At 40.6% G+C, this 131,096-nt stretch overlaps 1 protein-coding gene across 2 annotated transcripts; it reads left to right on the top strand.

The window, feature by feature from the left end:
- Positions 1-72,446: 72,446 nt before the first annotated feature.
- On the top strand, positions 72,447-130,237 carry CNKSR3 (CNKSR family member 3). Of its 2 annotated transcripts, XM_062640833.1 has the most exons (14): positions 72,451-72,552; positions 73,330-73,464; positions 102,046-102,209; positions 109,693-109,895; positions 111,544-111,631; positions 113,789-113,830; positions 115,722-115,841; positions 117,595-117,654; positions 120,309-120,377; positions 121,094-121,240; positions 123,012-123,145; positions 125,564-125,772; positions 126,259-126,348; positions 127,739-130,237. In XM_062640833.1, the coding sequence occupies exons 1-14, from the start codon at positions 72,501-72,503 to the stop codon at positions 128,035-128,037; spliced, it is 1,812 nt and encodes a 603-aa protein (XP_062496817.1). In that variant the 5' UTR covers positions 72,451-72,500; the 3' UTR covers positions 128,038-130,237. The 2 variants fall into 2 exon arrangements, with proteins under 2 accessions (XP_062496818.1, XP_062496817.1); XM_062640834.1 differs by lacking the exon at positions 73,330-73,464 and having other exon boundaries at positions 72,447-72,552.
- Positions 130,238-131,096: the final 859 nt, after the last annotated feature.

Below are 131,096 nucleotides of genomic sequence, written 5' to 3'. Positions count from 1 at the left end.
GTTCCCCTGTTTAAGTCTTAACCCATTACCTTTGTCCTATCACTGCAGTCTCTAATGAAGAGTCCCTCCCCAGCATCCGTATAGGCCCCCTTCAGATACTGGAAGGCTGCTGTGAGGTCTCCACGCAGCCTTCTCTTCTCCAGGCTGAACAGCCCCAACTTTCTCAGCCTGTCTTCATACGGGAGGTGCTCCAGCCCCTTGATCATCCTCATGGCCCTCCTCTGGACTTGTTCCAGCAGTTCCATGTCCTTTTTATGTTGAGGACACCAGAACTGCACACAATACTCCAGGCGAGGTCTCAGGAGAGCAGAGTAGAGGGGCAGGATCACCTCCTTCGACCTGCTGGTCACGCTCCTTTTAATGCAGCCCAGGATACGGTTGGCTTTCTGGGCTGCAAGTGCACACTGCAGCCGGCTCATGTTCATTTTCTCATCAACCAGCACCCCCAAGTCCTTCTCCGCAGGGCTGCTCTGAATCTCTTCTCTGCCCAACCTGTAGCTGTGCCTGGGATTGCTCCAACCCAGGTGTAGGACCTTGCACTTGGCATGGTTAAACTTCATGAGGTTGGCATCAGCCCACCTCACAAGTGTGTCAAGGGCCCTCTGGATGGCATTCCTTCCCTCCAGCATATCAACCAAGCCACACAGCTTGGTGTCATCGGCAAACTTGCTGAGGGCGCACTCAATCCCACTGTCCATGTCACCAACAAAGATGTTAAACAAGATCGGTCCCAACACTGATCCCTGAGGGACACCACTCGTTACTGGTCTCCAGCCGGACATTGAGCCATTGACCACAACTCTTTGTGTGCGGCCATCCACCCAGTTCTTTATCCACCGAGTGGTCCATCCATCAAATTGATGTCTCTCCAATTTAGAGACAAGGATGTCGTGTGGGACAGTGTCAAACGCTTTACACAAGTCCAGGTAGATGACATCAACTGCTCTACCCCTGTCCATCAGTTCTGTAGCCCCATCATAGAAGTCCACCAAATTGGTCAGGCAGGATTTCCTCTTAGTGAAGCCATGGTGGCTGTCACCAAGCACCTTGTTGATTTTCATGTGCCTTAGCATGCCTTCCAGGAGAATCTGCTCCAAGATTTTGGCAGGCACAGAGGTGAGACTGACTGGTCTGTAATTCCCTGGGTCATCCATTTTCCCCTTCTTGAAAATGGGGGTTATATTTCCCTTTTTCCAGTCATTGGGAACTTCACCTGACTGCCATGATTTCTCAAATATGATGGCCAGCGGCTTCACAACTTCATTCACCAGCTCCTTCAGGACCCATGGATGGATTTCATCAGGACCTATGGACTTGTGCATGTTCAGATTTTTAAGATGGTCTCGAACCAGATCCTCTCCTACAGTGGGCCCAAGGTCTTCATTCTCACAGTCCCTGTATCTGCCTTCCAAGACTTGGGTGGTGTGGTCAGAGCCTTTGCCAGTGAAGACCGAGGCAAAGAAGTCATTCAGAACCTCAGCCTTCTCCAAATCCTGTGTAGCCAGTTCTTCCGAGAGCTTCCTGAGGGAGCCTACCTTCTCCCTAGTCTGTTTTTTATTTGCTATGTACCTGTAGAATCCCTTCCTGTTATCCTTAACATCCCTAGCCAAGTTTAATTCTAACTGGGTCTTAGCTTTCCTAACCTGGTCCCTAGCTTCCCAGACAACATCCCTGTACTCTTCCCAGGCTGCCTGTCCTTGCTTCCACTTGTTATAAGCCTCTTTTTTTCATTTGAATTTTCCTCAGGAGCTCCTTATCCATCCAAGGAGGTCTCCTGGCCCTCCTGCTGCACTTCCTTCTGGTTGGGATGCAACACTCCTGAGCTTGTAGCAGGTGATCCTTGAATATCAACCAAGAGTCTTGGGCCCCTCTGCCCTCTAGGGCTGTATCCCATGGAACCTTCCTAAGCAGGTTCCTGAAGAGGCCAAAGTCTGCTCTTTTGAAGTCCAGGGCAGTGAGCTTGCTGCACGCTCTTCTCACTGTCCTGAGGATCTCAAATTCGAGCATCTCGTGATCGCTGCATCCAAGGCTGCCCTGGAGCGTCACATTTCCAACAAGCCCTTCCCTGTTGGTGAGCACGAGGTCAAGCATGGCACCTCTCCTTGTCGGCTCCTCTGTTACTTGCAGAAGGAAGTTGTCTTCTACACAATTGAGGAACCTCCTGGATTGCTTGTGCCGGGCCATACCGTCCTTCCAACAGGTGTCAGGGTGGTTGAAGTCACCCATGAGAACAAGGGCCTGTGAGCTTGAGGCGTTTCCTATCTGTCTATAGAGTGCTTCATCCGCAGGTTCTCCTTGATCAGGCAGTCTGTAACAGAAGCCCACAGTAATATCTCCCATAGCTATATTCCCTTTAACCCTGACCCACAAACTCTCTGTGGACTGCTCACCTGTCCCCAGACACAGTTCCATACTCTCCAGCCTATCCCTCACATAAAGGGCAACCCCCACCACCCTGCCTGCCAGGCCTGTCTTTTCTAAAGAGCCTGTAACCTTCCATTCCAACACTCCAGTCATAGGAGCCACCCCACCATGTTTCTGTGATGCCTGTTATATCATACCCCCATAGACATGCACACATCTCTAATTCCTCTTGTTTGTTCCCCATGCTACGGGCATTTGTATAGAGGCATCTGAGCTGAGCTCCAAATGAAGCTGGCTCATTGTCTGGAGCAGCTGGAATATCTCTACATTGCTCCAAGCATTTCTTATAGGTTCTGGCAACTGACTGGGTGCGTTGGGGTGTAATGATGCCCCCCTCCTCCAACACATCTAGTTTAAAGCCTCCTTGACCAGTCTGGCAAGCCTCCTACCAAAACTGCTCTTTCCCTTCTTTATCAGACCAGCTCCATCAGCCCCCACTAGACCTGGCTGACAAACTTGGGCCCCGTGTTCAAGACACCCAAACCCCTGACTATGACACCCCCCTTTTAACCAGTTATTAACCTGGCTAATCCTCCTAGCTTTTTTTAGGTCCTCCCCTGTACCCTGGAGAATTGATGAAAAGACCACCTGAGCTCCAGAGCCCCTAACCACCTCCCCCAGGGCTCTGTAGTCCTTCTTTATGTTCCCCAGGCTACTACTATCTATATCCCTAGCACCCACATGTATCACCAGGAGTGGGTAATAGTTCGTGGGACTTACTAGAGCGGGCAGGCTCTCTGCCACATCCCTGATCCGTGCCCCTGGTAGGCAGCACACCTCCCTTGAGACGGGGTCTGGCCAGTAGGTCACAGCAAGGGTGGTTGTCATAATGGTTCCGATGCATCCCACTCTTGTCCCCCTTCTCATGTGACTCAAGGGTGGAAAATTCCCAGGGCCACTAGCCTAGCCTTCTTGCAGCCCTGCAAAGATTTTACAGGAGTAGCTGGTATCCCCTGTGGAACTTCATACTCATGATAGCTTGGGCCATGCTAATCTGCCTTTTTGTCTACATAGAGCAGTCATGTACATGTCATGTATGTCATGCGGTGCTTTCATTATGAGCATGCAGTGACCTCCACACCACTGCAGGAGTAGACAGCCAGCTTCCAGCAAATGGAATTTCTACTTATGTGTGGGCTGATAATTTGGTATGGGAAACCTGACTAAAATACTGATGAAAGTCTGCAAAGATATTGATATTATGATTTAGTCTTAGTTCTTTTGAGAAAGAAATGCATCTCCAAAGAAACATTCACTTTAAGGCTACAAAGTGTTCTTTGTTCTGGGGCTACTAGAAAATATTGGTACTTCCGTCTCACGGTCCTTCAGAAAATGAAAAAAATATGCCTGTCCCGGTGGGATTCAACAGGCAACTGGTTAGTAACTATCACCTTGAAGAGCACATGGTGTCTATTCATTGACACAGTATGTTAAGTGAGAAGCTGAAATCTTATTTCTTTCTCACTGCTGTGATTAAAGGTTGGTGGGATCACCTGTTCTATTAGGGGCCTTCATTCCTTTCCTGTAAAGGGTGTTGGGATAAAGACGACTTCAGTAAGTGGAAACTCTTCAGTATTCCAGGAAGTGGCAAGATGATGCCCAAACATATGTATGAAACACAGAAGGCAAGAGGATACCATTTAAAAAACTATTTACTTGTGTGGAAGGTCCTATCTATGTTCTTATGGTCCAAGTGCAAGACTAGGCAAGACTAAAGACAAATATTTTTAAATGGACTCAGTTTGGGACGTAGCTGGTTGGTTGGCAACCAGAAGGTGTACTGGTTAATACTGCTGGTGCCATAGTGACAGGGAAGGGAGAGAAGGGGTGCTCTGTGGTCTTGCACAATGGAAATGCAGGGTGAAGTTTGTGAGTTACTGATTGGAAAGGTATGTGCTGCTTTCCTGGTCAAACTGGGTTTGCCGGCAATACATTATTGTTTAAGAATGTAAAAGGATGGTTGTTTTGGTCTTTAGGAATTATTTGCTCTTTACAATTTCAATATTACATTTCCCTTAAGCTTTTATTTTGACTATAAAAATGTAGTTGGAAAGTTTATTTTACTCAATTTTTTTTAAGTGTCTGGCTTGGGTTTTGAGTTTAAGGAAAAGAAGTCACAAACCTTGTGCTTTGCAATGATTCAAGCATCATTCAGCTCCAATAAAAACCTTCAAATATGCATATATTGTTAATTTTATAAATATTTTTGAACAACCACCACTGCATGTGAAAAAATCCTTAAATTCTTAAAGATATTGTTTGGGAGGGCAAGGTTTGACATACTAGCTGCCTGTTAGCAGCTTGAATATGTTTTTTGAAACTACAAACCAGTGTAAAAGACAGCATACTTGTTTTTAATCAGTGTACATACAAAATGCCTAAACCAGCAGTCTTAACTAAATCAAAACATCACACAGTTGTTAACTTAGGAATGAGGGGTTTAAACCAGGTTTGATGAGGGAAGAGGGACTGAAAGCTATAGGTGAGAGAAGAAACATTGCAAAGGGGGAAGATGTACTCAGCAGAAGGCTCTAAGGAGGACTTTGACGTTCCCACTCAGAAGGGAGGGTGCTCACATGCTTACTTTGTATCTAGGTGCTCTAACATGTTGAGATTGCATGGTACAAAAGAGGGACTGGAGGTCCAGCCACAAGGCTGTGTGCAAACAGGTTGTGCAGAGTGCTGATAGGAGTGCTCTGATGCTTTCTTTGAAAACAGGCCTTTGAGATGGTCAAGTGTGTCAAGGTCCTACAGCTGTGCCAGGTCAGCCCAAGGATGGAGAGGATGCAAGCATTGTTTAAATCCTTTTCTCCCTGTCTCAGCTTCCAGTATAGAACTGTTTAGTTAGGCCAAAGAATCTACTGGGTTTCATCCCGATTTCCTTTGTTCTTAGGGCTGGATTTACTAGAGTTTAAATAACAATGAAATGTGAACTGATTTTGTCAATCTGGCTGCTCTTTAGGTTTGAAACCCTTCTGTCTGTTTCTACTCCAGTAACAACCAGCCTTTTCAAAAAAGGATACAACCACAGATCTGGCAAGCCAGGATGCTGCTAAAACAGAGCCATGTAGGAGTTAGATCCCAGGATGGCAAAACTGCTGGCTCCTGGTTTGTGCTAAAGATCCAACTGTGGCGAGTTGTGATATTCTTGCATTAATATCTGGCTGATGATGGTTTATATGATTAGACTTTTGCACCCAGAATCTTTCCTAGAGTAGCCTTTGTGATGTGAACTGTTAAAGAGCTTGGTGAGCTGGGAGCACAGCCAAAATGTTCTGCCCCCCTCTTCTGAGCTTGCTTTACCAGAGAGCAATGAATGTAATAACTCCAGTCCCCAGCTCAAGGAGGGCTCTTTCTAAGCATCACTGATAAGTAGAGCTTATTTGGAGGAGGAAAAAAACATTTCTTTGTTGCTCAAGTGCCACCTTTGACCAACATGTTGGGGAATATTTGGTGGGGTGCTTTTGCTCCTCCTGCCTTCTAATGACCTCAGGTTGACTCAGAGGAAATCTGGAGAGCTGTTACAAAGCTGTCTCCTTAGAACACATGTAGCTAAAGAGGTATGTGGGATATGTACATGTAATGGTATGTAGAGGCAGTGGCCAACTGCCTGGAACAAGACAGTGAAAAGGTTAATGTTATGAGCAGTGCGACTTGGGGTGACACCATAAATGTCCTGCAAGAGCGTCTGAGCATTTGTAAGGTATTTACACCTTCTGTCCCCTTCAACCAGCTTGCTAACCTGTTCAGAGCACAGAGACCATGTTACAAAGGTGGCTCCTGGGAATATTTTGAAAGTCTGAAGAAAAAAATCTTCAAATTCTTCTCAGCCAGACTTTTCCAAACCTAATATTTGGGGTTTTGTGGTTGTTTTTTTTGTTTGTTTGTTTGTTTGTTTTCCTCCCTAATGTGTTGTGTGGTGGTTTGTTTGTTTTGTTGTTGGTTGGTTGTTTTTTGGTTGTTTGGTGGGGTTTGTTTGTTTGTTTCCCCCCCCCAGTACTGTCATAGTCTGAAACAATGCAAAGAAAAGTTGCTCTTTTGAATAACACAATTTTAAGAATGCTCTGATATTCACAGGATGAGTTGTGGCCTTTGCAGAGACTGAGACATTAGTTAGAAGTCCGGGTTTTGCAGGAAATTGGCCTACTATAGAGTGCAAAAACTTGCCTGTGTTTGTTTTTATTTTCCCCGTCAATGGGTATTTCTTAGCATCTGTTAAAAGGGACAAAATCAGGAGGGAAGAAGCAAAGATTGCAGTAGTGCTTTTTTTTTTTTTTTTTTTTTAAATCAACGTGTGAAATGGTGCCTTGTTAGAGGAGCCAAAGGCTGTAACAGTTTCTTTGACAGAGTTTTATCAGTGCAAATAACTCGTTCATGGTCACCAGTAGCCTGCAGTTTCTAGTCCAAGAACTTCTGTCCACAAGTGCCTATTAAGCAGATTCTGAGCAGGTAAATAGTTTCCTAGAGGATGCATAGTTTCTATAGGACTGGGGAGGGTATTTACAAAATGGAGAGGAACTAGGGATACAAGAGGGTTTGTCTCAGCAGGGTTTTCTGGGAAACAGAAAGCTGAAGGTGTCAGAGAAAAGAGATGACCCAAACCAGCCTCCCTTTGTTCTGTGGGAGGCTGGGCATGCTGGCTGCTGCTGGTGTGCAGTCACAGGGAGCCCTGCAGTGCCAGCCCTGGCACTTTCTTCTGCTAGCAGGCAGTAATTTTTCTGAAGTTTGAGGGACATGACTGATCAGTGGCATTTTTCTGCAAGGTAAATCACTGGTGGATTTGACTCTTGTCCTTTTTCTCTTGATGTTTTGATCGCTCTACTGTTTCATACAATGAAGTTTAACATGTTGCTCTTTTCTATTAGCTCATTTCTGGGTCTGAGGTGCTTAAGTCAAATACCATCTGCTTGCTGTGCGCAGTAGAAAAGGCAGGAAAACCTGTAGTGGTAAGATGGTTTTGAGCTGATGGTCAGGAGATTTTCTGTTTTTTCGAAAGCCTTAGTTCAGGGTTTTGACCCAGAGCACTGCAGCAAGTGGAAAAAAAAAAGGGGGTGTGGGGTGTGTTTGTATAGCAGCAGCAATAGTCATAATGTAGTGATGTTATCTGGAAGTATCATATTCAGTTGGAGTGCAGCTGGGAAATCTGTGCAACCATCCTGCCAAAAACAAAACAAAATACTAAAAAAATCAAAATACAACCTCCCAAAATCCCCTTCATGCTTACAGAAGTTTCTGGTCTAAGTAGCTAAGACAAAAGAAGACAGTCATTGAAGTGCCTGTAGGAGGAGCAAGATAGTTTGCTTAAGCTATATACCTATTTTATAGATAGCTAGAGTAATACAGAACCTACAAGCAAATGTAAATCTGTCCCTTCCATGTTTGAGGCCTCTCCATGACCTTTTCCATCAAAATGGACTGCACCAGGGTGAGCATCCAATTACAACACCTGTTTCCAAAAAGCTTGTGAAAGTAACATTTCTTCATTCAGTTAGCATTGTATGTGCCTGATTGCAAACAGGGTGATGTGGAACACTACAGCCAAGTAAAAGGCAAGGCTCTCCTATAGGAACATTTTCTGCATAGGAAAGAAAGGGCAAGTATAAAACTATTTCTGCAACAGAAGCACTTGTGTATGTATTGTTTTATCTTGTTTTTACCAAGAGTTTCCCAGAATATGAAATTCTGGAATTGTGTGGGCTCCAAAGTTATGTACAAAATCTCAGAAGGCTAAGACTGGTTTTGTTGCTTTTTTTGTGAAAGTAAGGTTGCTTTCCCATTCACCGTCACATGCTGGTGTGCATTTTACAATTCTTGTCTGCTCTTAAATTGGAGTGGGGTGAAATGCTGGGGTGGAGGTCAGCAATCCATTGCTGCTGCGATGTTGGTCTGGTTTTCATGCACCAGCAGAGCACTGTTCATAATCTTCTTCGTCAGCTCCCTCCCCCTCAGCATGAAGAGATGTGAAAGTATTCCAGACAATAGCTTCTGTATTCTGTAAACACACCAAAGGTCATAAAAATACACAATGCTAACTTTAGCTCCTGCTTTTCAGCGTCTGTCACTCCCATTTCACCTCATGTGATTGGGTAAAAAGGTGAACAGTCATCTTCAGGTTTAACAGTGAGGAAAAAGTGACCTTGGTCACTTCTGTAATAGGAGAGACCTTTCCTCAGCAGGTGTTACTGGCTTCGGGGAGTTTTGTTTGCTTTTCATGTTTCTCATTCTTGCCAGCACTGAAGCCAGCCATAATAGGCTTCTGCCCAGAGTTTTACTTGAGTAGTCAGAAAAGTCTTCAGTTACCTGTGATTAGATACGGTTGTTTTACCCCTTGGTTAACGTTTGCATACAGCACTCTCAGGGGTCATTCACTTGACTGAGTAACTGACAAATGAGGCAAGAATGGGACATTTAACAAAGTCTAAACATTTAATAGTACAAGCTTGCCCTATCACATTCTGACGTGTTTTTTTTTCTGTAGGTTTTATTCTGTAAAAGTAATGAAAGGAATTTGTGCTCTCTTTAAAATATTTTATAAGCTTTTTCAAGAGGCACATGAAGTAGCATGTCAATAAATTGAAATCAGGCCTATAAAACTGAGCTTTAGCTTTTTGTGGCACCTACTGATTTCCAGGCGCTGTGCACACCTCCGTCAAGCCTGGCAAGACAGTGAAGACATCTGTTTCTGTGAATGAGCAGAATGCACTTGGCCTGTGAGCAGAAGGTGTGTTTCAGCCCATGGTATCATGTTTTTGCTCTAAGAGCTTCCAGGAAACATAGCTTCTGTGTGTTTTAAGTTGGTGGTAGACAGTGTGAAAATATGGAAAACTATTCCTGATGGGTTTCCCTATTTTCCTTCCTCCCCCCACCCCAGATTAGAAATGACTTATCTAACCTTTTTGGTAATAAGCAGTGTGAAGGTGCTAACTTTGCCCAGCCTATTTTAAAGGATTGAGAGATCTATAACCTCAGTGGAAGTTGACATGGCAAAGTGGGCTGCTGGAAAGAGCTGCATTCAAAATTGGCAATGAGCATTTCAAACTGTTGATTTCAGTGTCTTCTGTTTGGAAATATATGATCTGACATCTGCCATTTTATTTAGAGTTCCAAGGATTGTCTTTTTTTGTCTTGTCTCTTGTGTTCAGCTGTGAGGATGTCACCCTGGCCTCATTGCAGTCACCAGTAAAGCCCTCATGTGACATCAGTAAGAGCAGGATTGGACTCCCAGTGCTCTGTTGCTTGCTCGCAGTGCACATCAGGCTCTTTAGCTTTTTGAGAGATTGGTCTAACTAGGATAAATTAAAAAAGATGATGGACTTGCTCCCCCTCGCACCTCAGCCCAGAAACTGGGCTCCCAGAGCCCAATCTTAGGCAGAGGCTAATCCCCAGAGCTGCCATCCAGGACAATGGCCACAGATCTACACACTTCTCTGTGGCAGCAGCTGGGGCCTGGCCCAGGGCAGGAAGTCACCTCCAGCACCTATCCTTCCTGCACAGAGCTGGAGGACCTGGAACTGTCCAGGCTGCTGCTCTACTGGAGCTGGTGCCACCAAGGGCAGGAGTGTCATGTTGTATGAGCACTTCTGCAAAAAAACAGGGTGTTCTCCCCCATCTTGTTTGTTCCCTGCTTCTCTGGAGTCATTGAGAAGGAGTGGCTTTGATTAGGCTCTTAACCCTTGCAGGATCTCATGTCTTATTTGGCCCTGGTACTTCTTTTACATGAGGCTTGCACTTTTCCTCATCTGGCTCTGTACCTCTGGCTTTGTTGTTAATTCTTTGCTTTTGGACTGACTTGAAATCCAGACCATTCCTTACTGCTGTCAATACGTACAGCTGCAGCTCCACATCCTCTTGAAATTCTTTTAATTCTTTAGTTTTGTACTAAAAGCTATAATAGCCTAGAAAGAAAAATAAAAACAAAAGGAGTGTTCTTTATGTAATCCAAAGTTCAGCTCCCTCCATTGCTGGCTCCACTTTCCTAGCTTGTGATGTCAACAGAAGTCATGAAGATTAAGAACACATATCAAATTTCACTGACTGGCTTAAAGTAACCCTACTGGGAAACGTTGCAGACCCTTTTTATCCTCTGCCAAATAAAATCTTGAGAAGTTTAATAACTAACAATAATTTAAAAAAAAAAAAAAAAAAGAGTCTGAAGAAAGTCAGGGCTGCTACTGAAATGAAATGGATGTGAGCGTCCTGAGCAAGGCATAGTGTAGAACCTTCTTCTAGCCAGGATTATTTAGCATTCCACCTGCCCACCACCAGAAGTGCTGCTGCATCCCATGGTATCACCACAGCTGCTACTCCACATTGCCTAATCCAGACTTCGACTACATCTGCTCTGGTTACCTGCCCAGCTGCTCTAGATTTGCACTTTCTCCAAAACTGGGAAGTCCTTAAGATTTTTCTCTCTTCTGTCTTCTCCCCAGGCCACCAAACAAGAACATCCACATTGCTACTGTGGGTCCCCTTGGGCTCCCATGAACTTTAACGTTTTGAAATCATTGGGTCTGTGTGGTAATGTGGCTTCTTTAGAATTTAAATAAACCTAAATATTTGAAGACCTATAAATGAGATTGTGATTAAGTTTAATGTAGAATGGAAGCAGTAGTGTGTTGTTTCTTTTCCTGTAATTTGTTCATATACATCCAACACAAGGAGAACTTGATTTGTTTTTCAGGATATTGTATTGTCAAAAGAGAAACTTTTTCTGGAGCCCTTTAAAATGGTAAGAAACAGCCCCAGCCTTGCTGTAGTCTGTACTCAGCCACACTGCTGTAAATAGTGGAAGCTCAGTATGAGTTTTGACAGTGGCACCAAATCTACACCTTTGCTATGCAGCCATTACTAATCCCATATACTGCTTGTTATCTACTTGCTCCCATACTCCAGGATAAAATCATGCCTTTTGAGAGTTGAGAGACGCACCAGAAAGGACTCATTTCAAAAGTAATTGGGATAGGGCCCGGGGAGCAGAAGGTCCAGCTTCTGGGGTTGCTCCTGCTTTCCTTGTCTGAGCATGCCCTGGCTAATACTAATGGAGGGGGCAGAGCCTCCATTCCCTGTTGTATTTGCATCAGATAATGTGATAATTTCTGTCTTAACCTTTCCATGGGAGCAAACTTTCACTTCATTAACACTGGCGTCATTAGCAAGATGGGTAATACACCCTGTGATCCAGACCTGTCTGTGACCTGCACGGAACCATCCCGTGGCAGTGCTAATTAGTGCCTTAGTGCCACTGAACACGTCTTCAATGTCACTTTGGCTGAGGCCCTGACTAATTTTGCGTGAATCACTAACTAGCCATTGCTTGGTAACTGATTTTGGCCTCTAACTGCTTTAGCAAGACCCTGCCACTGAGGATAAATGACATCCTGTTGTTATCTGTCCTCTGGGCAGCTGCTAAATTCCCACAGCAGCTTTGGTTTGCAGCCTCTGTCAAAGGATAGTGCTCCAGGCATTGCAACGTGTCCCTGATAGGAACATGAATAATGAATATAATTAGTGGCTGACCAGGCAGAGACACATTAGGCCTGGGTGGCAGAAGCTCAAATTGGGCCCTGGAAATATTTCTTCCTTTTTGGTCTAGTTTTTGGATCAAGGGGGAGAGGAGGAGGGAGGAGTGCTGAGGCAGGGCTAACAGCTTTCTCCAAGTTCCCAGAAGACACAGATTGATGCTTTTATGCACTTAACTTTGCCTCTGATCATGTGGTGTGTCTGTGCAATGCAACTACATGCATGGCACTGTGAGGAGCTGCAGAAGAAATGCCTCCAGTGAAGGACTGTTTGGGACCACAGAGGAGTGTGGTGTGTTTTGGCAGGGGTGCAGACAGGATTTATCCAGGAGATGCAAGAAAGATAATTTAAACTTTCTGATTAGCTGTTTTTTTGTAGTTGGGCAAGTTGCCAGGAGTCCAGAATATTAAATTGTCTTGTGTTGTTAAATAATGTTTTGGTGTCTATTCTCAAGGGTCTTTTAGCTATTTTCCTAGTATCGACTGTATCAGATGCTTGAGGCAGCCTCAGTTGCCTGGAGGACAGGCCCTATGTGACCCAAGTGAACTTCAGTGTGTGCATGTACATCCTGAGAACATGATCTGATTGCTGGTGTTTCACTGAAACCTGCCACCAAATTCATCTCTACCTGCTGTTGTTGACAATGGCTAAGCCAAATAAATGCTGTCTACATTAAACTTTTGTGAAACACATCAGGAAGAAAAATAGGAAAGTTTTTACTAGGGAAAAAAACAAACAACCCCAAACAGAGCAACCCCCCAAACCCCAAACTCCTTCAAAACCCCCAAAGCAAGTGTTAGTACAGAAGTAAAAATTGCTCTCCCACCTCTGATTCTTAAACCTAGTTGCTGTAACAAGGGGCCCCAATAATGCAATACTGAGAGTGCCTGCTTCTGTAATTTTATATGGAGGATGTATACTCTATGTTAGTATGGGTTTGGTGTGGGTTTTTTTTTTCTTTCTTAGATGTTTAGCTTGCATTTCACCACAAGAAATCAACCCTTTTCCAGTGGAAGCTTCAGAATTACAATAGGCAATGCAGTAATAAGTCAAGGGAGGAAAATTAAGCAACTGGTTTAAGACTGAAATTCATAGTATCTATTACACTCAGATTATCACATAAAAATCTCCACACAGTTCAAATGAGGCTAAACAAATGTCTTTACAGGCTGGATATCTAGTATTCAAGCTGTCAGATTTCAGCTATGGGACTGGGATTTGCTCTGAGGTAGAAGTTTATCTATGGGTAAAATAAGATGAGCTCGTGGAGCCTCTGAAGCGAAGCAGAAGATCAAAGCCCCATACCATTTGCAGTCAGTAAAACTTACAAAGCCTTGTTTATAAGAGGCCTTTTCTGTGGTTCTGGACATATGTCAGTTTGTGTTTAAGCCTAACCTTCTTAAATGTTGGGTTTTTTTCCTGGTTTCTGTACTTCACTGAAGTGCTCTGCCCTTTGCTTTACAGACCATCACCATACAACATTTAACAATTCCAAATTGATTAGGTTTAATGAAGGATGAAGTGATCCCTATTTGTGCATGTTTTTCTGAAGTACTGCTGACAAAAGCTATGTAAATGTAGCACATGACCACTGTTTATGGTGGATTAAGCTTGTTCAGCGTTTGTCCTAATGTACCCAGTTTGCAAGTAAAATAAAAGGATTTTATGGCGGGGTTGTTTTTGTAATTTGAGTTAATAATTAACCTAACCTGACAAAAAGTATCTGGCAAAAATAGCTAGACTGGACACATATGTGGCAGAAGGCTCCTCAGCAGGAAGAAGGTGACCTTTGGAAATGAGCAGCAAAGCTAATATGTTAACTCTGCAGAGATGCAGAATCAGTCTAGCTACATTATCTTTTTTACACTGAAATATGGTTTAAACGGTCTCTTTCTGTTGTTCCTGTCAGCAGTATGCTCCCATCTGCCTACCCCTCCCCTAAGAACATAGCTCTATGTGATAGCACCCAAGCCAAGCTATGTTATGTAAGTGGTTGTGCAAAATCAGGAAATTTTGGAGAATTTGTGGACCCTGGGGAGAAAGCTCTCTCAGGGCTTTGACCATGGAACCATGGCAAAGCTGCTGTGTTTCTGGGCTAATTTCACTTCTGTTTTGTCATTGTAGTTTACTTTTAATAGAGGTAGCCTTCATATGAGATAGACAAACTACAGAGATCCGTGTCTATCAGTCTCATGAGGGCAAACTGAGAGGGAAATCAGTTTGGATCTTTAAGCTATAATGCCAGTGCAAAAGTAAGGATGATGCTCTAACAGCACACCAGTTGGCAACATGTGTGGTATGGTCTTGGATTTTCTGTCATCTAACAGATTCTCTTTGACCTGCCCTTGCATGTTGCCTTTTTGTATTTAAAAATAAAAAATAAAATAGAAAAAGCTTATGTTCTTCATTATCAAGGGCAGTGGAAAATCTGCAAAAATTCAGACTGGAAAAACAAAGCAGTTGAAATCAGTGGGTGGTCTGTGTTCACTGCAACATATTCTTAAGTGTCTGGACACTGAATTTGTTGTAATCACTGTGTTTTATAAGCATATATCTGGGTGGGAAGGGAGTGGGGGAAAGAGAAAAATAGTGAATGTTATTTACCGGGACAACGTGTTCCTACCAATACTGATTTTAATAAAGAAAGGAAAAGTTTTTCCAGAAAGGAAACATGAAACAGTGTGTTTTTAAGAATCACCTTGTTTGTATTTCTGTATCACAGCCCTGCTCCAGTTCTTCTGTGTCACTGAATTTAATTTAACTTTTAATCTTGCTTTTGTCTCTTACTTAAATGAAGTTCACATGTTAAACGCTTCTGGTTCTTTTAAAAAGTGCTGGTCAATTGTAAATCCTAAACCCATGGATATTTAATTTCCTTGTTGGATAGAAAGGCAGACTTTTATTGCCTTTGTTTTTTAGGGAATTGTCTCCATTGTTGTGCATTTGCCAGTATCCAGCAGGCTTTTCAGGTGCAGAGTGACCAGATAGGTGCAGCCCTACACCAGTATGCAAAGCTACACCAGTGTGCAAAGCAAACTTGGTGGATGTGCCTTATAAGCAACAGAAAACTGTTCTTTTGTTTTGTTTTTAAAGAAGAGCAATGAAACAATAAAACTTTTTTATTAATTTTGTTTAAAAGGGTACTGGAGAAAGCTGTTCTGTAGTTAGTGTGTGTCCGTCCAGGGCTGCCCTCACTTTCCCTGCATAGCAAGTGTAGTACTGGGGTCATTTCAGTGTGCCAGGGATGGATCTCTTCCCATGGGGTCACTGAGGAGTTCTCTCCCTTCTGCCTGTGTGTACCAGGCTCTGTGTGAGATTATCTGAACAGGTTTTTAGCAAACACTCAGATTTGAATTGATCCTCGGCCTCTGAGTCTTGTGCCTGACCCTGAGCACTCAAGTCCCTGCAGTGACAGGGCAAGGCCTGGTGGGTACCTCCCTCCTCCTCCATGGGGAAGCAGGATATTTTCTGTAGTACATGCTACTCTGAGGTGACAAGTAGGTAGGGTCCCACAGCATACAGCTTCTATACAGCCTTGAGTTCAGGGCAAACTCTAATGGTCAAATTCCTCAGTAGACAGTACTGTGCTTATGGATGTAATTCCACATTTGCGAACACCTGCTGTACACCTACATCACCCTCTACAATATTGTTGTGACCTCTTATGAAGCTTTCTCAGTGAGTTATTTCTTATTTTTCATTTGCTAGCACAGCAAGCTGGACTGTGAAGGTAAAACTGTGATAAGAGCATTTTCGTTCTATGCTTAATGGGGTAGTGCCCTGTATTGCTGATGGCTGGCTGCCTTGCAAAAATCATGTTGTAGGAAGTTCCGCAGATAATGTAATTTTGTTTCCTGTTTCTTTCAAAGCAAGAGCCAGGAATTTTTTGTTTACATCCTCTGTACTCCTCTTTCCTTTGTCTTGCTAGATAAGGCTGAACTAAAGTAGCAAATCTGACTCTGCTTCACGGATGGGTGAGGTTTGTAGCAACTCTGACCTAATACAGAAGCAAATTCCATTATTAAGTTGCCTCCTGAGATTGTTTTGCTCCTGACTGCTGTGTCCCACCCCAGAGCTGGTATAGTTCAATCCTCAGACACTTTTGCACACTTTCTTGGTGTTCGGTTTTAAGTTTTTTGGGCAGGGAGGTGGTAGGGTTTTTTGTTTTTTTGGTGGTAGGGTTGTTTGTTTTTTTTTAATGATAATAAACCCACTTTGGTATACACCCTGGTACAAGGCACCTTGCAAGAATATCCAGTGTGCTGTTCCTGAAGCTGAGTAATCCTCCCCAGTTTATGCATGCCCATCAGCAGGAAAGTCATGTCCCACTTTTGAGAACATTTCTTCTATGAGTTGCAGAAGATGCAGAAGCAACTTCCAGTTGCTTCACACTACTTTGTGCATGTGCAGGGATGTGTCTACAGCCCATGTCCTTACATGAGTGCAGCAGCAACATTAGTCCTGCTATTTCTGAGCAAGCTGTTTGCAAGCACAAGAGGAGAAATTTTCTGCCTGAAGAGCTGCTCATTTTCTCTAGAGAAAATGTGGAGGATGAGATAGGAACAATCCATATTCTGGGTGTAAGAGAGAAGCTATCACTCCTGAGTAAAAGAAATTTAAAAGGTACATTTCATTCTCTGTGAAGGTTAAATGCCTCTTACATGTTACTGGTATCTCACAGGATTTCAAGATCCAAATGCTTTTAAACTGTTGTGTTAGTGAATTATGTGCCGTGCTTTACACCATGTATTACGTAACAGCTAATTTAAAGTGTCCCACAATTTCTCAGGACCAAACAAATGGATGTGAGAACTCCTTACACCAGGAGCAGAGTGCTGTTTCCTTGGGGTTTTGTTTGTGTTGTTGGGTTTTTTTTGACTAGTAGGGGATCTGCGCTTTTTATATTATACTGTTGCGTGCAGATGTGTTAAGTGTGCCTTCTTTGGTGTCATTAAAGTGTCCTTTCTTGCATTTATATCCATATCCAGCCCTCTACGTTACCAAAATGGTGCAAAAGAACTTTAAGATGAATGAAAACAAAAAAAAAACCCCAAACAATTATTTTTCCTGGATTGTACAGCTTTTCCTGCTTTGCGTGTTACCACTGATTATAACAACTCAAATTCATATGGAGTGTAAGTGAAATTCATATGGAGTGTATGTGCCAAAGCTGTTTATCTAATTGTAGGATATATCCCTAAAATTTATAGTGGAAGTTTAGTTAATTGTAGAATTAAATGACTTCGTTTTCCACTGCTGTGGGTCTCTATTGAATTTGGCACAAGTTCAAAAGGCCTTGTAGCATCCAGCCTTTGCTGGATCATAAAGCAAAGACCCTCCCTAAGAACATAAATGGAATTTCTTTCCACCACTGCAGTGAGATTAACAACAGTGTTACTTGGGTTTTATTTCTCCTCCTCTGTCTTGTAAATCTGAGCTCTGTTCTGCTAAACCGCCTTTTAAAGAAAACAAACTAAAACTCAGGCTGCCTAAATTCCCCTGAGGCACCATTCAAGGGGCAGTATTTTGTTCATCCCACAAACCTTTCCTGGCACTGGATTTTGGGCAGGAGACATTCAGGATCAGGCGTGCTGGCAGAGACTACTGGGGAGAAAGGGGCCACACATCAGCTGATGCTGCTGATGTGGTGATGGATTAGAGAACAGAGAAAGGTTTGTATTGTGCTAAAAATGGAAGGATTAGCAGCTGCCCTTGTTGAGTCAGGCTAGAGGGAGGAGTATGAGAAGGACAGCAACATGCTGTGGCACTGGTCTGTACTAAATTGGCTATCAGCATCCTTCTTTACTGCTAATCTCCCTCCCCCTTCTTTGCTAAGAAAAATACTTGTGGAGCCCTTCCTTCGTATCAAAGAAGGAGGACTTTACTTTTTACTCTTTCCCTTTTGTTCATGTTTTTATGATTATTACTCTGCTAAATGCATTTTAAACTTTTCAAGTATGTTTAATCCAGAGTAATTTCCAGGTGGAAAAGAGTTAGAGGTGCTATCTTGACTACAAAGGCAGATTCCAGCCTGAAGTGTTAACCAGAGATGATTGTACATACGGATTTATTAAATGCTACAGCTGGGTGGCTGGACAACACGTCCTCATTGAGATCCATTCATGTGATGTGAAGTTTTAATTCAGATCCACCTCTAAAATGAAGGCACCATGGTATTTTCATTTCCTCAAAAAAGAGTAAATTGGTTACTTACGTTGATTTTCAGCACTTATTTCCTTAGTGCTAATATGTAGTGCCCATTTCACTATTTTGATACAGTTCATCAATCAAGACTAATGCTTGGCACAAGACTTGTTTCAGTAATGCCAACAGTTATCATAATTGCTGATGGACTCTGTTAACGGAGTCGAGAAGCTTGCTCAGATGTTTGCTGCCTGCTCTCCCCTTTGCTGGGGGGGCTGCCACTCCCAGAGACTTCCCCAGAGAGGGATTGTGTTTCCATACCTGCTAATGGCTGTGTCAGAAAGGGGTGGAGCTGAACCTTAAATCACTTCTGACTATGGCTCTGAGCTCACTTACTGGGATGTGAATGGAAGCAGCTGTGTTACCATGTAAATCCCACATGCCACAGGCCTGCAGCCACTGAGCGTTTGATGGTGTATTCCTCATGGCGTGTGCTCCCCAGACCTGATGCAGCTTCTGGGGCTTTGCTTAGGTGCTTTGCTGAATTAGGCTGCTGCCCCTTCAAGGTGCCTCAACACTTTTAAATGTCATTTGGCCAAACAAAATTGTATTCCTCAAGGAAACAGATTTAGATCAGCCAGATACCTTTGATCTTGGCAAAGAACTCAGTCAAACGGAGGTGAATGAAACCCTTATATTCAGAGTTGCATTGCAGTCTGAAAGCAGTCAATGAAGCTTCTCCCTGATGGATGAATCTAGAGGGTAAGGATTGTTCTGTAGAAAAGGGAATAAAACAGGGGGCCTAAACTACCTGACTGTCGGGTGGTGAGACAGCACAGTGGCCAGGGCACATGCAGGGCTCACCGTTTTTAACTACTGCAACTCTCCACTAGGTTGGCTGCTTGTGTAGTGTTCGCAGGGGCAGCAGCTTTTTACGAAACCCAGAAATTCTACTATGGGCAGCAAGATCGGGCTCATACTAATACAGGATAATGATTCGTGGTATTTTTTTAATGCCTTCAAAGAGCTTTGTGGACTAATATCGGTATTTTAGATCTAATTATAGATAACTTTTAACAAAGAAAAACCACAAGATTGCTAAGATACATTGTAGTATGGTACACCAGGACAAATTGTTCTTGACCACTTTCCATTAGCTAGTGTGCAGCATCTCTTGGCATTTCAGCTTTCTTTTAGCTTAAGGAAAAATACAAGTCCAAACTTAAGAGCCCAAATTCTGAAAATGGAGCACTTCCATTAAAAGTTCTGTTCTATTAATTTCTTTTGTCTTATACGAGTTAAGCTCCTGTGAGCTCTTCAGAAGAAAGTGTGGTTTGCTTCAATGCCTTACTGTGATTTAAATGCTTAATTTGGGTTTACACATTTGAAAATCGTTGTCTCTGTAAGACAGTTTGCTCATGTGAAGAACTTTGTTTACAATGATGGTCAAAGAAAGTAAAAGAAACCTTTTGAAAATAGCTTGATTAAAAGAAAAAAGCTGCAGAGGAGAATTAACAAATGTAAGTTCTGTTTAAAACAGATGATTCTTCTTATTGGAGAGCAGAGGAGTCTCCTCAGAGTGCCTGGGGTGCTCACCATGTGGGGTCTGCTCAGCCACATCCTTTCTGAAAAAGGACAGTGAAACACCCAAAGACAAGAATATTCCTACTCATTTGTCAGAATTGTGAATTTTCTGCCTTATTTTCTGTCACATAATAATCTAGAATATTTAGGATCTCCATCTGAAAAGAGAAGAGGCATTATAGGTACATGCAGGAGCACTTGGGATAAATGATGAGAAGAACTTGTGAAGTAAGAAAGCCTTTCACTGTCTGTCCTCTCAGAAAGCTGCCTGGGAAGTTAGGACAGAAGAAGGCCAGGACGAATTTGGCTGTGTCTCACTTCAGATTTTTCTTCTCCTTCAAGAAATTAAATCCATTTTAAAAGCAGAAGTTAGAAAGAAGGGAGGACTTTCATTCAGTGTCATGTCTTATCTTGCTGTTTTTAGGTAATAAGAATGATTTTTTTCCCAAACTTTAAGAATTATTGTTGCATGAGGCTTTTATTGTGATGGGCATCTGTCAAAGCTGTGAAGGGCATACCATAAGGACAGCTGAAATTAATACTACAAACCCACTGAATCTTAAAGACCTGGAAGGGATCTCTGATACTCCCTAGTTCAGCCTTTCATGCAAAGACTAGGTCATAACATTACACCACATCAATTGAGGCTACTTCTGGTTAAGTCTTGGACACCTTCTAAGTGGAGGTTGCACAGCTCCTCTGGGTGCCTGTGCTGGGCCTCCAACACCTTCCTTGAGAAGAAAGAAAGAAACTTCTACAACACTTATTCTCATAGCAAACATGCACCCCATATACAGGGATTTGTCAGTAGTCTTTATCTGTAGAGAGGCAAGGTGATGAAGAAAATTACCTTTTTTATTTTGAGTCCCTATAAATGCAAGATTTTGTAGCCACAACAAAAGGGAGGGAAGATTCTATCATGTACTTGAAAATCTAACATATTTATGTGGATAATATTATTGTGTTTGTTAGATGTATGAGGGAAAAGAACATAGAATCATAGACTCATAGAATAGTTAGGGTTGGAAAGGACCTTAAGATCATTTAGTTCCAACCCCCCTGCCATGGGTAGGGACACCTCACACTAAACCATCTCACCCAAGGCTCTGTCCAACCTGGCCTTGAACACTGCCAGGGATGGAGCATTCACAACCTCCCTGGGCAAACCATTCCAGTGCCTCACCACCCTTACAGTAAAGAATTTCTTCCTTATATCCAATCTAAACTTCCCCTGTTTTAAGTTTTAACGTGTTACTGCTTGCCCTATCATGTCTAGAATGTACATTTTTTGTGAAGAATTGAATGACTTTTATTTGCGAGAAGAAATAAATCACACTCAAATTAGATAAGTAAATCAATACCAGAGTCCGTGCACCACGTTGAGATACTTGGGTAGATTTGAAGTTAGAGCTACAAGATTGTATTCAATGATTCATTTAAATTACTCCACTTAGAAACCAAAACCAAAATCAGACTGTTCTGATTTCCTGAGAGATGGTACAGTGATTGTGATCCTGAAGAGGTATCCAGAATCCTTATTACATCCTGATATATGTGATTTTCAGGATGGTGACTTAAAGAACAAAAATGGCAGATGAGAACCTACAAAAAAGTGTTCTCCAGCTCATGGTCAGTAATCAGCAGTTACCCATGAGAACTCAAATTCATTCCTTCCTCTGTTACAGGTCAAGCTGTTTTATAAAGTAGCCCTGTTTTGTTGTTTGGTTATTCCTTTCTTCCTGTCAAAAAAATAAAGGCTTGTGCAAGTAGAGAAGCTGAGAGTGTGAGATACTTGGCATCCCCTTACAATGTCTAACGAGTTTATTTGTCCCTGTGGAGAAATAGTAAAGGAAAGAAGCACTTCAGTGTACACACCTGATGTGTACAAGCTCCTCTGAAAGCTCTGACAGACCAGGCTGTGCGAGCAGCTGTTGCCAGCCTGCATGCAGATGGCTGCATCCAGCTGGTGTCTGGGTATGCTTATGCTAAGATTAATCACTTTCTAACATTAATCACTTTCTACCCCTTTAAAGCCCCACAGTGAATTGAAGTGAATCCTCCTTCCCCAGTAACTGATAGAATGCATGGGCCCAAGGTGGCCTTCAGATGGGCTGGTAGAACATAGATGTCATTTCTCTAGGACAGGCAACACCGTGGACACCTGAGTCCTTGTATTTTACCAACTGTATCTCTTAGGCTTGATTTGGCTACCAGTACCTTTCACGCAGCTCAGGTGCATATGCTGCACTGCTGAATAAGCTCATCACTGACTTCAATGCAAATCTGGCCTTTTAGCAAGTGCAGTTCAAGTTCAAATAAAATGTAGATGTTATATCCTGTGTTATTTTAAGAAGAGTTTGAATTATTTTGATGTAGCCTGAGACATACCTGCTGCAAGGAATGCTGACGTTTTTTAAGTCCATGCAGCCACCTGAGAAAATGTTCAACATTTGTGTTCTACATGGTTTGGATATGATCTTTTTGAAGAACTTATGCACAGCACAGGCACCAGAACTGCTGGGATTTTGTCATTTTCTTTTACCTTTGCAACTATAATTTTGAACAACCTTCAGTAGATTCCTAGCAGCAAATGTATTTTCAGCAATGAATCTCAATTTCTTCTTCTGTACACAGGTGGTATCTGTTAGAATTGTTAGGACATTATGAACACAAAAGGCCAATTTCTTTGTCAGGAAACAACCTTCCCTGAGTAATTTATACCTAAACACTTCTCATAACTGACCAAAGTATTAACACATGTACGAATCCTCCATTTAGTTTCAGTGATAGTGAGTCACTTCCCTTGTTTTTGTCGGTCATTCAATAGCAAAAGAGAAGAAGATATCTCAAGCTGTGTGAAGTTTCTAATTGTTAATAAATGGGCTTCTGGTTCTAGTGCCCCTTCAATGTTAATATTGGAAGTGACTCCCCTCTCATGCCATCCTTGAAGCATTTTTCTTCTGAAATAAATTATCTCCCCTATGTAATATACAATGTCATTTGAGACTAAATACGTTACTCTTTTAAAAAATTAAATCTTGTGCTGTCCGAAAGACTTGCTTTTGCTTTAGCTCCATGAGCTGATAAAGCTACAGCAGTGATCTAGGTGCATGAGTTTTCCATATGAGATAGATACACACGTATAAGCCTGGTATGTGTGCCAGTAGGGACGATCACCACAGCATCTTTGAAAAACTCATTCTTCCCTCTTCAGATAAATGTATTCTGCAGTTACTAATCTTCAAGTGCTTTACTCACAGGCAAATAGGAATGGGGGGGAAAAGAAGCACAAAGTATTTCTGAAAATCTCGCAATCTGTTGGGAGTTGAGCAGATTCACTGGCACTGTTCTCATACCCTACTCAGTCAACTGCCACAGTACAGGGCCACAAAGGTGGTGCTTTTTAAAGTGAGGTCACAATTTTTTCTCGAGAATGGCAGAAGGTCCTACACTTCTCATATCTTCATTTTACTGACTTTTGACAGCCAGTCCTGATGGATCTTGATGCTTCCAGCTCTGAACAGTCTGTTTTGAAACATAAATCAAAATTCCTAACTTCTAATGCAAATACCATCTAAGAAGCCCCTGTCAGCATACCTGGCTTTGCCTTCCATTGCCTTTTTCTTGTATTTCAGAAAACTTTGGACAAGCCCAGCTCTGGCTGAGTATCCCCTTCCAGCCTCCTGCATTTGCCACCCCTCTGCTTTACCGGGGTCTGTACAGTTTTCTCATGTTGTGCTTGTACAAGTGCATCATAACATGGACAGGGGGTTCTCTGCCTTGTAAAAGAGTTTCCTCCATAAAACGTGTCCTACTCATGCCTATGAGATAAGCACATGTTGAAAAGTTTTTTCTAGCTTGGGACTGTAGAAAGAGTGCAAACAGATTTCCCCCTGGCTATCTGAGATGTGCAATAAGCGTACTTTTGATAAAGACTTTAAGGAAAATGATAGAAAGAACAGTGAAGGAAGGAAATGCAGCAGATATTGGAGGAACCTGATAGAGCCTGTGATCCCCTCCAATTGTAACAAAAGCAATTTTCTGTGCCTCTGTGGTTAAAGTTAAAGGAGTCTTTGGTATCCAGGCTACACTGAAACTAGACAGATTATTTCGTAAACCAACCAGGTACTTCATCAAAAGGCAGCACATTGCTGCTTTTTATTTACCAAAATACGTGCCCTTGATACATGGAGTAGGACAAAGTATATTATACAAAAAGTCTATGCTGTAAATATAGACAAGAAGCACGCAGCTTTATTATCTGTTATCAAAGTCTTAAAGTTAGAGATTGTTCACACTATTTAGACTAATGGTGTATCTCAACGCTGACACTCTTTCAACAGAGCTTAGTTCAAATGCTGTTTGGGATCCAGAGATGGTAGCTAGCTCTAGTGAGCAAAGCTACTGCAGGAATCTGGCTCAGATTCAGGTATGCAGGAACTTAAGACTGTTTATCCAAAAGCTTGAATCACCCTCACTTGTATCTGAGCAGCCTTGGCTGGCAAGCAGTCAGGAAAGCAGAATTCCTCACAGAATGCTAGAGGCAGGGATATGTTTTAAAGAGAGGGAGGATGTGAGATGCCATTGCTGGGCTGTGAGGAAAGGAAGTTGTTGCTATGATGAAGGAACACAAACAATCAAGTCACTTTGTCTTTGAAGATAACAGCATGACTGTGAACCTAGACATCTTTCCAACCTGGAAAATGCTGTAGTTGCCCCTTTGGTGGTTTTATTAGTGTTACTGCTTACTTGTGTTTTTGGGGGTCTGTTCTTCCTACCACTGCTTCTCTTGCAGCAAGTCTATGGACAAAATAAAATTGTTGTTAAGATGGAATCTGTATGAATTCAGATGCCAGTATGGAATATGGCAATAGAAATTAACACCTGATGTCTGCTGGGGCTAAAGTTACTTTGAACTGTGGAAACTGCAGAACTGTGAAACTCTGGATTCTGCAAAGCTCTTTGACAGCCCAGGACTGGACTTGCAAGGCACAGGTGTCAAAAGGCTCCAATAACCTCAATAACCTGTGAGGTATAAAAAAGGGGGGGAACACTGGGGCTTCAGAACTGGAATTCAAGCATTAGAAGTCTATCTTGGCTCAGCTATTGGCTTGTTGTGTGACCTTGGACAGCCTGGTTTATAAAGTGGGGAGGGGAAACTGGCACAGGAACTTCTGAAGGTTAAAAGATCTTTACAGAATGCTTTGTACTTGTGTCATTTTATCTTTTCAAAGTATTTATTAATTTTGAGCTAGTTTCTTATGCCACTGTAACAGCACTGAATTTTGCTCAACTAGATGTGTTTCTTCACAAAAAAAAAAAATCATGTGTACATAAATAAGACACAACACTCCATGCAAGTTCTAACGAGTTACGGAAGTCTTAATTCAGTGTTGAAAAAGAGTGGCATCCCAAGGGGGAGGAAGAGTCTTTATGGGATATCTGTCTCCTGAAGGCTTTCATATGACTGCATTTGTTAACTGCTCAGTTAAGGAAATGTTTGTGAAATATACTTGATATATGTTTTCTAACTCTCTGCCATTTTAATTCATATTACCTTAGTGACATCTTCTGTGGGATAAAGTCCCAAAAGTATTTTGCCACAGATGTTTTTGAGCATCCAAGTCCCACTTTTCTGTGTGTGAATAGAGTGGAAGTAGGTGCTAGTAGATTGTACTGCCTGCAGGCATTGCTGTGCTTGTTTCAAGAGACAAGAGGCCACGTACGTATTAATCACCATTATAGTATCAAACTACTAGCTGTAGTCAATTTGAGAGTGCTTGCAGAGCGTTTCCCCTAAACCCACTTGTCTGCGTGGTCTGTCTGTGTTCCCTGGGAGACTCTGGCTCCCTTGAACCACTCTGGTAAGGTAGGTTGTGAAGAACACATGAAATGGAGGGCAAAAGCAACCTGAAGTCATGCTGGTAATTGATATTATGGTGAACAATATGTAATAGGTCAAGGGGCTGAAAAGATACAGAAAGAGATAAACGCTTTCATAAATAAATGCTGTAAATGCTCAAGAAAAACAGGATTCAGTTATAAAGGAAAATATTTGAACAGAATGAAGACTTTGTGGCACAAGTGTAGTCTACAATAGAGATGATACTACAGATGCAAGAGATCGCAGCTGTTGCTTGCATATACTGAAAGCCTAGAGTTCTTTTATGTACAGTAGCTGTAAAGGAAGTATTTCTGTGCTCATTTAAATGGCTGATGAAGTTCAAGAGCTCTGGGGTCAGCTACTCTCAAAGACTGGTAGTGGTAGCTAATATCTTCCATTGTTAATGACATTGTTTTTCTGCTTGCTTTTGCAAAGCAGCTCTGAATATTCAAGCAGTCACGTGGCATATGTTTTGAATGGCTGGAGGCCTTGGTAGATTTGTAGCACCTTCTTTACATTTCATTAACTGCAGAATTTCAGGTCCTTTTTCAATAAGCTTGGGGAGCAAATTAGCAAGGTTGGGGAATGAATGTACCTGCAGAGGAGAAAGGTACACATGGTTCCTATTGTTGGATTTTTCAGGCGTGACATCATGAGGAAAACCCATTCAGACTCATGTGCCTTGGGTCAGAGACCCACAATCAATGTTGATGTATACAGATCAGTCTTATTTCCAGGTATGACAAGAGGCACAGCAAACCGCAGGCATAGGTGAGATTTGTCTGGCAATCAGATGCTCTGAAAACCAGGCCCCTGGTATTAAGTGCTTACCAGCAGGCACGTAATCTTGAAAATGTTGACCAAATGCCACAAACCCATGCTTCATTTAGAAAACAGAACTTGGTGGGTTTTTTAAAAAGCCTCTAATCTGTAGTGCTGGAGCTGTGTAAATGATCTCAGATATTTCCACTATAACATTAATAAGCAAGTCATTTACCAATGGAGAAATAGATTGACTTGGTTGTTCCCTCATTGCCCTTTCTTCTGCTGTGAAGGTGAAAAGACTAGAGTTGGAATGATTACTGGCGGAAGAACGCTCTCTGTTTCTGCCTTTCCAGCTAAAACCCTTGTAAGAGAAAGTGCTTCTTGTTACTGGCTCACTTTCCGGGGGGTTAGGCTGTTCTCATCTCAAACTATTTTTCAATTTGTTCAGTGTGCTTCCCTTGTGCATTTTTATTTAGTACCTATGTATAACTGGGATGAAGCATGTTCTTAGGTTGTTATGCAGATTGCTGTGGGCATGAAGGGTATGAAATCTTCATGGTCTAATTGGTGCTCAAACACAGATTATTATGAGGGAAGCACGGCACTTGTATTCAAGAGTGCTGTTCAGTCCCTGTGTCTGATAGTGTTGTGATATTTCAAACTACCCTTAAACTTCTAATGCCTTTTCCTCACTCTCAAAACATTTATTCAGGAGGAAGATGAAATGAGACTGGGATGGAGCGTAATATTCCCAATGGATGTACATGTTAGGTTTCTCTAAATTGCTTTGTCTTTGGACTTTCTTCCTGTCCATCAGGCTCTAATGAAATTTAAGAAGCTGCTTCAAAACATTCTGCCAGTTCCAGGCGCCTTGGTATTTTTAGTAGAACAATCACCTCATTATTCATTGAAATTATTAGTTACAGAAGATTAATTAACTAAAGATTGACAGCAATGACGATGGACCCGTGGAAGGAGTACGGGATTTCACGTGACAGGATTTAGACTTGGTAATTAAGGATGTGCATTTATTCACTTTCTCCATGTGTCCCATGAAGACATTTTGAACCTTGATCTTGCCGAAATGATCACCTATTGCTTTCTGCCACCAGCTCAGTAATGTGGTCAACAGCTTTGTACTAGCAAAGCTTTCAGGAAGATATTCTGGGTTGTCAGGGACCTCAACGTTTATTGCCCACACACATCCAGCGCTTGGCAAGGAAGGTCAGTTAATTAAGAAAAAGAAAGGAGAAAACTGTTCTGGCCAAGGAAAGAGGGAAGCCTTCAAATGGAGGCCTCAAGGTCAGCCACAAAAAGGTAACTTGAGCATTACTTCTTTGGGCTTTCCTGTGAGCAAAAAGACTCAAGGAAGGCACTGACTGGAGCAGTGATGGGAGAAAAGTCCCCAGAACATTTCCATTTCTTGCCTTGCATTTATTTCCTGCTGACAATCGCAGGAGAAGGCTTTTGAAGGCAAGGATGTCTTAACATAGCAAGAAAAGAAATGCAGAAGCAAACCCTTGCCTGGATCCTGCTCTTTTCAAAACTGTTATTGTCCAAACAAAGCTGAGTGTAGCTTCTGACTAGAGGCATACTTGAAACTAGTACATATTAGTATATAACCAGAAGCTGCTTTCCTCAACTGTTTTCTTTCCCTGAAGCATATAGCTTTGGGGCCCTACTTTGCTTCAGCAGCAGATTGCATGTGATGAACTGAGCCACTGTCCCCAGATTCCTGTGGCTACCACAGAATCATTTTTTCTGAGACAGATCCTCCTTTTCTACCCTTTATGTCCCATTGGGATAAACAAAAGATATTTGAGTCCCTGTCTGCTATCTATTTATTATTTTTTGACAGCTTGAGCCAGGCAAAGCAAGTTTGGGAGTACCAGGCTGTTCTCAGACAGGTAGGAGGTAGGAGGTAAGTGCCAGTGGCTGGGGCAATATAACAGGTTGAAGATGAACAACTCATCCATGTCCAGCAGATGTAGATGATCTGACTGTGAGTCTTGCAACAGGACAGAAGGACCTAGGGTTTGGGAGAAATAGGAGTGCCTCAGGTTGTAGTGGGGGAAGTAGGTGCTGTGCATAGGAGATGCTTTGAGGCAGGATTGAGGATAGCTGGTCAGAAAGAAAGCAGAACTGAAGCAGGAGTTGGGGAGCTGAAAAGTGGGAGGGCATTAGGGCAGCAGGGAGAATGGGGTCCTAAAATAGGACGTATGCGGTCCATACTGAGTTTAGGGTTGGGTGGGTTGGAGAAGGGAGTTAAGAGGAACAAAGAGAGTTGGGAATGGTGAAATTGTGAATGGAAGGAACATAGAGAAAAAGGTATATTCAGCTTTGGAAATACTGAGACGTTCTGAAGAAGGAGGAGTGGGGATATTTGATCTCTTGGGCACTCTGGGACACAACAGGCTGGAGACAAGACTCTGAGAGAGAAGAACTGGGACTGGGCTGTCTGGAAAGTGGGGCTCACAGTCAGGAGAGGGTCAAGGATACCCTGCCAAACCTCTCCTCAGCCTCTGCTGTGTGCTCATGGCAGGGACATCCACCGAAGTGCTCACCACTGCCCTCTCAGCTGCAGGGCTGCAGGACACCATCACCCTGAGTGTTTTCTACTTTCATTATTGTGGCAGCCCAATTAATTTTCAATCGCGTAACATCCCTATGGCTAATGGAATAGTGTCTTCCCTGTAAAGAGTTAGGGATACATTTTAACTGTTAATGTTTATGAAATACGATGTAGTATTGTTTGTGCTATATTATAAATGTATTTTAGCTGAATGATTTACCAACTGGAAACAAAAAGAGCCAGCAAAATATCTCTCATGCAGTGGAACCCTTCTTCTCCTTCCCCAGTCTGTCTATAGATAATCTAAGGAAATTATAGAAGTCAATCTCCATTTCACTGGAGATAAAACTGCAGGCACATGTCCTTCAGTAATGCATTCAGATAGATTACCACAGATAAAACTTGACCCCTAGAAGCTGAAAGTCCATTTTACAGATATTTGCAACATTGTATTGAGGTCACCTCCTCCTCTGTGGAAAGACCAGCTGCAATCCAATCATACTACCTGAGAAGACAAAGTCAGTTAATAGTTTTCAGCAAATTTTACTGCTTTTGGTGAAGCCAGTGTTGCTTAGAGAAGAAAGTTTTGCAGCACTATCAGTTGCCATTTTTATTGGGTGTATTTCCCTTCCCAAAGAGTGAGAGCCTGTCTCTGTACAAAAGCAGCAATGCCGTCTCTCTGTGCCAGGAAGAATGAAACTCACCCTGAAGGAACAGTCTGCAACCCAGTTTCTGAACTCTGCCAGTGGTGGTGGAAAACTGCTGAGGCAAATGTTTTGGTGAGCGCGTAGACGAGGACATCGTCTTACTGCTGGAGCTCAGCCTGTAACCAGTGTGTGCTTCTCTTCTTTGCCTAATTTGTAGTCTGTTCACCTCAAGTTTGTTTATATCTAACAAGTAGGTTTATTACTTGTTTGTACTCCACTTACAGTTTGTTTGCACGCAGATTACAGTATGCTCACCGGGAAATTATGCCAAATTTACAATCTTCATGTAATTAACTGATATGTTAATACCTTGTTTGCTGTCTGTTTATAAATGTGACAGAGAGGCACTTTTTGACACTATGCAGGTCCTGACGAGGAGGGCAGCAGCTTTATACAGGTTCAAAATGTACAAGAACTGGGCTGTGTTTGTCTAAGCTCTTGAATAGACTGCCATGTTAGTGGAATAAAGAAATGGACCATATATTTTAAGTGGGGAGAAAATGAATAATTCAATAGTAAGGGTCAAATAGTCCTGCCAAGAAAAACCTACTGAAGAGGAAGCACACTGAGTTATAATTATTTGCATTGTAGATAATAATATCAATTACGGTTCCCAGCTGGAATCAAGCCTCTCTCTTTTGGCTTCTGTACAACCACAGAGTAACAGTTCCAGTCACAACAAGTTTCAGCCAAATAAAGACAAAGCTCAATTAGCAAAACAAGGCAAATTTTCAGAAGCATGGAGGTGGACAATTAGAGGTGCTTGGATATAGTTACATATGGCAGTTCAGTAACAATTAACAGCACTAATCAGCATTTATAAAGTAATTTTGCAAACAAAACGTTTTAACCCTTCTCAAAAAGCCAGATCAAAGAAAATCTCTTGTTGGGCCCACTAGGAACCATCTGCATAGGATTAAGTCTAAAGTCTGAGTGAAATTGCCAAGCCACTAGGCTTTGTCCTAAGTGCCATGCTACCAGCTTCTTCTAAAAGCTCAGCTTCTGAAACCTAGTTATTACAGGAGAACCACATTTTCCTTAAAAAAAGAAAAAAAGAAAAGAAAGGAAGAGAAAAGAAAAGAGAAAAGAAAGAAAAGAAAAAGAAAAAAAAGAAAAGAAAAATGAAAAAAAGAAAAGAAAAGAGAAAAAAGAAAAAAGAAAAACGAAAACCAGCAAGGAGCAGGCTGCAGGGGCTGGGGTAAAAGGGGATGAGACTGTTTTGAGGCAAAGGCAAATGAGGCAGCTGCATCTGCAAACCGCTGGAGTACTGTGCCTGGCACAGAGTCCTGAAAGCCAGGTACTGCCACTATCAAGGCAAAACTTCAGGTGGTCTAGGGAAGCAATAATGCCAAAAGGAATAAACCCCTCTCCAGCCTCCCCAAACCTTCTGTTACAGCAGGATCAGCAATGCTGGCTTTCTGAGCTTCTCCTGTAGTTTATTTTTCCTAGTTTCCTTCTAGTTTCTCTATATTTTTTGTGTCTTTCCCCACCTCTCTTCCCATAAAAGTAGCTTAGGTCCCTCACCCAGCATTGCAAAATTCGTTTTTGCCTACACAAATGAAAAGCTTTTTGCAGTTTATGTCCCAGATGAAGGAACTAAATTTTCCATGGGATTGAGCAGTGAGACCCGCACAGAATTTAGGAGGCATAGAGCTGGGTGAAAACCAGAAGCACGCTCTCTGTAAATGAAAATGTTGAAGAAGGGACATCAGCCTTTTTGGGAGAGACATCAAGCATTCATGCATGTCACTCATCTCCATGGAGATGACAAAGATCTTGGCACTTCTTGTAGCACTTCTTGTAAGAAATTATCTGCATGTACTTTAAACGGCCCTCATTGTCCAATCATCATGTACGGAGTTCTCAGGTCCTGGGAAAATGTAAGTATGTGTCAGTAGTGGGACAGAGGAAGGTACTAGGATAAGATGAACTGAAAGATAATGTGACTTGTCCCTGTGGTACATAAAACTGTGGCCAGTTCTCTGAAGTGGTTAATCTTGACGTCATCTTTGCAAGATGTTTTTGATTTATTTATTTCAAGGAAATCCCGGTAAATTCTAAAAAGTGTTAGCAGTGGAGCCAGCCAGAGGCTTCTTACATCCTTGTGCCACCTGACCCTGCCCATTGTATACTGTGTAGGTTTGCAACATGTTGATTCCTCTTCATGCTCCCTGTGTCACTGACACCTGCAAAAGCTTCTTTTCTAGGACAATTATCCATGTTGTAATCACAGTGGATTGTCATTTTAATAACTGAGTGACAGATTAATAGAAACACCTCATCATGCCTTCTTTTTCTAGCTGGTGGTAGGAGACAGCCTTCTCTTCAACTTCCCACTACTTAGGAAAAGGAAACATTTTCTTCTTTTTCTGTCTAAAGGATACAGCAAGAGGTGTCTCCTCTTTTCCCTGGTGTAGTTGTAGTCATCCAGATAGGTGACCTATTTTTGTCTTTCATCAGGGCACACTTTTGGAGACAGGTGAGTCCCTCTCAGGGGAATCCTGTGTGTTCCCACTTTCATATTACAACTCAAGGCTTCAACTTGCTTGTTTACCAGCAGGGCTAATGTGACAGGCCTAACTGGATTTGGCACATACACACCCTTTATCTCTGTTGTGACAGCAGTTAATTAAAGTGACTCAGAAAAAAAGCTTCTCCAAAACAAAGTCATGCTTATTTGCCAAAGGAGCATCCAAAGAAGTGGCCTAAAGAGCAAGGAGCTGTAGCTTAGCTCGACCTGCTTGTAGGTCTGGCTCTGCCCCAGCTTGGTAGGGAAGTCTGCTACTTGCTACACTGCCTGACTGCCCAGAAATCCCTTCTACTCACTGTTAGTGACAGCTCATCCCTCCTCTTTGCCAAGCCAGCACCTTTAATGTGTAAAATCCACCTTGACCTAAGCTCGGTCTGAAGAAGCACCAGCACTGTTTGTCTGAGAGGAGTATGCCTGAAGTAGACCTCTTTTCTTCAGAGGCACTCACATTGCCACTTCTTTTTTACTCACTTTCTGTTAACAGTTTCCATGCATTTTAGCTTCTGGTGCTCAGCAAAATTAGATATTGCAGACAATGTGAGACCTGTATGATACATGCAAAACAATACACCTTTTTCTTATTCAACCCAGCTATGTAAGGAAAAGGGGATGTATCGCTTTCTAACTTTTAATAATAAATAGGTGGAAAAGTGTAAAATCCTAGTGTAAAAACTACCAGGTAAACAATGAAATTGAGTCTCCTTCCACTTATAACCACTTAAATGCTGTGGAGCCAGATGAACTCTGTTTTTGCACAGTCCTTTAGATTTGTGAAAGGTCTGTGCAAATCTCACGGTGTCTGGGAAGTCCTCAGTGAGTAGCATTTTCACTTACGTAGCACTGACACGGGTAGGACCACAGAGAGAAGAGCGGTATCTAATCACAGCCACCAATTACTCACAGGTGTTCACAAGATAAAAATCAGCCTTCTGTATTTCAGGTCTGTCTGAAAGACATTCATATTAGTGTTGGGTGTAGCCTCTAACTCTGGGTGTTTGACTGCCACAATTTTGCCTATCTCTGGTAAGCCCAGGATCTGAAAAGAAACATCCTCTCTTTGATTAGAAAGATAGGTTGCCATCCTTAATCACTGCACAAATAAAACTAATCAGAGTACAATAAATGCAGTTACTAAAAGAAAACATACCATTTCCTCCACATGAAGAAATGAAGTCTGAAAACTCATGCAGGTACTGCTGAAACTGCTTTGGTGACTGTAACTTCCACACATTGCGAAGCAAGCAGGTCAGAGGCTGTGGCTTAAAATAAACAAGCCTGAGCTGAAGAAAAGGAAGGGTCATTAAGTTCCCCTTGCAATGCCTACCTAGTCCTGTGAACCTGTGGTACAGAAATCTGGAGGACCAAACTTTAGAAATATTGCTGAATTTATGAAAGGAAGCAGTAAGACATATATTTTCTGCTCTGTTTGTTTGGTATGATAACCAAACATAATATATGAAGGAAGTAGAAACAGAGAACCAACAGCTAAACCAAAATACTTCAGGTCACTGAGTAAGAAACACTGTAGTATATAGCATATTACTGGTGTTACCACTTTTGAGGTCCAAAGACTAGTTTTACATTCCATAGAATCATAGAATCCCAGGTTGAAAGGGACCACAAAGATCGTCTTGTCCAACCTTCTTAGGCAAAAGCATGATCTAGAGAGGATGATCCAGCACCCTGTCAAGCTGAATCTTAAAAGCTTCAAATGCTGAGGAATCCAGCACTTCCCTGGGGAGATTATTCCAATGGCTGGTTGTTCTCATTGTGAAAAGTTTTCCTCTTGTGTCCAACCAAAATCTCCACAGGGGTAACTTGCACCCATTACCCCTCCTCTTTTCCATGTGACTCCTTGGAAAAAGGGGGTCTCCATCTTTTTTTGTAGCCACCCTTTAAATACTGGAACATGGTGATAAGGCTTCTCCTGAGCCTTCTTTTCTCTACGCTGAGCAAACCCAGTTCTCTCAGCCTTTCTTCACACGGCAGTCTTCCAAGTCCTTTGATCTCCTTTGTGGCCCTTCTCTGGACCCTCTCCAGCCTGTCCGCATCTTTTTGTATAGCAGGAACAAAAGCTGAACACAGTATTCCAAGTGTGGCCTGACAAGCGCTGACTAGGATAATGGCTTTATCTCTCCTGCTGATGCCCTTATTGATGTAAGCTAGCATCCTGTGAGCTTTCTTTGCCACAGCAGCACACTGTTCACTAATACTGAGCTTGTTCACTCGTATTGAGCTTGTTTAGATGATTGTTGCATGTTAGAGAAATAATAAGTTTTTAAGGATCTGTTTTCTTTGTCCTTTTCTTACATAGTATTCTTAGATACTTGGCTCATAAATTTGTAGAGGGAATGCTTCACTCACATTAAAAACCTTACTTCAGTTATTGAAAGGAGGGTTCATTTATTTCAACATTTGCTTTTCCATTATTTTTAGATTTTATTGTTCTTGGTGTATTTTCATTGTTTACACTTTCAGTTTTCCACTGTTAATGCCAGGTTATGAAAACAAATATTCTTTTTATATCTCAGTATTTAATAAATGAAATTTATTTAATTCCTTTTCACTAGGTTTTTTTTTGTTCAGTTTTGGGCTCAGAGTGTATGAAAACTTTTACCCGTCTAAGGCATTTTAGTGTTGCTTACATAGCTATCAATTCTGTATGCATACTATTTGAAAATGGTTTTTGTTGCATCCACTATCACCATGCTCGTCAATGCTTGAATGATAATTTTTTGGTCATCCTTTCATCCCATGTCCTTTGTAAGACTGAAAAACCCTACTTTATTGAGGTGTTAGAGGTTGCCCAGGATCTTCTCGAGACCCAGTGGCAATTAAGACCCACTGGGAACATGGTAACACTCTGTGAATAGGTACGTTTAAGAAGAAAGACACATCGGAATAATAATTTTTGGCTGTGAAAGAGACTGCATACATTGACTTGTGGACAGCAATTGCTCTATGACAAGGTTACCGTGCCTGAGTGGAAACTCAGAGCAGCGTTTGGGCATGGGGGAATGGAGGTTGTTGGAGGACCATGGGTTTATTTCAACTTCAGTTTGTGAAACAAGTCTTTCAGTAATCAGCTTCTTTGAGCTGAAATTTGTAGTTGCTGGAATATGATTTTTTAACCTATTTTTTACAGCTTGCTTTCCTCCTGAACTGTAACTAGAATTTGTACCCTGAGGTAACGTTGTTGAATATTAGCTCTTGGTTGCCTTCTGATTCTAAATAAATGCCTTCTAATACTACTGGATTTTTTTGCCGTTGCTCAGGCATCTGCTGGCATTTTAAATCTTCATGAGGTGATGTCATTTGCCTGAGAACAAAATATTTACTTGAAATGTGACATGGAAAGTGCTGGTCCTGGAAAACCATATTTTTTATGTATGGTCTTTATTTACATGTTGATTTTAAAAGAAGAAGAAAAGAATTTCAGACATAAATAAAATCCTTTATATTACATCCTCTGTATTACAGTTTCTAAGAAATAGCTTTTCTAGAAACTGAACACAGAATTGAAATCTACACTGTATGGTGATCAGGAAAGGCTGATTATTAAAGAAAAAATAAAAAAAAAATGCAGAACAGAGATTTTTAAATGCTATCAACTGACATTTTATCTTCAAATAATTTAGTTATCTTTGTGATAGAGAAAGAAGACACACCTTGTGATGTGTACTTGCTTCATGTCGGGACAGGTTCCCTCTGCAGGTCAACATATAGCTTATGCATTATGCTCAGCATATATTTAAGGTTGAAGTAGGTTAACAGACTTGCTGTATTTTAAAAATATCCAAAAGTAAAATAAGGAATACATTTATGTAAGTGCTGAGATATCCAAACCTCCATTTTTTACTTCCCTTCTTCCAAGCAACAGAGCTGTCATTTAGGCTTCCTGATTGCCCAAATTTTATATAGAAACCTGTAGCAAAGCTGCTGTGATTTAAGCACTTCAGAGGGGTCACTTCTGCACAATTCCACTTGAGGGTTCCATGAAACATTGGGGTTCCATTGCTGTGAGAAGAGAACCACATATGGCATGAGACAACGGGCATGCAGTAGTATAGCAATCTCTTTTCAGATGTTCTTCTGCTCTTCCCAGTTATTACTGATGAGAGGTACTCAGTGTGTGTGCACATGTACGTGCATGTATGTTCATCTGACCATATATTTATGATTATGTATTACTTACATATAAAATATTTCTAACTTTACTATAATGCGCAGTCCCAAATCCATACAGCGCAGAATTTTTCTTTCAGAATTTATGGATGCCCTAGAACCATTATTTGTAATTGGAGGAAGATGCCATTCTGCATTCTTTACAGATGTCCTTTACAGACTGAAATAGATTGAATTTGTTGTGGTTATGATCTCATAGCTAAATAGCACACTTAATCATCTAATATTAATTGATGTGTGAGACAGTAACAGTTTTTAACAGGTTTCCTTCCCTCTTAGTGTCAAGAAACTCACCTGTCAACCGTTTTAAAGAACATTTGTGAAATAAAATGTAAATAAAACATTACGTATGCAATGGTAGACCTAACAGTTAATATGAGCAGATGTTTCTGAACAAAGTTTTCTGTTTGCCAATTTGAAATTTTCTTTCTGTTGTATGCCACTGGGACAACCATCTCAGTGACATTTTAGTTTTCATTTTCTATTTATTTATTTGTTTTTTTTTCCTTTGTCTGTATAGGAAAAAAATACAGTGAAATCTGGTTTGCAGGAATATAATTTAAAGCAAATATATATTTTTTCCTAGTCAATTTGGAGGTAAACCAATTTTAATTATTCATTATAATTTATAAAGTACACTAGTAATTAGAAGATTCAGGAATTAGGTACTCTATATGAGAAAGCTGGCAGAAAACTGGTTAGGTTTACTGGTCTTTCCACAGTTGTATGTCAGAACTGATATGTAGGAGCTGCTGTTCATTGTCTTACAAGGATTATGAACAATATTATTTTTCTAGCAAATTAAATTCACTCCTAGACTAACGATCATGCCAGCAATAGCTATTTTTCGCCATCATAATGCCAGGTAATATTCCAGTGGTGGTAGCACCGGAAGCAGTAACATAGACTGTATTCAAGCGATTTCCAATGCTTGCGCCTTAAATATTGCCAATATGTTGTCTAGATGGGCAGGTCCCCATTTGAAAGCAGGTATTTCATGCTTATTAAGCAAGAATTGTATGTTGCAAGTATATCAATGTTGTAATGATCTATGTTTGGTTATGCTTCAGTATGACATTTTCAGTGACAGAATTTAGAGCATTTTAGATCTTGATCCAACCCAGTTAGAAAGAGTCCCCTGCAGTGAGATTTTGCATCTTCAGTTTGTGCCTGGCTTATGCACCTGTCATAAGGATGATCTCCAAAGCTACGCTTCTGACACTTTGTAATGTAGGGATTTTGACTGGTATAGGAAGAATTCAGGACATGCTATAAATATTGCAATACATTAAATGTATTGCTGATCCTGTAGTACTCTTAAATGTAGATTAATGAAATTACTGCATATGAACTGCAATAATCCTTCCCCATAAGATTAGGTAGCTGACAAAGACATAGGAAAGCATGTGCAGGTCACGGAGAGTGGTTGGGCTGTCTCTGGAAGGCTCTAAAGAAATTGCCTTTGTACAGGCACAGAGGTTCTCCCAGTCTTCAAGCACCTATCACACCACAGAGGAAATATTTCCACTTCCAGGGAACTCGAACTCATTCTTTCTGTCAAAAGATGGGACACTGGTGGGATTTAGCCATGTGCTACAGGACTGTTTGTTCTGTCAATATTTTGTTTCTAGGGTTCAACATTAATGGCCAAACACATTTATGCCCTGCTGTCTTTATAGAAGCTCAAGAATATATTACAAAAGACATGTCACAACCTTTATAAAACACTCAAAGATATTATTATTGCACTAGCACTGTCCCTGTTCCTGCCTGTACTTAAACTTCAACAGCATTAGTGATGATGGGAAGTGCCAAAACCCTGAGAAGACCCAGAGTGCTCTCAGTCATTGTGTGTCTCCAAACTGACCCCCAGAAGGAGGGAGCCTGGCTTTGTGCTGACTGTCAGACTTAACTGTAGGAGAAACTTGGTTGCTGAAAGGATTTTTTAATAGAATCTATTGTAATTTCTGACTCCTTGGTTTGCCATAGATATAAGTGCAGATTCAGGGATGGTGGAATGGATCACCAGACTCACCCCACAATTTGTGCTGCATCTTTATCTACAAAGACATTTTGCGGAGCACCTGAAAATCCTAGAGGGACAGTGCAACCTGGAGTGAGTCAGACATGCTTGTGCTATAGTGACATGTGGAGACTTCAGGCAATGGGATTTGCCTATTTCATGATATTCACTGCTGTCCTCCATGTGCCAGTACACAAAGAAATATTTCCCACGGTTGAGTGAGATACTAAGTTATGTGGGGAAGAGCAAGACATTGTGGGAAAATATGTGTCATGTCACATACCAAACACTTGGCAAGTCTGAGGTAATAGTTATGCTTAAGATAACAGCAGCTAGCACAGTGGAAGTAGGTTGGGCATGCAAAATGTTCACTGTACCCTGAGGTCCTTGAACACTCCTGTGATTAGATATGCCCACCCTCAGATCAAGCAAGGATTACAGGAAAGGTGTAGCTGGCACATGTATCAAAAAGGGGAAAAAAAAAAAAAAGGAATCCTTAACCTACTGACTTCACAAGTATAGGGAAATAAAAATAGCAGACTGAAACTATTCCAAAAAAGACAGGTGTGTGAATAGTTCCTGCTGAAAGGACGTATAATGTTGTTTATATTGCTGGTCTTAAGCAAGACTTCACTTCAACACCTCCTGGTGCATAGATTTGGAGATTTTTGATGAAAGCAGCTGCATAACATCTAAGAACAAGGACAGTATCTTTGGATCAGAATATATTGACACAGGCTATGTTAACCCTGTAAGTCAGGAGCAGTTAATGAAGTAATTTACTTTTCTGGTTCTATACTCAACAGCAGAGATTAGTGAGGCAGAAACATTTTATATTTTTTTCCCCCCCTGTGTAATTCTCCCTACATTTTAAAAGCTTAAGATAAATGCAAATACCCAGTAACTATTTTGGGTCAAAGTGCCCAGTTGAATAATTTGGCAAAGCTTGATTTTAATTAGATTCTCTATTGCTCCAAAAGGAACAAGCTTGAGGGAATCTTCTGGAGAGAATAAAGACAATAAACTGAGTGTTGTAAACTCAGTAAGGACGCTGGCTAATGAAGCATAGAGAACTTCCTAAAAAGAAACACCACAGAGTCAGTCTTCCTGAAAGAAAACTCCCCACTCTCTGTGGGGAGAAGCTAGAGGTTTTATGCAGTGAATGCTACAGGAGATTGCATTTCTAAATGGACAAATGCAGTAAACTTGTAAAAGCAGAAAAATATATTTCTGTGCATCTTCATCTGCTATTTGCAAGGTGTGGTAGCCACACCAATAATGCAGAAAACAATTCATACATGAAGCCATTTGGGGTAGCTCCTAGCCCCATGCTAGCTAGACAGCCATCTCCATTATTCATAGCCCAAGAGCCATTCCCTGATCCAGTGACAATAAGAACACTGTATCAGATGCCTCCTATTATCCTTTAGTTCTAAATATGGAAATCTTTAAAATAAAATATAATGCTTGAGAAGGTATAAAAATAAACCTCAGATTTTTATTCAATTACATTTATCAACTCCTAGAAAATTAAATGCTCGAGCTGACCCTTTTGGATCCAGAGTTAGTTGTCAGTGATGGACAGAGAGTGAGTACTTCCTTGCTTACACACATTATGCACATCTGGCATTAGTAGGGCAGAGAAGACTCATCAAAACCAGATCACACTAGAGATGGACAAACTCAAATTTTTAGGCAAGAAAGACCAGTGACTGCACACATTACAGTGTGGCCCAGTTTTGCATTTAGTGTGCATACCTACCATCTCAGTAAAGCTAATATTGAAATCAAACAGCCCTACTGCTTGGTTATGTGTCCTGAAGACATGGCATAGGCACTTTGTTATGGTGTAGCTGCCTGGGACACCTGAAGAGCATGAATTACATTTCAGTAAAAAAGTGATGTAACTGAATTTTGTTTTTCTTAAGAACTACATGTTAATATATTTTTTAAACTAAGCACATGAACTGGGTGGGAAATTCAAACTCAAATTCAATAGAACTATTACCACTTTATTTGTTTTTGCTGTATTCTAATGGCTTTCTAAAGCTTTTTAACCATTTCAGCTGCTTTGGAAAAAGGTGTAAAGATTTTAGAGGTATGAAGCTGCTGCACATTTAAGGAAAATCAGTGCCTGGGGAGTGGAATAAGACCCAGAGGGCTGCTCCTGCTGAGATAAAAACTGCAGCATAAGGGTGTCCATTGGCTAATGGCTACATGGATAGTGGCTGGCCAGTTAGCACAGAGACAGCTCAGAGTCAGCCACAGTGCTTCTGGCCCCTCCACAGTTACTAGTGAGAGAGCACAGCATGGAACCAGGTGTATTTTTGAGGTTGGGGGAAGTTAAGCATTGATGAAAAGAGTAAGCTGTAAAAGGATGCCTGGGAAAAAGTGCTAACTGAAAAGGGGAAAAATGATTCAACAGTTTTTCCTTCATGAAGTAACTCCCTTCTTTTGGGGTATGCTACAACATCCCAGTAGAGGAATTATTTTAAAAGTCTCTATCTGATGGTGTAGCACATTATCATGTGAAGTGACCACGCTGCCTTAGTGAGCAAAAAAGTGTTTTTCAAATCAGTGGAGGTTTCAGAGAGCCATAATTTACACTGCTTGAAACACAGCTCAATTTCTTTTTGAAAGCAGCCTTTCTTAAGGTTCCTGGCACCTCTTGGGTCCAGCTGGATCAGAAATAAACTACAAATAGCCTCTTTGAATTCAGTGTTTCTCCTCTGGCCACAACGTCAATTAGGAAGTCAGCAAGGGTGTGTGCGTATGTGGGTAGATAAAAGAATAAGGGAGATTACTTCAGTTATTCCCATAGATTTAGCTGCCACCTTTGTGACGATGACTCTAAAAATCTATTTCCAACCTCTCCCACTTTCATACGTAATACTAGGCTTGTCATTGATGTCTTCCTCAATCAAATCTTCTCCATCTCACTTCTTCCCTTACCCCACCTGGGCTCCTGCCAGGTCACATAGCTTCATAAAAGCCCTGAAATCCATTCCCACAGCCACCAATCTGATTCATTCTATGACTCTTTATCTTGGCTATTGCAGGTTCTTTGTTTCTATTTGCACAGTCTGTAAATCCTGCACTTGCACAAGTAGTTGTGTGAGTTGCAGGAACCAGCGGCATCCTGTCTTTTCACTTACAGATGAGAGGAGAATCGAGTACAATGAAAATGCTGGTTTGTTGTTTGTTCAGCTTTGAGAATCTAGTCAATTTTATTGACTCTGATTTTCTCAAGTAATGAAGCTCAGAAGGTTAGAATATGAAACAAGCTGAGTTAGCCTCTTCATATTTTCATAATATTGGGTCAGTTGTGGGAGGCTCCACTTTACTTCCTGTCTGGTGACAGTGGCCTGTGTGGCTCTAGAAATCTCTTTGAGTGACAGAGGATTGAAGACAGGATGCAAGAGTGTTACACTTGGTATTATATTTTTTAAGGAAAAAAATATTTTATTTTATTTCCACCATCCAGCTATCTCATAATTCTCCTTTTTAACTTGTTGGATCCCCCAGAAAACGAAAGCAAAAAAGTATTCACCCAGATCATCCTAACTGAAGCAGAATACCCTCATATCCAATAGAAGGTCTTCTGTCTGTTCCTTTGGGTGGGATTTGGGAACTATGAAAAGATTTTGTATTATACAGTATTGTCTGAAATGCTAGTAAACACCCTATTGTGTTCAATGGTGTTGATACTTATCTCCAACAAACTTGCCATCTGAACAGTCAAATCAAACAGAAATGCAAGGAGCTGAAGGGCACTGCTGAATCAGACAAACCCCATGGTTGGCGGGTTCTGATGAGGAAAACCATGCTCACCCAAATCTCAGTTCTTGGCTTTTCCCATTGGCCCATTATTATTGACAGATGATATGGTTTACAAATCCCTTTAAGAAGAAGAGAGAGATGGATGGAAATTACATGTAAGAACAAGCCCGTAATAGCTTTTTCTGAGTTCATCCTTCCAATTTCCCTGTAGCACTTGCAGGGTTAAAAGACAAGAAAAAATAATTAAGAGAAAAAACTTAGTTTTTACACTCAGCTGAGGATTTCAGGTAGGGCTGAGGAAATAGACCTTGACTACCAGGCTTGAATTAAACCATTTTTCCTTGCCTATTCCCTGCAGCAGAACACAGGGAGTAAGAAACTGTGAAGGGTGTGCAGAGATCTTGTCCTCAAGCATGGCACTCCCAAGTTAAGCTGCTTTCTTTTTTTATTTGGAGGCATCTCCTTGCTTTGAAATGGTTATAGTCCTCTGCAGTTACTGAACCTGAAGACTTGGCTTGGACATGGATCAAGCATGTGAACATTGTGTGATCTTCTCAACACAGAAAATATTTGTCATTCAGTGAACTTGAGTATCAACATAGGAAAGTTGTACTGGGAACAACTTGAGTCTCTCTGCTCCTCCAGGAATTACATATGCCAGTGATGGGATGTATAATTCAGCCAGTGTTTGGAAGTGGGAAGAGCATATTATAGACAATTGTTACTTTTTTAACCTAAAATTTTCAGGGCTCTTCCTGAGTCCTTGTGGTGAACAGTTATCACTGAATAATGAGAGGACACTCAATTGTTCTCATACATAGAACCAAGGATGGAATTTACTGATTCTTATTGATTCTTTTCCTTACATGGGCAGGCTGACAAGAAACAACACTGTAGCATCATAATATGAAAGAGCAAGGGCAAAACTTTGCTGTTTGTATCATCCTCTCCTACCCTTCCAAAGTGACTGTAAACATCTGGATGTCATTTCTTGCTTCTCTACTGATTAGACAGGTTCTGCAAAGGAGAATGACTGATGCTGTAATTACACTGACCTGGCAAATTGGGCTGCAGACTTGCTGCATGAAATTCTAAAACCTTCTCACAAACATTAATAAAAAGGCTTTCACAATTTTCTTGTCAGACAGGTAACTCTTACTGTCATCATTTGGTGTCTGCAAGAACTGGGACAGAGACTACACGAGCTGCTCAAAGTCAAGTGACAGAGCTGAGAACAGTGTTCAGCTCCCTGTGCCACAAATATATAAAATCTGTCAGCGCCCCAATCTAATTTCACTAACAAAAGAGATTCTAATGTAATGATGAGAAATATAAAAATCAATTTTAATCTGTGTGTAAGAGTCCTCATACAATTCAGTAGGAATTATGAAGTAGAAGAGAAGCTGCAGCAGATACAATGGGTGATGTGTCAGTGCAGTGCTCCTGTGTAAATGGGGACATCTGAGACACTGGGCTTCTGTTTCTGCATTCTGTGTTGATCTTCCAGTGAAAGCCTGTGCTTATCTGTGCAAGGGTGCACAAGTCTAACTATTGCTTGATCCTTACAATTGCTGGAAAAGTCTTAAAAAGATGTCTGTGTTCAGGATTTGGCTACCGACAAACCTGCTTGGATTACCATTGTACTTTTTGCTGTATATAGGGAAAGATAGCAAGAGATGGTTGGTTCATCCACTCCTGAATTCTCTCACAGCAGAAGTAAGCAGTGACTCCATTCCCATGTGACAGTTACCACATTTTGCTTCACCTAGAAAGAAATGGGTAAAGTTTCTTCAGATACTAGGCAAGTTGCAGCACAGTGGGTTAAAATGACAGCTTGTTCTACAAATCTTTAAGGATTAAGATCATTTATTTATAGACATAAAAGTAAAAGGATAGGAGGAGTTTGGTTTTGGCTCGGAGCAGTATCATAGCTGGTAGCAGAGATTCTGAGCAATATATAGTCAATAAGGCTAGGAAAACATAAAAACAGATCTAGATTTCATTATTTTTACTTTCTTTTGCTCAATAGATTACTGCATTGCTACATGTTTATAGTAAAGAGTACGAGCTGAAGTTATACTTCGATTTTTAATGAAAACAGTTGATATTCTCTTTTGAGTTAATAAATTAGAAGTATATTATAGAAGGAAACAACTACCCTCTTTCACTGGCCATGCATTCTGCCTATAATAATTAAATTCCTGCTGAATTTTGGATGCTTACCAGCTTGAATTATTCTATGTAAAAACAACGAAAATGCATTTCCCCTGGGTTTCAGTGCTGTAAACTTAAAACCAGATGGTGGATTATCTTTAAAAATAACCTTATAATAAAGTTCCCTTTACAATCTGTTCTTATTCTAATTCATTCTATACCTAAGAGCTTTCTTTTCCCATGAGCTCTTCATAACTACCAGGGAAGTAAGTTGTGTGTATTTGAGGGGGGGCAGGATATTGTATTATCTTCACTGAACTGAATTCATTCAGGACCAAACAGGTGTCAATGTTTTCCAGGGTTTACAAAGAGGTCAGCTGCACTGAGCAAAACCCAGTGTGTGCTACTGTATGTCTATATGAGGAGTGCACGTTGATGAAGGTCCCTAAATGTAAGAACAATTTTTTAATCTATCTAAACCCTTGTGGGTTGAATTTTAGGCTATGATGTATTTACTCTGTTTCCTCCAGCATGGTTGACTTGGCCTTTCAGTCTTCTGAGAAAGATGTAATGGCTGGGAATCTTCCAGGTAAGATTTGAGTTTAAAATCCATTTTGCTTCATATGTAAGGACCCAAATAAATAGTTTTAAGGAGAAAAATTTACAATAGTGTCTTATGTTCTGACCCACCTTTTCCCTTGTTTTGTTTGGCATGTGCTGATGCTGCCTTTCAACCTCAGGGCAATTACATTTCAATTGTGGTTTTTTGGTTTGGAACCATTTGGGGATGAAAAGATACATTCCCCTTAAATGGTATTAATTATCTGTCCTTTCTAGTAAATGAGAAAGTATGCCAGTACTTCTTCTAATGCACAATGAGATGTTTTAGCATCTGTCTAAATATTGCCTCTACCCTGTTGGCATTTTTTTGACATCTGGTACTTTTATTTCAAGAAAATTTGATATGTTAAGAAATTACTCAGCAGCCAGGAGAGAAGAACAATGGAATCTAGTTGTGGAAACTTCTGACTCTGAATAGACTGTCAATGTGTGTGTAGTAGAGGTCCTCTCCATGGAAGTGTTATATGGCTTAGAGATTGCAACCCCTCTCTAGATACACAACACCTACCCAAGGTGTTCATCTGGGAGATTGCCTGCAAGCACTCTGATATGATAAGGAAAGAATTCAAACTGAAATATCTCCAGCTGATGAGCTTTCAGGTAAATATGTTGCTGCACCAGCTTATTTGATTTCTTAAGATTCTAATGTAACTCTACTGCCTCTTTGGGATAAAATCTGTGACAACACTAGTACAAAGATTAGAACTGAATTTTCTGTATGCACCTGTGTGGCTGTGACAGCATCACTAAAACATTGGAGCAGCTATTCAGCATTCAGCAGCTACTGTAAGAACCACCTGTCAGAAGGGCAGACATTACAACATTGATGGATACTTTTGAAAACCATATGTATCTCACAACCTGCCCTGTCACCTTCCTGAAGTTTTCACAGTTGTCCTGCTGTTTTACTTGGGGAGGGGGTGGCAGGATCTAAAAGCTTGGCCGTGATTGATTTGCCAGTGTGGTTGTTCTGGGAGCTGAAGAATCGTTGCTTTCTCCCTTTAAGCGTCAACACTGAAGTGCTTTAACAAAATTCTTGCACTTTGACAATTTGCTTTTGAGATTCAAAGCTTTTTCAAATGATCAAGATTATGCCTAGACTGTGAGAAAGGCGTTAATGGCACCCCAACATCCTGATTTTTTTTTTGTTATCCCAATTGTCCATCACTTTGTTTTGGCATTCATACCATGGTGGTTATTACTACAGACACAGTTCATTTTTAAGTATGGTGAAATAGGACATTGCAGTAAATTTTATATTCTCACTCTATATAGTCAAACATCCCTGTACCTATGTCTCTGGAGGGCTACAGTCCCTCCTCTGACCATGCTTGTGCCTGTCCTGTGCCATTGCTGCTGTGCAGCTGTATAACTCCTACTGTAAACAGATTAGTTGGTCCTCCTTGCAGGAATAATACTGCATCATCAAATTATCTTTGCTAAATGATCTATGTTTTGATGCTTCTAATGGAGACTATTGAAAATCTCCAATAATATATACAGGTATAATAGGGATGAAGGCAGTAAAATGCTGTAACTCAGTCTGTGATAGACATGCGAACTCCGAGGCTGAAGAACTAATATTTTCTTTATTTGCCATATTCAGTTAGCACATAGGTCTATTGTATATATCCAACATAAGTCACACAGATGAGTTGCACTGGGTTTCACTGGTGCATAAAATAAATGTGTTTTTTTTTATAATAGTGATATTTTTCCTATTCAATATTACACAGCTCCTCTGTGATGACTTATTCCAGGTGGAAGTATCATTCATGATAGTAATATTAGAAGCAGAACTTCTTGGAGGAAGTTTTTATTTAAAGGCTGCACCCTGTCAAGTGTTGGATACCTTGGACTGCCCCTGACTCCAGAGACAATCTGATCATCTAAAATAAATGTTAAGCACTTTTTAGGTTTCAACTCCTTTAATGGGGTTGTGGGCTGAGGATAGTGATAGTGTTGCAAGTCTCACACACCCAATTAAAAGGGACTCTGCTGATTGTTTGTCTAATTTCAATGTCTGACTACCATGTAATAGCTGAAGCTGTATTTTTGTTCTGCTGTGTGTGTCACACACTGACACAGAAGAATTCCTTTTCCATTCACTGTTGGGGTTTAGCACCAATATGTCTAAAGCCTAAAAACCGTCTGTTTCAAAACCTAGTTTCTTTGTGGCAGAATCTCTAGTAAGTGTTCTCCCTTCAAATACAGCTTGGGAACTCAGATGTTTAATACCACCAAAACTCTGCTACCCAAAAGTGAGCTTTCACTGACTTAAATTCACACAGGATTTGTAAGTGCTGTACAACTGGTGCAAAAAGAATTGGACTGTATAATTACCGTTCCTTGTAGATCCTTTCTGGATCAAAACTGCCTAGGCCAATGTTAGGAAAATCATCTTGCTGCAAATTATTTTCCTTTTCCAAGAGCTTATTATTTATTTATTTTTGTTGTCATTGTTTTCTGTAAAATAGATGTGTAACCTCTCTGCAGCACAAAAGTACTTTTCTGACCTTCAAAAACAGAGAAACATTGCACAGCAATTACTGGACTGGGTGTTCTTCTTTGTCTTCCTGTACATTAGCATGTTGACATTTCATCAGTGACATGAATTTTCCATGTGACTTTTATTTAGTTATTAAAATCTGCCCACATATAACTAGTTTGAAGTTATCTACCCTCAGAATCATTATTATGCTTTAAAATGCTTGCGACTGTGAAAACCCATAGACAGATGTTTCCTAATGAACAGTGTGTGCCATGGCCGGTTGCATGTGAACAGCAGCAATGTGAACTTTTCAAAACAAAACACATTTTGTGGTTGAGTTTCTTCAAACTAGTGAGCGTCCCCACCAAAGGCAGTTTCCTGGCAGAACGTAAGGGTACAGCAGCTGATGAGCAAAAAAAAGATCCCACCCCTGTTGCTGGGGTGCTTTTGTAAATCCTCAATTGGTCTTTTTTTTAAAACCACCCAAATTCACATGGGAATTCACAAAGTAACTTGCAGAAAAGGATCCTTCATGTGTGCTAGGTATGGGACATCACTGCGTTTGTGGTGCCATTCATTCGGTATGCCAGGTTTTTTGTTTGGGAAGCTGAGCAAAAGGTTACTTGTCTAAGGGTCAGGCACATCTGTCAGGAGGGAAAGATGCTTTTCTGAGTCCATACTTCCTTAGCAGAGTAAGCTTGACTTTCAGAAGACTGAATATATTCAAATCCTGTTAAATCAACTAGAAATAATCTTATTCATCATCTCAGCTAATACTTTCTAAAAAATACAAAACAACCAGAAGTGGTAATTTCAGTTTAAGAGGTATACTTTGTTAACAAACAATTTGTGTTTGTGTGCCTTTAGGTACAAAGATGTATTATTGCTACAGAAAAGAACTTTAAAATCCATTTCCCCCATCATCAATTACTGTCTTTGTTTATGTGTTTGTCTTAGCTTCTCTATTGGTCATAGATGATAAAAAGGTCAGTGTTTTACAAGGAACACTTCACTGATAGCCAGTATTTTTTTTTGTTATTCATTAATTATTTTTTCTTATGGTAAAAATGGGAAGGCATAACCTATGCTGGTACACTGTGATGTTCTGAAATGCTCTAAAATGCTTTCAGAAGGCATTCCCTTGCATATACAAGAACTTTACATATTTCTTTGGGTTCTGCCTGGAACAGAGAGGCTTTGGAAATCCTTTTTTTTGGGTCAGAATAAGTGAAAGAAATGTATTGTCTCTGTCTTCTTTATTCTAGGCAGCATGTAATAAGGAAAACAGATTTTAAAAATAATCATTATGCTTCCAAGCATTTGGATACACATTCACTTTTGTATTTTATTACTTGCTTCCCAGAACAAAGAAAGCAAAGAAACTCATGAAAATACAAGCCAAAGAAATAGTGTGTGAGAGTGTGTGTGGATGCAATAATTTATATACTAACTTCATTACATAGTAATACAAACCATCTAGCCAGCAATGTGCCCTTGCTTCATTACACTGTCTGCAGAAAACCTGAGCTTTATATTAGAGATCTTGTTGTATTCATTGTCATCTGAATCTTCTGCCTCTTTCATTGTTCTGTTCATCTCAATTTAAAATGCAGTTCTGATTTTGATCTCAGAGTACTATAAATCCAAAATAAGTCTAACAGCTTCAAAGAAGTTTATTTCTGCTTTACATAGTTATAACTAAGATATAAATCTGGCCCATAGGCACATTCATTTTATAGCAAGTTAAAACATGTACCCTTACTATTGGCAAACCCTTAAGGTTAACAGACATACATGTGCTCTTAGAATAGCAGATACGGGGCTGCTTTTCTTTTCTTTTTTTTTTTTTTTTAATGTATTCAGAGCTATTTTTGTTTCCTTCCCCTTTGACACACATTCCTGGTAGTAATTAAAAGCAGCTCTTAGTACAAAATCAAAGCTGATAGCTGAGCACTTTATGTACCAAATATATTTTCTGTTTAGATGATTATTATCATGCATGGAACAGAAATGTGCAGTCTGATTATCCTTTTACTTACAGTTGTGTAAACCAGCAGAGATGAGTGAAAGTTGGATAGGAAAATGGTTCTATGGATCTATCCATGCTCGATGTTTGACTATCAAAAGAAGAAAGTGATGGAGAAACAGGAACTGCTCCTGCCTTTGGGGGCTCTGAATGATCCCTGTCCCTGCTTGTGGAAAGTCTGCTTGTAAGGAAGAGCAATTTACAAGGTAGTTCACAGCTTTCCCCTCTCGAAGGAGCTCGAGCTGACGCAGCATTGCATTGCACTAATGGGGTTTGTCTTGACTGGGGTGGGGATGTAAAAGTCTTGCTGGAGAGGGCTGCTGACATCGTCCCCACAGATAGCGACACTGGAGTTGCAGGTCCTGTCTCCCCTTTCATCCAGCTGTCGTTCTTGCAGGTTGAGATGGACTTGGTATGTGTGCTCTGTCTGTGTGTAGACTCTACCCCAAAAGCAAAAGGAGAAGTAGATGACCTTGTCCATCACAAATTCCTACAGTGGGCCTTTAATCTGGCTTAATCCCCAGGTGCTTTTACTGAAGTAAACTACTGAGTGCCCTGCATCTAATTGGTTTCCTCCAGGAACTCAGGGAAGGTATTCCAACTTTTTTTGGAGTCACTTGCAGGGGCTTGGGACTTTCCTCTCTTTGTATGACCTAGGGTAGCCAGTAATACTTCTTGGGATGATTTTTAGGCTCACTTCCAAGATTTGGATTTCCAGGTGACAGCAACAGAAAGTGCTTAGCGGAAAGTCCCTGAGATGTTGACTCATTTCCTCTTTTTTTTCCGCTAGGGTCCAGATTTTCTGACTTTCAGTATGCGCAACTAGGAATACTTATTTAATTTAACATTCCCGGGTCTAGGAAAAATGCCAGGAATTTATTTTATCAGTGGGTGGGGTGGGCAGATGGTGGCACAGCTTCGGGCATTTGCCAGTGGTTGGCAATTCCATTTGTTTATTTTTCTTTAACTGTGCACTTTGCCTACACACGGCATTATGATAATGGGGGCAAATAGCCATGAATACTGATGATGGAGGTCAGCTTCTAAGATCTCCATTAGGTGTTAAACTCACAGCCTACGGTAGTCTGTGGGGACTCCATGCGGCCTATTAACCCCATTGAACTATGTAAATTGGTTGAACTATCAAACCCCTGTTTAGGAAAAGTTTCCCTTTCGGGTATTATGAAGGTTTTAAATCTAAGTCAATGTGTTTTAAGCAAATGTTTTTTTCCTGAAGTAGGACTTTGCTAAGTTTAATTCCTTCTAGCTAAACTGCAGCATTGCTGTCTGTTTTTCAGAAACAAAATGCAATCAGGAAGTGTGCTTGCACTGAGATTAGCTCTTGCACCCAGAGTCACTGGATTTCCAAGCAAACTTCAGTTGCATTTGGAAACGGTCAGAAATAGGAGGGAAAGTGTCCTGTTTCCAGGGTGGTTGATGGAATAAATGCTGATGGTGTGGTCACCAGTGGATGAAGAAGACTTGCTCATCTCGTGCTGTTTTGCCAAACACATACTTCAATGTAGGAGCAGAGGTACTGTGGAGTGAATAATATAATAATGAATATGTTCCTATAATAAAGACTAGACTAGTTGTAGGCAGGGTATGATATACAAAGGAAAGTCTCAGTGTCAGTAAAGATCATACAGATGGGCCTTAAAAGCAGGAAATGCCGCTCAGTGAGTGTTATTTATCCTGTTGTAACATTGCCTGAGATTGCTCCACTGCTTGCAATCTTATGACACTGCATGAGACCAAGGTGCATACGGCAGCACTTCTGGGGTCCAGAATATGGTGTAGTGGTTGCCTGGGATGCAAAAGGCTGTTGCTGATGTTCATTAAGATGCCATCAATGCTTTTATTAGGGCCACAAATAAGTAGTTAGCTGCTTCTATGTACCTCCTTAGGGTAACAACTTCTTGTGTAAAGTTGATTACTGGAAAAAATTGCAAGGGATAAGCTTCAATGGGGCCTTGAAAGGCCAGACTTGTGGGAGCGTATGTGACAGCATGAGTTTGAATCTCGGAAACATTGCGTGGCTTTTTTTTCTGAGTGTTGCTGGTGCTCTGATCATGATTTCTCTAATACTCCGGCCCCTAAACAGTACAGTACGTAACCAACACTGTCTGTGCAGCTGAACCCTGTGTTTGCCTCATGATAGTCAATATTCATTCTAAGGTCTAAGCTTGCTGGTTAAGTTATACCTCTCATTACAAACTCTGTTCAAGAGATTCCTATAATGCACTATATCATGCAGTCAGGTGATGGCTGTTCTGCGTCACTGGAGATGGTTCAAAACCACAATGCCCAGCCCAGCCCTAAGACAGCAAGGTGCTTGGTCTAGAGTTTATGTAAAACAATTTGCCATAGGAAGAAAAATGTTTGAGATAACTGATTCAAAATGAAATATCTCAAGTCAATTCAACAGCTCACAATACTGTTTTTCCCAAGAAATTATAGTTGAATATTATTTTCTTCTGGAAAGCAGCAGTTTTATACGAACTGCATTTTCTATTGGAAAGGTGTTACAGTGAGAGATCCTTGGCCAGCTCTAATAATTTAAAGCACTATGGCTTTATGGGGTATTATTATTGACTTTGCTAAATAAACAAATGTGTCCTTTGCTCCTTTTTTTTTCTTTTAACCTACAGTGCCCTCCTTTCCCTTTCTGTGCTCCCATTGCATTGGCCCTCAAATGCTGACTAGACAAACAGACCACCTAACCTCACCCATCAAGTAATTTTTCAGCTAATTACTTTGTGCTCCCAACCCTCAAGCAATTTTCATGTAAACATGTTTCAGGAAATATGTTTCATTGTGGGTAATTCCCTTACCATCCTCAGGTTCAGGCAGGTGTTCTGTTTGGTTTTGTGCAGGCTCTTATTCTCTGTCATTAGTCTTTGTAAGTCATTATTTTTATTTTAACTGCTTTGATCTATTCACTAGCTTTAAAAAGGCCTTAGCAAAAGTTGACTCCTGTGTGTTTTCATTGATTGATATTTATGTTATATTAATGTTCCTAAGCATAACCTCAGCTTCATTAAGCTTTTCATTTGTGCTCAAATAAATGAAATTTCTGCTCAAATAGGATCCACAGACCTTTCTTTCCCACAAGAAGAAATACAGATTGTCACACGTCAACAGCTGTCAGGCTAAACCCCATCTTATATCTCCCTGGGGGTGCATGTACTACATGGTGATCTACAGGAGAGCTCCTGTGGTTCCACAGGATGCTCATCTGTGGTGGTTCATACTGTGGAGGTCTAGGTCTGTCAGAGGAACATTCCAGAGCCACAGCCCTCCTCCCAGCGTCAACCTTCAGCTTGCGCAAGGAGGGGAAGTGAGCTCAGGTGAAGCAAAGTTATGGCCTCCAATTTCCTCTCTTACCTCCAACTTTTACCTTTCTCATCTCTCATCTTCACTAAGTTTGGCTTACCTTTAAAATAGGTGATGTTGCTTGATGATTAGATTGTTGTATGTAATTATCATTAGGTATTCTCCAGTAGATGAAGTAGGTCATGCTTCTATTGTCTCTTAAGTAGTTCAAAAAATTACACAACCCTAGAGGAAAGGGTTGACCTCTTGGTATTCACATCTTATGAAGAACAAGTAAATATGCTACCTAAAAATGTGAGTTTTCAGAGATCAAATCATATGACAAAACAGACTACAGGACAGTAGTTTGCTGATGTGGCCGGTGAACACTGAGTCTTCTCTTGACATGCTGAAAGCTGAAATGTGTCAGACCACTTCTAAATTAATTGGAATTTTGTGTTTGATGTATTCAAAGTCCCTTTAAAAACAGAAAAAAAAAACAACCTTTGTTTCTTTAAAACTGCTGAAAGGAAGGTGTCAAGCTAAATTATTGCCAAATTTTACCGTAGTTGGTGAAAAACATAAAGAAAGGATACAAAATCTCTGAAAGAAATAATATATCTGTCTAAAGCTTTCCATCTCTGTACCTGGTCTTGTCAGGTATATGTGAACATGTATCAATGCTATTATGCTCTTCCTTCCTTAAATGAGCTAGGTGGGCTTTTTTCTGTTTGTAAAAAAGAAACAAAGGAGAATGCTTAGGGTAAGTATTCTCCACTATAACTAATATTAGGTAACATCTTTGTTGGCACCCTCTGGAGAATCCATTGAATCCTTTGTAGAAATCTTGTTTGCTTCAGTCAGGAGAGCAGCAGAGTCACTGCAAGTTTCCAAAACCCAGCTGTCAAATACAGTGTGTAGAAAGCTATGATTTAGCGTTTCCTCTCTAGGGTTTCTCGGTAGAGCATCTAAATGCAGAGTGTGGCTTAGGGAACCCACATTCTCCCCAGGGAGATAAAATAAACACATCCAATGGTCAAAAAATAATCTGTTCTCATAATATTTCCAGCTTGCTTTCAAATGAGCTGGGATTTCCATGCTGTGAAACTTGGAGCCATATGAGAACAACTCTGACCCTACTTATACTTTCAAGCTTTAGAGTTTTGTGCACCTCAGGGAATAATGCAAAATGGAATCAGCATGGACCTGGAGGAATAAACATATTTGTGTAACACATTTGTCTTCACAGTTAGGCATTCTTGCTGCTGAACTCAGACAGTAAGTCATTCATGGCTTTCATGGGAATTTTCGCCTTAGTGAAAAATAAATGAATGCCAGTATTTCTTCCTTTCCAGAAACAGAAGTTGTGTGGGCATGATGTCACTTGACAGTAAAAACAGTGCTGACCTGGCTGTACCACTAGGGTCTAATGGGCTAAAACTTTAATTCACTAAGCTATCATGTCAGCTTGGTTTTCCCTTTCCAGCTGTTGTGAAGAGAGAACTACTAATTCCTTACACCAGCCTGGTTGATGTGCCCTTCGTAGGAACATAGCAGTCCCCGAGGCAGCTTAGTACATATTTTGTTATTGCTGTCTTCAGGTTAGTTCAAAGACGGACATGTTTACCTTGTCTTCTATTCCTGTGTCTTGATGCTTTATACAGTCAGTACAATGTTCTTTCTTGCTATAATGTATAGGCATGTCTTTTCCAGGTAAGCATAACTGCCTTTTCAAGGCATAATAGAATGTATTGCCAAGACCATTTGTGAGTACAGGAGTAGTAGCAATAACATTACTATAGCTATAATGACCGCAGATACTCAAGGGCACTTTCTTGAGCACTTGGATGCTCTCCTGTGTCTTCTACCTACATCAGATGAATAAATCTTTTCCTGCAATGCTTACTCCTATTTGTTAGCAGCCTCAGAGAAAATGTCCACACAAATCCATCCGTAGCTAGGATTTTAGTTTACTCCCTTCTCTAGGCTTCTGAAACTAATTAAGATTTAGCTAATTATTAAATAAAGGACCCCTTTGCTTTCCCCTCAACTTGCAGATCTGGAAGCAGAGTAGAAACAGACTTGGCTCAGTTTAATAATATTCATCTGTAATATTATTTACTTTCATTATCTCTGTTTTGACCTTGAAATCTACCTCCCTAGGGCTTACAAATCTGAGGCAAATTGGCTGATGATAATTTTCAATTATTTGTAGGTGAGAAAGGGTACAAATTGATCCATGTAATCAAATAAGTTTCAAAATCAGTCTTTTGTGACTTACAGAGCCCTGCTTTGTCTTCACAAATTTAGCTGTTCTTGTAAATAGTACTTAACAGAATACAGAGAACTTCTATTTTCTAAGGTGTTTTTTATTAGTATCACAGTGTAGTGTTGTAAGGTCATAGCAGCAGAGTTGCTTGAATTTATTCCAGATGTTGCTTAAAAAAAAACCCAAACAGTTTTTTGGCAGATGTTTGAAAATAAAATATAGACCGAGACAACTAAGAACTTCTGAAAATACAACTCTATGTTATAAATGTCTCATCAAGGTGTGGAGGCTCATTGTAGTTATTTGGTGCACCAGAGGAAAATTTGTGTCCATATTGAGCATAGTTTCTCTAAATGAGCTCAACTGTAATACCAGCCACTAGAAAATGCCACATTGGAGACAGACAGATGATGGCAATTCAGAAATGCTCTGGTCAGACACCACACTCTGTTACAGAAGGAAATAAATCACATGTCATACAGAGACATAAGAAACTGATCTTCACAGCTCCCACTGCCAACTAGTCTGTGATTTAAATGAACTCTCTTGCATACACAGCTGCTAATGTATGTACCTTGTGAGCAGCTTGTGCTGGGCACTTCTGGGGTTGTCACTATTTTCCAATCTTTACCTGAAGGTCTGACAGATGTTTTGCACTGAATCATTCTGTGTTTGCCCCATGTGAGCCCTTGCCCCAGCTGTCCACTGCACCTTTCTACTGGATTGTATTTTCCCTGCTGCTGAGTTGCCATGCAGCCTGAGTTCTTGTGCTTGCTCCAGGGCAGACAAACAAATAAGGCTTGAGCTAGGGCTGAGATGCATTTCAGCATCACAAGTTAAACCATCTTACCTATATTCATCAGTGGATGGTGGACATTCTCATGAAATAAAAATGATTTCTCTTTTTCGGTCTCTTGCTGTGATGGCTGTGTTTGGATTAGGTGGGATAGAGCCTGAAGTTTTTTTATTTGCCAGGTGAATGGATACAGAAGTCCAATGTGGTGAAAGCTTCACCGAGCTCCTTAGCAAACAAAGTTAGGTCACAATTCAGAAATGTGTTTAGGCATATCTGTACTTTTAGCACCTGAATAGTGCTTGGATGCTCAAAATGAACCTGCATGTTTCAGGCAGGCATGCTCTTAAGTGTGCTACTGAATCATCAACATGGCTCTTGCTGCAGCAAGAAGATATGAGCTCTTGTCCTTTTTCTGCTATTAACTTTTGAGCAACTGTGCACAAACTAGTCTCTGCACTCTGAGACTCACTTGGTTATTTGTAACCTTCCTTGAGCTCCTTGGCTGAAAGCCGATGGAAGGACAAATTCAAAATGCAGTCTCATGACATAGTTCAGTAAAAGGAAGCTATTCCTTCTGCTTAGCTTTGCCTGATAAGATAATTTTATTTTTTCCTTTCATTTTAATACCAGACTTTCATTAACGTCAGTGAGAGCTCAAAGTGCCTTTTGCAATAATGGTTTTGAAACATCTTTTAGTACCAAAAGTAAAGTTGCTGTTCTGATTAAAGTGTTGGTTTCAGCAGATACTCCTTATGTTTGTAACATCATGATAAAACAGATGAACAAGAGTCCTCTTTCTTCTCCACTAAAATACATGTGACATTTTGATATACATGAATCTTTCTTCTCCACTAATATACGTGTGATACAGACATTCATCTCAACTTCTTGCATGAGAATTTGAATGCTTATTTCCATCAGCATAAGGAATTCCATGTATTTATTTGGCAGCAAAGATTTTGACCTATGACAACACTGTTGAAGCATTTTGGGAGAAAAAAACTGATAAGAGCCATTATCTTTCTATTTAAACTTGCACCACATTCTGTCTTACATCAAATGACAGAATTAATGATATTTCACAGGATTGCTGAGCCCAATATGACAAAATGACCTTTGAGAAAGAACTGACTGTAGACAAAATGGCCAAAGATCATGACAAACATCTAATCTGTATTATCTGTTTTATCAAAAAAACACATTTTCTTTTTGATTCTTCTCCTTTCTGTAGAATGTTTTTTTTCCACACATTTCCAGAAATATGGGATATAATGATTATCTTTCTCAATCTGTATATACATAAGTCTTATATACATGAGTGGGGTCTTTCTGAGGACTAACTTTTTCATTTTCTCATTCCTTGGGATTTGGATGACAAAGGGCACCTATTGGGAAACATGGAAGTTTAAGTTGCCAAAAAGTAGGCATTGCAGGCTAGCTGCCCAGGTACCCTGTTATATGCTATTACTTTCCTCTCTAGTATCTGGGGTTTTGTTTACACTCTTTGCTTTTCTGCTTTTCAATGTGTTGGCCTGCCAGATTCTTTCTCTGGAGTTTATTCATTCCTCTCTCAATCACACTGTCCCTGGAGGTTGGAATACCCTCCTAGAGCAAGTGCCGCCCCTTCCAGCCTTCAGTTCCTTCTCTAAAAAAACACACATGTTGCAAGGTCAGTACCAGTTACAGTGTGCTGCTAACTAAAATTAAACAGTCCCACTTCTTTGAAGACCTCTACCCTCAGGAAAATGTGATTTCCCTAGTGCAAGACTAGGTGGACACGTACAATTTGGTGGTTATCTCAGTTTAGTTAGAAGGTATGCTCCTTGAGACACAAGTGAACCTTAGGCATTTTTCTGGATCAGCCCAAGTACACCACTGTACACATAGCTTCAAGTTATAAATGTAACACCAACCCACAAAAATCAGGAACTGTTATGCTGTTAAAATCTGTCCAAGCTGCACATTTCAAGAGTAAAGTGCTGAAGGAATTGTTATTCGCACTGAAAGAAAAGGAATAAGTCAAGTTCAAAGGGAACAGGTCAAGTTATTAATGTGTAGGGAGAAAATATTTTAAAAATTAGAATAAGTTCCTCTAGCTCCTCAGGGCTGAGTACAAATTGCTTGCCCTGATTGACTCATTGGGAAACCTTGGCTGACTCAAGTTCTTTCTTTTCCCTTCCCACAAGTGTGTAAATAGCCTGATGTTTTGACAAATAGAACCTGATCAATACTTTTGCAGGCTTCTGGATAAGCTGAATGTATGAGGACTGCACAAGAACTGTCTGGTTAGAGATGCTGGCACTTAAATAAACCTCCTAAAAAAGATCTTCCAAGTCACTCCTGAAGCCACCAAGACAACTGAGGTAATTATTGCCAACCTCCTCCTTCAAGCACACCCTGTAGAACAGTTACATGCACAAAAGCAGTAAATCACTTGCAGAATGAAACCAAAATCTCAATAGATTTGGAATCTTTTAATATCAGCTATTAGCCAGTTATCAGAAGACCAAGAATTAAATGAGGAAGATAAAGAGGTGGGAAATCCATAAAGATAGCTAATGATAGCTAAAGAGGGATGTTTCTCAAAAGATTTTGAGGCTCCATTTAGTTCAAAGCCTAAACTCTTAATAAATAGATTATTTACCTATAACTACCTTTTGAATTACAAAATGATGAATCTAATTTTATTTGTATAAAGTTAGTGAGAGATTGATCACTGATTTCCTATAAAACACTCTTTTATGTCAACAGAGGCTATTATGAAATATCCTTATTTCAGCATTTGAAAATTGCAACAGCAAGTGTCACAGTCAGTACTTAAAACTTTGCCTAAGTTTCAGCAGACTTTGACAAAGAACAAGACCAACATGGGATATCCGGGATTAGCACCAAATGTGGCTGAGTACATTCAAAAGGATCCAAATAAAACCACTGGTCTTTAGAAATAATAGTTGCTTAGTATTTTAACAAGGGTCTGTACACCCAGCAGAGTCTTCATAGGGGTCTGTATGCCCCAGAGTCTACATAGAAATTACTATAAACAATGCATGTGATGTCTCAAAACTGTCTCTACAACCATGAAAACCGTGCATGTTTAAGTATGGGAAAATTGAATGTAATGATATGTAGCCAGGGGAAGAGCTGTCTTGGACAGAACAGTTAAATATGTCAAGTAGAAATCATTCAAAGGTTTTAAATATCCTAAAGACCTCATTCCTTCATTTATAAGCATATCTTCTGAAGCATGATTTAAAAGCTAAAAAAAAGTAAAAAACTCATGATGGAAAAAAATACAAGAAATAAAATCTTATTGTTCCACTGCCATAAAAATAATGGATAAATTAAATGCAAAATCCCACTAGCAAAATCCCATTCATAAATGCATTTCTGTATGATGTTTGGAAGAGCTACCTGTTGTTAATGTCATTCATGAAAAAACATGGAATCAGAAAGAGCTGAGAATGCAGTACCTGTCTTTGTTTCTGAGAAGTTTGTGTAGGAAAAGAATACTAAAAGTAAAATGCCCACTTGAGCCTCACCAGTTTTGTAAACATTCTTAGATGCAGTGCTAAGAATTGTTGACACAAGTTGTGCCAGCTATTGAATCATTAAAAGACTTACCTTTCTTCACACTGAAGCAGCAGGGAAGAAGACACAGAGAGGAGGAACTTACAATTAGGAGCAGCACTAAAAACCCAAAAACCATCTGGAAAATTTGCCTGCCTGATGGACAAAATGCTGATGAAGATTTGAAGATGTTTAACACTTAACACCCAACACCACATTATGCTCACAGAACTTGTGGACTTGGGAGAAAACTCTCCACCACTACTTTCTGCTTGGCCTTCTGCATTACTTAAAACCATGAATCTACATTTTCAGAATTGCTTCTTCACTTGGAGTTATATAAATGCATTAATTGGCTATGTTTTGCATTAGAGAGATTTTTCTTAAGAAGCTAACAAAATATCTCTTAATTACATTGACTATTTCTTATTACTGCTTATGGAATTGGATCCTCTTAAATCACATATTAATGATACTACTGAGGTTTGTGCCTTCTGACTTGCAATGGAATAATCAGCTAAGAGAAGCTCATGTTTGGAATTTTTATAAAAGCAGCTATTTGATGACATATCAGGAAGTGGGAATATTTTTTTTCACATATACGATTTTTTCCTTTAAATGAGTCATCTCAGTTTAGCCCACAGCATTAAGGTTTGATTCCACAGAGTACTCAAACACTAATATAACTTTAAACATATGACTAGTGGTGTTGTTTCAAAAATAGCCCCATGGGTCATGCCCCTAAATTTACAAATTATGAAAGACCTTGTTGAATCAGCAGCTTCAGCAAAATTGGCAAGCTTGCATTACTCTGGATCACATTTAGTTGCCTTTTTTTTTATTAAAGCATAGGTCTTCAAAACAAGAAAACCAGTGGAAAACATCCATGATTCAACTCACAGTAAACAGAAGACATAGTGAAAACAGCCAAATATACAGTACTGTGAAACAGTGCCTATTAGTAGGCAATTACACACAAAGAGACTCAAGCCTCACCAGGCAAGTAGTCCATTTCTAAACCAATTTTGTTCAACTATACACCCTCAGCCTTAACTACGGGTTGAGTTACCAGACATATAGTAGTGCAATAAACCCCCAGCAACTGATCACAAGTAAAAAATAAAATTTTGTCAAAGATAGTTAAATCTTGCTATATAAAAGAATTTAAGAATTTTCCAGTACAGTAACACTGAATGAAAAGGGAGTTGTGAAGTCTTTGGGAGCCTCAAGCCCAGGATGGATGAGGCTTTGAGCAACCTGGTCTAGTGGAAGATGTCCCTGCCTATGGCAGGGGAAGGTGGAACTATATGATCTTTAAGGTCCCTTCCAACCCAAACAATATTATGACATATATTTTTTATTTTTCCATTGAATTTAGTTCCTTTCAGAACATAAATGAAGGGTGCACAGTGCTGCCTGGCTCTCCCCTACTTTTCCAGGAAGAAGGTTTCTGTCAATTTCCATATGCAGCATACATGTTCACATTTTCATTAAGAAGAGCTTTGTGTTTTAACACAAACACTGCAGAAGAAATTACCAGGGATCCAAAGGAGGCAGGCTTCAGAGAAACCTGCTTTGGACAGTAAATGAAGAATCTTATTCATGTTAGTGTCAGCTAGGCCTCTACAGGGCAAATTTTGGCCATACTAAAGGTCAGTGAGTGGAGAAGCTGCTCCTAGCCCCCAGAGCCAGAATTCACCCCAGAAATCTGGTGGGAGTCCTTCATGGAGAAATGGAAAGGGCATTACCTTGTGGCGTCTTTTCTGGTCATGGTTAAAACTTCCTCTGATTTGGTCTCATGGGACCTGAAAGTGTTCAGCTTTGAGGTATCTGCCCGTTCTTTCCATCTGCAGCCATAGGGGGAAAAATAAACAACACAAGAGCTTAGAGGAACCCTGGTTTCTCTCACATCTTGAACAAATTTGAGTAAAACCTCCTTAGTCCTTCCCTGACACCATCACAAAATGTCCCAGCTTGAGATGTAAATTAAAGAGAAGTATTTCAGGATCACTGCAAGGACTTAAGCCATCAGATCTTACTAGTGGTTGACAGAAACTTTGCATATAAATTGGTAGGGAAGGAATTCATCCCACCTCCTTCCCAACAGAACACATTTGCCTTTTGGCACTCTCTCTTGGTGACTACAGAAAGTGAGGGATGGGGGGAGCCACTAAGTAGGGCTGGTCATAGGTGAGATCAGTCTTTCGCTTGGACTTGTTTTGAATATCAATGCTCAGATGCTCACAGAGGACTTGATACTAAAACAAGTATCATCCTGTTGCTGGGCAATTCCCCTCCCCTTTATTTGAAAGGAAAGTTGTTTTGGGAAAACACAAACAGAAGTCCTTACAAATTGTAGTCCATATATAGTAGGGCTGCAGTGGTTTAGCAAGGCTGAGTAAGGAGAACAGGTTTGCCGTGAGTCTGATCCAAAGACCATTGCTGCCGATGTGCTCAGCACACCGCACCTTTCTGTGCCTTGCTCTGTTAGAGCTTTTGGTCTCTATGTCCTCCCATAACCATGAAAATCACTTCAAAATTGAAGGACAAATGCCAAAAAATATACAGTGCCATACACTAACTGAAGAACACAATAAAAAATTGTAGGCCTCAAACTAGTAAGTTGCAGATACAGCTCTGTCTGTGGGGGAGGGATGGATAACTGAGGGCTGAATGAGGATTCTGAACTCACGACAGATCCTTGTGGTGCTGTTCCTCTTTCAAGGAGCATGTGAGAAATGCCAGCCTTCCAACAAAACACTAAATATTTAAAAACAGCAACCCCACTCATCTGGTGGCTGCATTTGACAGAACAAACATCAGTCCATTATTTGGCTTCCACCGACATCTTGTACACAGAAAGCCAAAGACTCCAGATAATTTTGTGGCCTCAGGCATCAACAATAAACAATGTATATTTGATGTGTTGACCTAATTTCTGTCCACTGAATCTGCTGTTTTAAAGCTGTTTTCATGCCTTTTTTTTCTTTTTTTTTTTTTTTTTTTTTTTTTTGTATGTTTACGTCTTTATATGCCTGGAGATCTTTTTTTTTTTTTGTCTTTCTCAAGTCTTCCAGTTTCATGTTTAGGATGCTGTTACTGAGGAAGAGGTGATCAAAGTGCTCTTTTATGCTGAAAGACCACTGTGGTCATGGCTCTTACAGAAGCTTTCAATTCCAGTCTGGTGATCTCCTTGCCTATTGCTACACTTTCTAATTAAATTATCAAATTCTGGGGGGAAAGTCCTGAAAGCAGGGGAAAGGAAACATAATTATCCTTGCAGTGGGGACAGAGAATGCTTAGCGAATGTGGTTTCCAAGACTTTTTGCCAGACTTCCGCTATGAAAATTATTGCCCAGAAGAGAGGCTGTAAACCTATTTTTGAAGATCAGTATGTTTTAAGAAGGAATCAGATAATTGCTTTAACCTTTCTCGTATGAGTTGTAAAGTCTTCCAACAGTTGTGTTACCAACATTTGTTTGTGATTTTTATTGCTCTCAGAGCAGTCACTGATTCAAATGGCAGATTTACTCTTTGGTCTCTGCAAAGCTGTATTTTCAGAGGATTAAATGACCCCTTTTTCCACTCCATCCCTCCAAACTTCTCTTCCCTGTGGCTTCATTTTGCATCCCAGGCTCAACACAACCAATGAGTGAACTCTCTGCAGAAGCAAGAGTAATACACAATCTAAGGAAGCTTTATACATGATATAGTAATTTATTAAAGGAAAAAGCTTGTGATGAATGTACAGGAAATATTTTAATGCTACTCCTCAATGAAGGAATGACAGGTGTAAACTTCTCAGCAATGATGATAAAAAGGTTCTAATGTACAAAGCAAACTGCTGAGTGTGATTTACCACTTCATTTTCAAGCAGTGTTTTATAATAGTGGTACTCTGTTAGTACCAGCAGCACTTGCTGGCAAGGGCAAGTGCCACGGAGCCAAGGCATTTGCTTTCTCCTCAGGTTACATAGGCAACACATGAGGAGAGCTGGCCACATAAAGGGTATAAGGATATAAGCCATGAAATCTAAAAAGCTTTGAAAAAACTAGCTGAGCCAGTCCATGAAACACTGCCAGGGTTAGACTGGGGAGCTGAAAGCTATAGGCAGAAATGGCCTTGGGAAGCAAACTGAAATCCTGTGGGGTAGAGGGGGAGCTGAACTTGCCCAGCTGTGGATGGAGCCCCAGTGTTTTCACTCAGCTGGTTTGATCAGACCTACTCTGGGTATGCCTATTAATTCAGGATCCTCATGTGTCAACAAAGTTAAGCACCTGAACCCAGAAAAGGCCTTGGTCAAGAGATAGTCACTGGTCTGTAGAGCCTGGCTAAGCCTGGACCGAGGGCCTGGGCAGACATGTGCCAACACAGCTGTGTTTTAAGATATTGCTTCCCCCCCTCCCCCTGCTCTGCTCTTTCCAGCAGACCTTCCTCTGCAGGGGAATATGTGGATTACTTTTGGAAGCTCCTCAGGTGTTCCAATGGACAGTCGGAGGTGAAGATCTTAGCAGCTGCATTAGGGTTTTTTGGACTTTGAACCCCAAGGTACCCTTAAAGTCCCTTAATCTGGAAATATTTAAGCACATTCTTCCCACTGAATTTAACAGAACTACTCTCATGCCTAAATTTGAAGCACTTCAGAATCAGAGTCTTTCTTCATCTTGCATGAGCTGGCTGTGACAGGGCAAAGCTTTGAACTTCTTTTGAAACTGAGTTGGGCTGTCTTAACCACAAGACCACAGGTATTTTGTGAGACTGCTCATTAACGTTTGCAGCTTGATTTAAGATCTGTAGACTTGAGAATGCTATAGAAGATATTACAACAGTAGTTTGCTTTCCAGCTTTCTGGAGAAACTGTTGCTAAAGTTAATGGGGTCTTTGGTTCTTGATTAGGTTGATTTTCTTTCTTCTTACTTCACAACTGCAGTAACCAGTTGTGATACTGATGCCAATTCTACTTAAAATATTTAAATATATGAGAACTAGTGAAAAAAAACAAAAATCTGTTGCTCAGATTTTACGTATTATTTTTAAAGCTAAGCAAATATTCACATCGTTTATTTCCTGTTACTTTTTTCTCCTTCCAAAACCAACTTCCATTTGCAGGTAAAGCTCTAGAAGGTAGAGCTAATGCACTTTTCTTATGTTTCAGAGTCTGTAGATAAATTTAGGCTATTAAGAAAAACAGCTGAATTAAAATACTTGTATATTTAATATCCCTTAAAAAGAGGATGCCAGAGGAATACTTACAAAAGAGAGCAAGAAATTCTGTCTTCTTTTTAATGCCATATAGCTTTTCAAAGTCTCTTTCTAGCTCACAGTTCCAGTGATGCATGTGGACGCTCAGCCAACCTGGCTTTAAATCCCTTTGGCTGCTGTTTCATGAAGTCTGAAGATTTAAGTTAGAGAGCAAGAAGGAGTTAGAGTGATTTAGGCAGAACATAGGCTTCTTGAATCAGTCTTTAAATACAATGTACAAGGACTATCAGTATGCTCTGTGCAGGAATAGTTCTAGTTAGCCATCAGTAAATTTGAATCTCTTAGACTGTATTCTGAGCAAGTTTCCAGACAAATGTGGGTGTTCTGGTGCCATTTCTGATATATGAGAGATGGCATTTCCTACTTTGGCCCACACATCCCCATTCAGCAGGAGAAGGAGGAGTTTCCACCAAAGAAGAGTTTTCCACCATCTCCATGTGGCTTCAGGGGTGCTGGGGACATCCCATCTGCTCTGTCAACCTTTCTCCTTTGCACTGCCTGCCATCACAGCCTCATTCCCCATGCTTCCTCAGCCGGGAGCAGCGCAGTGCTGGAACATAGCTGAATGGTTCTTCTGCTTCCTCCTCCGTGCTTGCACTGGGGGCTCAGCTGTGCCATATTTGCGTCACTTGCCAGGGGTACAGCACCACTCCACATCTCACCCTCTCTGCCCCGCCAAGCATCAGGCAGGATTTGGTCTGAGTCTGCTTCTGTGTCCCTTTGATAAATGACTGCTGGGCAAACATCCGCAGCAGATGGGGCAGTTACTGCTCCTGCTGATTTAGCAAAGTGCTTTCTGTGCTCTACCAGCATAAGCCTCCCCTTGCTAGTGTTAAACTCCCAGCAGTTGTTTTCTGTTTTGGAACATAATTCTTCTCTATCTAATCAAACTGACTGCTGGGGTATGTTCAAGAGAAATTTTTCTTCTTGTGTGCCATTTGGGCAGGAAAATGAGAACCAGTAAAGTCATCTATTTCTCTATAGAAAAACACTGCCATTTGACTATATTTCTCTTTCTGTATTGATATTGGTGAGTTTTGTAATTTTACACAGATCACTTTTGTGCTCTATTTACCTGAGAGTCAGGTAGCTTCATAGGCAGGTAAAGGGATTCAAGATACGCCAAAATAAATTTAGAATACTTTTTCTATTAACTGTAAAATATATTTGTACTAAATACAAATTTTGCAAAACAAGTTTGTGATCCTCTTCTAAAGCATGCTACCTCAGCACAATGTGCAGGGGAGGAAATGATTCTGTGCAAAGATTTGAGACTCCCTTAATAAAATCACCTAGTGGATTAAAAATACTTATCTATGGCAATTCAGGTCCTATTTCTACACTCTTGAAGGAAAAGAAAAAACATCTCGATAAAGTTTAGAGGATTTTGCTTTAAGAGCTTTCTTCTTACTGCTTAACTCAGTTTAGCACAGTGTTACCAGTGTACATGTATACACATATATATTTATATGTAGGTATATATATATATATACACCTATAGCAACAGGCAGTGGCAACTTTCACCTAATTAGGAACCTTGTGTAGGATTTTTTAAAGCAAAATGGAAGACAACAGAGACAATCCAAGTACAGGATCCAATACAATTGTATCCTTAGGAAATAAGGAGTGTGGGAACCTAATAATGGGGAAAAATAATAAATCTTCAAGAAAGCTGATAGAGACATTGATATGTGTAGGTCTTCCTAATTTAACTTTGGTGACTGATAAACCAGTCTTGACTATAGCTTCTTTATTCAATATGTATTTTACTATGACCAACTGTAGATACACATAGAATTAAATCAATTTAGAAAAAACATTAGAACCACATTGCATCCATCTCTTTACCTAACTATTTATTTCTTACTTCTTTGTACCTAGAAACATTTCAGGGCATAGATATCTTCCCATTAACTAGAGATAGCTATTTATTTTTATATCCATAGATATTTCAGTTATTGAGAGAGTATATACCAGATAAAGAAAAATAGCATATTTCTCACATTTCACATTAATGTGAGATTATTAACTTTGAGTGGTGAGGAAATGGAAATACAGAGATTAAATTATTTGATCCAGGTCACTAAGGGAACTGGCACAATACTGGGGCCAGAATTCTCACCTTTCTGTTTCATTTTCTTGGCAAAGAGTATTTCATTCAAGGCAAGAGTTTTTATATACTCGGTCCAATCTGAAATGACTATTTTGGTTTTATTGAAGGAAAATTTAATTGCTTTATCAAAATTATTCTGAATTCATGCAAGTATTGCATCAAATGACAATACACCTTAGTCAGTCTGTTCTAAGGCACAGAGAAGATATGGTTGGGACATTGTTGTTCCAAAGTAAGTGCTCAAGCCAAAAACATCCCCCTAGGCTACCTTTCTTACCCCATCCAGCTGAAAAGACACTCTGCATATTCAGAAAAGGACTAAGCAGACCTATTTGTCTCAACAGGCTACACCAAGATCTCCCACACTATCATGCATAGAAAAGATCCATCACTAACAATTCCAGTATCAGGTGAGAAGTAGGATGTTGATTCTTGTGCAACAACTGTTTCCCATTAGTGTGATTTTTTTTTTAATTACATGCTTACAGAACCAAACCCAGTGCTGTACCTGACTCACTCTGACTCAGTTCATTTACCTGTTGCAACTTCCAAACGAACTTTAAATACTCATTAACCTTACCCAGAAGCTCTCAGTTCTACTTAGGTAGGTTAAAATTCTCTTGCTATTGTGCAAAAGGTCCTACTGACTTGTACGGACCACATACATGATTAAGGTAATCCCTGGAAAATCATATGAAATCCTGATTTTTTTGTAGTGACAGTAGTAGGGATGGACTCTGAAGCATTGTGAGTGACAAAAGGTCAGGAATTTACTATTCCCTAATGATCATCTGTGGACTGTTAAGAGAGGCAAACAGTGGATTTTCTACCCATACGCTGGCTTTTGTTACACATCCCTAAAATTTGTTAATTTTCACAGCTTTCAAATGTCAATATTAAATAAATAAATCCATAAGCCTTTCATGAATGGTGTACTGAAATATAGTACAACTTCTGTAGACAATGCTTTGCCAAACAAGATAATATCCCTTTCACTCAAAGACACAAATTGCAATATGCTGACCCCTCAAAAAAAAAAAAAAAAAAAAAAGAATCCATAAGAAAAATAACTTTTTGTAGCCCTGAATGGAAAACACACTTTTTAAACTTGGTGTGCAACCTTTGGCTAAACACTTGTTTATTCATCCCTCTAGAGATGAGTAACAGCAGTTACCTCTTTTAGCTCAACCTGCAGGGAGCTCTTCAGCTGTGCAGAGCTGCTGCTGCCTGTGCAAATCTGCACTATGCAAAGGGACCTACCTGCTATTGTAGCTCTGGTAGTAAGTCTGGTAATGGGCAGATAGCAATGCAGCGGTGAGGGGACACAAGCAGCCACATGGTGTAAGGTGATAACCTGGTCCAAACTTGCTAAGCTCAAAACTATTTGATGAATTTTGGTGTGTTTTCTCTGTACCTGCAGGTTTGTGGGCTAGGTCAACAATTGTTTGTTACCCTGATGCCAGCTTAAAATTGCAATACAACCCTTTTTGTACACGTTGCTTACTGTGTCAAGAACACGATCATCTACCTGACATGCATGACTCAGATCCCACCACATGACCTGGTATCACACAGATTTAGTATTGAAAACTGCGGCCTAAGAGGGAGGGTTGATCATACTGTGTTTAGATAAAATGGTAAATCTGGTGTTAAGCCAGACTAGAGCCAACATACCTGCTGAAATGATAGAATCACAGAATCATAGAATAGTTAGGGTTGGAAAGGACTTTAAGATCATCTAGTTCCAACCCCCCTTTCATGGGCAGGGGTACCACACGCTAAACCGTGTCACCCAGACTCCATCCAGCCTGGCCTTGAACACTGCCAGGGATGGAGCATTCACAACTTCCTTTGGCAACCCATTCCAGTGCCTCCCCCCCTCACAGTAAAGAACTTCTTCCTTATATCTGACCTAAACTTCCCATTTGCTACCCCTTTTCAATGATTCAAATGCATTTTTTTTTTTTTCTCCCTTTGGAAAGTATAATTTATTCCAGCAGACTTTCTGTTATAAAGAATCACCTTCCCTCTTTCTGCTCACCAGCTGCCAGGATGGAAACCTGAAGGTGACAAACACTGTGAATCTCCCTCTGCCAACTTGGCAGGGGTGGGTTTATATCTCTATTGCAAGTCTCCGCTGTGGGATGATAGAGGAGTGCAGGTGCTGCATTCATGACTGTGGAACCATAAGCCTGGTCCACAGAGCTGTATGTTGCCAGGCTGACCATGCAAACTTGAAAACCTGGTCTGCAAGGGGAAATAAAAAGAAACAATGAAAGTGGGGAACAGGCAAACAATTGGTCTGAACCTCCTTCTCAAATCAAATCACTTTTATTGCTGGAAAATTATAATAAATGAAAAAATGTGAGCTCCTGGAGAGCTGGTGGTCTGGTCCTTGCCACAGAAATTAACTCCATACCAGGCTGCAAGCAGGGAAAGAAAACTGACATCTTTCCTAATGCTCCATAATGGCACTAAACTCAAACTAACTCACACAGCATCTGAAGAAACGCAAAAAGCAGTGCTTTTTTATTGCCTGGCACTCTGGTAATCAGAGTGTTTTGTTTGTTGATTGCTTTTTTCCTTTTTTTTTAATTTATCAGTATTTTTTGAACAAAAATACTTTATCCTACAAACAGAATTTCTAATTGCATCATGCCCCTTGACTACTAGTTAGTTTCATCTCAAATAAAGATGAGATGATGCAATCATGAGAAAAAATCAGCTCAAAAGAACAGTTGCTATCTGGGCTTGAAAAGAGTAGCACAAGCAAGCAACGTGGCTAGTGAATCCCTTTGGATGGGATGAGACATGCTGCCTTCCCGTCAGCTCCACTTCATTTGTCCAGAGCACACTGTAAAGCAGCTGGTGTTGGGGGACATCATGTAATATAAGAACAGAGAGCCTCTGCAATGTTGTCCTGCTTGAAAAATGAGTAAATATATTTGTCAATTGGAAAATTACAAAAATCCTTATGAATGAATAATGGATTTATCAGGTCGGCAATCTGCTAGTGAGTGACCAGCTCTGCATGCCTTACTCACAAAGCATGGTGCTCTTCCTATCCAAATCAGACGCAGGGACTGGCCCAAGAAGTGTGACAGAGAAGGATGACAGCAGATGACTGCTCCAAACACCAACAGCGAGAGACATTTGCTTTCCTGCCTGCAACCCGGGGAAGCATCTGTGTAGTTAGGCCAGAAGCACTGCTACATTAACCCTTGTGAAACCATTAGCAGGGCACATAGCAAGTCCCATCTGTTTACTCAGGCCTCTGGGAGGGGGGAGAGCTGCTGTTTTGTTGTTCTTTAAGTGTGAATGACACATGATTCAACGGGGAATCTGGAAACTTTTGGTTGCTGTACCAATATTAAAGCTGTAGTGAACTGCATTTTAATCTTTCAAATAGGCAGAGAAGTTAACTGACAGGCTTAATAGTTCACAGTTCAGAAAACCAAATAAATAAATTAGCTAGAATGAGTTGACCTTATAATCAAGAACTAAAACCACACCTTTGAGCACCATGTAATAAAAAGAATGAACAAATGGTTGTTTTCAGGTACACATGCAAAAAGACCATTTTTTTAACCACTAATTCCCTAAACTGTGTGAAGTGTTGCTCCTTGGCTCCATGGCAGGGGTCTGCAGCAGCGTGTGCAAGAAGGCAGCTGTTTGTGCCATGGTGGGAAAGCTGGGCTCTGCACAGCTGGGCGCTGCACAGCCACGCAAAGGACAGGCAGCCCCTCTCCCAGAGAGCCTATGTTTCAAGTGCATGACTAGGGATAACAGATGGATAGAGACGGGAGACGATGAAAACAGTGGGATAACTGGCAGTCTGAAATCCCAGCTGCTTACTCGCTGTCTAATATCGCCAAGTTAAAATTTCACAGTCTTACTGTCACAGCAGAGTTCGCTCTGCTCTTCCTCACTGAGGAAGAGGAACAGCGAGACCTTTGTGCATGTTACAAAAGGGCTTTGGGCTGGAATTTGCTGCTGAACCAGATCCCCTAACTGATGCACACAATAAAAGTAGCAGGTTTCTCCACATCTCCTTCCTGCTTTATTAATGGAAAAGTGGTGTAGCAAAGAATAGTGGAGGCTGGTATGCTGGGCACATGGTTTTGGAGGTCAGCACCTCCAAAACAAACCTCTGAGACTGATATTCACTGGGGGTTAACATCGGCTTCAGAAGGTGGCCAGGACACAAGTGACACATTTCCTCCAAGGAAAGTGAGCCTGAGGTACAGCTGACAGTTTAATGTAGCTCCCAAGCAAGAGCAGCAAAACAGAAGTAATCTGTTATGGTGAAAGGGGCTCCACACCCAAGGAAGCTTTTAAGTGTAGGATTCAGAAATAAAAAACCCAAATGCCAATACTGGGACGAGTGCAGTTGAAGGCAGTCCACAGTTGCTGCTAAAATTGTCATGAGGTCATGACTCACCCAGGGCCGCCACTGAAACAGGGTGAAGAACCCGGCTGCTGCTCCACCCCTTGGGCAGGTCCCCACTCCTGGGGCATGGTGCCAGGTGGCTCCCAAATTGCCAGCATTTGGGAGCTGCCTCTCTGCCTGCCAGGTCACCCCCATGCAAACGACAGCAAGGGGAAACCTCTCTATGTCCACCGCTCCGCCCCTTGCCTCACCGTGGCATCACTGCATGTGACCAATGACACCAAGCTATGTGGTGTAGCTGACATGCTGGAGGGAGGGGATGCCATCCAGAGGGGCCTTGAGAGGCTTGAGAGGTGAGCGAATGCCAGCCTCATGAAGTTCAACAAGGCCAAGCTGGGGCACTCCCAAGCACAAATATAGGCTGACCTAGTGGAAAGTGTCCTTGCCAACGGCAGGGGCAACGGAAACAGATGATATTTAAGGTTCCTTCCAACCCAAACCATTTTGTGAATCGCAGAGTACAAATTAAGCAATGCTAATATGATGGTAGGGGTAATACAACCAGTAGCAATTCCTGTTTCTGGTAATAATTACTGTTTATCCTTGTTTGCTCTCTGCCTGGGTTCTCTATATTTCCCAGTCTGGTCTTGACACCTAGGAAAGCTAAAATTGCACCTTGATTTAAAGAAAAGGGAGATTTGTGTCACTACATCATAGAATCATAGAATGGTTAGTGTTGAAAGATGAGATCATCTAGTTCCAACCCCCCTGTCACAGGCAGGGACACCTAACTCTAGACCATGTTGCTCAAGGCCCTGTCCAGTCTTGCCTTGAACACTGCCAGGGATGGAGCATTCACAACATCCTTGTTCAACCTCTTACAGTGCCTCACCGTCCTCACAGTAAAGAATTTCTTCCTTATATCTAACCTGAACTTCGCCTGTTCAAGTTTAAACCCATTCAACCTTGTCCTATCCCTACAGTCTCTGATGAAAAGTCCCTCACGGGTATCCCAAGACATCATCCCAAGAGCAGTGGCTTTCAGACATGACACGTGTAAGGGGTCTCGTAACGTGATCTCAGCTATGGTGCTGATACCAAGCACAGGGCCGGGCCCGACCCGGTGCACCCCTTACGGACGGCTCAGCCGCCACCGTCCGTCAGGTCTACGCCGGGCCCGGGTCGGGCCAGCACCTGGAGGCGGGGCAGCACCGGGGCGGGTCCGGCCGCTGCCGGCGGGAGGAGCCAGGCCGGAGAAGGGGCGGCCCGGAGTGGCGCTGCCGGGACAGCAGCGCGAGAAGGGACTCGTCCGCGTCCGGGGAGCGCGGCTGCGTTCTGCTGTGGGGGCTGGTGCCGGCGCCGGCGGGGTTGAGCTCACTATGGAGCCGGTGACCCGGTGGAGCCCGAAGCAAGTGGTGGACTGGACTAAGGGTAAGAGAGGCCGGGTGGGCGCCGCGGGAACTTTCCGGTGTCTTGCTGCGGGGTGCCCCGCTGTCGGGCGGGGTAGCGCCGGCCGCCGCCGCTCCTCTCCCCGGAGCCGGGCTCCTCGGCGGGGCGACCGCGTGGCCGGCGGGGCCTTTGCCAGTGCCGCGGCGGTGCCGGCCCCAGTCCCGGCTCCGTGGGACACTTTCGGCGTGGTGTATGGGAGGAGGTGGCGGCTTACCGCGCCCTCCTGACTTGTCTGCTTACCTGCTAGTGCACTTGTGCGTGTTTCGGTCTTGTTTGTTTTGGTTTGGTTTTGGGACACGGGGAAAGGGGAAGGTGAGTTTTCCGCCGGGCTGTGTGAGGGTGGGGAACATATATGTGTGTATATATATATATATAGGCATACATGCAGTGGGGTCCCCTCAGGGCTCGATCCTCTTCCACTGTTGTGCTTGCATATCTATATAGCATCTATATGCTTGCACAGAGATAATAACTGTTCTCCTTAAGGTGGTTGGTCCATGTGAGTTTGCTTACAGCTTTTCAAACAAAACCTACTCACTGGTCGAAGAAACTTTCTATGTTGTAAGTTAAGCAAAAGCTGTATGAACTAGCTCAAGTAAGCAAGGACTTGATCCTGTTTAACGGTGATGGGATTAAAAAGCTGGGCTCCCGGTCGGAGAGTTGAGTAGTGTCCCCTTCATCCGTCTGTTTGTCCCTGCATCCCTCCCACCCCTCATCTCTCGTGTCTGCGCTTGTTTCTCTCCCTCTCCCGCCTATCAGAACTTCCTATTCTGCTTCGAGGTTTGTTCACGATATTGACAGAGGTGTGGAAAGCTTCAGCTGGACTGATGTGCCAAGAAGGCACTTGGGAAGCTTGCACCCAGCTCCGGGAAGCTCTTTGGTGGGCGAGAGGAGGTGGGGACAAAGCAGGCACTGGGACACGGCCTGCACCCGTGAGGTGCCCCGTTCCTGCTGTGGGGGACCTCTGCAGTGTTGGGTATCGTCGGGGTTTTTTTTTTGTGAAGGCAGATTAAACCTCAGGTTTGTCAACTCCAGTTGGACCCTGTGAGTGTTTTCTGAGTGCCCACTGGGATATTGCTCTTGCAGTACCCTCTCTACCTGGAATAAATTGAAAGGGAAATCACTGTGAATTAGGTGAGGGATTTATGACTTTGGAAGGAGTACTTCTGTTTTTTCGTAGGACTATGTTTTAGTGTGATTGCCTTTTGTTACATAAAGTATTTTCACAGGCTTTGCTGGAGTTGAAGTCTGTGTGAAGTTAGGAATGTTTTCAGAGGTGAAAGTTTCCCTGGATTAGAAGCGGCGCTTACTTATAGCAGCCATTACTCCTCTGTCTCAGGACCATAATGCTGATTAGACTGCGTGCCTGTGGTCAGCACTTGGCAGTAGTTCGGCTCAAGACCGAGGCAAATTTGGAAAGCAGGCTCATGTTTTCACATAGAGTGAGATGGATACTCCCAGCCCTCCTGAGCTTGAACATGTACGTGAAGGGGCTGTGCCAGTGAGGGACCATCCAAGCAGCCTTTGTGAGGATTCCATACAAACGTGCTGTGAAGTTATGCGTTAACATATAAATAACTTCCCCAGAAAGATCTCTTTTCCCTGATTGGTGTTGGTTTAAACAGGAGTGCATTGTTCCAATGAAATAAGCTTTTTGCTGTGGCATGTGGAATATTTATATAATGCTTTTCCCTCATTGTGTTTTTTTCTCTTGGGCGCTGAAAGTTTGTTACCTTGCCAGATTAAAGATTAAACCTGCTAATCATTTTAAAAAGCTTTCTTATACTTCAGCATGCGTGGCTTGCTCTCTTGCATAATTTATTTTACTTGCAGGTTCCTTGAACAGGTAACTCTTTAGCTGGACCCTCAATTAGTGTTATGCAGAATAATTTGAGGGCTGGCTGTAGTTGGGAGGTGGATCTTCTGACTAATGCAAACACGTGTTCTTTGAAATGCAAAGGAATGAATTAAAGGCTGCTGGTGACTTTTGTTTCTGCTGCTGTTTTTCAGTTTCTAGGTAAGCTTTTGACCTCTGGTACACAGTGTCATTTTATGTCACTCCCTGCATGACAAGACTGTAATAAAGAAATGACATGTGGAAACTTTTTCTTTATGGTTATGCTTTCATCGTCTGCACGTTAAAATTGACACTTTAATAGCTAGCTAACAGCTTTGTTAGCACAATGTTTCATAGTTTATTTTTAATCTGAAATGGTTATTTACTGTGTAGTTCACAGTCACTGGATTTTATGTTTGACCAAAACCTAACATTCTGTATTTTATCTTATGAATATTATATTTAATTCTCGAGGTTAATTTTGTAAAACAAGTTTTTAGAGGAGAGCTTATGCCATTTGTTTTCTTACACGTGCCATTTAGGAAGGAGGTGATACCATGATCTTCACTGAACCGGCCAAGCTCTGGGACAAAGTATTTGGCTAGTGGTGTTTGCTGCCTGTAGTTAGTGCTGTGGTGCCATGGAGATGTATTCTAGAAGAATGACATAAATAACTGGTGGGAGATGCCAGTTCTCAGTGGGGAGATTGGTTTTGCAGATAATGATTCACGCTTATCGTACAACAATAACAACATCTTGGAAAATGTAGAGTGGCAGAAATAAGTGGTCTGACTTAATTCATTTTAATGTTCAATGTAAAGCTGAGAATATTTCTCCAGGGTTTTTCTTTTCCCTTACAAATCTTTGTACAATCAAGCAACTGTAAAATAATTTATATATATATGTATATAGATATAAATATAGCTTTTCCTAACCACAAGAAACATGAAACCTCCCCCCTATTCCATGAAACAAGCCCCCAAAAGCAAAGTCCAAAAGTAAGCTGCTAATTGCTGGAGAGTTGGTGTATTTGCTCTTGGTGGATTTGCTTTTTTTTTTTTTTTTTTAAAGTAGCTTTTGAACTAAGTTTTTTTAACAAGGTAACTCTTATCCCAAAGAGTGGTGTTCTGTGATTTTTGAGTTGTTCACTTCTAGGTAAATACTATAAATACCATTTATCTATAATTTAAAACAGAACCTATTAAGGAGTTGTAAGCTGAATGTGAATATGTTTTGATTTTTAGAGCACTTTTTATTTAAAACCTGACTATGTTTGTTGCTACCAGCAACAGCTGGTACAAAATGCAGTTGCTTGTCCTCTCGTGCTAATTCAGACTAGAATGCTGCTATTTTTTTGTGAGCAAGGGTGTTTTTTCTGTGTACCAACAGTAGCAATCTATGTAGCTAGTAAGAGTTGGTCTAGCTAAACCAAAGCTACTGAGGAAGAGTTGTGCTTTTACTTGCTACCAGTTTTCTGTGTAGCTTTGACCAAGGATGTAATAACTCTTTAGCTGTAGCATCAGGTTTTGAAAACCGTATCTTACATTTTTATAAGTACCTCCTTGATTTCTGTCTGGAAGAAGTGATGGTGGAGTTATAGGTTTCTCTTACAGCATGGCACAAATTGAATTGGTGTTTCGGAGCCATATTCGGCCATGAAAGGTGGTACTTTGGCTAGGATGCGATGTTGATTTGACTTGTGATTCTGCTGGCATGGAGTTTATGTTCTTTGAATGATATAGCCTGCACTGTTTTCCTGACTACACTGGCAAGATTTTTTTGGGGTCATTCTGTGTTTAACCTGTGGTCTTGCTCTGATGCAGGCTAAGATCCTTACAGGCTCAAAATCCTCACCTGCATCTCACAGCACTCCCTTGTGAGCCCATGAAACTGAATTCACCCAGAGGCCCTTGAGGAATTCCTGGGGTTATCCAGGTTATTGTGGAACAGATGTATGCCTATGGAAGTTGTAGCATATCTGTTATTGCTGGTATATGTTTGTGGGCTTGCAGTTTTTTTGGCTGTCCTGAATGCAGAAGTGGGCAAGAACCCGTGTATTTCCATAGGGCTGTGCAAATGGAGATACATCTAGCACAAAAGTGATTTACTGGCATAGGAACAGTTTGAAGGGAACAGTGTTATGATGTGGAGGAGCCTTCTCTGGTCTCAGAAAACCCTGGCTACTGAAAACCCTGCAGCTAAGGTCATTCCTCAAAAGATGTGTGGGGGGGAGGAAAGCTGTGTATGGGATAGTCTCCTGTGTGAGAAATGTCACTGTCTTATTGGAGAACATTGATGTGCTTTGTTTGCTGTAGCCTGATCTGTCTCTTCCCCCTGCCCCCAGGCCTCACATACTTATGTGAGTTGTGTCTTCAAGCCAAATTTTACACGGTAAAGACAGTTGGATGCACTTGTGGTTAGAAGCGTCTGTTGTTGTGAGGCTCCGTTACAATTTGGCCTTTGTAGCTGTAGGCTCAGCTAGCTAGGGATCATGCGTCTGCTTTGGCCTCTTTACTGCACTCCAGGTACAGTTATTCCCTTCCTCTGTAGTTCATGGATATCACTTACTCCTGTGCCTATTATATCATGAAATACTCAGATTTCTATTCCTGGTAAAGCTTTCAGGCAACTGTATTTATTTATAGGGATGCTTGGGAGAAGATGGGGATATATGCTAATTTATAAATAGTTAGCAATTAATTGTGAGAGCCTGGTCTTCCTTTTTTTTAGAGCTATCTTGCTTACCCAGGGAGATTTCAACAAGGTCACTCATGTTAACTGTGTGTGCTGGGAGTGCAAACTAGCTGGAATTTAGGAACAGTGATGAGTAATGCATAGCACCAGAGTTGTTATTTAGCATTTTCTTTTTAGGTATCCTCAAATTAATGTTTTGTTCAAATTTTTTTTTTGAAAATAACAGTAAGAACCCCCTGATTATTTCTTCAGGCAGAATACTTTGATTTCAGTGAAGAAGTGTAGAAGGCTGCCTATAACTGGGGCTGCAGAAGAATCTCTTTCCTCTATTTACTTGGATGCCTAAAAATACTTGTATAGAGTATTTGTTAAATAGATCAGAAAGTGACACTGAATAATCAGTCTTTGTAGATCTCGGCTGAAATTCTCCGTATAGCTGTCCCGTAATGATTTACTAGCGAAACCTGTATATACTAAATAGACCTATATATCTGTGGGCTGAAACAAAGTAAAAAGTTGCACAACGAGTTTGTGTTACTGCAGTCTTAAAATTATTCATTCATTGTTGCTGAGATCAGTGAAGGTGTATTGAAAAATATAAACCAAAGTTTGCCTCCGTGTTCATGTTTAGATCATGTTCTTGTGGTTTTTGCTGCATTGCACTTGAGCTGCTTGTGGGTTCTGTGAAGTTTTTTCTTCTCCCTGATCTTTTCGTGTTCAAAGTCAGCTCTATTTATTTGCCATTAAATTTCTGTTCAAACTATTTTAACCAAACATCAGAAAGTCTAGAAATTGAAAGCTGTCAGCATAGTATCTGGAAAAGCAACACTTTAAATGCTAAAATCACAATGGGTGTTGGTGGAAAGTTGATTGTAGCCTTTGTAGAGGAATGCAGTGAAACTCTGATAACGCATTTTAGGTATATGAGGTATATTTAGGTAGTACCTGTACCTAGGCTGTAGTGTTAAAAGCAGGTATGCTTGCTTGGTATTACCCAACTAGACAAGTAAAGTGGTATACTTCTTAAGAGAAATTTCTTCTAATTGCTCAGTAGAAGGTACAGAGGTTGGCCAGTGGGCTGGTTGCTTTTTCCCTTCTGTCTTATAAAGAATTTCCTTCCTTCAATGACAGGAAGTCATTGGTATCTGATATTGGAGACCTCTGTAGGAAAAAACTCACTTTAGATGAAAAGTATGTGTGTGTCAGATTCTCGTAGCTCTTGTTATAGATTCATTCTCTTCCTTGCACTTTTGCCTGGGAGCCCATATTTTCAGCATGTATATCCTCTTTGAAGATCATGGCTCTCTCTAGCTCACTACAAGAGCTAAGAGAAGACACAGTATAGGGCACTAGATAAAATGCATGTTAAAGTTTGTCATGATGTGTTTTTTTTTTTTTCTTAAGTAAAAGACCCTGACAAAAGGCTGTTATCCAACACAGGCCACTAGATGAGTTGCAGTTGTGAGGGGTGCGTGCATACTGCCTGTTAGCAAGTATTCAAAAGTATGGGGTGGGGTATGTGTGTGTGTGTGTGTGTGGTGTTTGTTCTTTCCTTTTGATTTTTTTTTGAATCTAAACCTTGGGATTGCCTGGTGTCAATTATAGTCTAACAGATGAGCTCCTTCCAGGCACGTCAGACAGAGGACAACTAGTGACAGTTATGGTTTGCAGGAGAGGTAGCGAGACTACTCAGTTTTTTGTTTTGCTGTATCATTTTAGGACAAGATTTTCACTTAGAGGCAAGCATCACACAGAAGGTATGTTAGTAAGTCTAAACAATGCCTCTGTGAATTTAGTGGAAAAAGCTTTTTACTGTTGCATTTTTTCCATGAAAGTAATGATATTGGACTTAATTTATACCCTAGAGTTTTCTGATAACACCAGTTAGGTCTTGTCTCTCCCTAGAGGGATGGTGTTTCCATAGTGTCTCCTCGTTCTGCCCTGCACATACCCCAGATATGTAAGCCCTGTCAAAAGGAGGAGGTAGTGAGGTACTCACATTTTCAAGGCTATCCTAGAGATAGGAAAGGAAGGGGGAACAGGAGTTAGTGGAGCTGAGGCATCTGTAGCAGCCTCTCATGTTTGCGGTAGTTCTTCAGGACTCAGCTAATTGTGATTGCAGGATTGCTCATAGATTTTAGTGTTTGTCCACAGGGCTGCAGTAAGAGATAAGAAATTCAAATAAAAATGCTGCTTGACTGTGGTTTGCTGTCTGATGTTAGCAGAGGAGGCAGTCCTTTTGTCATTTGGGCTCTCCTTACCAGTGTGAGATGACTTTGTAGTCTGAGGATATTATTCAGATCCCTGGGCCAAGCTTCTTTTGCACAAGGAAATTTTCTGTGGGTTTCCACATGCCTGTCCCCATTTTTTCAGGGTACAAGCAATAACGTTTCCCAGCTTGGGGGATATGCGGGAGGTCCGGTGAATCAGACTGATCTGTTTCACTGGATTTAAACATGAATTACCTGTTAGAATAGATATTTATGATATTATGAAATGTAGGTAATTTTTATCAAACGTCGCACATGCTGGGCAAACCCAAGCATCTGTGTGTTTGATTTGGTGAGGTCAGATCACTGACCTCTGTAGCTTTGGTCTACAGAGATGCACTCAGTATCTGGCGAAATTATAATATTGCATCAGTGCCAAGTTAATATAATTTCTTGTACGTGCTTCTTTGATACCCTTTAACATAAAGATTGTTTTTTTGCTACTGTAATGACAAAATCTCTCTAGGTTTTTTTGACTGCTTCTTATACTGGTAGTTAAGCGTAGGTAAGCAAAGCATCTGGTGTGCTGTTGCAATCAAAGCTTTGTGGTATAAATATGATCTTATCTTGCTCTTTGATCAAAGGAAAGAACTCCATTTAAAACTTAATTGCTGCTTATCCAGGGCTAAGGCTTCTGCTAAAGCAAGTGTTGGTACACGCTTCTAGGCTAATGATCCTGATGTCTCTGTCTTGTGTTTGCAAAATGAATGTTGCTTAAGTTGCCATCCTTTTATCATTAATACCTTATCTCACAGTCTTGTATTACTGGAATGAAGCTTGCTGGGTGAATGCTTTATGAAAAGCTCTGCAATATACCCATTTTGTCATTAAATGAAAGATATCTATCTGGTAGAGATGCTTTCCTAGCCAGAAGAGAAGGGAAGGGCTCAAAGTGTTACCTCCTATGGATATATTAGTGAGTCTAGTGGGCCAGTGGGGCAGACTGGTTAAGGGCTTCTGTTGGGTTTTGTAGCTTATAAAACAGCCTTATCTAATAAGAGAGAGGATTTCTGCCTTCAGTTGTGATACTACTACTGTTGCTTGTTCTGAAGATGCTTTATTCTGAGCTACAGGTCCTTGCAGTACTTGTTTTCCTTCTCCTGACCTAGCATTGTGAAAGAGCTGTGTCCTTGCTGTGGAGGCCAAAAGACAAGCCTTTGGTGACAGGTGGATGTGTAAATAGAAGAATGAAAATCTACCAGTCTGTTTCATTGGGACAGCAATATCCTAACTCCAGTGCCTTGAGAATTTAATTTTGAGTTGGCTGCTATCCCACTGCTGCAGGAGGCAGAGACTTACCTGAGCAGGTACTGGCACTGCACTGCTGAGGAGATTTGTGGTTGGTGATGAGGGCAGGGAAGGAGAAGGGAACAATAAGGGATGAAGGATTTTACTTTTTCTTTTCCCCTCCCTCCTATGTAGGCCTTTCCCTGAGCAAGGAGGGCTATAAGAACAAGTTCAGACATGCCTGAAGAATGTGGACTGAAAAACATGTGCAGGGACCAGGGAACAGAGCCATGCCTGGAGAGTGTTGTAGAGGAGAAGTGGGAACCTAGTGAAATACAAATACCTACCCTGACAGGAGTGGTTTTGGTGTGTGGTGTTTTTTCTTTTTGGGTGTATGTGTGTGTTTTCTTTTTAATTTCTTTTCTCCCCTGAACAATTCTAGTGCTGATGTGTATTCACTACTTCACTCGCCTATCCTTCGCAAGGTGCAGAAGTCTTGCTGTTAGTATGCTGTTAGCTTCATCAAACAGAATTTTGAAAGGATTATGGCAAAACATGAAACTCAGTAATTGTTGGCATTCCTAGTGCAAGCTAGGAAGAAAGAGGAGATAAAAGATAAATATGCTGTAAGTTCTGTATGCTTGTATTGTTTTTTTTTCTTTAAAATTTATAGCATTCCGTGTAGTGTTTGGATGTAGGCAGTACTCACCAGAAGATGTAATATGATATGTTGTGTGAAATATAATCCTTTTGTAAACATAAAAGCATCATATTTTCTTGTATTTAAAAACAATACTTCATCTTTTCTCTAACTGTACATAGTTCAGACTATTTCAGACAATAACACTGGGTAGATAAATCTGTATGTGATCAAAACAAGAATTTGGAAATCAAACTCCCCATAACGTTTTTCTTTCTTGCTGTTTTTTGGTTGTGTGTTAGAACAACATGTGTTAGACATCGCTGCATTCATAAAAAAAAAAAAATTAAGAACATGGTTTGCCCTCAGTTATGATTAGGATTTAACAATAATGTTGGAGAAACATCTAATGTTGGCATCTGACTGAGGAAGAGATTCGCTGCTTATTTGGGAGAGTGAGTGTGGGTTTGATGCAGCAGTGCAAAGCTGGAGCATTAAAATGGACTGAGGTGGATGCTGTGCTTCCATAGCAGGTACTCGCTGGCAGTGGAGGATCTGTTTTTTATGGTTGCTCTTAAGATAGTCATCAGAGCTTCTTAAACCTTTTGCTGCTTACTTTATTAGGGTATGGGTACCAGGCTGATGCTGGCCAGTAGGATTCTGTCGAGTTGTGGACCTTTTGATTCAGACTTTAAAAGTGTCAAGAGAAGATTATTGGAGTACAGCCTTGAAAAACTAAGTCTATGGAGGCTGTTGAAATGTTCTTTTGGTGCAGTTCTTGCCTTGATTTAACCTTAATGCATCATTATTACAGTGTCCCTGGTGCTTTGCAGTCTTGATTCTTTTAGCACCCTTCTCAATAGGAATTTGCTGTTGTTTTCATTTTAAAGATAGGGAGTTAACACTGAAGAATTTGGGGTGTGCCTACCTTACACAGTGCAGGTCCAGCTAACCTCTGAAGTAGGTTATTTATGTAGTAGAAACAGCATTAGCATGATTGTCTTGGCTATTTTCCAACCCCAACCATTCTGTGATTCTATAATTTTCATCCCCTAATGTAGTTATATTGCTTATAAACTGAAATGTCTGTCCAGGCTACTTCAAGTATCCATTCACAGCTCTGCATTGTGGAGCATATGGTGAAAGTAAGCGATTTGCCTCTGGTCATACAGTGGGTGGTATTCAAGTTAGGATTAAGACATGATTAATTTAGATGTGTATATTCCTGTTATAGTCCCTGAAGCCTAGAGAGTGGCTCAAAAGATCTTTTACTCGATGTCTGTTTCAGGGCAAGTTGAATCATGCTCTGGTCTCCATTGAGTACTGAGTATCTCACTATTGAGTATTGTGGGAGTTTGGGCATGTCAGTCTCCAGCCAGTTCCATCCCATGCTGTTTGCAGCAGAGGAAGAAAACTTGCAGGCCCTGGTTCAGGGTTGTACTGACTGGATTCTCCTTTCTCTATTGGTCACCTGAGAATTGCTGGGGTGCAGGAAGTCATAATGACAAATGTGGGGGCATGCTCGTTTAAAAACGTGGGTGCTTGCTTGAGGTAGAGCATGGCTGCATTAACATTGTTGAAATACTACCAGTCAATAGGCATTTGATGTGCAAGAGTTGTTGACTCTCGTCAATTGATGTGATCTGTATGTGGGAGAGCTGTAACTGTATCTTGTGCTATTCAGCATCTGGTGAAAAATTTGATGTATTTCAACTCACAGTTCTTAAAATATTGCATGTGAGGGTAATAACAGATGAAAGCGTGATAATAACCGACCTCTTCTGCCCTACCTTGTAAAGCTCTGTAGAAAGATTAGCAGCACCACACCTTATTGCATGAAAAGATATCATGTAACAAGTATAATTGAATCTAGGATAACTGATACTTTTTGGATCTTTGTGATACACTTAGAAACACTTGGAATAGCCTTCTGGGACTTGTTTGGATCCTTTTTACAGCAGGTAACTGTCCAATCTTATGGTGCTCTCCATGATGGGAAACCAGCTGTTTCTTGAAACAAGGCAATTGACAATTGAACACAGGGATGTGGCCATAGTACCACTAGCAACACTGTGTGTCAGCTTTTAGTGTAGTAAGGTTAGTACTGGCTTCTCAGGGTTGTATATTTGGAGAGGAATTCCAGCTCCCAGTAGAGCCAGTCCTGTGCCATGCATGCCTGGAGGCTTTTGTTGGGCTGTCATTCACAGAAATACTCATTTCTCAGATTGTCAGCTTGTATGTACACTTACAGGTTTTTCTCAAATTAACATGTCTTGACTGCTGAGAAACACTGAATGGATTATGTGGTTTCTAACCCATGTGTAATTGAGCATAATGCATGTGAAGTTATTGTCCAGTATCACCCTCAATTTTCCAAGGGTTAAGAGTGTGTTGAAATGATAGTTGGAAACTAATTATGTCCTGTGGCTCTGCTGAATTATATTTTGCTCTTGAATATTCCTCCCTGTCATTGGGTGTTCTCAAAAATCTGTTAACTTTTAAAAGCTAGTTTCCTATTAAGATTTTAACTATTTTCCATTCTGCCTGCAGCAGCTTCCTGGCAGCTTTTCTAGCTGTATATGTAAGGGCCCTGCCTAGAGATTCTTCTGGCACCTAGGAATTCTGCATTTACCTGGGAGCTCCACCAATAAAGATGTATTCTGTAACAGATCTTTCAAAAAAACCTCCAAACCCAATTTAGCTGAAATGTGGAGAGAAAGAAGCAAATAGCCATCAATTGAATTGACTGACTTCCCTACAAATATCTGGTCGTGTTTTGCTGTGCCTTAAGAGTACCAAGATGACTTGTTCAGAGCTTCAGCAAAAGATCCGAAATATCTTGTCACCACCTTATGTAGAGGGTGGAATATCTGCTTGTGCTTTTGCCTCTTCATAATTACAAAAAGTATTGTGTGAGGATGTCAGATAGAATGGCTGAGGTAGATATAAGGCTTTTCCCTGCCCTCCTTGATCCACTTTACATCTTGGAAGGAGGTAGGGCTCCTGGTCAGGTTGGTGGTATTTTGGATGCGTATGATTCAGAGCCCTCAGTCAGCTTTGCCACCACTTTGGCTTTCTGACAGTTGGGGTGTTGCACTTGAACTGTGATGAGATCTCTGCTATTTTAGGAAGTAGCATTGTCACTGCACACCTAACTAGGACTTTAAGATGATGTAGAGCAATGAAAATGTGTCAGGCAGCTAGCTGAAGCAATTGCTTTAGGTGTTTAAAACAATTGCAAAAATATGGGGAAGCTGAGACATTTGGTGATTGGCTGCTCAGTTAATAAACCTTGTTTTTTTGACACAGCCTGTTCAAAGAAAGCTGAGATGCTTCAGCAATATGCTTTAAAATGCCTGTTGTGTTTGATGCCTCAAGGCAGGTCTGTCCTGTCACTGGGACAACACTATCAACAAGTTTTAGTGCTGCAAAGTATTTGTGTGTGGTTTTCTTTCCTTTTTCTTTTTGTTGTTTTTTTTTTTTTTTTTTCCCCTAGCTATGTGACCTAACTGTATCAGTCTTTTCTTCCCCTCTCTTTACAGCCACCTATATTGCTTCAAATGTGTGCTGGCTGAATTTGGTCTCAAAGGTCTTTGTGACCAGGCCTTCTCCTGCATATTCCCTCATCCGTTGCTGGGAACCCAATGGCTTTACATGAACACCATTTAAGTTTTCTAATCCTTCTCATATGGCTGTGAAGCTATCCTCAAAGCTGTCAGCTGTGATGGCATCAAGCTTCTGAGCCTTTTGCAGGTGAAGGGTGATGTCTAGTTCAGTGAAATAGTTGCCTTTCTCATGGGGTGGAGTGTCATTCTTCCTCCTATGTTCCTCTCTGTTTCAAGCTCCCTTTAGACAGGGGTTGAGATTTTTGTTTTCTGGTTTTGAGGATCCGTGTATAGAACACGCATGGCTCATAGAAGGAAGCACTGTGATGGCTATTTAAAACAATGCAAACAAAAACTTGAGAGAGTCTAGAATTCCTGATGTAAATGCTGTTGGGATTTTAAACATGAAGTAATGTGTGCATGCAAGTAATGACAACATCACGTAGGAGAATTCAGTAGTGACCCCATGGGATCTGCTCATGATGGAAAGAGGAGGTATGTGCCATCAGCATTTTTCTGCTAATGTCATTCAACTGGCTGTGACGTATTGATGTGATTAGCAGGTGCTGATGGCCAGTGATTCTCATGTGCCTGTATTTACACCTCCCTGGTGACTGTAAGGTGCTAGGCATAAATGTTTTGAAATAGTGTAGGAGGTTGTCGTCTAAAAGGCTGACTATCTGGTAACTACATCAGCTGTTGCCTTACAGCAAACTGCTCCTTGACTAGATCATGGGTGTGACAGTAATCACAGTGTTAGCAAGGGTGCATACACAAAGGAGAGGCAGATGTGAGTAATGTACCTTGCTGCAGTCAGCCAAAACAGTTCCACATGGTGATGTGAGAAGGCAGCCAAACCAAATTAAAGGGATCACCGCATTTCTTCTTGGGAGCCAAGAGGCAGGCAGTTTTGTAATGTTGCTTCTTGTTTCCACTGTGGGAACAGGCATCAGAGTGTTAATTATCAGAGTTCAAGAAAAGGAGCTCTTGTGACTAATGAACTACTCCTTCAACCACAAAAACCTTGAAACTTTTAAAAGGCAAGCTCTTAATTGCATGTTTGAGATGAAGGCCCTAGGGCGGGGGGTTGCTGCGCTGTATTAACTATTAACCACATAAAGTTGTCAGGCGCACAAGCTTCATGTCTTCATGTGCTAGAGACGCAAACAAGTGATGTGGGGTATACTATAACTGAGCTTTTAGAAAAAATGACTTTGTGCTGGACCTATTTGCTGAAGGGTGGTACTCATTTTTAGGGCCAGCAAAGGCTTATTATTATTGTTGTTGTTATTATTATTATTTGTTCCCCCCACTTGATAAGGAGTATAAAAATGTCACTCACTGCAAAGATGTTCAGCTGTTTTCCCCATGGAAGGGACCTAACCTGTTATAGTTGATAAGCCATGGTGTCAGCCAGATTAGTTGAGAATGCTTCAAAGGGGACAATGCTTTTGTGTTGCCTTACTCCATGTGTAATTACTGTGATTAATATTCATATTACATATGATTGAGTTCTGTGCTTATACTTCCATTTTATTCCTTTGGAGGAGAATTGTAACGAAGTTGTTAGCAATAGTAAACCAGATGTGCACAGGCTTGGTGATGGGATGTGTGGGCTGGTGGAAGTCCAGCTCTGGTTAAAGTGGGCTGACGTTTAGATTTTTGTCTTTGAGTGGAATGGGTTGGTTGGTTTTTAGGTTGGGTTCTTGCTTTGCTAGTGAGTTTTACTATGCAGTTGTTTCTGAAGGCTTTCCTCGCTGGAGATTTCAGCATGGAGGTGGAGTGAGGCTGGGTGGGGGTTTGGTTCTTCCCCTCTGTCCCAAAGCTCCCCAGACCCTGCCAGTTCCCCCTCTAGGAAAAGCTGTCAGCTCTGGTCTGCAGGTAAATGCATGTTTTTAGTTTGTGGCTTTCATTCCAACATCTTTCAGCATGTGTGCATGAGAGGGGGAAGCAGTAGTTGAAGTTTAGTGTCTGCAGACCAAGATGTTGATGACAGTTTTATATCTATTAAAATTAAAAATGGGGGTGGGGGAGAGGACAGGGGAAGAAATATCTGTCTTATTTCACATGAGTGGGATGGAATGTCTAGAGAGACTAACTTTGTGGATAAGAAGGCTTTTATGTTACCTTGTTTGTGGTAGAGCAATGCTGTTCTGTGTATTGCTTGCCTTTGAGATACTGCTACTTCTGTCAATTTGAAATAAACACAGCTAGGAAAATAATGAAAAAAAAAAAGAAGGTTTCTTGCTGAAGCAGTGTGACTGTTTGAAGGTCAGTTAAATGGTCTCTGTTGGGGGAATGTCTCAGTTGAAATTTTCGATAGCAGTTTCTCTTCATCTTTCCTCCTGAGGCTATATTTCCTTTTATTCCTGGTATTTTCCTGTTATGTGGTCTTCTTTCCCAAGTGGTATTTTGCCTCACTGGTCTTTCTTGGATAGGAGCAGCCTCACTGTCTCCTGGCTGTTTTGTAACAGGTTTTCAGAGGATTTGGGACTTTTTTCCTCGGTAAAGAAGATGCTTATATAAGTGATGAAGAGCAGTAAATGTTTTGATGAATTGCATTAGTCTTCGTGTGGGGAGCCCTCATTCTTTTCTAGCTAATGGTAAGCAGAAGACAGGAGCACCTGGTAGCCTTTGTGGTGACAGTCTGGAAATAAGTTTATACTTCACATCTTTCTGCTGAGGGGTCCTTGTGGTGGGGGCATTGCTGGAGTTGGTGGGTTTTTCTGGAGGCTTTGGTAGAGAGCACATGTGGCTGGTGCCATCCTCTCAGTAGCAGTCTCTTGAGTGGGATTGTGAAGCCAAGTCTGCCTAATGAAAAAGTATTTGTGTGAGATACTGTTTCTTTGCTGCTGTTTTGATAACTTATAAAATTGCCCTCCTTTTTCTCTCTCTTCCCACCCTTTGCCCTCCCCTGCTATTCCTCACCTCCTGCAAGACCTAATGATTAACTTAGGTGTAAATAAAGTCACTACAGTGCCTGTAAGTGAAGAACAAAGATGAATAGTGATCAAACAGGCTTACATAAATCACCATCTTAAAAGGCCATCACTGCATAATTAACAAATAAGAGTATTTCAGGGGTTGAAGAAGATCAACCTGGTTGCATGTTCTTTCTCCACTTACAAAATAGCACACTGCTTCTGAATTTACATGTCCAACTATGTCCTTGGGCACAAAAAGCAATCTGACATGATTTGGAAGTTTGAAAATTTGATCACTAACTGGAGACTGCTACGCAGTATTAACCGTGTGGCACCTGAACTTGCAGGAGTCCAAGCTGTGGAAATAAGCTCTAGCTTCAACACAGTATTTGCTCTCCTTAGCTAGGTGGCTTGGAAATCAGACTCTGTAATACTTGAGATAAAGTATGTATCCAGGAGAGAGGCTGTTCAGGCAGCTTTAACTTGGTCAAAACAAACTAATAACTTGTATTAGTTTTTGTAATTACAATTGTATTTAAATAAAACTTATTTAAATTAAAATAAAAAATTATTTAAAATTGTATTTAAATAAAACTTATGATATTTCTGGATTGAATGTAATATCTATTTTTTAAGTAGGCAAACAGCTTCTAGTTTTCTACGCTTTTCAGTTTCATACAGCCTTTTTACCCATCAGAAGCACTGTTACAAAAATGGTGCAACTTTTAAAGATGGGAAAGGGAGAGGGCGGAGAGAGGAAAAAAAAGTAATTTTTAAAAGAAATATTGTAACCTTTTGTGTATTTTGAATTAATGGCTCTAGTAAGTCCATTCTGTGATTATGGTAATTATAACTCCTTTAAAATATCAGGGGAAGAGGAGCAGATACCATATTTCAGCTTTCCACTGGACAGTTACGTTGAAGACAAGATAGGTATGTGTTAGAATAAAGTGGCTAGGCTTCTTCAAAATTTGAATTTCAAGGACCAGCAAAGCTTTGAGAATTTTACAGTGCTTATGAAATATACTTTTCAGTACTACATTTCAGTATTTCTACTCTTTGTACTGATTTGCAAAATCCACTAAAAGTTGTAGTAGCTGGTAGTGGACAGCATAAAATCTCTGAGCACCAGCAGGATTCTTGAGGTTTTAAAAATTTTGTGCTATTTGGCAGGTAAATAGAAGAACAGTAAGTAGAAGAAAAGTAAGAAATGAATGTGCAAATCACCCTGGAAATAGCAACTGGAGAGGGGATCATATTTGATATAAATAGGTGCAAAAATGATTGCACCCACTGATTTTAGGACAGTATTTGCATCCATTTGTTTCTATCCTATTTCGGAGATTTCTGGATCAAGTTAATTCCTTGTGATAAACTACTATTTTAACAATAAGTGCAGTCATTCCTTCTTCTGCTGTTGCAACTTCTCTAGTGTGTCTTCATAACCAAGGTTAGTGGCGTTATGTTGCAGAGTTTTGGCTGCAAGACTTTTTTGTAACAAGTGCCTCCTGTTGTTGTTGTCCAACAGCCATGTCCTTCCGATTATGTACTTGGGGGTAGCTAAAGCAGGGTCTACTGCAATATGATCTGAATCAATGTAAGTGTGCAAGAAGTATCTGTGGGGTTTATTGATTTGTAAAAAAAGCAACCAAGAAGAGTGAGAAAAAGCAATCTTATAGTGATGCAAAAGTTTAATAGGTGACATTTTAATCACTGCTCTTAATACAGCAGCAGGACTGTAGGTTATTTTTGATGCTTAAAGTACTGTTACATGTTCAGGGCCCCATTGTAAAAGATTGTATGCAATCTCCCATATACACACACGTAGACAAGTAGCACATGCTCCCCAAGGACTAAATTGTGTCAGACATTAAGAATGCAAACCATTTATAGGATTTTCATCCCTTCGTGCATCTGTTTTGCAAATACAGAACTTAAAGCCTTAAAGGGAGATTGTCTGCTTTATACTTTTATAGAAGTAGGGCTGCTAAATGGCTAGTTTATCACTTTCTTTATTAAAAAAACAATGGATAGTAACATAGAAAAAACTCAGCATAAGGAAAAACTGTTTACAGGGTTTACACTGGTATGTTTATGTGTAGTCAGAGAATTGTTAAATGTATGAGAATAACGAACTGAAGAAGCATTGCTTTGAAGTGTCATTAGGCAAAAGATAATACTGGTGGAAATACAGGTGGCTGTATTTTACTGAGGCTAACCCTCTGAAGCAGAAATATTCCTTGTTCAGACAGCTTTGAATTTTTGACACCTTGCAGTTTCATCATTGCAATGGAGCTGATGTAAACTGTGTGTTACTCTGAATACATTAACATTACAATGGAAATTACAAGACTTTATAAGGGGAATGCCTTATTAAATTGTCCAGGAGTGCTCCCGTATCTGGTGCTGCTGTGCAAATTGTTCTTAAATTTGGCTGTGAATTACTTTATAATAATAGTGAAGTTAGGTGAACTAGTAAAGTATGGTGATGGGGAGCTGCCTGTTGGCAAATTTAACTTCATATGTCTACTGCTTGAAAAACTGGAGCAAGGAGATGCAGGATGGGTGAAACCTGCCAAGGACATACTCCTCAGTAAGAAGTGAAATGTTGCTTTACTTTAAGCAATATTATACAAAATGACTGATGGTAATAACATCTGGGACCCAGAAGACCAGTCTGACTAGCAGCCTGGGACACTGATATGACACAACATAAGCCAGTTTTGAAAGCTTGGGCAGTATATGCACTTGGTGAGTTTTCAATATTTTGCACTGGGTTACAGAGAGAGAAGTGTCTTGCAGAAGGGATTTCATTGTTAGGTGCAGAGACCTTGTCCATCTATGTCCCATCTTCTCCATCCTCCCTGTCCCTGGCCTAATACTTTCAGAGGCAAATAGAATTCTCACCTATACTTTGTAGGACTGTGTATTAACATGCTATCTCTATAAGCAGCTGTGTAAGCATCCATCCTACACCACTGTTGCTGTCCTCTCTTTTGTGGCATACACTGCCTCTTGTCCAACATCCCATAAGTCGTTAAAGTGCCTTGTATTCATTAAGTTCATGGTTCCAAATACAGCCCTGCAGCACTGGTTCCTCCTAAATGGCACCTAGATTGTGTATTTCCCATATCCTGTTCCTTGCATGGTGTAGTTTGCTGCCAGGCTGTGCACTAGTGCCTTGAGAGTGGTATATGCTGGTCCACTACAAAGCTTGTCCAGGCTGTGGTTTGCAGTGTTTCTCTGGTGAACTGGTGTGAGTCCTAGAAGATGCTCAGACACAGCCAGAGCACGCAGTGGGGCCCCTCATCACCTCTGTTTTGGCTCTCTGTCAACCATTTTGCTGTAGCTAGGACCTGGAAGGTTTTCTGGCAAGGGGGTAGTAGTATGGTGGAGGTGAGAAAGAAAGGGGTTCAGGGATGCTGAGTGAGAAGTAGGATGGATGATGGGAAGAATGACACTAGAAAGGTGGTCTTCATCTGTACGTGACTTACAGATTGTGTCCTAATTCTGTAATTTCGACAGCTTCCAGAGTTTTTGCCTCAGGAGGCTTAAATGATTCCATATTCCTGCTATGGATTAAGCTGTAATATGCATTTCACAGGAACAATAAAACAAAATTAAATTTTTTCATTAAAAAGAAGTCTGGTTCCTGAAATCTTGTGGATGACACCACAGCTAGCATTAAGAAAGACTATTTTAGGTTCAGTGCTATTATACTTTTGTAAGCAAAATGGTGAAGTGTTTTAAAGGCATGTTTTGAGTAGAAGTTCTCCTGTAAAACGAGTGTGCTAGAATAGTGATATAAAAAAGAAACCACCCAGCAAATTCAGCATGGTTTTGTGAGTTGGAAAATTCTGGGAAATGTATTCCTCTGTGGTTGCGTTGATTTAGTGAAAACATCTGCGTCTGTTAGTAGCAGAAATGAGATACCTTTCAGGCTTCTCTTTGGAGCTGTTTAATGGGTGTGAGGAAATACACCTTTCTGTAAGTGGGGTCTGCAGTCAGTCCAGTGAGGAATAGCATGGGGGTCTCACTATGTACAAGTCATGTTTCTGATAGATGACCTCTGCTGGCCATAGTTGTGTCACGTCCTGCTGTTCATCTCCCATCCGTCTGCAACTTTCTGCCCTAGTCCTTTGCAGCAATTCTACAGCAAAGGTGGCAGACCAGGTTGAGTCCTCCCTATATATTTTCCCAATTCACAGCCCACTATGCCAGCTGAAGCTGCTGTTGAGCTTATAAAGGTCCTATTGCAGTGGCTGGAGCACAGGCAGTTCTGCAGCTTGCCTTCTCCTGTCAAGATGTGCAGTGGCTGGGACAAATTCATTTCTGGTGGTGCTTTACCTCAGTTTTGGATGAAAGTGCATTGGCAGTAACCATTTATGCATCCCTCTATGCTATATGGGATCTAAGGAAGTGAATGTTCTAAGGTCATGCTGTCTTCCTGCTTGTGCCCTCCTTACTGAGTGAGTTGGGGTGTTAGACCAGCCTGAAGATGAAATGGCATTTGCTCTTCTACCTCAGATCTTGTTGTCACCTAGCTGCAGAAGAGACAAAGTCTGTGATATGCCTATGACTGGTTTGTTTCCAAGGTAGTCACCCTATGTGCTCTGTACAGGAGAGGGCATATGGTGAGTTGGATTAATTTCTTATAAAGCCCAGCACTGTACACTGTGAGGGACAAAGGTCTTGTCTGTGTATCTTTCTCAACTGCAGCTTTCAGTGGCTCTGCCTTTCATTCCTGCCAAAATTATACTGGGCCTAGGCAAAGCTGTTACTTACATCACTAGAACAAACTAGTTTTTCAGAGGGAGAGAAAAGCAGACCTACCTTGACTACAGAAGCTGCAAAATCCTGTTTGAGGATAATTTGAAACGTATTGGCCAGCATGTCTTAAAATGTATTTAGTATGAAGAAAAAGCCTTAGTGGGGTGAGAAAAAGGAATCCTGGAATCATATGTTTTTCTCCATTTATGTTTTTACCACTTGCTTTTGTTTCCTGCTGGAGAAAGAGTTAGTGGTTCTTTGAGCCCATGTGTATTGGGAAACAACTTCTGAGCATCCAAGAGGAGTGAGGTTTTCAAGCCCAGGATGGAACAGAGTCTGCGCACTGAAACTTCAGTAAAAACTCATTATGAGTTTTAACACAGTATGTGAGAATGATGCTTTATGTCACTAATAGCCTGTAGGACACACTAATTTATCCTGATGTATATGGAACAGTTCTACAGTCATTGCTTGAGTGAAGTTAATGAAGCTACTCTATGCTGGTGTAATGAAGTAACTTCTGTTGCTGCTCTATTTAAGCAACACCTTTTGATTAGTCATTGAGATCAGTTGCAAGCAACAAAAGGAGACAGAAGAGCATTTTTAAGGGTGTAGGAAAGAGCTGTCAGTGTTTTTAGGCCTTTTAAAGAATTTCTCACCACAGCCATTTGATCGTCTTTCTTGCCTCCCATAATGCATGCATGTGACTTTAAAATCACATTGAATGATTACTTTTCTGCTGTACTAAAAGCTCTGTATTTGCTGATATTGTCAGTCATGTCTTCACCAGCAAAATGATTTTGTTAGGTTGTGACAAACACGAATGTATGCTCACTGGACACGGTGCCTGTCAAAAGAGTTTGAGCAAATTAGTCCAAGAACAGTCCTTTTTAGTAGCAATTGAGTGTAAATGTTTCTGACATTGCAGTAGTCTACTACAATATGCAATATCAGGCTGTGTGGCTTTAAAATAATTTAGCTATAATAGCAAAAACTTAAAGTGAAGAAGAATAACAAGATCTGGGTCATACTTGCTGGAAGTGCTTCTGTGGCAGTGGAGAGCCATTCTAAACCCATTTAATTATAGCTATTTTAAATGCAACCAACAGACAAATAAGCACGTCTTTGCATGCATTAGTACATTGGGCAAAAAGATATTTTCTTGTTTCAATTTGGAGTTTATAGTAGTTAGTGGGTGCTACTTGAGCAATAAATGTTGATTAAGTGCCTCATTACAGCTACAATATAGGTTTGTGTTGCCTTGCTCATGCTGCAGTATACCCAGGGGATGAATGTGAGTTGCGTCTTGCCACAAGTAGGATATTGTTTTTGCTGTGAAGTCAGGGAGGATATTGTCAGCAGTGTCCCTGAAGACATCTTGTGGTATTGGCTGGGAAGCTATTTGGGCTTGTCTGCCCCAGGCAGGTGTGTTCTCTGTTTTGAAGTGTTTAGCACATGTTTGCTGAATGTTGGCTTTCATCACATGTTCTGTTGAAACTTAAAGTGCCAGGTCTATCTCAGAGAACATATGGCTATGCTCTGCTTCCATCTCATTTATTTAGTTTGCCAAACAAAATCTGTTAAAGTACAGAAAGAATGCTTTTGCCAAACGTAGCTGGTCAGTGAGTGATGCAGTTGTGCTTTGGTTTTCTCTTTTAAGAATCAAGCGTTGTATTTTGTGAAGCTACTTCATGATGTGGAGCTTAATCCTTGCAGGCAGAGAATGTACATAAAAGTTGGCAGAAAAAAACTATATGCATCAATTTTATTTTTTCCATCCTTTGTATGTCTCTGGTCAGCGGTCCTCTTCTGGTGGAGGCTCTGTTTGGTTTTTTTTTTTTCTTCCCTTTTAGAAATGCCAGCACAGCTCACTTTTCAATTTCTAAAGCATTAGGTTTTAATTTTGCCTTTAATTTGAAGCCTTACAGCTATGTCATAACAAGAAGCCCCCTATAGAAAATAGTAGAAATAGTAGAATTTCCCTTCCCACACACCTTTTTTCTTTTTTTTTTTTTAGAAAAAAAAAAAAGAAGAGAGTTCCCTGTAAAAGAGTTGTGAAAAAGAAAGCAAACTCAACTTTGAGTTCTGGCTGAAAAGCTTTTGGAATGAAATACCATTAATATTTCATTTATTATAGATCATTTTTTATTTCAGTTTATTGTATGCTGCCATTCACTTATGACTTATTTTTGAGTCCTGATATAAGTTCACTCATTGTCAACTGAAGGTACAATTTCTAAATTAACTCTCTTGTAATTTTCCACTCACTGTTAATATCTTGAGCTGGATTACAACCCATAAGAGCATCTGTATGATTCATTGTGATCTGTTTCCTAGTATTGCTAGAACTTTGGTTATAGCTTTGGTGTATATTGATATCACAATTCAGTGTTATTGTTTAACCTTTTCCTTCACCCCCACCCACCACCTTCTCTTTATCTGTATAGAATTTTTGCATTTGGGGAAAAATCTTAAGTCACTAGTACAGTGAATACCAATACCACTAGTAGCTTTCACTAGCAAAGAGGTAATAATTCGCTTAAGTCTTAGGATAAAAGTAATTAAAAGGAAGTTGCAATATACATTTTGGTGCTGTGTATGGCACAGCTGTGGGAATTGTGTGTCCTGTGCTGTCTACCTGAGTATCCCATCCTGAATGTTTGCCCAAAAGGGGTATGTTAAGGACGATTGTAGGACAGATGACATGGTTTGTTTCCTTCTGTAGGCTTCCTCAACCCTTCAACCATTTCTGTTTGAGTATTTCAGAGTCAGACATGACTTATGTGACATTTTCTTTCATGAACCGTCCTCTGACCCTCTGTGGATGCTGAACATTTGTTGCATACTGCTGTGTGAAGAATCACTCTTCTATTGCTTGTTTGGGCCTGTTATATGCTACCTTTGTTGGCTCTCCCTAATTCCTTTATTCAAAGAGATGATGTACAGCCTGTGCTCTTTCTGCTTTTCTGTGCTGCTTCTGGCTTTGCAGGCCTTCATTGTGTCCTCCTCCTCCCTGTAGTCTCTTTTTCTGTAAAGACTCTTCTCTTACTCCATGTCTGCTTAGTTTCCTGAAAATATTATGTGAGGGAAATCTGAGTGAGTTTTTTTTGGCTTCTCTAGAGAGGTCTTGCCTTGCAAATTTGCTGGAGTTCTCGGAAGGGTTCAGCAAGTGTGTGGATGAAAACGATTTTGATTCTTTCTTAACATACTTCATGATTGACCCTGTGAAGTGTTGAAGCTTATAGCTGTCCTCAAATTTACAGTCTTGGAGCATGATAATGGGTACTGTTGGAATGGTCTAAATCAATAGCTTTGTAGGGAGGACTGGTAAAAAGTACAGCACAGCATAAGACCTGAGATTACATCTATATGGAGCAGCAAAAGGTTAAACACAGTTTCCATAGCCCTCTGGTCGGGATGGTTTACAACCCAAATTTACCCACCAGTTCTTTTATTACAAGGCAAAGCTTTCAGTTTTGCATTCAAAAGGATCTAAGAGATTTATGGGTGGATTTGAATGGAATGAATAGATTTACTTTGAGGTAGTGTGAATGCATGTGTATGTAGTCTGTTTTTCCAGGCTAAATATGTTAGCTGGAAATACTGAAAATAGGAACATGTTGCAAAAAGCTTTCTGTGCAACTGTCAGTCAGAGGGGATTACAGAGGGGACACTAAAGCAGTCATTATCAAAGTTGAAAGCTTTGCCCTTTCCCTCTGTCCTGCTGTGACCTTCATGAGGGAGCTGCCCTTTGCATCCCTGATGGCAAGCAGAGGCCAGCAGCTTTTATGGTTCCATCCCTGTATGAAGTGGGAGACAAAAAACAAACTTGTACCATTCTGGCAGTTCTAGGCAATGCCTGTCTTCAGCAAAACTAGACCTAATGCCTGTTGAGGCAACAGGTTGTGCCTGCTTGGTTAGGATGCAGATGATTAAACAGAAAAGTGAGGAGTTGCTTACAATTGACTACATGAGAATTTATTTTATAAATAAGCTGGTTCATGCAGGAAACCTTTTGTGCTGTTAATAAGCAGCTCTTGCTCTTCAATTCTGTGGTGGTTTTTTTTGGTTTTTTTAATGATTGATGCGTCAGATGGTGGCACTGTTATGAGTGATTGTGAAACCACTTGGATTAAGGAATTGAACAAGGAAGGTTGTTTTACAGTAATTCAAAGATTTCTTGAAAGCTTTTATTTTCTCATGGCAAACTAAGCTCTTAGCAAACTTGAGCTCTTTTCCGGCCCTTACATGTGGCTCAAACCACCTGATAACTAAACTTTTGTTTTGAAAACTTGTAGAAAGATAAATGCTAAATCAGTCATGATAGCTAAAAAACATTCAGACATGTGGGTCTTAGAAAGTCAGTTCTTACCTAGGCTCAAATAATTACTGAATTAAGCTTCCACTGACTGTTCTAGATTTATTTTCATCATCTTTTTAAAGGATTCTTAAATTCCTGGCTCTGTCTGTAATATTGCAGGAGGAGAATGGCATCTGTGGTGTTACAATAGAACAACCTTCCCACTGCTTTCTGTATTAAAGAAAACTGCATGTTTGGTTTTTTTTCTTGTTGAACTTTGCATTTTCTTCCTTTTCACCCTGTACCTGTCTGATGGAAATGCTTCAGCTTTTCACAGCTGTCTTGCAGACCCTTTTCCCCTACTTTAATTTGCTTTCTTAGGTGCTGGTTCACCCACTTATGAAGTAGCATTTTCTTTTTGGTGTTCATTTGCTGCCTTGATTCCCTCATGCTTGTTCTTGTTTTAATTTCTTCCAGTCCTGAAATAGATGGAGGAAATGAAGGGAGGAATCTATTGCAATAACAGTTATAAAATGTTGAATATAAATGATAGTACAGTAGCATGTATCATAGGGTATATCAAAGATTCTCCTAGAATAGATATTTCAAAGCTTAGGGGGATGCATTGAAGTTTGTGTGTGCAAGGAGCCTTTGGAGACTAGAAATGGAGACTGAATAGACACAGAAGGGGAGACCAGAATTAGAGCGACTTTCTTAGGTAGAAAGGTCGGATTCTTGAAACATTTGAATGTGTGTTTCTTAATGTGATAAGGCAAAAACACTTCAGCAGTCCCACCTTGCTAGCTGTCCAGGGGAGCTCCTTGAGTGGATGGGAGTTGTAATTGAACCTTGGTGCTACCTCGAGACATGAGGTGCTTGCAGTTTATTAGAGACACCCAACAGAGAAGAGATGAGTACATATTCATAAAATAAGGCTGTATTTCATTGAGACAGTGATGATCCCTATGGTGGTGCTATGTGGAAGAGGTTTTGTACTTATGAGTTCTTCTGTACAAGTGGCTTGTGCTCTTCCTGCTTCCTCACGACAGCTTTGATGTTTCACAAGCTAACCTGAGACTCTGTTCAAGTTCCTGAACTAAAGGAAAATGATCCCTGTTACCTTCCAGTTCCCCTTAAATGTTCCTTCCTCGGTTCCTTGCCCTGTTTATCTCTCCTTTCTTTTCCTTGCTTCCGGCCCCTCCCTGCCTTGCCATGTTGAAGTGTATAGACTCTATGGTTTCACAAGAGGAGAGAGTGGGATGGTAGGCAGAAAGAAGAGATGGCAAGTCAGCTGGTTTTGGACCTGTGGCTGTAATACATTAGTAAACTGTTTTTACTGTTTTATGGTAGGTAAATTACCTGGTGATGTCCTGCACAGAAGTGAGAAAAAAGCACGGAGCTACATAATGACTCGGCTTATAAAACACGCATCTCTAGTACTTTGGGATATGTCATTGCTGGATGGCTGACATCTATCAACAGTAAAAATGTTCTCTCTGAATAGTAAACTGATAGTTATGGCTTGGACCCAAGCCTCCCCCTTAATTCCCTCAAAGAGTTTTTTTGCCTCCCCAGTTCTGATTCAAAATATCTTTCTTAGCCATTCTCTGTTTCCAAGATTATCAGTGGAAATCTGTTAAGTGTAAGCTCTCTCCTAGTGCTTTTGCATGAATGCAACGTATTGAATGTCTTCTGGGGTGCTTTGCATAGTCATGGAAGGTTATTTTAGACACAAAAGTCTAGACAGTTCTTAGTATCTATTGCACATCTCTACACCTGCCAAAATTTGGGAGTTTTGTTTGTTTCACCGCAGTTCCTCAGAAGGGTTTTCATGATAGGAATAACACTAACTAGACTATTTTTTCTCCCTCCCTTCCCAAAAAATCAATGCGGCTATCATTGTAAAACTTGAGTAACATTCTACAATTGCTATTTCCATCTTCCCTCATTCTTGAAAAATTATGTAAGTAGGAAGGAGGATTATCTTTTGTGCATGGTTTTGATGTATGTGCAAGTTTTATTTCTCATATGCAGTTGAGACAATTGCTTTTTAAACATACTTTGAGCATAAAATTAATAGATCAGACTTCAGAAGGGCTCCTGTTTGGGTAAAGGACAAATATGGACATCTTTTCCAATGTCAGTCTTAATTGTGGTGTTAAAAAAATAAGAGAGAGAAAACTCTTTTTCTTGCTTGAACCTGTGAATATTGCACTGTTGACAGTGACCCTGCGGGTAAGAAAGTGTCTTTCTGAGTAATATAGGCTTGTCAATTCATCTGAGTTTCTCAAAAATATCCAGATTTTGTTAAAGGACAATACCAAGTCTGCATGAGGCTCTGAAGCTCAGAGAAAATACATGGAAAGGACTGAGATGTTTTGATGAAGGAAAAAAAAGACCAGTGGCATTTGAATAATGACTTCAAAAACGTAAGCATTATTTTGTTTAGTTTATTGAACTGATTTATGAGGGTTTTTTTCTTCCCTTTTTCTTTCTTGACAAAATAGGAATTTTCTGGTTTGTATATGGTGTTTAACCATTAGTTGATATGAGAGAAAATTAAACAATAGACCATACACGTGGTTACAATCTCAATTAAAATGTTTAAGGTTTTTCCATATGTTTCCTTGTAAAAAATAATAACACTAATGTTAGTAAGCTCATCTTAAACCATTAGTGAATGCTTGCTATGAATGTGTGGGTCTGTCCTCACTTCCTTCTTTGCATAGTTTTGGTCATTTTAATACATCTCTAGCTGAGCTGCTGTGCATCTGTGTTGGCTGTTTTGAATTAACATTTGTGTGATTTTTATGATATTTTATTTTATAAAATACAGTCATACGGTGTGATTGCAGAAGTATTGTTTTTAAGGTCTCATTAAAAATATTTGAGGTAGCTGTTCAAGTTGTAATAGACTTTCAAGGAGCAGGCAAGCATGAATTCAGAAAAGCAAGCTGAAAGCTGTACTTGTATTTCTTGGGGGTGTGTGTGTAATATAACTCTGAGTCTCATGTTTTAGCATAGAATGAGGATCTAGAAAGTTGAGTCAATACACAGAAAGGATAGTAGGCAAAAGCAACACTGCATCCAGAAAACCTTAAAACAGAGAACTTCATTGCATGCTGAATAAAGTGTTTTATTTTAGGTGTTTGTGTTATTCTTAATGGAAACTATGGGCTTACAGTGGCAAATGGTGGGAAACAGTGGTCTGCAAGACAGCAATAAAAATTAGGAATGCCAAATATGTTCACTGTATGTCAGCCCTGGTTGAGAATTTGTTTTGAAAAAATAAATTGTTAAATAATGAAGGCCAGATCTTTTTATTATTTTTCCTGGGAAAAGAGTTTGTATAGCCTAAGGGGGGACTTGGTGCCTGTGGGAAAGAGAACACTGGGCTCAATTTTCAAAATTTATGTGGCCTTGCCAAGACAGATGGGAAGAAACAAGAGTGAACCCCAAACAACTGTAGCCCTGGGAGACTCTGCTCATCTTGCATGCAGGTTTTCCCATTCATAATTATGCTTGAAAATCAAGCTGTGCACACTAGTAGCTCTGCATGTGGACAAGTCAAGCTTGTTCAGCCAGATTTTGATCTACTGTAATAATTATGCTTGCCCGAGTCATGTAAAGGGGTGACTGTTAAGTGTCAGGGTGCCTGTTTTTATTAATTTCTGAGTGAGAGTTAAAAGGCAAGTGATGTGTTAACTAAGCCTGTGGCTTTGAAAATCCTTAATCTGCAGATCTGCTGGGACCAGACAGTGCAAGGCAGTGGTGACTGCTTGTGCTGCTGTTATGAAACGAGATTATTTCACGTGACTTCTGGAACTCCCTTGTGATTTGTCTTGAGTGTTTTCTTGGCAGTAGGGTGTGCAGGGAGTGCTTATTTTCCAGGCTGCTACTGTGGCTACATAAGTGGAATTGGGTGCTGGTCTGCTGGTCTTCTGGCTCTAATTTCCTTGTAAATCAGGATGCTGTTCATGTTTCTCATCTGCACAATTCAACATCCTGTCCATGTCAGTGGCTTCCTTTTGAGACAGCGCCATGGATAAACATCCTTTTATACAGCTAAAGGTTCAATTTTTGAAGAACTGAATGGTCAAGCAAACATAACTATTGTGAATGCTACAAAGTAGATGCTGAATGTGTAATCTGAATTTTTGCTTGTCAGCTATTTACAGTGTATTTCTATAAAACAGGCCTAATTGGATCTGTTCCTCTTGCTCAAGCTAAGATGTTGAAATGGAGCAGGGCATCAAGAGCTCTGCATCATCTTTAAAATAACACATCCATCCAGAGTTTGTTTTTCCTAGATTGTTGCTGTTCACAGGATCTTTAAGACCAGAGGAAATAAGAATACACAAAAAAAACATGATTAACACATGAAGCTTAGTTAAATAAAACAAAACGAAAACCAGAAATCTTTTCTTTAATCACTGGGAAGAGGATACCGTAGAGAACAGGATTATAGAATCACAATTTAAAGGGAGGATTTGAGGGATATTGCTGGGACAAAATACTCTAAACTGTTTTAAAAATACTTCATAGATACAAAAGTGAATAGGATTTCTTATTAGTGAGTGCCATTAATCCTTAGTGAGGGGAAGGAGGAATGGCTGATTCAGGAAGCTGTGGACTCTTGTAAATCATGAGACTAATGAGACTTGAGCCAAACATCATTTTGATGGCTTTGGCTTTGATTGTTCTATTTTCCTCTCATCATTCATTCAGCCCTTTTATGTATAAGTGGATGGAGAACTGGAGTTTTGTGCTTTCGTTTGTTTACTTATCCAACTAGAATTTGAGCAAGATCTTTGTTCTTGCCTTGCCCTGTTGCATTTTTTTTGCTGTTGTTGCTTTGCTTGCCCTTCAGGGTTTTGGGTTATTCTATGCAGAAACCAAAAATACATTCTTACCTGATAACATTGATCCAGAAGGATCAGGCAGGTTGTGCATTGACTTGAGTGACCCAAAGATCCACATAACCTGAGTGCTTTGTTCTGCCCGTGGTACAACTTCAATTGCACTGCAAGTTTATTTCATCATTTGACATAACATATTATATGAACTTGCAATCTGTGTCTTTCACAGGATTTGTTTTTGTTTTTGTGGGGTTGCGATTTGGTGTTGTTTCCTTCCCCCTCTCTCACAATTAGAAAAAAAAAGACAAATCTGTAATCACATCTCCTTCCCTCTTTTGTGTTTTGGTAGGCCTGGATGATTGCCTGCAGCAGTATGTCCATAAATTTGAACGGGAGAAGATAAATGGTGAACAGCTGTTACAGATTTCTCACCAGGACCTTGAAGACTTGGGCATCTCACGAATTGGACACCAGGAACTGGTTCTGGAGGCTGTGGATCTCCTGTGTGCCCTGGTTAGTTAAGTGGTGAACAGATATGCAAAGAATTTCTTAAAGAGCTCTTTTGGGTGAATAACAAAGGCGAGTCTGATAAAACTGGAATACTTGTCTTTTGCTTTCTGTTACACATCATGGTAAAAGAAAAAATTAAGAATTTGTTTAATTCTCACGAGCTTTATGTTAATAGCTCTTTTAACTTTTTCCTCATAAGAGGCAATGCTAATTAATTTGGTTGCTCTTCTAAAGAAAGAAGTTATCTGAGTAGCATTGTTAGATCTTCTGGCTTCTGTTAGTGAACAGAGTGATTAAAATTTCTCTTGAGTAGAGTGAATTTGTCAAAGAAAATGGAATATATACTGTTGAAATGACAGCTGTTAATGATTCCTTGTATCAGTTGAAATGGATTTAGGACAATTCTGTAATGTACATACAAAGCGAAGAAAATGTGTGAGATGAGGGATGTTTTACTAACTCGGTTACAGTTGTAATGAGTTCAACTCCCATTGGATTCAGAAGTTAAACTGTTCCTCTGTCTTACTCCTGATATATAACCGCACAGATACTTTTAAAACAAACACTCTGGAAAGAACAAATACATTTCAGATTGTTTTGCTAGTGCAGGCTTTATTTAAAAGCTGTAGTTTGGAGACAGTCTTGAAGATATGTTTGATGTAACACAGCAAATGAGAGCCAGAGGTATATATGATTACATCAGCGAGAAGGGTGGGAAAGGCTGCTTGTTGATTCCTTGGCCAGCACTGGCCTGCTTGCCCTTCATTAGGCAAGACCTGCAGTGCCTCAGCATCCTCTTCTTAAAATGGAGAGTCTTTATTGCCTTTGTAATATGTGCTTTATTTGCTGCAGAGGTGCTACAGGGATCATTTATACTCCATAACCAGGAAAAAATTGGAAAACCTGAAAGGAGTGTATTTAAGGAAATTGCTTCATACAATCTGAAATGTTTCCCAAGGAGTTTCTCTTATATTTGAAAAACATTGTATTTCCTTTCAATATTTAATCTATAAAACAATTTTACCATTTAACTTGAAAATCTAACAGAAGAATGGAGTTAGCCTGAAATGCAGTTCATGTTGTGGGAAGGAATAATCATCCATCAGGCAGCTGAGGGGATCTGTACTGTGCTGTATACAGTCCTGACTCAAGTAATGGATGTGGCAAGTGCCCCCGAAGGCACTTTTTTCTCTGACTTTTAAAAATATTAGCATAAAATGAACAAAGCTGGATGAATGCCAGAACCTAAAGCTGTGTTTTATCTCCTACAATTTCCTTCCAATTTCCTTTTTAGACAAAAGTTCTGACCTCACACTCATTTCTGGAGATCCTTTGTGAAATGCAGCTCAAGTTAATGTATTAGACAGAATTCACGTATTGCAGCTGCAATGTCCTTGTTCTCTATTAAGAGGTGGAGGAAGAATTTCTGTGTGTTAGACCTGCCCTTTTTCATCTTCTTGATGCCCCTTCCCTTGAGTTTTTGGGATTGTTATTATAAAATCACTGTTGATATTGTTGCTGAGGGGATGGTGTGTTTCAAGGTCTAATGACAGCCAATTTCTTACTTTGCTGTCTCTGTGTGAGGGAGCAAAGGCTTCCCTGTTCCATCTGTATTAGTTCTTTGAAAATGGGTGTGTGTATTGACATAATTAGGTGGGGTTATTTTTATGTGTGTGTGTGTATATGGTAGCATTTGCCTACATTTTGGAGCCTTGAAAGCAGAGGAACTATTTTGGGGATTTATTTTTCTGGTTCTCCAGTCATGGAGTCCGTAAGAAGAATTTCCCTTTTTATCTAGTTTTGCCTTGGCAGTTTCCCAGCTGAACTTCCTTCAGATCAGTGCTTTGGTTCCCTTACACAACAAGAACAGTTACAGCTCTAAATGCAGTGAAGCAGCAGTCTTGGAACACCTTTCTCCTGCAGTAACTCTTTTCAAGCATTGACCATACAGACCTTTTTCCCAGCCTCAGTAGATCAGCTGTAAAAATACAGTGTGAAGGTTCTCCTTTCCTGGAGAAAAACCACCAAATACTTGTTTTTTAAAATTTTTATTATTATTATTTTTTGGCAGTTACTGTGCCAAGCTGAAAATAGTCTGCAGTTATGCTGTCTTGTGCTCTAGTAAGTAAACTCTTGAGCCAGGATAGCTGAAAGAGAAATTAATGCATTTTTCTCTGCTGCTTTGGTTGATGAGGTAGTGTTCGCTCATCTCCTCATAGTAGTGGCTGCATATGCAACAAAGCTGTAGCTGAAGAGGCAGTGGGATAGTACGTGGACAGGGATAAAAAGTGAAGACTTCATGTGAACGCACGTGTCTGTTGGTCTTGTGCTGGTTCTGAACAGGTGTTGAAGGCTTATTTAAGGAATTTAGAGGATGTATCAAAGAAACTGAATTCCTCAGAGAGTAAAAAGAAACATCAACTTGAGGACCTCCATCTTTTTATTGACAATATTTGCTTGGGGGAGAAAAAGGGTGGGAGGAAGACATTTCTTAGTTGACTGAAATATTTGGGGAAGGGGAAACAAACATACATAAGTATGCTTATTAAACTCATGCAAAATCACAAAAGCAGCAGCAGGGATCCAGAAAATAAGCTTTCTCAGCCAAAAACTGGGACAAGAAGCATCTAGAGCGGTGGTGAAAACTGGATGCTTATTATTCCCTGATGAGTAGTCTTGCCTGTTTGGGCTTAATAAATATAAAACAATGCAAACATTAACGGGAAACTATATGCAAATATTTTCCCTTTTAATGTGTTTTTTGGATTAGGGTTGTGAATCTTTATCGACACTGTATGATGGAAGAGTTTGGAAGCATAAAAGCATCTCATTTTTCTTGAGGTTAGAATGAAGAGATACCAGTTTTAAGCAGTCTTATAAACAAAAACAAACAAAAAAAAAAGAAAGAAACCCCCCCAAGCCCAAGAACAAAACAACAACAAACCCCAAACCAACACCACCACCCCCCCCAACCAAAAAAAAACAATTTTTAGTGTTGTATTTTTGATAATTTCACTGGCAGTAATGCCCTGCAAATATGCTGACAGAACAACAAAAAAAATCTTCAAAACATAAACTAGAACATGCATGCATGAAAACTTATTAGTGGCTAATCATTGTCAGAAGAACCACATCTCTGCACCACCTCATAATATTTCAGTTTTCTAGATGTCTTGGCTTTAAACTTAGTGATATTTATTAGGCAGTTTGGGACTCCAAAGGATTCTTTAGAATGCATTTCTGTTAAAAGGGGAAAGAGCAAGAACTGGGTGACTGTGACAGTGCCTTATGTTAACTCTAGTGTTTATAATAAAGGCATGCAATCAGACAGATCAGCTTTTGAGCAGGCATTCAGTATGTTCTTCATTTTTCCTTCCCCCAGAGCTGGTTGTCAGGTGGGTCAGCCAGCAGATCCAGCTCATTGCACTGTGGCACATGCACATGGCTGTGAAAGGGGAAGGGGATGTTGCCCCTGGGCAGTAGTAGAGCCTTGTCACAACTGCTGTGCTCTTTTGACTTCAGTTAGCCACGCTATTTATTTATTTATTTATTTATTTAAAATGTTGGCTGCCTGACCTTAAGCAATTATTTGGTCAGTGCTTTTTCTCATTAAATGCAATGGTGTTCAGAAAGAGCATGCTCTTGTGTGCCTGTGCTCCCCTGTGCATGTGTACATGCTGTCTCTCCCTCCCAGCCCCGCATGTGGCTCTGCAGGTTAATGAGTAACAAGCTGGGAATGTTTGATGTAAGGTGCTCCTGACCACTGGCCAATGTTTTGATGAAAGCAACTTTGAAGCTTGAAATTGGGAGTGACATGAAAACATAATGTGTTCTTCAGTTCATGAGCAACATCTAAAACCTTTTGGTTGCTTAAATAGGCTGTTAAATATTGTAGCCTCAGTCCTCTAGAAGTATTTTAAAAAAGTCCTCTAAGTTCTGCGCTTCAAGTGTGTGCTACTGAGAAGGCTGCTTAGTATGCTGCTGTGCTATCAGCATTCCTATCCGTCCTGATCCGGGGCTACTGCTCCATGACAAGTCAAATTAATCCAAGTCAGCTGCTGCCTTCTATTAGGGATCTTTTGTGCTTGCACTTACCTGACCCTGAAGTGAGCTATTTCAGGGACCTAAACCAGGTGAGAGCACGCTACAGTAAAAAAGGGAATAGATGTTTTTGAATGGTTTAGTTCCCTAAACCAGCCTTCCCAACAAACTGGACACTGCAAGGGAAGGAGCAGGAATAAGTAACGTGAGATGTTTCAGATAGTGTCAATTTGCATGGAAATATTGCTGTATCTGGTGAAGAGGCATAATGCTTTCTATGTATTACTTCAAACAGGTTAGAAGACTGGCTTGCCTCTGGAAGTGAGGTGTTTCGGGTTGTGATGACCCTTTGTTCTGGGGAAGTTCATTCCTCAGGGCTGATCTTGTAGTTGAAGAATTCAGTCATCTGTACTGAAGAGCTGCGTGCTTCCTGTTGTGCTGGATAGGCATGGTGCTTAGCCAGGACTTTTCCTGGAGTACAGACTGCCAGTTTAGATATGTCTAGTGCACTCTGCAAAGTCTTTGAGGGAAGCTGTAGGAAAGCTTAGTGCAGTGACTGGAGAGCTTGGCTGTGATGTGCTCCTGATAGGCTGTTGGGGAGGCCAGTTGCAGTCTGAAGCTGGAGCCAATGTATCTCCAGAGGCAACATCTGTGTTGCTGAAGTCCACCTCGAAACAGAACTACTTGCTAGAATTATTAAAAAACTAGCTGAACTGGAAAAGTCACACCATTTTGACCTGCTGTATAAATAAGGAGAAAGTGTTATGGTAAGGAGAATGTGAATGGTTTAGGGCCAAAGCCAAAATCTGATGTGGTATATTAACATATGTCCATTTAAATGCTGGTGCCATCTCTAATTGCAGACACCCACAGGTGCTGGGCACAACTTCTGCATCTGAATGACAGAAAGAAAGACCTGAAGATACTTAAATATATCGAGAGTCTCTCAAGTTCTGATGGGAGTCATTAGGTGGCAATACCACTGTACAGAAAACAGAATATGTTGTGTTTTCTGTCCCTTTATGGAAGGAAGGGGGATCAGCATCCTCTAATTCCCTTGCTAAAGGGTGAGATTTCTGGCACATGGCTACTTTCAAACTTTTGTGGTCACAGGAACTTACCCCACATCCAGTCCTGTTGGTGAAAAAGTATTCCTCAAAAAATAGATTAATATGCAGTGTCCTGTGAAGAGGAGAAAAGTAACTGTAAGAGATACACCTGAATGATGGTCTTGTGTGTGAGTGGTGGGGTTTTTTTTCCTCTGTTTTAATTAAAAGGTGATAAGGTCACACATGACAGTATGCAAGTACTTTGATATCGTTTAGTAATCCAAATCTTTCCCTCTCTGTGATCCTGGAAAATTTAAGGATATCCTTTGCTGTTGCAGCAGTGGCATTTTTTTAAATTGGATGTATCCTCTCGACCCCTGTTCCTGGCTGCACTTTAAGGGTGCTTCCTTGCCAAGCCTGCTTGGGGCAGGAGGGCAGGCATTTGTGTAACTTACACCCCCTGGATTTTATCCATAGGAGCTGGTGGATTTTTTTTGCAGGTAGCTGAATAGCTGAAACCTCTCCTTACACTGGTGGGTTTCTTTAGGATGAGGGCTCTGTTTTGTCTTTTGTAAATGACTTAGTCTAAGAGCAGGTTTTATGGGTGCCTGACTGGAGGGAATGGAGCCACAAGACAGCAGTGTGCCCCGGCAGCAAGGCGGTCAGCAGCATCTTGGATTGCATTAATGGAAGAGGGAGGGAAGTGATCATCACCCTTTACCTGGCACTCATTAGTCTATGTATGACCCTTCTCCCAAGTACAGGAAAGAGGTAGACAAGCTAGTGCAGTCTCAGTGGAGGGCTACCAGGGTGGTCAGGGCTGGGGTTACTCACCCATGAGGAGAGGCTGAGGGCCTGGAACTTCTTTAGCATGTGGAAGAGAAGGTTTCAGGGAGACCTTAACAGCAAATTCCCAGCACATACTGTGATGGGGAGCACAGTTGACAGGATGACAGAGCTGGGCTGTTCATGGTGTTGCATGGCGAGAGGATGAAGGACTTTGGGCAGAAGTTGAAATCAGAGGTTCAGGCTGGATGTAAGGAAACCCTTTTTTACTCTAGGTAAAATCAGATGATGGATCAGGTTGCCCAGAAGGGTTCTGCAGTCTCCATCCTTTGAGGTTTTCAAGACCTGACTGGAACAAGCTGGTTTGAGCTCACAGCTGAGCCTGCTGTGAGCAGGAGGTTGGACTGAAACCTCCCTAGCTCCCATTCAGACAGGTGATGCTGTGATTGTGAGTGGAGGCATCAGAAACCCCTGGAAGCTTGGAACTGAATGGAATTAAGATTTGCTTTAGTTGCTTTAGTTTTTTAAGAAGGAAAGGAGAAAGAGTATAATACCTGACTAAGTTATGGAACTTCGAGGTTGGTAGTAAGAGTCTGTAGGAGCAAGAGAATAGAGAAAGGCATGGTTGTCTTGTATTTTTGGGTGGTGATTTTCACTCTCAGAACTAAGCATTTTCTGAGACTTTGATAAAATGTCCACAGAGGTTTTGCAAGGTGGGATAACTCAAAAATGAACATAGCAACATGTTGCTACTTAATTCACACATTTGCAAGCTGACAGGACAAAGAAGATAATCTTGATAACAAAATTAAGTTGTCGTTAGAACAGATGTAGCGTCTCTGACATGTCTAGCATGAGATGATCAATGTGTTACATAAAACCAATTGGGTTTTAATCCTGGGGATTGTGGTTTGGTTGTATTTGAATTTGCAAAGTTGAAGCTGCAGGCAGTACTTACAGGTTTTTTTAGGTTTCAAATATTTATAAAGGTGCTGTTGAATGAAAAATACAACATTGAAGGATGGTTTTAATTACTATATATAGAGTTAACACAGTCCTCAAACTTGCCAATCATTGCACTGCTGTAATCAAGGAGCACAGTTACTGAAAACTTGTGATCCAAATATTTATGCAAGCTTGTGACTGTGAAATTACGTTTGCATCCTGTTGATGTTTTTATCTCTTGCCAGATTGTTTATATTTAGTTGTGAATGAAATGTTATTCCAGTGTTTATGTACCACAGTATAGAAAATATTTTAAGAAAAAACAGCATTTGCTTTCCTTTAGCAAAAAGAGAAGCAACACAATCATGTTATTCCAACCACGTTTTGAAAGGTAAATGCCCTCTGGTAGGAGACTGCAACTTCATTCTGACTGAAAAGTGTTCTCAAATCTCATTAATGTCAGAAACTGAAGGGGTTTGGCATGTACAAAACTATTCTTAAGTGGCTGTCATGTAGAAAAGTCTTAGAAGGCATTTTTGAGGAAAAAAAGGAAAAAAGATCCCCCATCCTCAGAACTTTCATCCCACATAAGTTTGTAACTTGCAGTATAATATAAAGGAGGGCTCAATAAGGAGATTTATCAAGCTCAGTATTATTCCTTGCAGAACTATGGCCTTGAAACAGACAATATGAAGAATCTGGTTCTCAAACTGCGAGCATCATCCAACAATCTGCAAAATTACATCAGCAGCCGTAGGAAAAACTCAAATTATGATGGAAACACCTCTCGCAAGCCCCCCAATGAATTCCTTACTTCTGTGGTAGAGCTTATTGGTGCTGCCAAAGCCTTGCTTGCATGGTTGGACAGGTAAGAATAGAATCTTTATATTTTGATTTTACTGCCATAATGACTTGCTTCTCCTTGTAGAGCAGTTTCTAGATGCTTTGGGTGTGAAGATCTGTATGCAATTATGGTGTTATATTATATGGAGAGAACTAGAGGTAGCATCTTTAAATTTCTACTCCAGACATTCTGTTGTGGTGAGACACTGAAAGGTGCTGCCCAGAGAAGCTGTGGCCGCTTCATCTCTGGAAGTGTTCAAGGCCATGTTGGATGCGGCTTTGAGCAACCTGGTCTAGTGGAAGGTGTCCCTGTCTATGGCAGGGGGGTTGGAACTAGGTAATATTTAAGGTCTCTTCCAGGCCAAACCAGTCAGTGACTCTATAATCTCACCTCTTCTTTGGTGTTGCCAGAAGGGCTCTAGTGGACAAATTTAATCTAGGGTATTTACTTTTGTGCTTCCAGTCTTACTAAAACCAATGAAACTGCTAACATTGTACCCAAACCGGTATTCATAAAAATAGGAGCCTTCCTGTTCAGGTCAGTTTTTCACACATGTGATTTCCCCTGCCCTCATCCTACCTTCTAAATTACTTGCCATTGCCAGGTCCTTTTGTAAAAAAATTGTTAGTGTTCTGTTCAAATTGTGGCCTTAGCTCTGTGATTTGACAGACACCCTCTGCCATATTTTTTTCTTGAGGGGTAGGACAGGAATTGGGATGGATGTGTGTTTTAATTATTTCTTTGTTCAATTTGGTGTTTGTGTGGGGTTTGTTTCCCCTGACAAGAGCCAGAGTTGTTCTGTGACAGCTGCAGAGGAAGCAAACAGGCACTAGAGCCATTGCTTGCTGGCAGGGATGCTGTCCATGATAGCAGATGAATGTAAATTCTCAAGACCCTTGCCAGCTTTTCCAAAGAGAAGGGTTAGGAGGAAAACTTCATGGGGACCGCAACAAGGAGCCCTTTTATCCTTTAGTATCCCTGCCCTTCACCTAGCAGTTGGCTCTGTGTCCAGGCAGTGATGTTAACAGTGTGCTTCTCACTTGATCCTCTCCTCTTACCCTGTTGCTGGTAGCTTGCCCTAAATTTCTTCTGCATCTCAGTCAGCAAGATGTTTGGGGTTGCTTCTCAACCCCCCTTCTCGCTCTTTCAGCTGCCTGGAAGGTCTGAGGTGAGATTCTATAGGCTCTAAAGCTGCTCTGCCTATAATGATCCTTTTCCAAGATTTACACACAGAGGTACAGTGAGGCTCAATATGAAAATCCATTTTTTTTTCTTTTTTCCATTTAGAGATTCCCCCCCCCGGGGTTTAGTAATCATAGATGTGGGAGTTAGATGTCTACTCACTGGCAGGCCCAGGAGTGTGATTTTTAGAACAGTCAGTGTGATCTGACATGAGCGCACAGCTGAGAGAACTGTAGTTTGGAAAATGGACCTTTTCTTCTGGTTTTGCTTTCTGAACTTGCTCATCAAAGACATTCACCAATTTTGGTGCAAGGGCGGAGCAGGACTATGCAGTCAGGAATACGCAGGAATACTTGTATTATAAAACTGTATCCTCAAACTTGCATGGATGTCAGAATTGTAATGCTTGCTCTTGTTTGCTATTCCTCACTGGTAAGGTAGGGTGGGAGAAGACAGGTCCCTTTTATCTAAAGGGAATTTTCTCTTGCAGGACCCCATTTACGGGTATTGCTGACTTTTCATCAATGAAGAACAGAATCATTCAGCTCTGCTTGGATCTCACTACTACTGTTCAGAAGGTCAGCTGGTTTCTTTTCCACTTTGCTTTCCAAAAGGGAAGGAAGGGGGGGGGGGGGGTTAGGGAAGTAATGTTCTCACTGTGTGCAGGGTCCTAATTGGAAGGCAGATCTGGAAATGACAGCTTACTTGAAAGGTCCATGAAGGTCAGTTTCAGTTGTGTGTTGTCCCCCAACTCAATTTCCAATTTTGCTATTGCTGGCTGTGTCTTAGTGACTGTGGTTTAAAGGCTACTCACTTTCTTGAGCTTTAATGGGAAGAGGTTTAGTTTTCAAAACAGTTGGTCTATGTTTAAAGATTTTCAAGTTCTGAACATGTTGAAAAACAGACTCCCTAAGTGTTGTCCTGTACAGAGTGTTTTATCCATCAGATGGAAAATGATGCAAGTAAGGGAAGGAGCTGCCACCTTTGCAGTTCAAACCCTGCTAGCCTGGCTTCTTCCACCAGTAGTGCGAGACCACAGTTTTGTTTCAAAACTCCATTTATCAGTTCTGTGAAGGGTGCTTATGTTGTTAACAGCTAAAAGGACATATAGCAACTGTGACAGTCTTGGCAAATTATGTAATTTTGCTCCCTGAGTAATACTGCACGTTTTTGAACATGTTCTGACAGCAATCTGCTGCTTTGGGTGTGAAGCACTGTGTGCACACTTCAGTTCCAGCCCAACTTGCTCGTAGTCATTAGTCTAATGTACTACTTGTCATAGTACATTAGTGGCTATATATTGTTTGAACTCCAAAGGACCATGTCCTGTGACATGGGTGGTTCTTTTCCAGTTTTGAGGCGGTGATGTCAAAGGATAGAAACATCCTGTGAGTTGTCAAGCCATGATAACACCCAATTTTATCAGTTGGACCATTGTGAAAGGGCAGTGTCTGGATAGTACAGTGTAAGTTCAAAGAAGCACAAGTTTGGCTTGCTGCTGAATGCCCTTCTTGTTTAGGTGTTGCATGTGCAGTTGCAGAAAGTCAGTGATTTACAGCTACAGATTTGCAGATTGTGAAGTAGAGCAGTAAGTGTTTCTAGTAGCAGATGGTATTCACCCAAGAGTGCTACAGGAACTGAGATATGAGATTGCTGAACTGTGTTAATAAAACTACTAAAAATGGTGTCTAATCTTTCAGTTAAATCAGCCTTTGACGGCAGGGGAATGGAAGTTGGCAAATACAACCCTACCTTTTAAAAACTGTCAGAGTACTTCTCTGCCAACTTGGTATGAGCTATAGTAAAGTACAGGATTGGTGCATATGAGCAAAAACATTAATGGGAGAAGAATCAATGCAATTTTGTACTGGGACACTGCAGATACATTGGAAATAGTCTGAAGGAATGCACTGGTGTGGAAAAAGGAGAGACAGCTGAAAAATCTTTAGGTGATTTAGGCTCCATCAGACAGGGCAGGCTTCACACAGAAGCCACCCTGTAGCTCCACTGCTACCAAAACCTTGCCATGCAAACCCAGAATAGATATCAAGGGCAAGTATCTTGGATTTTAAGCTTGTTTAAATGCTTGGAGTTTGGGGGTTTCTCCTTAGAGATACTGTAGAGCTTGTTTCATTATTTACTTGCCGTTTTAACTTACGAATCTGAGAATCTGTTAACATTCTCTAGCTCTTCCTGCAGAAAATTATGACTTCTGTAGCTTGTTACATAAACTTGTTTCACTTCAAAGACTCGTACCTGGGCTGTGTAAATAATGCTTTCTGTGCAGTCCTCTGGCCCTCAGGAATGTCATCAATAGCATATTTAAAAAAAATCACTTTTTAACAAAATAGATGTTTTGGATCAATTTTGGTGCCTGGGACACAGCAGCTCTTAAATTGGTGTTTATCAGAGTATGGCAAGCTCATGTGCCCAGCCTCCTGAGGGTCTAGTTTTATTGTGCAGGGTCCTGGTTTTCTGGAAAAGTCTGTTGGCTGTAATTGAATCCCATGTTCTCTTAGCTTTCAAGGTTTATTATTGCTTTCTGCCAGGGCCAGAAAATAGTTGTTTAACAGTACATTTGAGCCCTACTGGGTGAAACTAATCTGATTAATCCCCTGCAGCATGAATAACTCTATTCCAGGTAGAGGTTAAAGTGGCGGTTATGCAGAGTTTTCAGAAATGTGTTTACGTGTTTATTGGTTAATGTAGGCCATTTGTTCTTGTTTTGGTTTTAGGACTGCGCTGTGGCTGACATGGAAGATAAAGTTCAGACTGTAGTAAGTACATGTTTCTGTTGAAACTCAGCTGCCTGCATTCACATTTATTTTGGTGGCTTCTACTCTGTACTGACAACAGCTTTCCAGTCCCACACATACAGATGTATCATGCAAGTAAACATTGTTATGGGCCATTTTGTGAATATTCTTTGCTCTAGAGGAAACTAATGAAGTTTGAACAGACTGGTAGTGTGTGTAATAGCACAGAGTAAAGTATTCATTAAAGTTTCGTTGCAGAGCTATTTTTATATAAATATATATATATATTAAGATAATTTAGATCTCAGATTTTCTTGTGAGGGGTAGTACTGTAAAAGAATAGTGGCCCAAACAAACCAAGTACGCCTGTGATGGTCTGTTTATGAAAGCCCTAAATGCACTATGGCTTATTAAACTTCTTCACAAAAAATAACTGCCCTGCCACAGAACTAAAGTTCTGTCTCTGATTGTGCTTGAGTTAGAGTTTTCAGGTTTGTTTGAAACAGCCTTGTGACCAAACGAGGAGCGTAATGGAATGCTTTTTATATTTTGTAACAGTTAATCATCGCTTCCTGCTTTTGACATGAGCCAGGCTGCGCTCTTTGATAAGGCCTTCCGCTAGCTCATAGATGCTTAGGAATTTAGTAGCACAATAACTAAAAATAATTGTCGTATAAATAATGCAACCACGTAAAAGAGTTTTTTTGCATCTTTCTTTTTCCATTTGTGCACAACCACTCTGGGAGTAGATATTGTTATTTGAAGTTCCCTTGTTTGAGCAGTTCCTCGCATTCACACTTAGGCATTGTTTTGGTTTATTTTATTGCTGCTCTATAAATCTGATGTAAAACAAAAGAAAAAATGTTGGAACTATTGTTTCCAGGGGCCATTGTAATCCAAACCAATGTCTTCCTACAAGGCAGCTCCCCCTGTCCTGTAATTATATGTCTACTCTGAAGGATTCAAAGCCCCTGTGAAAGATGGTTTACCCTGCTGGTTTCCAAATTGTGTACTGTGTACTAATCCTCTTTCCCCTCACCTTTAAGCTGTTGTAACCTACTTTAAGTTTCAGTATTGTTTCAGTTAACCCAAACCACACTGTGGGGTATTAAGGAAATTTCTGAGTGTAGGGAAAGCCCAGATATTTGGGCTATGACTTTTTTTTTTTATTAATTAGCAGTTTTGCTAGTTACAAGTTGTACAAGACAAAACTGTTCTGCCTCTGACTTTACTGACACACATACAAGGTCAGAATTTGCCTTTCATTACAATGTTGGCTTAGGTTCAGTTATGTTTTGGTCAAAAGGAAATATGAACCTTGCCTGCATAAGCATTCCACAGGAGGTCAGTTCAGAGGCATGGTGGAGAGAAGTAATGCTGAAAGGCTTAAGTGCTGGATGTCCTGCCTTGTACTATAAAACTTTGTGCATTTAAGTTGGTGGCCAATTTTTAAGTTGGTGGTCACTTTTTCTGACGCATGGCCAATTTTATTCTCACAGCAGAAACAAACAACAGAACGAAAACCTGTCAATTGTTCCCACAAAGATTCATTAAAATGTTTCAGTATTTTAATGGGTTATATTTTGGTTAAAGCAAGCAAACTCCAAACACAAGTTTTTGCTATTATTTGTATATATATATATATTTTTTTTTAACTGAAGATGTGTTGGCATCTGTTAGCAGTGATGAGGTGGCACCAGTGGAAATGCTTTGGTTGTACTATGTTACAGTAAAAAGATAAACATGCTGTAGAATATATCTGTACAAACGAATCTTCTATTTGGATGATTCTTAACTATGACTTATTAGTCGACCAAGTTCCAGAACTCGTTTCCTTTCTCTTCTTGAAAACTGAAAGAGGAAGAAGCCGGGAGAGAAATTTTGTAACTGTTTCTGTATGTTCTCATTGTAGGCCAAGACTTTAAATGGCATTTGTGATAAAGCTATCCGATCAACTACAGATCCATTGATGAGCCAGTGTGCATGTCTAGAGGAGGTTCATTTAACTAACATTAAGCCTGGGGAAGGCCTGGTAAGAACCAATCCTGGAATGTCCTGATGATCCCAGTGCTTAATAGGTATTCTTATGATCACTGTGTATGGGTGTATAGCAAGATATTTCAAAACAGTAATATCCTATGGGAAACAGAAAGAGGCATGGTGAGGAACTCCGAAGGTTAATTGTCAGGTAGTGTGCTGGAGTGGCTGCCAGAGATTGGTATACACATTAATAGGTTTCATCCCAAGTATTTTTTTTATGCTAAATTGCTTCAGATTTGTACCTTCACCAGGATACTGAGGAATTTACTGGTGCTTGTGAAATCAGTCATTTTATTTTTGCAGATTGCCTTACCAGCTGTTTTAATAGCAGGGTTGGAGGATGGAGAAGGTGATGAGACATTACGCTTATGTTTTTAAAGGCACATTTTATGTTTGTTTATAGCAAGATTGAGAATGATGTGAGGATTTTTCAGGCTAGCAGGAGTATGAGAAATCCTTTTAAAAGTTCAGTGGCTGTGTAACATTACTGAATCTTGATCATTCAATGGATGCTGCTTAGCTGAGTGCTGGTTATGAGAAACTGACTTTGAAACCTCGGTGAGTTTTCTGGCTGGGGAACAGGCACGTTAGAATGAGTTGGAGGGAATTTTAAGTTCTTAAGTGCATTTGTATTGCCTCCACCCCAGCCCCGAAGGCAGAAGAGATGAACACCTTTATAGGAAGCTTTACTGTGTTACTCTGCTATGCAATTTTACCTAGGCCACTGAATTAGACTCATTAGAATCAGTCATGCATTCTTGAAATTATGGGGACCTCTTTGTTAATGCACAAGCTACAGTGAAGCAGAATCAGCCTATCTTGGACTAAGTAAGAAATGAGGAGGTAGGTGAGCACAATGGGATACTAACAGGCAAACACGGAAGGGAATTGTCTGGAGAGGAAGGGGCAAAAAAACCCAAACCATCTTGTATTTTTTCCTTCTCAGCAAGTGTGGCAACTTGAGGCAGATAAGCTGCCTACAACTCCTGAATAACATCCAGTTCTTTACAGCTCAGTGGGTGCTTCTAACAACACATGTAGACAGGAGAAGTAGAAACTTACTTGTTCATGAATGTACTGGTCACCTCTTGTGGGGAAAGCTAGATAATTAGCAATAGCCTGTTGGTGAATTTTTTTTCATTTGGTGTTCATATGGTCAACACCCACTTCATCTGAGTTTGTCCTTGCTTTCACACTCAACTTTAACATTTAGAGCCACAGATACTTAGTTCTGCTGGAGCTCTTATTGCTGATGTAAGCGCTGGGGTTACAAGGCCGTCTGTATACTGACTTGCCAAGGGAAATTGTAAAAGAACATGTAGGCAATATTTGTAGCCCAGCTGTGTAAGTGTGCTTCATATGGAGAGAGCTAGTGGCCATCTAGGAAAACCTGTAATTCTCTAGTGCAGACTGGGCAATAAGGAAATGAAGTTTTTGTTCAAGGCAAAAGGCAGACAAGGCAGCAAACCCAACAGTGTTTGGTATTATGAACCAGATGATGTTTCTATATTGTCTTCCACATATTAGGTGTTTGAAGTCATTCTATTCTATTATAATTAATTACAGTCAAAGCGATCTGTGAAGAGGTTTAGAATGTTGTAATATTAGACCACACACTTTTCTAGGGAAAATATGTGAATTGTCTTAATAATGTTTTGAGTCTATTGCCAACAGTTGTTTAATCAGATAAGTTAATGTTGGTTGTTTGCCTTTAAACTTGTTTTTCATTTTCTACTTACATTTAGGGAATGTACATCAAATCAACTTATGATGGATTACATGTAATTACTGGAACTACAGAAAACGTAAGTGAAGTAAATGTAGATTAACTCCGGCTATCTGACAGTATCTTTGAGTGAGTTCGTTTTTTTTACTACTTTTTCGTGTTTTACATATGACTTTCATGATATTACTGCTTTAAATACCCTGTGATGCATCATTTTGTTTATCCACAATTTGTAAATATTTGTGTCTGCGTGTTTCACTGTTAGTCTAATTAAACCAGTTTCTACAAGTGCATGAGTTAGTTCAAATACTTGGCATGAAAGTAATTGCTTTAATAAGTTACTCTATCTGCTGTTCTGAGTGCTTATGGTATCATGCTTAACAAAGCCTTGAATGTGTTTTCTCGCTGCTGGCTAAGGCAGTCTCCCCTAATGGGAACATTTAGGTGGCAGTGTGCTTAATTCAGTAATGAGTAATGAAATCATTGAGCTGTCCATTGACAAAATTACCTTGCAGAATAAAAAGACCAAGAGAAAGTAAGACTTTAAGTGGTCTGCTGGAAGGAAATGATTGAGGCAGATGGCTGCTTATTTTGTTCTTACACTGGGAGTTCTCTGTAGCTGAGACTTTATTAAAGGTTTCTGGGCAGTCATTGCAGTGGACCTCTGGCTAGCAGCTGAGACTGGCGGGTGATGCTGCGGTGTTGTCAGACATGCCACTCTACAGGAGCATTGGCTGAAAGAAACAAGAGTGAGGGATCTTGGCTTTTGCAGCAGTGCCTTTGTTTTTTCTTTTTTTTTTTGTTTTCTTTTATTTTTTTTTCTGAACATGAAAGAACCAGTGGTTCTGGTTGTACCCCTGCCAGGTCCAGGGGCCAGGGAGGAGTGAGTGGAAGTCTGTGCTTGCAGCTTAGAGTGAAAATGGAAAGCTTTTCCAGCTTTTGTGTTATTGCCCTTGCATAGTTGTGTAGGATCTGCAGCAAAGTCCACTTTGACAGCAATTTCAACATCTGAATAAGATGAATGAATGTAATATTGACAGCTGACAAGCTGCCTGTGCATATAGATCTCATTTTGGAGGCCAGGAGTTGAGCTGTACTGCTTCTATAGCTTTGAATGTTAACCTAAATATCTGCTTTCTTATCAGCCCTGGTTCTTCCTTTAGGGAAGCTCATTACTTTGAGGCAAAAAATTTGACAAGTGACTGAGATCTGCAAACAACTCGTGTCCTTCTGGTGGCATGCAATTATTTAGATGTGCCAGGCTGGGTCTTAGTTCAATTTTCTTGCTAGGTTTGGAATGATATTTTAGTAGCAATCACCAGGGGCCAGTGTGCTGGAATGCAGTGGAACTGCACCCCAAAATTAATAGTAGTGTACGTTGGAAGGACTGGGAAAGTCCATGCATTTAATACCAGTCAGCCAACAGGATTCCTGAGTTGTGCTGTTCTACTTGTAACTTCCTGTGTCACGTTGCCCTAGATGTAAACTTTGCTCTTTCCTCTGTTCTCACAACACAATTGCAGTGTCTGCTGTGCTAGCTGGTGCTTGTTCTAGGAGTCCTCTGTGTAAGGGTCCCCTACCCTCCCTAGACAGGCTGTTGATCATCTAAAGGACAGCTTGAAATGAGCTTTGTTTTTCACGAGCTTGACTTTGGCCAAGCATTTTTTCATGATCTTGGTTGACTCATATATATGCAGCCTTCCACAGAAGCATTTCCTGTCAGAGGAAGCAAGAAGACAATGAAGAAATGGGGTTACTCATGATAGCTGGAGCCTCCCACAAATTTCCCCATGTTTTCTTCCCTAGTTGCACTGTTTATTCCAAAGTACCTTCTAATAAAAATGTTACTTGAGCTCTGAAGGTATGATGACAAGGAGAACCCAAGTGCTTAGTCCTGGAATCACTAGGAAAAGATGGCCTGCTGCCATGTGGTTACTCATGAGGCGGGGGAAATGGGAGGAGAAGTTGTCCTCTGACCAGGGTACAATATACCCAGGTAGGATGCCTGTGCGCTTTGGGTGTTGCCAAGGCTGATCAGAGCTGGTATGTTGTACTGACACATTTAGCTGTTCCTCACTAATGGTTCCCTAGAGCTTGGTTTTTATTCACAGAAAATGATATTTTAAGGTGAATTATTATTACTAGATAGGTATTTTTAAAATATGTATCTATGCACATTTGATGTGTGCAAGCATATATTTTTATCTGTTGACCTTGATGCAGGCAGGTAACTTCACATTAAACTTGGTAGCTCTTATTTACAGTGGGGAACAAAAAGGGAAAGTGTAATGGATCTATTTTGTGTCTTGGAATATTTCGGTCCTTTGTACATTCAAAGTCTTACAGTATTTTTTTTTTTTTAATTGGTATACATATATTTGAAAGCTAAAATTTTAAGATAGCTGCTGTATTAGGACAGAAGTCTTCTGTCGTCTCCCACTGCTGTCTCAAACTACAGTACAAACTGGAGACAAAAGGACAGTGGAGACAGTCCCATGACTTACGTGCCATTTGGCCTGCGGCAGACGTAGGCTGTGCCTTCTCCCTTTCCCTGTAGTTTTTTCAGTATAAAAAATAAATCATAAGTTGAATTCATTTGCAATTCTTGCGTTATCAACAAATCTAATGTGTGATCTTCATTATAGATACAACCTTTGACTTTGCTTGGTGAGGGGGTGCTATGGGAGGGGAAAAAAACCTGCTGAAACACACATCTCTTGTTTTCCTCTGTAGTCCCCTGCTGATCGATCTCAGAAGATTCATGCTGGTGATGAAGTGATCCAGGTTAATCGTCAAACTGTGGTCAGTAACAGCCTTACCAACCTTCCCTTATTCTTGCTCTGGAAAGTTTGCTCCCTAAAGTTTCTGAATGGATGGGGTTATGAGGTGGTTCTGGGGTTTTCCTATTGAAATCTTTGAGGCTTTTTAACACTCTGTTTTCAAGACAGATTTTATTCTTTGCAATATTTTGCTAAAATAAATGTGCCATATTTCATGTTTAAATGTGTGCATCATAATAAAATAATTCATGTTATATTTAAGGCCTGTTTTAAAATACACTGTTACAATCTACTGAAATGCAGATAAAAGCTTTAAAAAACTCAAGGATTTGTCAAATTGTTTGTATCTGGGAACTTACATAAAATGATTACATTTTTACTTAGCAAAAGTAAGGAATGCCTTTCAATGTGAGAAAGAAATGTGACAGTTCACTGTGATTGCCTGTGTTACTCAATCTGAGCACGTTCATGCATCCTTCTATGACTGGAACTGAGATATAAAGAGCATTGCTTGATATCTCAGCATTTAATTTACAGCTTAAGCAGAGGTCTCCCTTTGAAACAAAAGAACAACCTTTGAAAAAAAAAAGGAGCTTTCCAATTATTTTTTCATTCTGGCTTTTTTGGATGTTTCTCTCTTTAAGTTCATGTTAAAAGATAGTTTGACTTGGGAGATTTGGGGTTATTTGCCTTCAGAAAAGCAATACAAAAGAAAACATGTCTTTTATTCTTTTCCAGGTTGGATGGCAACTAAAAAATCTGGTGGCAAAGTTGCGAGAGAATCCTGCTGGAGTTAGGCTGCTGCTTAAGAAACGTCCTACTGGCTCTTTCCATTTCACTCCTGCTCCGTTAAAGAACCTGCGTTGGAAACCACCCTTGGTGCAGGTGAGAGGCTGATGGCTCAACTCTGATACTGGGATAGGAATGCCTTGGTTACAACTTGAAAAAAGAGAAATACTAGAAATGTTCCCAGGTACACATGTTTAACTATAGGTCAAGGAAGGTTAGGTGAAATAGCTGTCCTCTTCTGGCCCCTAGATAAAAGGGAGAATGTTCTTGCCTCCTCCCTTCTCTTTTTATTTGTTTTTTAAACCCAGATAATGCCTTCTTGATACACAAAGCAACTGGGTGTGTTGAACATTTTAATCAATCTGTGCCACTGGCAGAACTTCTGTGAGGCAAAACTGTTGAAGCCACTGATAAGTATGGAATTCATCAGCATGGAGTAATAAATGCTTCTTCTGTTTAGCAGAGTTAATGTTTTTGCTGAAATAACTTAGATTATTCTATATATTCATTCTCTTTTTAGTCTGGTGAAGGGTGGGAAAGTGTTCTTCAAGAAGTTAAACTACTTGTTTAAATAAGATTTGATTGTTGGGCAATTCACAGATTGGGTAGTGAGCAGGCAGAGAAAGTGACATCAATTCCTCTTAACCATACCGAGGAATGGCTTGTTGTATTAGGAAGCTTAGGGCTTAATGCTTACAGAAGGAAATGACCTAATTAAATCTAAGCTGATTATCTGAAGAAAACCAGGGAGAGTTCCTATTCCTACTTCTGTTCTGACAAAGGTCTCCCTAACCCTGAGAGGATAATTTTATCAATCTGTGAAATGCCAATGGCTGTCACAAGTGTTGATGCAGGCAGATTTCTCTCAGACCGGTTAGAAGATGCTCACTTGACTCCTTTTTTTCGTCCTTCCTTTCACCAATGCCTGTGTCTTGTGTTTGTGGGATTGTCTGTCGTTTAATCAGAGCCAAAGCTAAAAAAGCACCACCTTGTGAGTTTTCAAGGGTTACCCAAAGCAAGGACTGTGTTACCTGTGTGGAGAGCTGAGGTGCACTGGGATATAGGCTGTGCCCAGCAGCATTTCCTTAGGGGAATGAGTGATTGGCGAAGCCTGTTGACAGTTCTGGACTCCGATGTACTGATCAGTAAAAAGCAGATGCTTGTGCAGGGGTGCCATTAAGTGAGTGGCCAGAGTGGAATCCTGGGCAGCTCCTTGAAAAAAAGGGGCAAGTAGTTCTCTAGCCTAACAAAGGTGAAAGGGTTCTTCAAGACTTTTCTCTCCTAGAAGCAGACAAGAGCCTGGAAAGATGCCGGGGACATAGAAGTGAGCTACAAATAGCAAAATGGCAAACATGCTCAGATGAGCAATACTGAATATATTTTTACTTTGCCTCTCTTACCCTGATTATACCCCTTGATGAAAATTGTGGTGAAATTTACCATGTTCCTGCCTGTGCCCCAGTTATTAGGACTGTTTGGAATAAGAGTAGTGTGAGTTGGCTTCATAAGTGTTGTGGATCGTATCTGTGTTTAACAAATTGCATTCTTTTAATGAATCTAAAAATACAAGACGGAATTTCGTCTTTGTTGCTTTTTCTGTCTGTGGAATTTACAAGAAAAATAGGATTGGAAAGAGCAAAATATTCTTGAGCGATGCATTATCCATGATAGGATTTCTGTAGGAGGAACTGCAAAGCTAGCCAAAACTGAGGGTGGAGGAAAATGTAAATGCTAAGAGTTTTTAATGCACTTCTTAAGCATAGAAACAGTAGCTCACTAGGAGATAAAATGGTACTATTGATTATTGAGTTTTCTTTGAGAATGATATATCAGTGCTCAGATGTTTGACAGCTGTCTCACATTTCAGACCAGTCCTCTGCCAATCACGAGTCCTTCAACCCAGTCACCCGAAAGCACCGTGGATACCTCACTGAAAAAAGAGAAGCCAGCCATTTTGGATCTGTACATACCACCTCCACCAGCTGTTCCATATTCTCCTCGGTATGCAAATAAACATGTACCACTGAAGAAAAAACTCCTTTATTACACTTGTTTCTGAGCTGGCTTGCTGCTAGAGTTCTGTGCGGATGAGCTTGAGGAAACTGCAGATCTCCCAGACTTCTAGGTGTTTAAATGCATAAACTACCAGGATTGTAATAGATTTTATTATTAGAAGATCATGTGCTGTGTCAGTCGGAGTTGTTCCCAAATCATGAATGGATGTCATCCCTGGTTGTGGGGTTATGTTTTTGGTTTTGTTTAAATCCAATTGCACATAGCAATAAGATTTTTGTCTGTAACTTTTTCCACTGTGGTGTGTATGTGTTTAGTCGTTTGGGGTTTTTTTTTAGCAAGTTAAGTAACTGTTCTGGGAGTTAGGAGAGAAAAGTTCTAAATTGTTAAACTTGCAAGCTGTATAAACCAGGAATGTTCCCACTGAAGGGAAATGAGGGTCAGTTCATTCAGCTTTTATTTGTTTTTATACTTCAGTGTAAGCTATAAAAACACAAACCTGTGTACACACAAGGCAAAAAGGGGAGGGTGAGGGGTGTGTGGCATGTGTATGCTATGGCTAGCTTTTGTTTGTTCTCAAGTCCTTGTTGAATCATGCCAGAACCCTGCCAGCTGACATGGAAAGGCGATGGACAAAAGCGTTTTGCCTCTTTCTTGCTTCCTGGCCTGTGCCTGACATTTTAAGTTACATGTAGATAGCCCAACACAGAAACTATGGCCCTTTGCTTCAGGACTCTTATGAAAGGAGAGCTTGCCTCCTGTCATTTAAGGCCTGGTACAGTGTCAGAGATTGCATTACTGTAGTCATTGAGGCAGTGCTGGCACTGAGGGGTTCTCCAGGGTAGGGTCTCCTTGCTGAAGTTGGACCCACTTTGACCTGTTGTCTCCCTGTTTTCCAAGTTTATGTGTGCTCATTTCTTAAAAGAACAAAACCAACCAACCAAAGTCTTGCCATAAAATCAAGCATATAGCTTTAGCAGCTGAGTTGAGCATATCTTGGTCTTCATATTATATTTCAGGTGCATCGGTGAATTAAAAAAAGTCACAAAATTAAATGTAGTTTCAGATGCCTTTAGACCTGAATAGTTGTTGACATGGAAAAAATTAGTAATGCAAGATAAAACTTGTCCTGGATGGTGTGTGGAAAGGGGGAGGCTTCTTGACGTAGGCTTTTAAAAAAATCAAATGTGGGGAAGCTGTGGCAGCAAAGAAGAGGAGAAAGGGCAGATCTTCTGTCTTCTGTTTGGCTATTTAATTTCACTTCTGCATGTTTTGCTCTTCTCTTGACACTGATGTATTCGTGTGGCAATTCTCACCATTTTCCCTGCCATTGTCCTCTTCTGTTCTCTTCCATTCCTTGCATGGTTTTTCTCTGGTTCACACTGGGAAGGCAGAGAGCAGTGGCTGGTTTTCCCTCCCTGTGGCATAGTCTCCACGTGGTGGTGTTGTAGGAGAGCTCTCCTAATACATATGGTTGTGATGTAACGCTTCTGTGCAATTCTCAGTCCCTGAATCTCCATAAATAGCTCCTTCCCTTCACCGAGCTCTAGCATTGTTGTTGATGGAGAGCTGGAGTATGCAGTGCCAAGGGGGCTGTAGTGAATAGCAGGGCATGCATGTGCTTAGACAGTCTGCTGTGTATTTTTATGCCTGACTTGGCTGGTGATTGCTTTAAGCATTAAGATTGTAGCGTGCACGGGGAACGGGGGGAAAAATCTAAACCAAATCCTAATCTGGAGGGCAGGTTTTTTTCTAAAAGTACTTGGAAGTACTGGTTCTAAAATTGGCTGTTCTTGGCCTTTGGAACATGGAATTGCTCTGGGAAAGGAGTTCCTGCAGAAATTGCTTGAAATACAGGCACAGTGTACATACACTATGAATTTATTATTGAAACTCTGGAGGGGGTCTCACTTTTGGATGAAGAGAGGAGGTGATAAATATTCAGTGGCAGTTATTGGCCTCTTACAATGACTGAAAAGCAGAGTCCCTCAGAGGGAGGCAGTAAGTGTTGCCATTACACAGAGATGAGTAAGTCTATGTATGCACTCTTCTGTTGCAACTGTGTACTTAACAGGCAGCAAATTGGGAGCATTAGTACTCTCAGGGCAGAAAGATTTTATTTCTCAAAAGCTTTTTCAGGGATGGTACCTTGAAACTTCTTTGTGTGTTAAATTACTGGGTCATTAAAAGTGAGTTAGCATGGGGGGGAGCTTTCTTTTCTCCTTGGTAAGTGTGTTATAACGAAATTATCTATCACCTGACTTGGGTTACTTTTTTTCAGCTTGTTTGCAGCCCAATATCAGTTGTCAGGAGCATGACTAGGTGCTAGATGTATCTTCCAAACTCATTTGTGTCTGTAGCATGAAACTCTTTTAAGCTACTAACTGAAGTGAAATGTCCTTTCAGAGATGAAAAAGGGAGTTTTGTGTACGGAGGAGGCAACAAACCCAGTCAGCCACTACCTGGGTCCAAGGGTGCCGAGTCCCCCAATTCTTTTCTGGATCAGGAGAGTCGAAGGCGAAGGTTTACTATTGCTGATTCAAATCAGTTGCCTGTGTATCCCATCGAAGCAAATATTCTACCAGCTAAGATGAGGGAAAAAACACAATCCTATGGTGAGTTCATTCTTCTTTTGTCATTTCTGTTATGATAAACACTTTAGTCAGTTTGGAATAGTTTTAGAAAACTGCGTGTTAGGTTTTGTGGATGTTACGGGCAGTCTGTGCAAATTGTGAATAAAATAATGAAACATCTGAAATAATTTCACTTAGATGCCATTATTTCTTTAATGAATGTCATTCAGCTGGGGTCTGCTGCTACAGATGGCCATTTCCATGTGTATTTTGAATATAACTTTTGGTTATTATGTTCACTGTTGCAGTAAATGAGCAAGAGTCTGGTTGTTCAATCTCAGCACATTGCTTTCTTATATTTCAACTCTGGAAGTATTCTGATTTTATACCCCCCCCCCCCCCCCCCCCTTGCAATTTTAACTCTTTATTGTTGTATCTCTCCCTTTGCTTAATTGTGAAAAGTACAGTTTTAAAACTTGGTTTCCTAAGCTTAATGTAATTCCTCATAACCTTCTATGTTGCCTTCAGGAAAACCTCGTCCTCTGTCAATGCCTGCTGATGGGAGCTGGGTAGGAGCTGCAGAGCCCTTCTCTAGGCCACGAGCACCAGGGAGAAAAGGCAAGGTTTTCAGTCTTGTCCCTCTTTCTCTTTCATTCATCTCCAAAATTTCTTTGGGGTGAACTGGGTGGAAGTGTTTAAATTAGGAATGAAGAATTAGTGTTTGCATATTGCTGAACTGATCCAAGACAAGAGTTGTTGATTTTAGTAGGAATGCTGCATGGTAGTTGTGAAATTTGTGAGGCTACTCAGTGCTGGGGCTCAAGCTTTTGTTGTCTTGTCTTAATGTTCTTGTGAACACACACCCTTTTCCCTTTCTTCTTCATTTAATATTGATCATAAAACTGCTTTGTTGTTAAATCTTTGTTTGTTTAGCTCACTGTGGAGGTTGTTGTGGAAGCAAGCTCATTCTTAAAAGTGAAATGTTTAGGAGTTGTTTTTTTGCTGCACCTGCTGTTAGAAATTAACATGTTTTGCAGATGACACAGAATGGCAGACAGAAGCTCATAACATTGGGTGTTAGGTTGGGTGGCTTTTTTCATTCCCATACTTATCTCGTTGGCTTCCTTTTGCATCTGAAAGTCTACAAGTCCTGTTAGAGTGGGAAATAAGAAAGGATGAGTATTTACTTTATTCTTGAAATCTGTTATCGAAAGCTAATGTGTAATTCTAGGCAACGTAGAAGCTGATAACAAGAAACTTCAACTTGGAGGGATATTGGAAGCAAGCTAAGTAACAGGTCTAAGAGAATGATCACCAGGTGGCAGGGCTGGATTTTGTGTGTATGGATTTGGTATTTTTTTTCTTGGTTGGTTTTGCTTTTAGTTTTGTGTTGGCTGTTCTTAGCACTTGAAATGTACTTAAGTGCTGTGGGCTTGTGTGTAAGCTGTATTGGGTCAGAAAAAAGACTTGTCTGGCCCAGTAGGATGTCTCTAGCAGCTGCTCTGGACAGTTGTCTAGGGAAGAGTAAAACCAGAGAAACAAAGGTCAAAACCAGGGAAGTGCTTACATCTTTATCTGCAAAATTAATTTCTGTGTCCAGAGTAATATCTGTAGCTTTTAAGTTAGTCATGAGTAACATGCAGGTAAACATAGATTGAACTCTGGTCTATCAGCATATTCAGTGACACATTACAAGAAGGTTTATTGGGTCTTGCTCATGATAATTATGTACATGAAGGTAGTCTGCACTAGCAGGTTTGTAATTTAACAGCCAAATGGTATTGTCTATGTGTGAGTTGATTTTTGTTGTTCTTTGTGTTGCTTAAAATATGAAAGATGCAAAAAGCCATATATCTGTTGATAGCTGCTTATGTCGAGGTGTGTTTAGAAGGGTAACCAAAATCTAGGTAATTTGAACTGCAACCAGAATCTCTTTATCAAAATAGAAAATGTTAATGGAGGATTTTGAAGTCAGCAGTAATTAGTTTTCTTCCTCCTGTTTGTGCAGGTGAAGATGCCCTCTGCAGGTACTTCAGTAATGAAAGGATACCCCCAATCATTGAAGAAAGCACCTCCACACAACACCCTCTCTCAAGGCCAGTCTCTGAGAAGCAGTTAGTGAGGGGAACAGATTATATTCGAGGCAGCAGATGTTTTATGAATGCAGACCTCCACAACAGTGCAACAATTCCTTTTCAAGAGGAAGGTGCTAAAAAATCTTCTGTTACATCATCCACAAAATCTTCCTCCACAGAGCCCTCGCTGCTGGTCAGTTGGATCACAAGACTGAAACTGTTGACTCACTGACTGTTGTTCACAGGACTGTTACCAAGTGCCTTTGCTCATCGGTCAGACTTCTCTACTTTTCAGCTTAACTGGTGCATAGTGACTAATGTGGTGTTCTTTTCCTGGAGAATCTTAGATTTTTGCCTTTTCATTGGTGATTTTAGATGGATCAGAGGGTTTTGTAGTACAAGGAGGGAAGAAAGATACAGATCACGTTCCTCTTCCTGGCCAAAAGCTGAGGGCATTTATTCCCCTGGAAATGAGTAAAATTTCAGTGATACAGAGGCCATGCATGACCTGAAACATGCATAATGACTCAGAGGAAATCATTGCATTACTGTAAAGTCCAGTGGCACTTCAGTTGCCTGGATTCTTAGGGGCTGGTGTGACTGGCTGGGTGTCAGAGTATGTAGAGCTCAGCAAAAGTCGTGTTATTCTCCTGACCAGGAAAGACAAGCAGGAAAACAGCAGTTTCATGCAACTTAGCAGTGCTATTGCAAGTACTGCACGAGATCAGCCTTGTGAGGAAGTAGTAGTGTTGCCATTCTTCCTCTGATATCCAGAGATGTTAGGAAGTCTTAGGAAAAGAGTTCTCTTACCCAGAGATCTTAAGAAGTTGGACTAATTTAACTATAAATCAATCCAACCTGATATATAACACATTTTACTGAAATCACAGTACAGGTGAAGAGCGCTGAGCAACTATAGTTCTCATCCGTAAAGATATATGGATTGCTACAACATAACACGGAAATGCATCTGTAGAGGTGGTAAAAGAATATATATTTTTCCTTAATTGTTTAAGAATGATTTGCTGTTAACCAAAGTCAGTTTTTAAAGGCAGTCCTGTTGGACTTACAAGAACTTTTATAGTGGTTCAGATTTTGAATTACGTATTGTTTATGAAAAATATGTGCTAATACATTACAATTGTAAGACCTCTTGCTATTTTCTATATAGCTCAGATTTTCTCCTCTCCAGAATTTTAAAGTAGCATTGGGTATTTTGGGAGGAAAATAAAACTTGTTTAACAAAAGAAGAGGATATTAAAGAGGTATTGTTTAAAACTGAATGTACATAAGATTGTTGGTATGAAACAGTTGTGTTTAATTTAAATGTTAAATACAGTTGTATATATTTTTTACACTTAAACAGATACAGTTTGTACCTTCCTGTACTGCAGTACTGGGCACAGACTAGTCAAATGAAAAGAAAAAGTCTTTTGCATTCCCTGCTTAATAAGACTAACTATTTTCTTAGATGATACATTGCCAACAGCCTTTACTCCTTTGGCCTTGCTGAAAAGATGAAGAGTTTATACTTAATAACAGGTGGGGAGGGAAAAAGGAAGGTTAAATGCTAGTTTGGACTGGGGCAGGAATTGTATGTGATAACAGAAGTTATTTAGGGTATGTTAAAACATACCGTAAGCCTGGCTGTGAAGATGAGGCCATTCTGCAACAAGCTTATGACGTGCTACACCCCACAGAGACAGTGTGTTAAATTCAGTTCTCAATTATGTTTGATTGTGACTCACTGGTGATTTAGCTGGGGGCTGGCCTGAACCTTTCTCATCAAAGCAGATTATGTCTGTCTTAATGCCACTCTTCCCCACTCCCTCAGATGGCAGTCTGTACTAGAGGCATGGACAAATACAGCTGAGTACAGTTGAACCCTAGAACAGTTTGGTCCTGCCCCTGAGATGAGGGCTGAAACTGCCATTGGTGTAGGCGCTGTGGTGTAGTATAGCTGAGCCCCAAACTGACTGACCGAACTGTTTTAAATTAAATCACAATTACTCAACAAGATAAGAGTCAGGGATCTTGTCTAAATAAGACTTTAAAATGGAATTTTTGCTCATCTTTAATGTCTGGTTTTCCATGGTTTAAAAATGGAGGTGACCATTAAGCAAGTGTCTTTTTTGGCTCAGGTGTGTGCAAATGGTGTCCAGATGATTTCTTTACCAAAGAAGGAAGCATGTATCTTGTATTTCCTTTCCTTTTGTATTTGTTACGGAATGTTAATAATGCTAGAAAGCTCTTTCCAAAGAGGGCTGATGAAGTAAGTGGGGACTCCGACTCCCATCTAGAGGGAGGCTCAGTGTTGTGTTGAGAGCAAGTGTATGTGCTGTTGCCACTGGGTGATAATGCAATTGGTTGAATAAGCTGCTGCAGATGTGTAGTGGCATCTAATAAAGTCCTACGTTTTTGTTTCAGAGAAACATTGAAGTTCCTCACTGCATGAACACCAAATGAGAGGGAAAATACAAGTACCTCACCTTTCTTGATGTCTGTGCACAATGTTTAATATTAACCAGCTGTTGCTTACCAAATAACAGAGTGGCACAGATCATGTAGTACTATTGTTACCATTTGGGAGATATGCTACTGTTGGTCTGGGAGAATGGTTTATGATGTGGGAAATACGCATAGCAGTGCATGTTGCAACATTCCAAAGTGTAGGTATTTTTCTTCTTTACAGTAACAGCTCTCCTGTTAGAAGCTCTACTGGAGAGGTATTAAAAATTCATATTTTTCAGATCGTTCCTTTTGCATTTTAATCTCAGAGAAGGTGATATCTGCCCCATCTTTGTGGAATACCCATCTCTTGTGCTAGTCCTCTTTCTACCATATTAATTGAAAGTGAGGGGAAACATCTGAAAAGTCTGAACTCTCAGATCTTTGTCCAAGAGGTTAAATTTGTGAAAGATGTTGATTGCTTAATTTCTTACCGTGTATAGTGAATATAGAGGGTGTTCTGTATTTGGGGTGTTTAAAAGAAAGACCCACTTATCTAGGAACCAATCACAGATGTTGATATGTTTCTGGCTTAATCTGAGAAAAATGTAGGTAACAAGTTAGTGTAATATGCAACAACTTGGCTTGTCTCTTGGCATTGAAGTACATGTATCTGTTATAACAAAAACTATGGCAAGGTTGACTTCCCTAATGAGTATAACATATGTATCCAAATATCCTGTTGTGGTACAGTACTCCATAATACTCTGGACATTCTGTCAAGGTAGCAAAACAACACAGTTAATTAGAAAAGATTGTAAAACCCACAAAAATAATAGAAAA

The sequence above is a fragment of the Pezoporus occidentalis genome, unplaced genomic scaffold (genome assembly GCF_034315485.1).
Source record: "Pezoporus occidentalis ecotype Australia unplaced genomic scaffold, CSIRO_AGI_Poc_V1 ctg67, whole genome shotgun sequence".
NCBI classification, from domain to species: Eukaryota; Metazoa; Chordata; class Aves; order Psittaciformes; family Psittacidae; genus Pezoporus; species Pezoporus occidentalis.
The sequence above is the reverse complement of the archived record's forward strand: the minus strand, read 5'-3'. Positions and strand labels throughout refer to the sequence as shown.

Bases quoted from the DNA above. Each gene is read 5' to 3' on its own strand.
- CNKSR3 (XM_062640833.1), top strand. From the start codon at position 72,501: ATGGAGCCGGTGACCCGGTGGAGCCCGAAGCAAGTGGTGGACTGGACT. The intron at 113,831-115,721 runs GTAAGTACATGT...TTCTCATTGTAG, and splicing joins AAGATAAAGTTCAGACTGTA to GCCAAGACTTTAAATGGCAT. The intron at 121,241-123,011 runs GTGAGAGGCTGA...CTCACATTTCAG, and splicing joins GGAAACCACCCTTGGTGCAG to ACCAGTCCTCTGCCAATCAC.